The following is a 144,179-nucleotide window of genomic DNA, read 5'->3' as shown; positions in this document are numbered from 1 at the left end:
ATAAATATATTTTTCAGTTCTCAACTTTGTGTGGTATTGTACTAAGATGACTGCTGCTGCTACTAAGTCACTTCAATCGTGTCCGACTCTGTGCGACCCCATAGACAGCAGCCCACCAGTCTCCTCCATCCCTGGGATTCTCCAGGCAAGAACACTGAAGTGGGTTGCCATTTCCTTCTCCAATGTATGAAAGTGAAAAGTGAAATTGAAGTCACTCAGTCGTGTCCAACTCTTAACAACCCCATAGACTAGTGTAAAATAATATATTTCAGGGAAATAAGAGTTGAAATTCCTGCTTTATCTTTCCCATTTCCCATCACAGTCTCATGGAAAACTCATGTAAACATTTTCCAGTGAGATTAGAGTAATTATATGCCCTTGCTTAGATGCGATTAATTATTTAAAAAGAAGTTGTGGCCATGTTTTTCAAAGTTGGCTGTGCACTAGAATCAATTGGAAGGTTGATTAAAAGAGAGATTTCTGGGCTCCACCAAGATACCAAGCTTCCCAGGTATCTTGATTCAGAAGGTCTGGGGCAGGGCCTGAGAATTTTCATTTCTCTCAAGCTCCAAGATGATGCCTATGTTCCTGGTTCATGGACCATTCTTGGAGTACACCTGGACAAGTTGGTTCTGAGGGTTCCGTTTTCTCCTCCCATCCCTAGCCTATTTCAGGACCATTTCATGACATGATTGAGTTATGGATATGCACATAGTTGCACATGAAAAGATTTTATTGCCATTGTTGTGTGGGTGACAATACCTCTACAGATATTTTCTTACACTCAGTTTATCTGTAAGTGGACCCTCTCTTGGTGTTGACTAATAGAGGCTGGTCTGCTTTGACAATTTGTTTGAATACTGAACGGAAGCCTCCTTGATCCAGTTCAGTTGAGATCCTTGTCTACATAACCAACCCTGCTCTCATGTCATCCCAAGAAAATGTCAGTTTATTTGCATTAGTCCATTTAGTAACTAATAAATAGAACTGAAATAGACTTTTTTCTTAGGTGGGTAATAAGACTTTTCATGTTGTCCTAGATAAAACTCTCTGGATGTTTCATGTGTACAGAATATTTCCCTTAGATTTTTTTAATATTATGAATTATTTCAAAATTAAGAAAAGTAAAAAAGCAAGAAAGTTCCACAAAAACATCTATTTCTGCTTCATTGACTATGCCAAAGCCTTTGACTGTGTGGATCACAATAAACTGTGGAAAATTCTTAAAGAGATCAGAATATCAGACCACCTGACCTGCCTCTTGAGAAACCTATATGAAGGTCAGGAAGCAACAGTTAGAACAGGACATGGAACAACATACTGGTTCCAAATAGGAAAAGGAGTATGTCAAGGCTGTATATTGTCACCCTGTTTATTTAACTTATATGCAGAGTACATCATGAGGAATGCTGGGCTGGAAGAAGCACAAGCTGGAATCAAGATTGCCGGGAAAAATCAATAACCACAGATATGCAGATGACACCACCCTTATGGCAGAAAGTGAAGAGTAACTAAAAAGCCTCTTGATGAAAGGGAAAGAGGAGAGTGAAAAAGTTGGCTTGAAGCTCAACATTCAGAAAACTAAGATCATGGCATCCAGTCCCATCACTTCATGGGAAATAGATGGGGAAACAATGGAAACAGTCTCAGACTTTATTTTTGGGGGCTCCAAAATCAATGCAGATGGTGATTGCACCCATGAAATTAAAAGATGTTTACTCCTTGGAAGGAAAGTTATGACCAACCTAGACAGCATATTAAAAAGTAGAGACATTACTTTGCCAACAAGGGTCTGTCTAGTCAAGGCTATGGTTTTTGCAGTGGTCCTATATGGATGCAAGAGTTGGACTGTGAAGAAAGCTGAGCACAGGAGAGTTGATGCTTTTGAACTGTGGTGTTGGAGAAGACTCTTGAGAGTCCCTTGGACTGCAAGAAGAGCCAACCAGTCCATCCTAAAGGAGATCAATCCTGGGTGTTCATTGGAAGGACTGATGTTGAAGCTGAAACTCCAATACTTTTGGCCACCTCATGCTAAGAGTTGACTCACTGGAAAAGACCCTGATGCTGGGAGGGATTGGGGGCAGGAGGAAAAGGGGACGACAGAGGATGAGATGCCTGGATGGCATCACCAACTTGATGCACGTGAGTTTGGGTGAACTCCAGGAGTCGGTGATGGACAGGGAGGCCTGGTATGCGGTGATTCATGGGGTCGCAAAGAGTCAGACACAACTGAGTGACTGAGCTGAACTGAAACCAGACCTACAGTTCTACTACCAATTTTTTAAACACATAATACAGGAAGAAAGGAATCCAGCCCTTTCCCCCCTCCTTTCTGCTTCTCTTCCTCTCTTCCACCTTCCCAGAGAGAACCACATAAGTTGGTATATTACTGCGTGGGTTTCCATAAACAAAGAGTCACTTTCATGCTGTATTTCTGTTATTGTAATTTTCCTAAATAATATTATTCTCCCCATATCCCTCCTTTATTTGCCTTCTTTTACTTAATATTTGGTTTTGAAGATTCATGTCTTATACAAGCTATAGATCTAATGTACTCATTTTCACTCCATCATGGTATCTGTTGTATGACTATCAAATTTTTAACTCTTGGTGAATATGTAGGTCCTCTCTAATCTCTTTTATAATTACAAGTGACATCACAATCAGTACATTTGCATATGTCACCTTGAATACATAGATCAGAGATTTTATGAATGGAATTTTTGGGTCCTAGGATATGTGAGTCTTCCATGCAACATAATGAGTCAGACAGATTGGAAAAATAACCCTATTTAATGGCATCCCCCATCCACACACTTTTTCCTAGAATAGTGTAACCCTGAGCTTGGCCATGTAATTTGCTTTGGACAATTGGATAACAGTGAATGTGATACAAACATAGGCTTGAAAAGTGATGGTGCATTTCTACTTGTATCCTTGCATGATTAAACTTGCTCATTCTGTCTTCTCTGAGACATGTAGGAGAATGTGTCTAGCCTGCTAGAGAGTTAGAACAGATGTATATAAACCTGTGGAGGAGAGAGCCCTGGCATATCAACAGCTATCCTAGACCAGGCTTCAGCCAGCCCAAAACCAACCATGTGACTTGGTGAGACTTATTAGACTTTTCTAGCTGACCTACTACTGACCACAGATGTCTGTGAGAGCCCATCAAAACAGTAAATGGTTCTTGTTTCAAAATACTCAAGTCTTGGGGTATTTATTAACATTATTATTCGTTACACACAGTCATTTGTTACACAGCATTATTGTAGTGAGAATTAACTGATACACTTGATATTGCTAAATATTTCCCCTTGATAGCACTAAATATTTCTCCAAATTAGTTGAACCAATTTATACTCACACAAACAAAGGTTTCCCACATTCTCCCAAACACTTGATATTATCAGACTTACTGTCTTCACCAATAAGATAGCTGTGAAACTATACCTTACTATACAATACCATGTATGTGTTTTAGTCACTCAGTCTTATGTGACTCTTTGCAACCCCATGGACTGCAGCCCTCCTGGCTCCTCTGTCATACCATATAATAATTATAGGTTTCATTTTATCCCCATAATTACTAGTGAACATCAGCATATTTTCACATCTTTGTGGTCATACATCCCCTTATATTTTGTACTTTTCTTTACCTAAGCATAAATTGACAAGTTAAAATTGCTCTAAGATCTTTAAAAATTAGATTTCCTGGTAAAAGAATGGGACTGTGATCAATGGGAATCACTTTCCCATAGATCTAATGGATCATATTTGTTACTCTGACTAGTAGTAATAGGAATTGTGTGTGTGTTGTACGTGTATGTGTAAGACAGATGCCATTATGATATCTAAGAACTGAGTAACATTGCTAGATTTGCCATAAACATGCCAGCAATAATATTCCCAGTTTTTACTGAAGGCAGACAATTGAAGGCTGATTCTGTTTATTCCAACATTCTTATTTGTAATTGCAAGAATTAAGGTAGTATGCCCAGCTAGTGTACAAAAGAGTCAAATCTTCTGCCTCAAGGACAAGAGGCCTTTTCACTGTAAAGAGACACCTTCATCTGCTCTTTAATTGGCTAATCATAATAATGCTGTATAAAGAATCATCCAGATACACACTGATCACTTAGTTAAACATCATCATTTTCTGTTTTGCACTTGCTGTATTAAAGGAAATCTTTTTAAATTATATGTACATCATTGTATAAATATTTTTAATCATATTTTCCAGATATCCCAGGGACCCTTTTCTTCATGAACATTACTCTGAAATTTCTTCAGAGCCTCTGAAAGTATTTAGACATTTTGTTTCCTCACTGGAACCGTAAAGCATTGTCCCTTCATTTCCTTTCTATGACACATATCTTGTACAGTGCCTGACATTTATTGGATGGTTGAAAAAAAAAAAGGCAATAAAAGTCCTAGTAGCATTAGAAGTAATAGTACCAGAAGGTGGATGAAGGAAAACATAATATCACTTGTAATCTATTTTACAGCGTTTCTTTCTCCTAGACCAATAGCTGTCATTTCGGTTTTCTGTCACCTATACCTTCTAAGGAAAAGCCTTGGTGTGTCTTTATTTTTCTGTTAGAACAACACACATGTATTTTAGGATATCCCTTTGTTCTGAAAGCTCCACATTTCCTACCCTATTGCTGGCTAAGAACTCAGGAAGTTTGTTGTGCCGTGAAATGGACAGGTTGTGCATTTCAATGAGGCAAACATTGTTCAGAGGGAGCCAAAAATAGCAAGGAAATGCCAGGAGGAAGAGCATGACACAGATCATGGCAAATAGCTCAAGACAAATAGCAAACTCTTCAGTTTGTGGTAGGCAGTTTTCTAAGAGCTGTGCATGAAATAGCTCATTTAATCTTCACCAAAATAAGAACTACTACTATCTCCATTTTACAGACAGGAAAATGAAAACAGTATTAAGAAACTGGCCAAGTTCACAAAGGGTAGGACCCATGTAGACCTAGTCACAGTTTCTCCCTTCATAGCACTTTCTAATCCTTTAGTCCATGGAGTTGACCAGATGTCCCTAAGACCTCAAGGACTCTTATCCTTGGAGTTGTCCTGGGGGTTCCAGGAGGGTGGTGTGATGGATAAATCATTTTGCTGGTGGTCAGAACAGCAGAATCTCTTTTGTGGGACTGCATGAATTTGGGCCACTAAAACAGTGCTGAATTGCTAAATGTGGGTGAATCTCACTCACATCAGATGTCATACAAGATCAGGGCTCCTGGTTGCCAGTGATCAATGGCCACCCTTAGGCCTTGTCAGTGCTCATCTCTTTGCAGGGGGCTCTGGGAACTGAAGCACCTGAAGGGAATGGGGGTGGCAGAGCCATCCTCTACCGAGTGAACGCTCTGCAGCTGGTCCCCAGGATGGACACTTACTCCTCCCTCAGACTCATGCTCTGTTGAGTAAAAGGTTGGCTACACCTATCTCCCCCACACGGTTTGCTGACCATTGGTCTCCACTGTAATGGACCTTCACTCCATGTGGTGGAGTGACGCTTTCTGAATAAGCCTTCAGTCGTGCCTCCCAAGGGATGGACCACACTATGCACTCCACCTCTGGGCCCCTCACCCAGCATTCCTGCTGGTATTGTTGAATGGAAAGTAGGAGATCACATGCTAGAAATTCAGTGACACTTACTCCTCCCTCAGACTCATGCTCTGTTGAGTAAAAGGTTGGCTACACCTATCTCCCCCACACGGTTTGCTGACCATTGGTCTCCACTGTAATGGACCTTCACTCCATGTGGTGGAGTGACGCTTTCTGAATAAGCCTTCAGTCGTGCCTCCCAAGAGATGGACCACACTATGCACTCCACCTCTGGGCCCCTCACCCAGCATTCCTGCTGGTATTGTTGAATGGAAAGTAGGAGATCACATGCTAGAAATTCAGTGACACTTACTCCTCCCTCAGACTCATGCTCTGTTGAGTAAAAGGTTGGCTACACCTATCTCCCTCACACGGTTTGCTGACCATTGGTCTCCACTGTAATGGACCTTCACTCCATGTGGTGGAGTGACGCTTTCTGAATAAGCCTTCAGTCGTGCCTCCCAAGGGATGGACCACACTATGCACTCCACCTCTGGGCCCCTCACCCAGCATTCCTGCTGGTATTGTTGAATGGAAAGTAGGAGATCACATGCTAGAAATACAGTGACTATAGCCTCAAGAGTTTAAGAGAAGAAATGGTCGGAAGATATGCTATTCTATTTTTAATCTATAATATCAGTTCAGTTCAGTTGCTCAGTCGTGTCCGACTCTTTGTGACTCCATGAACTGCAGCACACCAGGCCTTCCTGTCCATCACCAACTCCCGGAGTCCACCCAAACCCATGTCCATTGAGTCGGTGATGCCATCCATCCATCTCATCCTCTGTCTCCCCCTTCTCCTCCTGCCCTCAATCTTTCCCAGCATTGGGGTCTTTTCAGGTGAGTCAGCTCTTCGCATCAGGTGGCCAAAGTAATATGCCCAGTCATAAATTCAACAATATCAGAAAACAATTATCATGCATATATCCTTGTGAATTCTAAGCAGGACTTACAGTTGCGGTTGTCCTTGATGAAGCATGGCAATGACCTTTGAAACACTCCAGTACTTATGGTGGCATGAAGGATGATGGACCATGATGATGGACAGATGATAAATCACCGTCAGGGAATACACGGTACTAGGGATCTGCAGAGTTAAAATGTGTCTATATTGTTTCCAAATGCTATTATCCAAACAGATTATGAAAAATCTGGTTTTTCATGGTGCTCTGAGTAATAACAGAGTTTTTACTATTTTTCTTTTGTATGGACGGAGGAGCCTGGTGGGCTGCAGTCCATGGGGTCGTGAAGAGTCGGACACGACTGAGCAACTTCACTTTCACTTTTCACTTTGATGCATTGGAGAAGGCAATGGCAACCCACTCCAGTACTCTTGCCTGGAGAATCCCAGGGATGGCAGAGCCTGGTGGGCTGCCGTCTATGAGGTCGCACAGAGTCGGACACGACTGAAGTGACTTAGCAGCAGCAGCAGTGATAAATACAAAATTATCCCAGAATAGTGCATCTAGCAATAAGAACATAAAGAGATAATTCCTGGACCTGAACAGAAGGAGATGATACCTAAACTATGCAGAGTCTTCCCAAGCATTGATTGGACAACAACCAAACTCATAAGCACCTCTTCTCCACCTAGTACTCGAAATCTTCATCAATATATCAATCACTATACATGTCAGATATTGGAGAAGGAAATGGCAACCCACTCTAGTGTTCCTGCCTGGAGAATCCCAGGGACGGGGTAGCCTGGTGGGCTTCTGTCTATGGGGTTGCACAGAGTTGAACACGATTGAAGCAACTTAGCATCAGCAGCAGCATACGTGTCAGATGGGCCTATTCATTTCCTAAAATCTTTTAAAATCAAACTGTCTATATAGATAGGGATCCTGTAAAAATTATCAGGAATCCCACATACCCTCAACACATCTCTTAACCATTATTTTAGTGGCCAAAGAAAAGCAAACTGTTTAGCCATGGGAAGCCCATAATGGAGAGAGCACTGCAGTCAAAGGCAGAAGGAATGGACACACGCAGGGATGGAGAACAGGCACACTACTGCCGTCTCATACATCTGACACAACCCCAGTCTATTTGCTTTCTTCCTGATTACCCAGCCTCTTCAGACCTTTACTTCTCCAAGTTGCTTCCCTTGTCTTTTTGTACTTCCTCACTGCGTAGTGGGTGTAGGGCTGTTCTCACAGTACCAAACCTCTGGGGTACTTGTTTCAGAAGTCCTCCCCTCCTTCACTCTCCTCCCCTTCTCCTCTACCCAGACTCTCCTCTCCTATCTATTTCTAATTTCAATAAATATTTATTAGGTGCCTACATGTGCCAACACTGCGGTGATGAGACCAGACACAGCTGCAGCTCCTGCCTACCACAGAAGAAAGGCATTTAAAAGGTAATTACAATTCTCCCTGGGATTACATTAGTCCTCTATTATTAGCCCCTACCAGAAGTCATAGCTCTAGTTTGACGCTTTACATGGGGTGCCTTCAAGCTTAAGTGAAACCATAACCCGTATGTTTACACGGCTAGCTTCACGGTTCAGATTGATTCCTGTCCTTACTCTGCACCAAGAGCCACATTTCCTTATTCTCATTCTCTCCATAGTAAAGGACCCACGCATGTTAAAAAAAAAGAATAAATTTAATTATGAATCTGAACATAGTGTCACATTCATTTCAATCTTATGGAAAAGCTGGTTAAACCTCCCGAAGGATCCCTGTCTGTGTCACAACATCATCTTCCTTGTGACAGATTTCACATTTCTTTTATATCACAGGGTAATGACTAAATTGCTGCTCAGGGAAATGGTATTTGGCTAAAGGGAAAAATATTGGTGCAGGGGGAGAGATTTGTGCTGTCTGAATGCCTAGGCCAATTTCTGATCTGAAGAAAAGAATACAAATTATGTAATGAATCAATATATCCCCCACACCACAGTAGGAAAAATGGGTGTGTGGGCTATTCCCAAATGAGATGCACTGTAGAGTAGAATATGGTACCAACTCATGGCCATTTTCTATTATATGCATGCCATGCAATTTTTTTTAAAGAAAGAGGAAAAGGGAAAAGTGCCTTTTATGCCAAACATATATCAGATAATGACATATAATGAAATGCACATATCTTCTGGGAGAAAAAGAGAAGCTATTATATTCCTTTGAGTGGCATAATGTATCAAAGAACTGAAAGGCTCCCTTCAACACCATAATTTTCTTCAAAAACTTTCTGGAAGCATTTCACCACTGTAACATATCCCCATTAAGACTAATATTATCTATAATAATTTGGAAGACTATAGATTGAACTTTAATACAATCCTTCATATCTAGTCCCTTGCATACTGATCAGAGAACAACAACGAATTCTGCAAGCCAGAACACCCACTGCCAGAACCTCATAATAGCTCCACATTTCTCTACAGACACTTCACAACTGGTGCTTCTTTTCATCCATCCACTCCTATTCAGCAAATATATAAGAAACACCTACTCTGTGCCAAGCCCTCTTCTAGGATTGAAGAGAAAATGGTAACAAGAAAGATGAAATCTCAGGCTTTCTGGAGCTTCTACTGGGCAGAGAGATAAAACTTGGAAACAAATAAATTTATGGAGCAAGAAGTACACCAAAGAAAATAAAGCAGGGGTGAGGGATGGGGAGTGATGGCTGGAGATGGGACCTACATTAGACAGGGTGGTCATGGAAGCCCTCTTGGAAAGGGAGCTGAGACCCAGAGGATACAGGAGGCAGCCAAGTGGCGATGTGGAGAAGGAGTGTCTGATGGAAGACATGGAAGACCAGGTTGCTAGGAAAGTTTGAGACCCTGTCCCACTCCCATGCCTTTATTTTGGAAAGTCATGAGAGAACCTGTCCCACTTCCATGCCTTTTATTTTTATCTGTAGCACACACCAGCCGCTGGTACCCTTCCCTTCTAACACCCTGGACCTCCAGCTTCTCTCAGAGGTCTTCTCTTGGGCTCCTGGAGCCACTTTAGGCACAAAAAATCAGAAATCTATGTCTCCTGAGACGAACTGAAGACAGTGAGTGATTAAGGGGCGTGAAAGCCCAGCTCTGTGAGCCTGAGCACGGAGGTCTCCGCAGTGTAATTTCTGCACTTCTGAGGTTCCTGCAGGACCAAGGGAGGCAAAACTTAACCTGGAGTTACACCTTACGTGGCTCCTTCCTCTTCCCTGGACTTGCCTCTTCTCTACACTCCCTGGTTTCTCTGGGAGCACGTGTTCAATGACTCGCCTTCATTTAAAACCTTACTGTCTGGTCTGTTTTCTGGGGAAGCAGCCCTGTCATCCCCCAAGCTATCGTGAACTCCTGAACCTATGTCATACGTCATAGCACGTGTGTTTCTGAGTGCTAGTTGTGGAAAAAACACTGAGGAGGAGGATGGTGGTAACGATGATGATGAGGAAGAGGAGGAGGATGGCTTCTGGTCCCAGCTTTCCCACCGTGTAATTGTGTGACCCTAAGCAAAGTCACAACCCTGGGCTTCAGCTCCTTATCTATAAAATGGAGAGACCGAATGCATGGTGACCTCTGGGGAACTTTTCCTAGTACAAAATAATATGTCACATACATGTGTTGGTAGGAATGATGTACTGATACCCAATCGCATACACTGCACACTGGAGAGATAATGGCAAATGGGACGTGGAGGGATTAGTGAGTGACTGGGCCCGCAAGCAGGTCTGCCCACTCCTGTGAGCAGTGATGAAGAACAGCTGGCTAAGCCCAAGGGGGTGATCAAGGCAGGTTTGTTGGGAGTCAGGAGGGTTTTGGGGCAATCATGGTGGCTCTACCTTGCACTTGAGTAATACTGGAAGACAGGCAACCCAGTCAAGGAAGGGAAAGATGAAGGATCCAAAGGAGAACACACTTAAATGTCCTCTGGATGGGAGAAGCAGAGGCAAGAGGAACCATAAATAAAACAGCCAAATGATAATCCCTACTGAGTCACTGGACGGGGACATGCCCCATAATTCCTGCTACACCTGGCTAGAAAGTATCTTTCAAAGCTAACAAAAAGGGAAAGACTGAGAACAAGCAGAAAACATCTCAACCTGACACTATGCAAAGGAAATAGCTCTTTGTAAAATAAGTTATTCAGAACTTCTTATTGATCATTACCATGACAACCATTTTGCTGTTGTTGTTCAGTCATCCAATTGTGTCCCACTCTTTGAGACTTCATGGACTGCAGCATGCCAGGCCTCCCTGTCCCTCACCATCTCCCTGAAGTTCACCAACTTCATGTCCATTGCATTGGTGATGCTGTAAAGCCATCTCATCCCCTGATGCCCTCTTCTCCTTCTGCCTCAATCTTTCCTAGCATCAGGGACTTTTCCAGTCAGTCGTCTGTTCATATCAGATGACCAAAATACTGGAGTTTCAGCTTCAGTCCTTCCAGTTAATATTCAGTGTTGATCTCCCTTAAGATTGACTGGTTTGATCTTCTTGCTGTCCACGGGACTTTCAGGAGTCTTCCCCAGCACCACAGTTTGAAGGCATAAATTCTTTGGCATTCCATCTCCTCTACTGTCCAGCTCTCATGGGACCATATGTGACCACTGAGAAGACCATACCCTTGACTATATGGACCTTTGTCATCTGCTTTTCAGCACACTGTCTAGATTTGTCATAGCTTTCCTGCCAAGAAGCAATCATCTTCTGATTTCATGGCTGCAGTCACAGTCTGTAGTGATTTTGGAGCCCAAGAAAAAGGTTGTCAGTACTTTCCCCTTTTCCCCTTCTATTTGCCATGAAGTGATGGGGCCAGATGTCATGATCTTAGTCTTTTTTAATAACTAGTCTTAAGCCGGCTCTTTCACTCTCCTCCTTCATCCTCATAAGAGGCTCTTTAGTTCCTTGTCGCTTTCTGCCATTAGAGTGGTATCATCTGCACAACTGAGGTTGTTGATGTTTTCCTGCCTATCTTGATTCCAGTTTATAACTCATCCAGCCCAGCATTTCTCATGATGTACTCAGTGTATAGGTTAAACAAATGGGGTGACAGCAGACAGCCCTGTCATACTCTTTTCTTGATTTTGAACCAATCATTTGTTTCATACAGGGTTCTAACCATTGCTTCTTGACCCACATACAGATTTCTCAGGATACAGGTAAAATGATCTGGTATTCCCATCTCTCTAAGAGCTTTCCACAGTTGGTCATGATCCACACAGTCAAAGGTTTTAGCATAGTCAGTGAAACAGAGCTAGATGTTTTCCTGAAATTCCCTTGCTTTCTCAACAATCCAGTGAATATTGGCAATTTGATCTCTAGTTCCTTTTTCTTTTCTAAACTCAGCTTGGACATCTGTAAGTTCTTGTTTCACATCATGCTGAGGCCTAGCATGCAAGATTTTAAGCATGGCCTTACTAGCATGGGAGAGGAGTGCACCTGTCTAATGGTTAGCACATTCTTTAGTACCACCCTTCTTGGGAACTGGGGAGAAGACTGACATTTTCCAGTCCTGTGGCCACTGCTGGGTCTTCCAGATTTGCTGACATAATGAATGCAAAACCTTGATGGCATCATCCTTTACGGATCTGAATAGTTCTGCTGAAATTTCATCATATCCACGAGCTTTATTAACAGCAGTGCTCCTTAATGCCCACTTGACTTTGCACTCCAGAATGTCTGGCTCTGGGTGACTAACAACACCATTGTAGTAATCTGGTTCATTAAGATCTTTTTTATACAGTTCTTCTGTGTATTCTTTCCATCTCTTCTTGATCTCTTCAGCGTCTACCCTGTCTCTATCATTTTTATCCTTTATTATGCCCATCTTTGGGCAGAATGCTCCCTTGATGTTTCCAACTTTCCTGATGAGATCTCTAGTCTTTCCCCTTTTGTTGTTTTCTTCTATTATGAAGCACTGACCATTGAAGAAGGCCTTCTTGTCTCTTCTAACTATTCTTTGGAACTCATGCACAGCATGGCTCATAGCTTCATTGAGTTATGCAAGCCCCTTCTCCATGACAAGAGAGTGATCCTTGAGTGGGTAATGACTATTACAGTTAGAAAAAATATATCTAAAATTAGCTGTGTGGTATCAGTGACATTACTGAGTCTTAGCCTTCCAGCTCTGTAAAATGGGGAAACTATCTGCATTTCAAAGGGACAGAGTTGGGCTTCAGAGCTGAATAGTTGGCAGGGGTTGGGAAGGGTGGGAGGAAAGGGGAAGCAAAGCATGTAATGAGTGGTTCAGAATTAGCCCTATTTAAGCCCTAGCTCCCTACGCTTTGCTAGCTATGTGACCTCAGGCTAGTCACCCAACCTTGAGTCCGGTTTCCTCTACTTGAATATGAGACAACAATTGTGCATGCTTCACAAAATGATCGGAGAAAGCAATGGCACCCCACTCCAGTACTCTTGCCTGGAAAATCCTATGGACAGAGGAGCCTGGTGGGCTGCAGTCCATGGGATCACAAAGAGTCGGACATGACTGAGCAACTTCACTTTCACTTTTTACTTTCATGCATTGGAAAAGGAAATGGCAGATTACATGTGAGGCATTTCTGCCCAACTTGTAATGTATGTGCTCAGTACAGACCAATCCCTCTGGCCACGTCTGCCAACCAAACTTTTTCTGGAATACATGAAAGATGTCAACAAGCACCTCTTCTGGCACAGACAGCTCCTTCCCAAGGCGATGGCTTATCCCTTCCCACCTCAGGACTGCTTCTGTCCTCACTACGAACATGGTGACCATTGCCTTTGTGATAAACTACCAACGGTGGACTTGGTTTTCCGGTTTATTTTTTGCCTTGTTCCTCGGAGCACAGAGTCCAGCACTTACTCCCTGTTCAACACACAGTGGCTGTGGATGTGGGACACCCCCCACCACCACACATACTGTGCTGGGCTGCAGCCTTAGGACCCCAGAGCCAGACACACCACTCTGAAAAGGGGACAGCAAGTCCCATCCTTGCCCTGACTTCAGTTAAAGCGAAAAGCATGACATACTTAACTCTCCTATGCCTCCTGCATGCTTTTTCATATAATTTGATCTTGTAAGGGGAAAAAAAAATCACATCTTTACATCCCCAGGCATTTTATGTCCTTATCTAAAATTAGCACAATTTCTGCTCTGCTATTTTAGGAAATGCAGGACAACCATCACTCTTCAGACCTATTGGCTTAAAGAGCCTTATGCAATAGGGACGGTGGAGTGTGTGTGTGTGTGTGTGTGTGTGTGTTCAGTCCCTGAGTCACGTCCAACTCTTTGCAACCCCACAGACTGCACCATGCCAGGCTCCTCTGTCCTCACTGTTTCCTGGAGTTTGCTCAAATTCATGTCCATCGAATCGGTGATGCTGTCTAGCCATCTCATCCTCTGCCATCCCCTTCTCCTTTTGCCTTCAGTCTTCCCCAGCATCAGGGTCTTTTCCAATGAGGTTCAGCTAAAACCTGGAGCTGCCAGGCTGCTCATTCTCCTCCATCTATCCACATAGTTGGCAAGCATGTGATTACTTGGTGCAGACGGGAGTAGAAAGGACTCATGAGATAAGGAAATGAAGCTGTGACTAAGAGAGGGAAGATGATGCCTGCAGCCAGAGTCCCCAGAAGCCTAGTGTGAGATGGGGATTCTTGGTAAGAGAGAAAGAGTTCTCAGGGGGACCTGGTCAGGAAGGAAGAGATGCAGGACAGACCACAGGAAGAAGGCAAGGAAGGAAGTGTTTTACATGAAGCCTACTCTCAGCTTAACCTCATTGGGAATTCTGACATGTGTGTGGCACCCAGATCAGTCTGTCACTGGCTGAAACCTGCCTCAAGAGACAACTCTGTCCATGAAACAGAGTCACAAACGTGGAGAACAGACCAGTGCTTGCCAACAGAGAGGGGCTTAAGTGAGGGACGTAGTAGGAAGAAGGTTAGCAGATGTAAGCTTTTATATACAGGAGGGACAGGCAACAAGCCTCCACTGTATAGCCTGGAGAACTAGATTTAATAGCCTATGATAAGCCATAATGGAAAAATACAAAACAGAATATAAATAACATAAATGTAAACCATAATGAAAAAGAAGAGATAAATAACTGAATCATTTTCCTGTACAGCAAAAATTAACACATTATAAATCAACTAGACCACAATAAAAGTATTAAAATTGAAAATAAAAAAAGAGAAGAGCACAACCTTCAGACATTTATAACTGGTGCAGCTCCTGGAAACCAAAGGCAACTCTCTCAGAAGAAGGGGGTGTCTGGGAGCCAGTTACAGCCAACACCCCCCTGCAACCAGGAGAAGCAGCCTCATACAGGTCATGGATGGCAAAAGTAACAGAAACATCGGTGCCGTTTTTAAAAAGCCAAAGAATCTTTAAGTGCAAGGGTGAGATCTTCTACGTGTATTAAAATCTCCATCACCAATACTGGTCCTTATGTGAGGCACTCAGTTCTAGGTACTCAGTGATTAAACTAAATAGCAATGTATTGGGGATGGAGTGAGCTGGGAGAAGACCTATTTCTTAACCTCAGAGTGGGGACATCACAGTTAATGGGACATTTGGTGTTGTTCAGTCAGTCATGTCTGACTCTTTGTGGTCCCATGGACATAGAGCTTTTTATTTCAGGAAAAATGAAAAATTACACCTAATCAAATATGAGGATTCTGTCTTATCTTACTTTTTCTGATCTCCAGCAGTAGAAAACTTGTGTGGAAAGGAAGAAAATTATTGCAGTTGATATTAAAAACAGGGGATTTCTAATTTCAACTTGGTCACCTACTGATTTGTGTCTCCTGTAGATGAGTCTCAGATGAACAGAATCTCAGTAAATTTCCAAAAAAGAAATTGTATTAACTGATGCCTAACCCTTGGTGTTCTTGTGAGGTTCAAAGGAGTAATAATGCACCAGAAAACAAAGCTGTGTCTTTTGAATGCAACTGATAAAGCCCAAGTGCATGGGCCTGGGGGAAGGAGCTGACTGTGTGCCAACGCTATCAGGAAGCTCTGTCGGACCGGGGCGGTCTGGCCACGCCGGCTGGCACCACTCACTTCAGACCATGGGACTCCCCGTCTCTGTCTCTCGTCTCCCTTCCCCTCCCGATGTCAACTCTGTCCTCATGAGCCGGACTCTTTCCCAGTGACAGCAAACGGCCATGAGGTTTACCACCGGACAGAGCGGGTCTCCCTCCCTTGGTTCTTTGTTGTTGCCACTCAGTTGTCTGTGACTCTGCAACCCCATGATCTGTACCACGCCAGACTTCCCTGTCCTTCACTATCTCCCAGAGTTTGCTCAACTCATGTCCATTGAGTCAGTAATGCCATCCAACCATCTCATCTTCTGGCACCCTCTTCTCCTCCTACCTTCAATCTTTCCCAGCATCAGAGTCTTTTCCAATGAGTTGGCTCTTCACATCAGGTGGCCAAAGTATTGGAGCTTCAGCTTCAGCATCAGTCCTTCCAATAAATATTCAGACTTGATTTCCTTTAGGATTGACTCTTTGATCTCCTTGCAGTCCAAGGGACTCTCAAGAGTCTTCTCCAACACCACAGTTCAAAGGCATCAATCCTTTGGCGCTCAGCCTCCTTTATGGTCCAACTCTCACATCCATATATGACTAGTGGAAAAACCATAGCTTTGATTATATGGACCTTTGTCAGAAAAGTGATGTTTCTGCTTTTTAATATGCTGTCCCTTGGTTCTTGCTGACTAGGACTGTTTTGATTGCACACACTCTAAACCCTGTGCAAGAGATAACAGTGGGGGCCAGTGTTTGGCAGCCATTCTACAATGTTCACTTGAAATTGAGAAAGAAATAGTTTCTCAAAGGGAGGGCTGGTCCCAAAAGAAAACAAAACTTCAGGGAGACCACACAGGAATATCCACTGAGATGCCAGGTGTGGCGTCAGAACATAGGCGCTCAAGTGTCTTTTTTAATGGATTGTGTCCTTGGGCACATCGATAAATCTATCAGAACATCTTCCTCAAGGACCAAATGGCAACACTGTGATATATTTCACCAGGATGGTCGAGGATTAAAATAGACAATTTATAAGTAAAGATGCTTTGTAAGAGGTAACGTGCCTTCAAAAATTACAATAAAGTATTATGAATTATTGTGCATTAAATACAGAGCACTTCCAAGGCACACTTATATGTATGCCTTTTAGATCAGCTTTTAGAATGATTTTTTAAAATAAAATGTTTAATGCCTGTCATCTCAAAGTTTGCAGCTGATTCCAACACTCCATGAGAACCTAAAGACACACACTGCTAGGAATCAGCCTTGACTAAAGGTGGCGCTGCCTTTAATCCCTCGTCTCTATAGGGATCGGCACTGGGAACCGTTCAGAGAAGTGTCAGATCTACAGTTTTCTCCTTTCATTCTGAGAAATCGAAAGTGAGCCCAGCATAAAGCATTTGCAGCTGTGTTGGGAAAATGAGCTAGTCACGCCTCGGCAATTTATGACCAATTTTCCATTAATAAGAGAGAATAGAGTGTGGTTCAATCACTTTACAATCCAAACACTTGTTCTTAAGAATGGGGAAGACAGAGTACAATAGTTTTGTTCTGTCACTGAAAGAGCATTAATTCAATATTTTGTATCTTTGAAGAAAAACATTTAGATCGCATTAAGTGGTGGGAAGGTAAGTTTTGCAGGAAAATACTTATCAGTACATGCATTAGAAAGACTGCCTAGAGTCCACAGGTGAGAGGTGGGCAGGAGGCCAGGACCGGAGTAGAGGGAAGCGGGAAAATGGGGAGGAAAAGAGAGTTGGAAGCAAGCCTGGGAGTTTCAGGACAGAAGTCCAAGACCAGGTCATGGCTAAGTGGTGAACTCCTGTAGTCAGGAGCCCAGAAGAACCACAGGTAAACTGAGATCTAGAGGAGGCACACCTAAGAATCAGGAGGGGAACCTGAAACCAGGACACACATGATGCTGAAAGCCCAGGACGGCCAGTTTGTAAAGTTCAAGGCAAATGAAGAAGTAAAGAGATAAGATCGGGGTCAGGGGACTGAGATAAATCCCATCCAACTGTTGTTCCAGCCAGAAACTTGTAACAGATCCCCCAAGACAAGTCCTCATCAGGCTCGCAAGGAAGTCAAAGCTGGTTGGAAGAAGCATCATGTGTGCAGAAAACAAGCACAGAAATTACTTCACAGTCTGAGGAGCGAGAGACCAAGTCAGATTTCCCAGCTGCATGGATGCTTTTCGCGTGGCTTCCATTCAATCCACTCACCTGACAGTGCCTCTGCATCCTCCGCGAAGCATCCTGAGCGGTGCTTGTCATAGGTTTGATTCCCTCCAAAGAGGACCTAGAGTCCAGAATATGGGTCCCAGTTGTTTATTTGGGAGGTAAAGCAAAGGAGACCCATGAGGGATGAGGAAGGAAAGCAGGAAGGAGAAGGAGTTAATTAAGAGGCTCTTAGTGAGCAGGTGAGCTCCGTGGGTCCCTAGTGACTGAGGAAAATCTCACCGAAACATGAAAAGGTGGCATGCTTCTCCACCAACTCCCAGCCTCATGAATTTCTTCCATTATGAGCAGCACCTTGGCACTTCCACTTCCAGAATCTTCTTAGCTAAAGAGACACCTCACCAGAGGGAGGAAGATGCCAAAGCTGTAGATGACATCCAAGTGGACCAAGGAATCCAGGGCAGGGCAGAACCCAGCACCCACCACACAGCCCTAAGCATCTGTGAGCCCTCACTCAAAGGTTTCTCTCTAGTGAATTCCAACTTGATAGCTTTAGCACTGCTTACCAAGAATCATTTGGATTTATCCCCAAAGATGTTAGAGTTATCATTGTTACCGTTATTATGTAAGCAAATGAAGCTTATGTAAATTAAATGTATGCAACCCATGAAATATGAGTATATAAGGAGAGAGATGAGTCAGTGAAAAATAAATCAAATTCTTCAGAACTGCTTGATGAACACGAGCCTGTAAAAGTTCATGCAAACCATTAGGTTAGCGTGGCCGAGAGAACTGTGAAGGTCTTGGGGGAAAATTATAACAATTGAGAGAGATTATTCAATCAGACTTCTTTGCAAGTCACTTTATTTCTTGCTCCAGTGTAAAGAAACTGGGGTTGCAAACCTTAGGGGATGCATTAAGGGTGTAATTTATTAAGAGAGACCTCATATAGAGCCAATTAAGAGAAAAGACCTCAGCTTTACATCAAAGATTGGCAAATGAATGTCAATTTATATGCTTTACATTAAAATTAAAATGTCTAAGGCACGTGTGAATCATTTTTTATGACCTCTCGCTTTCTGTGATTTTTAGTGAATCAAGCAACTACTAGCCTAGCCTAGCACGTGTGAAGGACCACACCTCAAATCCAACCCCAAGAAAATGCTCTGAGGCTAAGGCTCCATTGCTTCCCCCAAAGGCAGCTTCTGGGCATGTTTAAAGTGTCCCCCACTCCACCAAAGTTCAATGTACCAGGAACAAGCGCTTCCTGGTGCAGAAATTGGGATTAAGTGTCCAAAAGGCTGAGATTTCACTCTGGGACCTGCTTCATGTGTGCTTAGTCCCTCAGCTATGTCCGATCTTTGTGACTCAATGGACTGCAGCCCGCCAAGCTCCTGTGTCCATGGAATTTTCCAGGGAAGAACACTGGAGAGGGTTGCCATTTCCTACTCCAGGGGATCTTCCCAACCCAGGGATTGAACCTGCGTTTTTTGCATCTCCTGCATTAGCAGAAGGGTTCTTTACCACTGTGCCACCTGGGATCTGCTTAGTCTGATCACAAAGAGTAAAGAAGAGAAAGACTAGTGAAGTCAAGTGAAAGCTGAAGAAGAAGAATCTTTGAGGTCAGCTACTGTGCAGGAGGAGACGGGGACGACAGAGGATGAGATGGCTGGATGGCATCACCGACTCTGTGGACATGAGTCTGAGTGCACTCCGGGAGTTGGTGATGGACAGGGAGGCCTGGTGTGCTGCGGTCCATGGGGTCGCGGAGAGTCGGACACGACCGAGCGACCGAACTGACTGACTGACTGACTGAGCCTCAGTCAGCCCTGTAGTTACAAGGGGCACAGTAGCATCATTTCAAGGATTAAAAGGGGAACACCAAACAAACAAACCTTTAATTCTCAGAATAAGAAAGGCATCGCATTCTTAAAAAACATAAGATGCAGATGTGTAAACTCCAGACACAGCGTGGAATTCTGTCTTCTGATTACTTAACACTAAAAGCAGTTCGGTTTCTATCACTTCGAGCCAAGAAGGTCTTGACTGATGTTGACCTGAAACAAATAGACAGCCAGATACTTCCCTGGTGGAGACAGGTCTATTGGGGTTCAGCAGAGAATTGCAATTTAGGGTCTGCAGTGACGGCCAGTCACAGTACAAGTCCCTCTTTCATAGAGGGAAAAAGGAGGGTGAGGATACAGAACACAAGGTCCACGGCTTCTAACTGGCTGAGTTTTTGCCAGGAGAAAAGGAGTCTTTCTTCTTCTGGATGGGCTCTGCTATTGTCACGGGACGTGAGAGCTCCTCCTTCTGGTCTCCTGACTCTATCTAATTGAAAAGAAAGTGAAAGTGAAGTCACTCAGTCATTTCTGACTCTTTGCAACCCCATGGACTGTAGCCCACCAGGCTCCTCCCTCCATGGGATTCTCCAAGCAAGAGTACTGGAATGGGTTGCCATTTTCTTCTCCACTATCTAATGAGGTCTCTGTTAATTGTTTTACACTCAGTTCACTTTAGTTCAGTCGCTCAGTCATGTTCGACTCTTTGCAACCCCATGGACTGCAGCACGCCAGGCCTCCCTGTCCATCACCAACTCCCAGAGTTCACTCAAACTCATGTCCATTGAGTTGGTGATGCCATCCAGCCATCTCTTCCTCTGTCATCCCCTTCTCCTCCTTCCTTCAGTCTTTCTCAACACCAGGGTCTTTTCCAAAGAGTCAGTTATTCACATCAGGTGGCCAAAGTATTGGAGTTTCAGCTTCAACATCAGTCCTACCAATGACTATTCAGGACTGATTTTCTTTAGGAGGGACTGGTTTGATCTCCTTGCAGTCCAAGGAACTCTCAAGAGTCTTCTCCAACACCACAGTTCAAAAGCATCAATTCTTCGGCGATCAGCTTTCTTCACAGTCCAACTCTCACATCCATATGTGACTACTGGGAAAACCATAGCTTTGACTAGACAGACCTTTTTTGGCAAAGTAATGTCTCTGCTTTTTAATATGCCATGGAGGTTGGTCATAGCTTTTCTTCCATGGAGCAAGCCTCTTTGAATTTCATGGCTGCAGTCACCATCTGCAGTGATTTTGGAGCCCAAAAAAATAAAGTGTGACACTGTTTCCACTGTTTCCCCATCTATTTCCCATGAAGTGATGGGACTAGAAGCCATGGTCTTAGTTTTCTGAATGTCAAGTTTTAGGCCAACTTTTTCACTCTCCTCTTTTCACTTTTATCAAGAGGCTCTTTAGTTCTTCTTCACTTTCTGCCCGAAGGGTGGTGTCATTAGCGTATCTGAGGTTATTGATATTTCTCCCGGCAATCTTGATTCCAGCTGTAGTTCATCCAGCCTGGCATTTCTCAAGGTGTACTCTGCTTAGAAGTTAAATAAGCAGGGTGACAATATACAGCCTTGATACTAAGAAGCTCCTAACAACAGCATCCCCTGTGTAATTTATTCCTTCTCTGCATTCACTCCGTCATTCCCTGGGATATTGTTTGGTGTCTATGTGGAAGATACCATTCTCAGAACCATAAAAGAACGCAATTTTTAAAGGTTTTTTCTTTTTCTCCAATTCCAGCACCTATTGATAATATCATCCAGGAGAAAGTCTCTCTCACTGGCCATGATGGAGAATCCCAGCACTTGCTTGTCCCTCCCTTCACCTAACTTGACAGCCTGATCTAGTCTACTCCTAGGAGTCTGAGAAGGAATTACATATGCATGCCCCAAAGATGGCTTATCAATGTTTGTTTATGATGATGGAGAGATCATTGCCAGGGTTATATATATTACCTGAGAACATTCTTTGGGAACACAAGGGATTTTCAGGGGAAAGATATTTTGCCAAAATAGTTCCTATTAGTGAGATTGAGTATCATCTTACTAGAAATGGTTTCCCAATAAGATACCAAAAGTCCTGCTGAAAACAACATCCCCTTCCTAATGGGAAAATTTGGGCACGAGGTAGAAAAAGGGTTTGTTACTTTGCACCAGGGAATTTGTTGGTAACAGAACCAAGAGAACAAGAGTCAAAACAACTTTCCATTAACATCAGAATGCACTGGGAAGTGCCAGCACCCTCTCTTAGGAATTAAAATGTCCATTTGGTCCTAATCCACCCCTGCATTTTTAGCAGACACAAGGAAAAGGGCCCTTCTTTTTTCCTCCCATCCTGTTTCCAAGAACAGCCTGTAGAGTCTTTATCTGGGGCTATTTTTTTGGTTCTATAAAAAATACAGGTGAAAGATCCCCTTTCTATAGAACTCCCTTTCAAGTCTATTCAGAGTTTAGGTTAGTTGGAAACATCTTTTAAAAATGTGTTGCATAGTAACAAAATTATGAACTATTTCCTTGCTATTAAAAATGAATATTGTCTGAGTCCTTTACTTGCCATCTGAATGGAAACATGTTGGAATAAATCATGATTCAATGTCCACCCCAGTGACATTAGTCTCTGGAAATGAAAACAAAATGAAAATAACTGAAGGGGCTCAGTCTGGCCTAGTAATAATGCAGTAGAGAACGCTTCACTTTACTCAGTCTGTGCAATGGTGGACAACAACACAGTTTAAATTAGACACGCAAAATCCAGGGTTGCCGTTAGTCAGATCCATTCAACTATAACCTGCTTGTCTAACAAGTATAAAATTGTAACCTGCCTTTGTTCTTGCAAAACTGCTGTCCCAAGTCATGTAGCCTAGACAATAAATCACCAGACCCCGTCACTGCCCCTATAAATAGCACCTCTGATATATGAACACTATGATGTTTGCCCAATTTGTTTTTAAGAAACTTGGAGTCAGCTAGTCATCTAGTTCAAATTGGTCACTGACCTTTCAGCTGAGCATGTCTGACTGTCTGATGGGTGACCTTCTGACATCAGTGGGCTCAAAACTCCACCCTTGGATCATGCTAATACAGTCTCATTTTGAACAGACATCCCAACAAAGAAGCAGGAAGCTCAGCTGCCCCTGTGCAGAACACCCATCACCGCGCCTTTCCGTGCCTCCAAACACCTTCCCTGCATCTCTGACCATCCTCTACTCTTCACCCATAAGCATTCCAACCCCTCATCCCAACCCTTCGGGGAGGGGGATTTGAGACCCGTCCTCCCATCTCTTCACTTGAATGCCTTGAATAAACCTTTTCTCTGCTGCCAACCTCAGCGTCTCAGCATTTGACTTGCTGTGTGCCGGGCAAAACACACTTGGTTGAGTAGCTTCCCAGGTGGCTCAGCGGTAAAGAATTTGCCGGTTAATGCAGGAGACGTAGGAGACATGGGTTTGATCCCTGGGTTGGAAAGGTCCCCTACAGGAGGAAATAGCAACCCATTCCAGTCTTCTTGCCTGGGAAAATCCCATGGACAGGGGAGCCTGGCGGGCTATACAGTTCACAGAGTTGCAAAGAGTCAGACATGACTGATGAACACACACACAAATAGAGGGTATTGAGAATTGCATATGTGTGTGTGTGTGTGTGCACGCTTGTGTGTCTTGGCATGTCTTACATACTCAACAAACCAGGAGTTTTATGATGAGGACAGGAGGAAAGAACTGATTTACAGCACAAACAAAAAGAATTGATCATACTAGGCATATTTACCAATGAAAGGATGTGAAGGAAGGTAAGGTCAAGGGTTTTACTCCAGTGAAGTAGGAAGGTTAGGCTGAGATGAGAATTCGGGGCCATTAAAGTCAGTAGACCTCCTGAGGGAGCTGGAAAATGAAAAGCAAGCCCACAGCACAGACCCTGATGTGTGACACTGACTTCTCCCTGCAAGGTGCTGAAGAGAGCAACGTTTAAGCCCAGAGGCAGGCGGGCGGTTTCCCTCACACAGGCCATTGGCTGTTCCTTGTTGTTCTTGAGGCTGTTGATTACCTAATGAACCCTTCCCTATGCATCACGGCTCTCCAACTAGGAGAGGGGTACTCACTTGCTCTAGTAGCTATTTGAAACTGACAAGTCCTCTATAGCCTCAAATTTAAAAACCTTTCAGAGTCAGAGATATAACCAAAGTACAAATACTGTAGTGCTGACCATATGTGACGCATCCTAGGAGGCAATAGAAAGGGATAAAATATAGGCAGTATATGCCTAATCCCAAGGAATTTATGGCCTATCATAGTCAAGCTAAGGAGAAAATGAAAACTTCTGTGGCTAGGTGATAGTTGAAACTATCAATGTATGGCTCTCACTTTATCGTCCTTCCTTTCTTCCGTTCAAGCATTCATCTGAAGATATCGAGTTGACTATAACACCTAGAGATATTCATTTATGGTTTTCTCCACTTCAGATTCCCCCATTCCCTTCTCTCATTCAGGCTCTTCCAGAGTAAGATAGAAGAGAGGCCAGTTCCAAGGGCATGTTACCAAGTTCACGGGCTCCATCCTGCCAGGGACATTTTCCTGGTGGAGAGGCATGAGAGGAGCATTCACCTACAAGCTTTATTGGCTCTGTGTGTGAATGTGTGTGTGTGTGTATTGATGCGGGGCTGTCTTACATGACGAATCCACACATGTTGTCTGAATGACATCCTGGCTTTTGTCCCCACAGACCTAAATCCAATGACAGGAATGGGATCAAAAAAAAAAAAAAAAAGTGCAGAGAGAGGCGAGCATGTACCAGGGGCTTGGGGGGCTGAAACCTTCACAGATTTGGGGAAGGGACTATGAGACCATCAGGGAAGTAGAGGGTATTCTAGCCAGATGCTTCTCCAGCAGCATCAAAGCAAAAGCTTCAGAAAAGTTGGGTTTTGGAAGAAACTGGGAGAAGAATTGGGGGATAGCCTAAAACTGACTCCACATTCTGGGCCTGAGGGGCAGACAGCCTCAGCTGGAAGGGCACCCATCCTTGTGTGGCTTTCTCGTCTTCCCCCTTCCCTGCGCCCCAGTGCCCCCTTCTGCTGGGGCGTCGCATCGCACAGTGACCTGCACTCACTCTTTCCTTGAGCTCTGTTTAGGGAGCGGAGGGGGTGGACGCTGACGGGGACAACGGCACATATGAGTAGAACTTGAGAAGCCTCAGGTCCGTTTTGAAGACTTTTATTCCCATGTAGACTCTTTCACCACAAGTCATCCTCTTCTGCTCCAGTTAGTGTCCAGAGACTCTGCTCAGTCTAGAAAGTCCCCTCCCGAATGCTGAACTCAACTGTCTCCTCTCATTTACCTTCTTCAAGTGCTTTCAATACTGGAAATGATGACCTGTTCACTCCTTGAAGCGTGGGTCTCCTTGGCTTTTGAGGGGTTGAGTATACCATGTTCTTTCCTGCCTTTCTGAAACTGCCTCCTCTGACTCGTTTCCTGCTCCCATTAGCCTCAAGAATATTCTGGAACCCAACATTTATCTGACCATCTCCATTCACTTAAGTGTCTTGAAACCCACCACTGCGTCTTTCTGAGTGGTTTTCAAATTTCAATTTCCCTGAGAACCCTGAGATTTCCTCTGAATTCCAACCCCCTATTCACACCCATCTGATGAAAATTGCATCCTGAATGTTATATATAAGGTTGGTAGATCCGTAAATAGACTAAAAATTCATTCCAAACTGGAAATGCAATGATTAATAACAATAGAAGACAATGGGTATCAGGAAAAAAGAAAGAAATGACACATCCAAAAGTTTAATCTTAAGGAAATACAACATAAAAGACAGAGAGATAGAAAGAATCATAAGCAGAATGTTCAAGCCTGGTAAACCAGAGAATGGTGACATTTTTGGAGAGGGTTAGGGAAACTGAGGGGGAAAAAAAATCAGTTTGAGGATTAAAGGAAAAGTGAAGAATTAATTTTCTGTGCTGAGTACTTTTTCTGCTCAGTTTTAAATGTATCCACAGACCCAGGGTCCTTTCCTATTTTTCTCACTAATCTTGGCCACAAGATTAGTGGCCTTTGATCAGGACTTTTTTCAGTCTCATGGAGACTTCTTGAGGAAAATGTCAACAACTTCCAACAAAGTATTTCTTTTAATTCTCTCTTGAAGTCAAACTTGTTACTTTTATGAACAAAATAGGGGAAAAATATGTATTTATTATAATGTATAAACATGTAAAACTAAACACTCAAATCCCATCTGGAATCTTAAGGCAATCAAATTGGACAAATGCACTCCTCACTTTTTGAAAATGACTTAAAAGTTTTTACTCCTTGAGATGCACTGGAAAATATCATTCTTTAAAGCTTTCAACCAGACATTGCAAGTCCTGAGACTGGAGCAGGTGTAAAAATTCATAGAAGACACCAATGGCATAGAATGTGGTTATATTTAAATCCTTCAACCTCCTACTCTGCTTCAAGGCCCGACAGCAGCAACCTTCCTAAAACCCTGTTGTACCTGTCACCCACATTTGCGCCGTTCAGTTCAGTCACTCAGTCCGGTACAACTCTTTGTGACCCCATGAATCACAGCATGCCAGGCCTCCCTGTCCATCACCAACTCCCAGAGTTCACTCAAACTCATGTCCATCGACTCGGTGATGCCATTCAGCCATCTCATTCTCTGTCATCCCCTTCTCCTCCTGCCCTCAACCCCTCCCAGCATCAGAGTCTTTTCCAGTGAGTCAACTCTTCGCATGAGGTGGCCGAAGTATTGGAGTTTCAGCTTTAGCATCAGTCCTTCCAGTGAACACCCAGGACTGATCTCCTTTAGGATGGATTGGTTGGATCTCCCTGCAGTCCAAGGGACTCTCAAGAGTCTTCTCCAATACCACAGTTCAAAAGCATCAATTCTTCAGTGCTCAGCTTTCTTCACAGTCCAACTCTCACATCCATACATGACCACTGGAAAAACCATAGCCTTGACTAGATGGACCTGTGTTGCCAAAGTAATGTCTCTGCTCTTTAATATGCTATCTAGGTTGGTCATAACTTTCCTTCCAAGGAGTAAGCATCTTTTAATTTCATGGCTGCAGTCAGCATCCACAGTGATTTTGGAGCCCCAAAAAATAAAGTCTGACACTGTTTCCACTGTTTCTCCATCTATTTCCCATGAAGTGATGGGACCTGATGCCATGATCTTAGTTTTCTGAATGTTGAGCTTTAAGCCAACTTTTTCACTCTCCTCTTTCACTTTCATCAAGAGGCGTTTGAGTTCCTCTTCACTTTCTGCCATAAAGGTGGTGTCATCTGCATATCTGAGGTTATTGATATTTCTCCCAGCAATCTTGATTCCAGCTTGTGCTTCTTCCAGCTCAGCATTCCTCACGATGTACTCTGCATATAAGTTAAATAAGCAGGGTGACAATATACAGCCTTGACGTACTCTGTTTCCTATTTGGAACCAGTCTGTTGTTCCATGTCCAGTTCTAACTGTTGCTTCCTGACCTGAATACAGGTTTCTCAAGAGGCAGGTCAGGTGGTCTGGTATTCTGATCTCTTTAAGAATTTTCCACAGTTTATTGTGATCCACACAGTCAAAGGCTTTGGCATAGTCAATAAAGCAGAAATAGATGTTTTTCTGGAACTCTCTTGCTTTTTCCATGATCCAGTGCATGTTGGCAATTTGATCTCTGGTTCCTCTGCCTTTTCTAAAACCTGCTTGAACATCTGGAAGTTCATGGAAGTTCATGTACTATTGAAGCCTGGCTTGGAGAACTTTGAGCATGACTTTACTAGTGTGTGAGAAGAGTGCAATTGTGCGGTAGTTTGAGCATTCTTTGGCATTGCCTTTCTTTGGGATTGGAATGAAGACTGACCTTTTCCAGTTCTGTGGGCACTGCTGAGTTTTCCAAATTTGCTGGCATATTGAGTGCAGCACTTTCACAGCATCATCTTTCAGGATTTAAAATAGCTCAACTGGAATTCCATCACCTCCACTAGCTTTGTTCGTAGTGATGATTTGTAAGGCCCACTTGACTTCACATTCCAAGATGTCTGGCTCTACATGAGTGATCACGCCATCGTGATTATCTTGGTTGTGAAGATCTTTTTTGTACAGTTCTTCTGTGTATTCTTGCCACCTCTTCTTAATATCTTATGCTTCTGTTAGGTCCATACCATTTCTGTCCTTTATCGAGCCCATCTCTACATGAAATGAAATGTTCCCTTGGTATCTCTAATTTTGCACTGTTAGAAATCTGCTAATTGCTGTCTTGGTAACAAAGGAAAACACCACCACTGTGCTACTAAAAAAAAAAAAAAAAAACAAATCCTGTGTGAACTGCTTCCCCTCCAACACGCAATGATTTTAATTGACTTCATCTTTCTTCCAAGAGGAAAGAGAGATACACCATCATGGTGAGATCTGGTCTCATTAATGGAATGTGTACTAAGTCTCTTCAGCCGTGTCCAACTCTGTGACCCTATAGACTGTAGCCCACCATGCTCCTCTGTCCATGGAATTCTCTAGCCAAGAATACTTGGTTGCCATTCCTTCCTCTAGGGGATCTTCCTGACCCAGGGATCAAACCCATGTCTCTTATAGCTCCTCCATTGGCAGGCAGGTTCTTTACCACTAGGGCCACCTGGGAAGCCCCATTAATGGAGACACATCACTAACTTAAGATGCAAGTTGAAGGCTGGTAAATATCCATCTTGCAGCTCACCAACCTGCAGCATACACAGAAACTGGCGTGTAAGCTTCTCTATTCCTCTTCCCGCTCAGCTTTCCCCTCCTAGGACCCAATAAAGGACTTGGGAGCAGGTAAAAAGTTGCACATTATTTCTGTACCTTTATCCTAGCTTCACTTTGGAAAACAGATTTGCAGGATCTGAACCAACAAGCAGTAAGTCACTCAGTCCATTTTCTGAGGATTACACTGCAACGTTACAGTTCACTTCCCAATAACTCTATAACCACGGATGGTAGCAAAACATACAGAGAATTTTCTTCTCTGTGCTTCAGAAAGCTGCCTCCTCATGAATATCTCTTCCTCAGCCACTTTCTAATCCAAATTTTCCCATCAGAGCTAAGAATTTCTGTGACAGGGAATTTGGTACATTTCCATACGGCCAGGATCAGCTGTATCCACAAAGATTCTAGGCAACGTTGACTAATTGCTTCTTAGGATACATCTGTGATAATTAGAAGGATTCTTAGGTCCCAAAGTGGTCATATTAATAGAGCCCTAGATTATAAAAGAAAGCCGAGGCCCCAAACATTGACTGGGGAGTGTTAGGCATCTCTGTTCTGCGCTGTTGGGAGAGTCAGGTGATCCAAGTTTCGTCCACTCAGCCAGTGCTTATGTTTCGCCAACTTTGTATGGAGCCCCTGCTATGCTCCGTGGGGATATGGCTGTGAACAGGATCCCTAATGTTACTGCTTCCCTGGAAATCATACACTAGGCAGGAAGTGAGATTAAAATTACGCAATTGAGCAAGTGCGTTCACAGAGAAAGCCCAGGTAATGGTGCGATGAGGAAGATCAAAGTTCATGATAGACAGTGATTTGAGGAGTGGACGAGGCTACTTAAGAGGACACGGCCTGCAAGACTTCTCTGAGGAAATGACATTCAAGCTGATGTGGTAGTCTTAAAATGCAGCCTCCAAATTCTTGCATATTCTTCCCATCAAGAGGGGGAGTCTATGTCCCTGCCCATTGTCCCTTGAATCCAGGCTCTCTGCTGACAAACAGCACAAAGCAAAAGTGACCCCATGCCATTTCTAGGGCTGAGATCTTAAGGAAACTGCCAGCTTCTCCTTCCTGTCTCGGTGGGGAATGCTTGCTCTCAGAACAAGGCCGTGCAGCACACTGTGAGCCTTCTGCCGTAGAGAGACAGATCTACATTGTGATCTCCTCCTATAGCTCACTTCCAAAAGTAGAGAGCACATCTGTCATTGATCTAAAGCCCCTTCCCAACTGAAAATCCCACTTAGCAGGACACTGTAGAAATGTGGTTACTGAGATATCATTCCGACCTCCAGGCCAGTTGTTACATATGTAGTGTCTATAGGTCAGGATATTTATGGTCCATATAAACGCGTTATTCTTCGCATAGAAAAGGACACCAGAAACCTGCCGCCAATAGGGTGCAAACACTGAGCGGCAGGCAAGTGACAGATCAGCATAAGAAATACCCTGGGGTCAGACAGCATGCGAGCAGCCTTCAGATGGCACCTGATGGCATCTATGCCTTTTCCTACAATTCATCTATGCTCCTGCCTGGGATAAGGCAAGAAGAATTCAAACCCAGCTGACTCTCCTTGGAATGTCAGAAGTTCAGTGCTCCATCAGGATTTTAAATGGTGACTCCAGATTCCTTTTCAGCTATTCTAAGATGAGCTGATAAAGTCATGTCATTTCATGAGCAATGAAGGGTTTAGGGTTGATTTTTCTCCTGGCTACAGCTAATTTTGGTGAAATGACATCATGAAAATATTGATGGAGAATAGAAATATTAATTCATCAGACATTATTTATTAGTGATGAGCTATGTAACAAATACAAGTCATAAATTTAAGGAAAGACAGTGTCATTAATCCCTCACTATTTACAATGGGGGCCCACAGAACTTCATCTGAACAATCTCTTCTCACAGTCTGCTTATTACAAGCTCAGCTGTGGCTGCCTTTTCAATCCTGTGACAAATCCTCTTTCCTTCTTTCCTTCCTAATTGCTAATCCTCCTTTACAATTCTAAGGAAAGTAACTCTTCTCTCTATTGGTTGCTATGACTTCCCAGCCTGAAGCAAATTCTCTCTTCTTTTTTGGTGAGAGTAACCTGATTGTTTTTTCCAGGCAGCAAAGTGCCCAGCCACCAGAGGACAAATCATAATTGGCCTAAGCCAATCAAAGAAACCATTCTGTTTTGCCTGCCATTTGTCTAGAAATAGGTATAGTTGGCCCTCCATATCTGTTGGTTCCACATCCATGGATTCAAGCAACCTCAAATGAAAATTATCAGGAAAAAGAATATTCCAGAAAGTTCCCAAAACCAAACCTTGAATGTGCCGCCTGCCAGCAACTATTTAAACAGTATTTACATTTTATTAGGTATTATAAGGAATCTAGAGATGTTATAAGTAATCTAGAGATGACTGAAAATATATGGGAGGATAAGCCTACACAATATGCAAATACTACCCCAGTTTTTACATAAGGGACTTGAGCATCTGGAGACTTTGGTATCTGAGGGAGGTCTTGGAAACAACATCCTACATATACTGAGGAATGACTAGATAAGTTGTCCCATTATCTGAAAGTAGAATTTCCAATGAAACCTTTCACAAGTCAAAATAGCATGAAGTAAAGAAGCAGTTACCTTAGAACATATCTTGCTGATGGATGCAAAAAATAAACTGAGATAAAGCACAGGTGTTCCCAGACTCAGTTCAAAGCTATGGCAGCTTGATGCTGAGATTCTGAGTGTAGTTCCTGGGGAAGGAGTTTTGTGGTGCCTGCCAGGTAGCTCAGCTGGTAAAGAATCTGCCTTTAATACAAGAGACCCTGGTTCAATTCCTAGGTTGGGAATTCTGTTGGAGAAGGGACAGGCTACACACTCCAGTATTCATGGGTTCCCTTGGTGGCTCAGATGGTAAAGAATCTGCCTGTAGTGCCAGAGACCTGGGTTTGATCCCTGGGTTGGGAAGACCCCCTGGAGGAAGGCATAGCAACCCATTCCAGTATTCTTGTCTGGAGAATCCCCATAGACAGAGCCCATAGGGTCACAAAGAGTCAGACATGACTGAGTGACTAAGCACACTCTCGCTGCCTGAGACGCCTCTATACCAGCCCACTACAAAGTAAACTGCCTGAAAGCAAATAAGAGGCGTTTGGAAAGACATTTTAGGGCCCTGGGTACCTGAAGAATAATCTAGAAAAAAGCCTTGGTTTCAGGAACACTGAAGAAATGAGGCCCTCCTAAGCTCATGGCTTAGAGCTGGAGCCCCTCCTGGCTGGATCTGAGGTTGTACTTAGGAGTGGCCAGTTAAGGGATGGTGTTTACCCAAATATGACAGGGAGGTGGTCTGGAATCCTAAGGTCAAAAATAATTCTTTCATTTTCCCCTTTATTTTATTTGTAAGATCAGAGCTTCAGTGATTTTCAGCAAATGAAAAGTAGTTGCTCTTAGATGGAAATACACAGAGATGAATTTATCACGAAGCCAGTGGAACTGAAGCTCCAAGCCCCTCACTTGCACAGGTTCAGAGAAAGAAGCTTTGGCAAAATATTCACAGGATGACAATGCTCCATCTCATGAGTAAGAGGGCAGATATCACTGCATACTAAAGCTAACAGAATAAACTATTTTTTTTATAATATGTGTAGAGGTAAGATATTATAAAAATTTTTGACTTTAAAAGGGCCCACAGAAACTAAAATGGTGTAACTATTGCAGAAAACATTTTGGCACTTCCTTAAGTTAAACAGAATTACCATGTAATGCAGCAATTCTCAAGAGAATGGAAAATTGGGACTCTAACAGATACTTATAGACCAGTGTCCATAGCAGGCTATCCACAATAGTCAAAAGGTAGAAACAACCCAGTGTCCATCAATAAATGGATGGATAAACAAAACGAGGTCTATACATACAATGGAATGGTATACAGCCTTTATAATGAGTGACATTCAGATACAAGCTTCCACATGGATGAACCTTGAAAACATTATGCTAAGTCAAATAATACAGACAAAAAAGGGAAAATATTGCATGACTATACTCTCACGGGTTACCTAAGATAAGCAAATTCAGAGATAGAAAGTAGACTAAAGGTGGCCAAGGGCTGGGGAAGGGAGGCTGAGGAATTACAGCTTCATGGTTACAGAGCTTCTACTTGAGGTGATGAAAAAGCTCTGGAAATAGATAGTGTATTAGTCTGAGTTTTCCAGAGAAACAGAACAGATATAGAGAGATATAAAAGAGGAGACTTATTACAGGAATTGGCTCACACCATTCTGAAGGCCAAGTCCTACAATCTGCCGACTGCAAGCTGCTGGTACAATTCAGCCCAAGTCTCAAGGCCTGAGATGCAGGAGTCCCTGGACCTCAGCCTTTTAGTTGTGGGTGCTGCCATGGTCCGTACTTGGAGAAGGGTGGTCCAGCAGTGGGGGCATCACTCGGGGGCTTGTGAGCAGTGTAGGAGCCTGGCCCCAGTCAGACTCACAGACGCAGAATCTCTGCAGGATTGAAGCCTGCCCTCTGGGTTTGAACAGCCCTCCCAGTCCCCAAGCACATGAAAATACCAGTCTAGAACTTGAGCTTCACATGTATATATTAGAAAAAGCTTCATTTCCCCCTTGTCTGACATGAAAGACTGAGGGAAGGGAAAACATTTTTTGATCAATCAGATCAGCATCACTGAATACAAAGGCCAGGAACACTTCAGGGACCCTGGGGATTCTCTGCATTCATATCAGATGAGTGAGCTTATGCATGCAGTGGGGTAGGGGGTAGAAGGACAGGGTCTTCCAAACCCTTGTAGTGAAGGAGGAAACAGACAGAACAGACTCCATATTGAAAGCAGGACTCCATCTTGGACCAGACTTTGGACTTTGAGCTATATGCCCAGTATCTATGGAAACGACATACCAACTGGAAAACCAGAACCTCCCGGAAGGAAGAGCCCCAGGGCTCGTACCTAGACTCTCTGTGGCCTAAAAGAATACCCTAATTATCTGTGTAACTGAATAGAATCATGCATTCTATTATGCTTACTGGGGTGTGACCACAGACCTATTGATAATTGTCCACTGTTAACTACCTAGGCTTAAGGCATTTGAATCACGGGTTATCTTTGACTGTATCTTTCTTTTCCTTTGTTCAGACTAGTTTCAGGGAATTTGGGGGGTGGGTTTGGGCATGTACACTTAGGGTATATAAAGTTTTCACAAAAACTGGTCGGTGTCCTTGGCTAAGAGGAGACTCTGCCTTGGGCCTGATGGTGTAATAAACTGCACTCCACTATCTGCATTGTCCTTCTGAGTGAGTTTGTTTCCTGGAATGCGTGGCTACAATAGTAGCCTAGAAACTGCGCTCCTTGGTCGCACAAAATGAGATGAAGAAAGGGACTAGTGGCCTGGGAATCAGGAGCCCTCACTCAGCACAGCAGGAAAAGAATTGTCCTGGGGATACAAAGACACATAGGAAGGGTCCTCTATTTTCTTTGTTAGTGACTTTTCTATGATTGCAAAAGCAATACTTTATTGTCATAGAATATTTAGGAAACATAGAAAGACATGAGGAAAATAATCAAAATTCCCATTCTCCAAATCAAGTCACTTGATCCACTTGATATTTTGGTATATCTTCTATATCCTATCTAGCTATATACACATTCTCACTACTATATATGTGAGAAACACTTTTAAAATGTAAATATACATTTATATACATATTCATACATGTTATATATAAAAATGTAAATATGCCTATGCATTTATGGCATATATTATATATGAACATATATAGACACTATATATGATACTCATACATATAATAAATTCATATATTAAAAATCATTATACAAATTATAATTATAATTATACAGTGGAGATGATGAATAGATTCAAGGGATTAGATCTGGTAGATAGAGTGCCTGAACTTGGGACAAAAGTTCATGACATTGTTCAGGAGGCAGTGACCAAGATCACCTCCAAGAAAAACAAATGCAAGAAGTCAAAGTGGTTGTCTAAAAGGCCTTACAAATAGCTGAGAAAAGAAGAGAAGGTAAAGGTGAGAGAAAGGGAAAGATATACCCATCTGAATGCAGAGTTTCAGAGAATACCAAGGAGAGATAAGAAGGCCTTCTTCAATGAACAATGCAAAAAGATAGAGGAAACCAACAGAATGGGAAAGACTATAGATCTCTTCAAGAAAATTGGAGATATCAAGGAAATATTTCATGCAAGTATAGGCACAATGAAGGACAGAAATGGTAAAGACCTAACAGAAGCAGAAGAGATTAAGAAGAGGTGGCAAGAATACACAGAAGAACTATACAAAAAGTCTTAATAACCCAGATAACCACGATGGTGTGGTCACTCACCTAGAGCTAGACATCCTGGAGTGTGAAGTCAAGCGGGCCTTAGGAAGCATCACTACGAACAAAGCTAGTACAGGTGATGGAATTCCAGCTGAGCTATTTCAAGTCCTAAAGATGATGCTGTAAATTATGCCAGCAAAGTTAAAAAACTCAGCAGTGGCCACAGGACTGGAAAAGGTCAGTTTTTATTCCAATCACAAAAACAGACAATGCCAAAGAATGTTCAAACTACTCTACAATTGCACTCATTCTGCATGTTAGTAAGGTTATATTCAAAATCCTTCAAGCTAGGAGTCAGCACTACATGAATCAAGAACTTCTAGTTGTACAAGGTGGGTTTCAAAGAGGCAGAGGAACCAGAGATGAAATTACCAATGTTCATTGCATCATAGAAAAAGCAAGTGAATTCCAGAAAAACATCTACTTTTGCTTCATTGACTATGCATTGACTGTGGAAAATTCTTAAAGAGATGGGAATACCAGACCACCTTACCTGTTTAATAAGAAACCTGTATATGAGTCAAGAAGCAACAGAACCAGACAAGGAACAGTGAACTGGTTCCAAATTGGGAAAGGAGTACATCAAGGCTGCATATTTAACTTACATGCAGAGTACATCATGCAAAATGCCAGGCTGAGTGAATCCCAAGCTGGAATCAAGATTGCCAGGAGAAATATCAATAACCTCAGATATGCAGATAATACTACTCTAATGGTCAAAAGTAAAGAGGAACTAAGGAGCCTTTTGATGGGGGTGAAATAGGAGAGTGAAAAAGCTTAAAACTCAACATTCAGAAAACTAAGATCATGGCATCTGGTCCCATCACTCTATTGCAAATCAAAGAGGAAAAAGTGGAAGCAGTGACAAATTTTCTTTTCTTGGACTCCAAAATCACTGCAGACGGTGGCTACAGCAATGAAATTAAAAGACACTTGCTCCGTGGAAGAAAAGCTATGACAAACATAGACAGCATATTAAAAAGCAGAGGCATCATTTTGCCAACAAAGGTTTGTATTGTCAAAGCTATGGTTTTTCCAGTAGTCATGTATGGATGTGAGAGTTGGGTTATAAAGAAAGCTGAGCGCTGAAGAATTGACACTTTTGAATTGTGGTGCTACAGAACACTCTGCAAGGAGATCAAACCAGTCAATCCTAAAGGAAATCAACCCTGAATAATCATTGCAAAGACTGATGCTGAAGCTTAAGCTCCAATACTTTGGCCATGTGATACAAAAGTTGACTCATTGGAAAAGACCCTGATGCTGGGAAAGATTGAAGGCAAAAGGAGAAGAGGATGCCAGAGGATGAGATGGTTGGATGGCATCACCAACTCAAAGACATGAATTTGTGCAAACTCCAGGAGATAGAGAAGGATAGGGAAGGCTGACATGCTGTAGTCCATGGGGTCGCAAAGAGTTGAATATGACTTAGTGACTGAACAATAACAAAAATATTTTAAAACTTTTAAAATATTAATATATATGTAATTGGCATGTGTATAATACATATATAAATATATAGAATATATAAGTACATAATATAAATGGATAATGTAAGGTTTTTCTAAATAAAAATATACACACACAATTTTGTACCCTACATTTTTATACTGAGTGTTGTATTGTGTTTTGCTCATTTATACAAGACAGTTACACAGCGCAAATTTTAAATTCCCCAGGTGTCCCTTACTGACTTTGCCTCCATCTCCCTACGCCTGCCAATAGCCACCATCCAACTAGAGGCTCTAAAACTGTGCAGATTACATGAAAACTATGTGGCAATGGAGGAGGTAAACATCACCTCTCCCTTCCCATGAGAACCAGTGAACCAGGCAATTACTCGGGGAACCAGCCCCCTTCCCAAGGTGCTGGGCCACCACCCTCCATGCGGATGCCCACCCCACCCCCCACACACACTCAGCACTGAATCAGGGGACACAACCGTCCCAGCACTACGCATGCTCCCCTGTAAGTTCAGCCACCCCAACTCTGCAGGACCACAGAGAGCCTACAAATTCAAAGTGAACGGAAATTATGTTTTGAGTTCTGTGAGTTAGCAGGTGGGAGTTCAGATCATCTTTGTGCTATAGAGGGTTGATCCACTGCAGAGTCTTAAACAGTGCCCCAAATCATGTCATAAAGCCACCCATGAGCAGACCCACAGGATGGTCAGACTACCTGCAAACCTAAGCCCTCCCTTACCCTTTATCTTTATCAAGAAGTCTATCCAGGCAGATTCTAAAAAATTTTAAACAAAATGATGCAGGCTCTCATTTAAATAGTTTCAAAAGATATGATTTCAAAGAGCTCATTTCCATGTTTATTCTATTGATTCAATTTAACAAACTGCAACATGGAGCTCATAATAAGCCCAAACAGTTGAGAGATCATTTTCATTTTTGGAATAATAAGTCTTCCTATTTTCCCCTCTACTGCTGCAATTAGGAGAGAAAAGAAAATTGGATTTTAATTAATCAGCAAGCACTCCTCTTTTCCAATCACTGGGAATTTTGAGGCAGTAGAAACTACAGTGTAGGGAAGGTTACATGGCTCCAAAAATAGCTGGAAAAAAAACATATGACTCCTTGGCCTGGTGAGTTGTTTTTTGGTTTTTTTTTTCCAGAATTCAAAAGAAGTTTAATGTAACATTGGAAAACTCATGCAAGGGCCAGCCAGGGTTTCTCTGAGCAGGAATGTTTTGCCATGGATGGAAGCTAGCTGCAGCACCCGTGTCCCGTCCTGAGAGCTCGGAGGGCAATGAGCTGCTCTCCCCACCAGAAGAGCGCAAACCAGCAGACTGACTACCCAGACACCTGCTGCTGCCACCAGGGGCCAGCTTGACATGTGGTGCCCCTCTCTTCTCTCCTTTCCCAGCTGCCTGACCACCTCTTCTGTCTCAGGTACTGGCATTATAAGCCTTATTCATTATAGATCAGTCTCTAATTTGGAGGTATGAGCCAAGACTGTAGGGGGTCTCATTAACATAAGATTCAAAGCTGACTCAGAGCCAAATTGTATAGTAACCAAAAAAAAAAAAAAAAAAAATCAAGCTGGATTTAGGTTTGAACAAAGCCGTTTCTCAGCAATGAACACATTTGTAAACGTATTTTAAGATACACATGTCATTCTGGCAGTCTTTCTGTTACTCTGGTTTAATTTTTTCCTCGCTGATGGTTACATGTTCATAAGTGTGCTTATAGGGAAACGTGTGTCAAGACCAAGCAGGCAGGTGCAGTTTATGGACTGTTCAAAGGAATGTCTACAGGAAAGTGTTAACTAAACTTGGAGGACTGCTGTGAGCCAGAAAGACAGAGTCAAGTTCAAACACACTTATGAAATACTAAATGAGCTTCACTTATTAGTGAGTACTGATATAAGCCAAACAGAAACTATACAATAAATATCTTTTTTCCCTGATCTACAGCTTATGAAGGGGATGCTGTCCTGTCAAGTCTCTACTAACAGCTACTAAATGTTGGTCCGAAGATGTCTGCAAACCCAGAGAACTAGATTTAATTACTTCTCTAAGTTCCTTATTTTCAAATATAATTATATTCTGAGGTTCTGAGATTAGAATTTCAACATATGAATTAGCAAAGTCAATTTATCCCGTAACAGTAGATATGGGGCAAAGTTTGAAGTTCTGCGTTTCTATCAAGCTCCCAGGGATGGTCACACTATTCATTCACAGGCCATCCTTCAGATGATCCTGGTCTAGGAGACTGCAGCTGCCACCCCGTAACTGCTTTTTCAAATCATTGTTACTAAGGGAAGAGGGTTTATTGCTCAAGTGTGTTGAAGCAGAATAAATTTCTACTGTTCCAGAGAAGATATCCTCCAACTTTAACGTGCATCAGAGTCACCTGGGCTAATTTACCAAAAAATATAAGTTCCTAATCCCACCACCAAAGATTCCAATTAAGTAAGTCTGTCTTGGACTTTCCTGGAGGTACAGAGGATAAGAATCCACCTGCCAATACAGAGGACACAGGTTCAATCTCCGGGCCAGGAGATTTCACATACTGTGAAGCAACTAAGCCCATGTGCCACAGCTACTGAACGCATGCTTTACAGCCGATGAGCCACAATTACCGAGCCTACACGCTGCAACTGCTGAAGCCCATGGGCCTAGAGCCTGTGTTCCTCAACAAGAGAAGACACTTCTCTCTGGAACAAGAGAAAGTCCGAGCAAAGCAACAAAGACCCAGCACAGGCAAAAAATTAAATTAACTAATTCATGTTTTAAAAGTAAGTCTGTATTTTACCAAGTGTTGACGGTCACTCAAATACATACTGTCCTCCAGAACACACTTTGAGAAGCGTTGGAATGTCAACATGTTAGGAATCAGCAAACTAAAATGGACTAGAATGGGTGAATTTAACACAGATGACCATTATATCTACTACTGTGGGCAAGAATCCCTTAGAAGAAATGGAGTAGCCATTATAGTCAGCACAACAGTCCCAAATGCAGTACTTGGATGCAACCTCAAAAACAACAGAATGATCTCAGTTCATTACGAAGGCAAATCATTTGATATCACGGTAATCCAAGTCTATGTCTCAACAGGTAACGCTGAAGGAGCTGAAGTTAAACGGTTCTGTGAAGACCTACAAGACCTTTTAGAATCAATACCGAAAAAAGATGTCCTTTCCATTATAGGGGACTGGAATGCAAAAGTAGGAAGTCAGGAAACACCTGGAGTAACAGGCAATTTTGGCCTTGGAGTACAGAATGAAGCAGGGCAAAGGCTAATAGAGGTTTGCCAAGAGAACACACTGGTAAGCAAACACCCTCTTCCAACAACACAAGAGAAGACTCTACACATGGACATCACCAGATGGTCAACACCATATAAGACTGATTATATTTTTTGCAGCCAAAGATGGAGAAGCTCTGTACAGTTAGCAAAAACAAGACCAGGAGCTAACTGTGGCTCAGATCATGAACTCCTTATTGCCAAATTCAGACTTAAATTGAAGAAAGTAGGGAAAACCACTAGACCAAATCGCAAAGGATTATGCAATGGAAGAAATAGATTTAAGGGACTAGATTTGATACAGTGCCTGACAAACTATGGATGGCGGTTCATGACATTGTACAGGAGACAGGGATCAAGACAATCCCTAAGAAAAAGAAATGAAAAAAAGCAAAATGGTTGTCTGAGGAGGGCTTACAAATAGCGGTGAAGAGAAGCAAAAAGCAAAGGAGAAAAGGAAAGACATACCCATTTGAATGCAGAGTCAAAAGAATAGGAAGGAGGGACAAGAAAGCCTTCCTCAATGATCAGAAATAGAGGAAAACAATAGAATGGGAAAGACTAGAAACCTCTTCAAGAAAATTAGAGATACCAAGGGAAATTTTCATGCAAAGATGGACTCGATAAAGGACAGAAATGGTATGGACCTAACAGAAGCTGAAGGTATTGAGAAGAGGTGGCAAGAATACACAGAAAAACTATACCAAAAATATCTTCATGACCCAGATAATCACGATGGTGTGATCACTCACCTAGAGCCAGACATTCTGGAATGTGAAGTCAAGTGGGCCTTAGGAAGCATCACTATGAACAAAGCTAGCAGAGGTGATGGAATTCCAGTGGAGCTATTTCAAATCCTAAAAGATGATGCTGTGAAAGTGCTGCAGTCAATAAGCCAGCCAATTTGGAAAACTCAGCAGTGGCCATAGGACTGGAAAAGGTCAGTTGTCATTCCAATTCCTAAGAAAGGCAATGCCAAAGAATGTTCAAACTACGGCACAATTGTTCTCATCTCACACGCTAGTAAAGGAATGGTCAATTTTCTCCAGGCGAGGTTTCAATAATACATGAGCCATGAAGTTCCAGATGTTCAAGCTGGTTTTAGAAAAGGCAGAGGAACCAGAGATCAAATTGCTAACATCTGCTGGATCATTGAAAAAGCAAGAGAGTTCCAGAAAAACATCTATTTCTGCTTTGCTGACAATGCCAAAGCCTTTGATGGTGTGGATCATAATAAATTCTGGAAAATTCTTCAAGTAAGGGGAATACCAGGCCACCTGACCTGCCTCTTGAGAAATCTTTATGCAGGTTAGGAAACAACAGTTAGAACTGGACATAGAAAACCAGACTGGTTCCAAATAGGAAAAAGGAGTACGTCAAGGCTGTATATTGTCACCCTGCTTATTTAACTTATATGCAGAGTACATCATGAGGAACACTGGACTGGAAGAAGCACAAGCTGGAATCAAGATTGCTGGGAGAAATATCAATAACCTCAGATATGCAGATGACACCACCCTTATGGCAGAAAGCGAAGAAGAACTAAAGAGCCTCTTGATGAAAGTGAAAGAGGAGAGTGAAAAAGTTGGCTTAAAGCTCAGCATTCAGAAAACAAAGATCATGGCATCCGGTCCCATCACTTCATGGGAAATAGATGGAGAAACAGTGGAAATAGTGGCTGACTTTATTTTTGTGGGCTCCAAAATCATTGCATATGGTGACTGTTCATTTCAGTTCAGTTGCTCATACGTGTCCAACCCTTTGCAATCCTGTGAACTGCAGCATGCCAGGCCTCCCTGTCCATCACCAACTGCTGGAATCTACCCAAACCCATGTCCATTGAGTTGGTGATGCCATCCAACCATCTCATCCTCTGTCGTCCCCTTCTCCTCCTGCCCTCAATCTTTCTCAGCATCAGGATCTTTTCCAATGAGTCAGCTCTTCACATCAGGTGGCCAAAGTATTGGAGTTTCAGCTTCAAATCAGTCCTTTCAATGAACACCCAGGGCTGATATGCTTTAGGGTGGACTGGTTGGATCTTCTTGCAGTCCACGGGACTCTAAGAGTCTTCTCCAACACCACAGTTCAAAAGCATCAATTCTTCTGCACTCAGCTTTCTTTATAGTCCAACTCTCACATCCATACATGACTACTGGAAAAACCATAGCCTTGACTAGATGGACCTTTTTGGACAAAGAATTGTCTCTGCTTTTCAATATGCTGTCTAGATTGGTCATAACTTTCCTTCCAAGGAGTAAGCATCTTTTAATTTCATGGCTGCAATCAGCATCCACAGTGATTTTGGAGCCCAAAAAAAATAAAGTCTGACACTGTTTCCCCATCTATTTCCCATGAAGTGATGGGACCGGATGCCATGATCTTAGTTTTCTGAACATTGAGCTTTAAGCCAACTTTCTCACTCTCCTCTTTTACTTTAATCAAGAGGCTGTTTAGCTCTTCCTCACTTTCTGCCATAAGGGTAGTGTCATCTGCATATCTGAGGTTATTGATATTTCTCCTGGCAATCTTGATTCCAGCTTGTGCTTCATCCAGCCCAGTGTTTCTCATGATGTTCTGTGTAGATACGTTAAATAAGCAGGGTGACAATATACAGCCTTGACATATTCCTTTTTCCCATTTGGAACCAGTCTGTTGCTCCATGTCCATTTCTAACTGTTGCTTTCCGACCTGCACACAGGTTTCTCAAGAGGCAGGTCAAGTGGTCTGGTATTCCCATTTCCTTCAGAATTTTCCAGAGTTTATTGTGATCCACAGAGTCAAAGGCATTGGCATATTCAATAAAGCAGATATAGATGTTTTTCTGAAACTCTCTCACTTTTTCAATGATCCAGCAGATGTTGACAATTTGATCTCTCGTTCCTTTGCCTTTTCTAAAACCAGCTTGAACATCTGGAAGTTCACAGTTCACGTATTGCTGAAGCCTGGCTTGGAGAATTTTAAGCATTACTTTAGTAGTTTGTGAGATGAGTTCAATTGTGCGATAGTTTGAGCATTCTTTGGCATTGCCTTTCTTGGGATTGGAGTGAAAACTGATATTTTGCTGTCCTGAGGCCACTGCTGAGTTTTCCAAATTTGCTGGCATATTGAGTGCAGCACTTTCACAGCATCATCTTTTAGGATCTGAAATAGCTCAATTGGAATTCCATCACCTCCGCCAGCTTTGTTCATATTGATGACTATAGCCATGAAATTAAAAGACGCTTGCTCCTTGGAAGAAAAGTTATGACCAACCTAGAAATCATATTAAAAAGCAGAGACATTAGTTTGCCAACAAATGTTCATCTAGTTAAGGGTATGGTTTTTCCAGTAGTCATGTATGGACATGAGAGTTGGACTATAAGGAAAGCTGAGTGCCGTAGAATTGATGCATTTGAAGTGTGGTGTTGGAGAAGACTCTTGAGAGTCCCTTGGACTGCAAGGAGATCCAACCAGTGCATCCTAAAGGAAATCAGTCCTGAATATTCATTGGAATGACCGATGTTGAAGCCTAAACTCCAATACTTTGGCCACCTGATGCGAAGAGCTGACTCATTGAAAAAGACCCTGATGCTGGGAAAGATTGAGGGCAGGAGGAGAAGAGGACGACAGAGGCTGAGATGGCTGGATGGCATCACCGACTCAATGGACATTAGTTTGAGTGAACTCCGGGAGTTGGTGATGGACAGGGAGGACTGGCATGCTGCAATCTATGGGGCCACAAAGAGTCAGACATGACTGAGCGACTGAACTGAACTGATCTAATTCAACCAGCTTCCTTGGTGAGTTCTTCAAGCTAAGGGCTGTGTCTACATCAGGTCTCAAAATTAATATGCATGTGCTTAACCTAGAGGACCTGCAAAAAAGTAAATTCAGATTCTGTAGGTGTGGGATGGAGTCAGAGATGCTGTGCTGCTGACCAGCTCCCAGGTAATGCCAGTGCTGCTAGTCTGTGAAGCACACTCTGAGTGACAGTGACAAGCTCCACATCTTACATGACACTGGGGCAAGGACTGACCCCTCTTCTCGCTGAAGGAACTCTGTATCATTCATGCACTGACCATTCATCTTTCATACATCTTCTCACCTTAATGCAGCACATAAGACAATAAACCTTCCACTGTCTTATCTTCTCCATATTGATTCCTCCTGGAATTCATATAATTCTTAATGCAATTGTCCTGGGGACTCTCCTTGAGTAATAGGAATTAGAATGTTGGGTTGCAGGATAAGAATTCTAAGTAACTTTGACAAATTGGAGAAATGTTACATTATAAATGAACAGGATAACGTTCAACAGGGAGAGGTGCTAGACAGTGCCCTTAGGCATGAAAAATAAAGGATTCACCATGAGGAGGTCTGTAAAATACATGTGAAGTGAAAATCCAAAATCTCATCATTCAAGTTGAAAAATTACACTAAAAATTAGCATCCAGGCAAGGAACTGCAGAGAAGCAAGACTGCAAATGCCTCTTAAAATGCAGAGCCCCGAGTGAAGAAGAAATATATTACTAGGCATTAAAGTTACTCAGCATGTGTCTAAGTTTTAAATATTAGACTTGTGATAATTATGTTGGTGTGGCTCCTAAACTAATTTTGACATTGTTTTCTATCCTGGTTATACCTACTGTATACTGAATTCCTTTAATAGTTATGAAAATCAATAAATCAGTCCTGGCACATTAGAACCACCTGGGTCACATTTAAAACTATCGATATCCAAGTATCGGGGTCCAGCCCCGATATGACCCAGGGTATCCTCGGGATGAACGGCGTCGGCGTTAGAGAGAGAGAGAGAGAGAGACAGGGGCTGATGATTCCTTGGTTTACGCTGGAAACCAATAAAACCCCAGCACGGGGCTTGCTCTGTTTACGTAGGCCGCAGGCGCCCTCTCGAATCACTTGAGGTACCCCACCAGGGCACCCCCTCGAGTGGGTCTTAGAAGCCCAGGCAGATAAGTAAACTCAGAGGGCCCAGCGCTCCAAGGATCTCAACCAGAAAAAGGAGAATAGAGAAAAGGACGGAAAAAGAAAGAACGACACGGGGAGACCAAGCTTCAGTGAGCAAGGCCCAAAACTTTATTTTCCAGTGCTGCTTTTATACCCTAAGTTATGCGCATAAGAAACAAAGAAAGGGAGGTATAGATTCACACCAAAATCATGTGGGGTCAGCAGTCTTGACCCTTATCAGGATCAGGGCTCATTTTTGTATATCTCATGATAAAAGTTTTTAGGTGGTTTACATCATCTTCTGGCCAGGGGGCCTGCTAACAATTTATGGCCCTCTCTCCTAACAATAGGTTAGTTAGCAAGTAAAAGACTTTTCTTTTAAGGTGACTTTCCTAAAGTTAGGTGCTAGACACATAACAAAGTTACATTCCTATAAGGCACCGGTGTAGTGAGTTGCAAGAAAGGAACTTATTAACTTAAGATCTGATGTGGTTGAGTCAAAGGATTAATATATTTCCAAGGATACAATAGAGGAGACTGCAGCAAGCATTGATTCAACAATGAAATCTTTTCTAGTACTATTCTAGTGATTTTAACTTCTTCAACAGATTCCTGTATTTTAGGAGCCCGAACAAACTTGTCATGCAAGTTAGAAAACTATCAGAGGGGCTTGGATTGGAATACTCCTATTAAGCCAAGGAGAACTTTTAAACTACAGCTCTGAATTAATGTTTTCAGAGAAAGGTGGTTGGGGGGAAACCCCCGTAAGTATTAGAGGACTTGGTAAGAGGCGTAAGATAGTAAATCAGTCAGATTCCGGTTTTCTTTGGGGTAGATGCTCAGGTAAGTCCAGGGGGCTCCTCGAGTCCTGATTAGCCTTTGCCCGTCAGGCCTCTTCCCCAGTTGACCTTTGCCACGGGTAGGATTTCCCTCTCTGGCTCCCGGCATCCAAGACCATTTGTATTAATTTCCTTAGGCTGCTGTTACAAAGTACCAGAAACTGGTTCGCTGAGAATAACAGGCATTTATTGTCTTATGGCCCCAGAGACTAGGAGTCTGAAAGTTAGGTGCTGTCTTTGAAACCTGTAGGAGAAGGATCCCTTCTTGCCTCTTGCAGCTTCTGGCAGTCCCAGATGTTTCTTGTGGCCACATAACTCCAATCTAATCAAGTCAGATACGATTTAGCAACTCAACAACAGCAAATTTTACCATAGTCATCTCTTTACATCTCTTCACACAATCCCTCCTACATGTCTTCCTTGTATTCAAATTTCCCCTCTTCATAAAGACACTAGTCATTTTAGATTAGGGTCCACCCTGAAGATCTTAACTTAACTTGATTACCTCTTTAAGGATGTCATTTCCAAATTAGGTCACATTAAGAGGTACTGAGGATTAGCACTTCAACATACCTTTTTGGGGAGACACAGCTGAAGCCCTGAGCCATCCCAGGCCAATTACATCAAAGTCTCTGGAGTGAGGCCCAGCACCAGTGTGTTGTAAGTGCCCCCAGGTGAGTCTACAGCTGGGATTGGGAATGACTGCCCTGAGGAAAGGTTTGCAAGGGCCTCCATTGTCATGAGACCTGCTAATGCTGATGTGGATGACTTTGTTTGTTGCCTAAAACACCAAAGCTGAAGGAATAGGAGATAAAGCTGTGGTGGTTCTCAATCTTGAACATACATGATATAACCTAGGAGCTTTAAAAACACTGACTCCTGGGTACTTTCAGACATTCCAATGTAAACTCTCTGAATGAGACTTGGGCCTAGAGGATTTTAAAAGCCCCCCCAGGTCATTATCCTACTGTGTAATCAAGATGAAGACCACTGTCTACAAAGAAAGATCTGTTATGAAGTGGCCAAGCTGGCCCTCAAGACTGGAAGTACTGGGACAAGAGCCCCAGGCTCCTGGTCACACACTTTGCTGTTTCCTCTCACCTTGTAATCTTTTATTTACTTATTTTGAGAATAGAGGTAATTTTATTTATATTTTTAAAATTTTATTTCTTTTAACACAAAATATTTTGTGTTAACAATGTTGTGAGTCCCTTCACTGTTCAACTGAAACTTCTTACCTTTTAAAACAGATTATTTTCCAACATCAAGCTGAGGGATCTTTCCATTCCTCATATAAATTGAAGCAAGTCTTTCTCAGTGTCGACTTCAAAAATATTCACAGCCTGAAAGTTGAGAGTTATGCTTTATTCGGCAGGAATTTTTAGAACTTCAAGCCTGAGAGGTAGCATCTCACAAAATCCTGAGAAAACTGCTCCAAGGAGACAGGGGGGCAGGGAAAGATTATACAGAAGTTTACAGCAAATGGCAGGTAGTCCAAACCTCAAAAGCTTAAAGGAAAATCAGTTATGTCAAGGTGAGGTATTTAGCATTTTTCTCTACGTGGGAAGGTGCAAGAGTCTGGGCTGATGGAAATCATTCCTTTGATATACATCTCAGCTACAGTCACACACACTCATCTCACCTGAACTTTACTATATGATCTTCGAGATCTTTACCCCTTCCCTCCCTCTCCTATGCTCCTCCTTTGCCTTCCATGGAGCCATTCTTTCCGATTTCCTGTGAGGGCTCCTCCTGTTCACCTGCCAGTTAATTACATTTTTGTGTCCATTTTAGCCCTAGTTATGGGCTTCCCTGGTGGCTCAGAGGTTAAAGCTTCTGCCTCCAATGCGGGAGACCCGGGTTCAATCCCTGGGTCGGGAAGATCCCCTGGAGAAGGAAACGGTAACCCACTCCAGTATTCTTGCCTGGAGAATCCATGGACAGAGAAGCCTGGTAGGCTACAGTCCAAGGGGTCGCAAAGAGTCCGACACGACTGAGCGACGGAACGGAACGGAACGGATGGCCACCTCATGTGACGAGTTGACTCACTGGAAAAGACTCTGATGCTGGGAGGGATTGGGGGCGGGAGGAGACGGGGACGACAGAGAATGAGATGGCTGGATGGCATCACCGACTCGATGGACATGAGTTTGAGTGAACTCCGGGAGTTGGTGATGGACAGGGAGGCCTGGCATGCTGCGACTCATGGGGTCGCCAAGAGTCGGACACGACTGAGCGACTGAACTGAACTGATCTGATGTCTCATTTTGGGTTAGGTTGAAGTACACAAAAAGATGTTCTTCGCAACCACAGTGGATAAATATACGTCAGTCACACAGTTTAAGCTAACGCCCTATCCCAGTGACACGCTAACCATACAACCCCTGGCTTTAGCTCTTTCCTGTGTGTATGGTTTCTACTCAGACCAGTTGCCAAAGTATTGCAATATTTCCTGCCAGTTGGTCCATTGCCCACTGCCTTCCCCCAACAAGTGCCCTCCCACTACCCTGACTGCCCTGCCTCCTTTCCTGGGACTCCTGATACCTCCCAATGATCCAATAACTAAAAGGAAGATGCTTGGCCTAACAGTGGACCCTGAGATTCTGCTTCAAGGCTATGGCACAATCTGTCCTGATAGGCTGGTGTCCATGTTGTACTGACTGTGGAATATTTTCATGTACCCCTATGTATTCATGATTCCCAAGTGTATCCATCCATTGATAAGAAATTATCTTGTCTTAGCCTCAGACCCATATTGCCACCTGACTCTCCCAACTTTAACATCAAATGGACACATCAGAGCCAACACGTTCACGATGGAATATCAAACCTCCTCTTCAAGACAGACTTTAACTTTGGTGACCTCAGTAAACTAAATATCCAGGCACCCATGCCCTAGTGTAGACCCCTCTCACACTGACCCTGGGTTTGGCCATGGACTTGCCTTGGTCAGTGGGATGCCATCAAACATGGCAGAAGCAGAGGCTTAAGAAGTGCTTGTCCTCTTAGAACACTCCAGGGGGCACCTGCCGAGCTCAAAATCTCAGACTAGACTTCTGTGTAATGAGGGCAGGTAGCAGGAGAGGCCATGGGGGCACTGAGGCCCCTGATGTTACTGAGAATTCCCACTGTATCCTGTCCAAATGTGTCACCTACAGACTCCTGAGATGTAAAATGGCTGTTGTTTTAAGCTTCTACATTCTTAGACAGGGTTCCCAAGACAAACAGAACCAACAACAGAATGTGTGTATATGTACAAAGTAATTTTTTCCTTACTTATTTATTAGTTTACTGTAAAAAATTAGCTCATGCAATTATGGAAACTGAAAAGTCCCAAGATTTACAAGGTGAGTCAGCCAGCTGCAGACCTGGGAAAGATGATGGGTAGTTCCAGTCTGAGTCCAGTGGCCAGAAAACCAGGAGTTCTGACAGTGTAGTTCTAGTCCAAGGGCCAGGAAACTCAAGACTCAGAAAGATCGATGTTTCCATGTCAGTCTGAAGGTAAGAAAATGCCCAAGTCCCAGTTTCAAGGTGGTTACACAGTAGGAATTCCCTCTAACTCAGGGAAAGGCAGACTTTTTTTTCTACCCAGGCTTTCAGCTGATCAGATGTAGTCCACACACATGAGGGAGGCAGTTTACTTTACTCAGGCTGCCATTAAAATGTTAGTTTATCCAAAAACACCCTCACAGAAATACTCAGAAAGCATTTGACTGAATACCGAGACATCCCCTGACTCAGTTCAGTTCAATTCAGTTATTCAGTCGTGTTCAGCTTGTTGCAAACCCATGGACTGCAGCATGCCAGGCCTCCCCATCCATCGCCACTCCCAGAACTCATGTCCATTAAGTCGGTGATGCCATCCAACCATCTCATACTCTGTCATCCCCTTCCCCTACCTTCAATCTTTCCCAGAATCTGGATCTTTTCAAATGAGTCAGCTCTACACATTAGGTGGCCAAAGGATTGGAGTTTCAGCTTCAACATCGGTCATTCCAATGAATATTCAGGACTGATTTCCTTTAGGATGCACTGGTTGAATTATCTTGCAGTCCAAGGGACTCTCAAGAGTCTTCTCCAACACCACACTTCAAAAGCATCAATTCTTCGGCACTCAGCTTTCCTTACAGTCCAACTCTCACATCCATACATGACTGCTGGAAAAATAATAGTTTTGACTAGACGCAGCCTTGTTGGCAAAGTAATGTCTCTGTTTTTAATATGCTGTCTAGGTTGGTCATAACTTTTCCTCCAAGGAGCAAGAGTCTTTTAATTTCATGGCTGCAGTGATTTTGGAGCCTCCCCAAAATAAAGTCTGTCACTATTTCCACTGTTTCCCCTCTATTTGCCCTGAAGTGATATGACCAGATGCCATGATCTCAGTTTTCTGAATGTCGAGTTTTAAGCCAACTTTTCACTCTCCTCTTTCACTTTCATCAGGAGCTTCTTTAGTTCTTCTTCACTTTCTGCCATAAGGGTGGTGTCATCTGCATATCTGAGGTTATTGATGTTTCTCCAGGAAATCTTGATTCCAGCTTGTGTTTCATCCAGCCCAGCATTTCTCATGATGTTCTCTGCATATACATTAAATAAGGAGGGTGACATATACAAACTTGATGTACTCCATTCCCAATTTGGAACTAGTCATTGTTCCATATACAGTTCTGTTTTTTACTGACTTGCCTATATATTTCTCAAGAGGCAGGTCAGGTGGTCTGGTATTTTCTTCTCTTTAAGAATTGTCCACAGTTTGTTGTTTGTTGTGGTCCACATACTCAAAGGCTTTGGCATAGTAAATAAAGCAGAACTAGACATTTATCTGGAAGTCTCTTGATTTTTCAATGATCCAACAGATGTTGACAACTTGATCTCTGGTTCTTCTGCCTTCTAAATCCACTTTGAACATCTGGAAGTTCACAGTTCAGGTACTGTTGAAGCCTGGCTTGGAGAATTTTGAGCATTACATTACTAGCTTGTGAGATAAGTGCAATTGTGTGGTAGTTTGAGCAGTCTTTGACATTGCCTTTCTTTGGGATGGGAATGAAAACTGACCTTTTCCAGTACTGTGACCACTGCTGAGTTTTCCAAATTTGCTGGCATATTGAGTGAGCATTTTCACAACATCATCTTTTAGGATTTGAAATAGCTCAACTGGAATTCCATCACCTCCACTAGCTTTGTAGTAGTGATGCTTCCTAAGGCCCACTTGACTTAGTATTCCAGGGTGTCTGGCTTTAGGTGAGTGATCACATCATCATAATTATCTGTGTCATGAAGATCTTTTGTATTCAGGCCACCTCTTCTTAATACCTTCAACTTTTGTTAGATCCACACAGCTTCTGTCCTTTATTGTACCCATCTTCGCATGAAATGTTCCTTTGGTTTCTCTAATTTTCTTGAAGAGATCTCTAGACTTTCCCATTCTATTATTTTCCTCTATTTCTTAGCATTGATCACTGAGGAAGTCTTTCTTATCCCTCCTTGCTATTCTTTGGAACTTTGCATTCAAATGGCTATATCTTTCCTTTTCTCCTTTGCCTTTCAGTTCAGTTCAGTTCAGTTCAGTCACTCAGTCATGTCCGACTCTCCACGACCCCATGAATCACAGCATGCCAGGCCTCCCTGTCCACCACCAACTCCCGGAGTTCACTCAAACTCATGTCCATCGAGTCAGTGATACTTCTCTTCTATTCACACTATTTGTAAGGCCTAGTCAGACAACCATTTTGCCTTTTTGCATTTCTTTTCCTTGGGGATCATCTTGATCCTTGCCTCTTGTACAATGTCACAAACCTCCATTCATAGTTCTTCAGGCACTCTGTCTGTCAGATCTAATCCCTTGAATCTATTTGTCATGTCCACTGTATAATTATAGGGGATTTGATTTAGGTCATACATGAATGGTCTAACGGTTTTTCCTACTTTCTTCAATTCAAGTCTGAATTGGCAATAAGGAATTCATGGTCGGTACCACTGTCAGATCTCAGTCTTGTTTTTGTTGCCTGTATAGAACTTTTCCATCGTTGGCTGCAGAGAATATAATCAATCTGATTTCGGTTTTGACCACTTGGTGATGTTCATGTGTAGAGTCTTCTCTTGTGTTGTTGGAAGAGGATCTTTTCTATGACCAGTGTGTTCTCTTGGCAAACTTCTATTAGCCTTTGCCCTGCTTCATTCTGTACTCCAGGGCCAAATTTGCCTGTTACTCCAGGTGTTTCTTGACTCCCCACTTTTGCATTCCAGTCTCCTATAATGAAAAGGACATCTTTTTTAGGTGTTAGTTCTAGAAGGTCTTGTAGGTCTTCATAGAACCATTCAACTTCGGCTTCTTCAGCATTACTGGTCAGGGCATAGACTTGGATTACTGTGATATTGAATGGTTTGCCTTGGAAACGAATAGACTCACTCAAGTTGGTGCATAAAATTAACTATCACAACTTCTAATCTTTGAGTGGTTTGTTGTGCCTCAGTAGATGACAGAAAAGCTAGAAAAGCTGGTACTCCTATGATACGATACAGGACTGATCTATATAATATAGACTCAAATCTACTCCTTATACAGTATGACCCACTTTAAGAAATGACATTACAATTAAGGGAATGAATCCAAAAGCTAGGCTTATTTTAGAACAATATTTTCCCTCATTTACACTTGATTATTAATATGTGATCCTTCTACCTCCTTATCAATTTCACAAGGCTCTTTAACCTCACTGCCATGGCCCTTGGTAGCACAAAAGTGGCACACACATGTGACTATGCTGTCTCTGCTCCATTCAAGGGCAAATCCATCAAGCCTCTGTGTTCAGCTCACCCAGGAAAGTGGCCACATAATTCTCCTCAACATTCCACTGCAGGCATGTAAATCGGTCACATGGTGTGTAGCTTGTTTGCTATCCCTGTTCTAGACCCTCCTGATTTATCACCTGTATTAAAGCAAAAGCCATTTTGCAGGTGACACTAACCTCTCCTCCCACTACCCAAAACAATTTATCTTCTGCCTTTTAGAAAGATTACCAAATTCATCTTCCTAACATGCATTTGAAGTTGTCTGGGTTGCCAACCGTGCTCACCCAGGGCTCCCAGGTTTTCGGGTGTGTTAGATTGTTTGCAAAGATGGCTTCAGTTTCTGCACTTTCCAAATCTATGTCCCTTGTGATGTGATGTTTCAGCTCCTTCCATCAAGAAATAAAGTCTGTTTCTCCTTCTGTGAATCTTAGGGGCCTGGTCACTTACTCAGAACAGGAGAGGTGATATGGTGGAGATTCTCAACCTTGGCCTCATGAGACCGTGTGCATGTGCCCTCCCTTGGAACCCTGCCACTGGCCTGGGAATGAACCTGGGCTAGCCTGCTGTGGAGGAAATAACATGGAATGGAGCCCCATCCTCCAGCTAAGCAACCCCAGACACATCAAAGAGCACAGCCAAGTCAGCCAAGTCACCTGACTACTCACAGCTGAGCAGAAGTAGATCATTATAGCAGTAGTACCCAATCATTTTGGGACCAGAGACCAGGTATAATGGAAGAAAAGTTTTCCGCGGACCAGGGGTAGGGGATGGTTTCAGGGTGATTCAAACACATTACATTTATTGTGCACTTTATTTCTATTTATTACATCAGCTCTACTTTAGATCATCAGCCACTGAATCCTGGAGTTTGGGGACCCCTGTTATAGAACAAGCCACAGCCTCTCATGTGACCCAAAGACTGGTGAGATTTTGTGGATGGTTCTTATACAGCATCTCATGGTCATTGATTCAAGATTTATATGAAGGACCTGTGAAACAAGTCCATCACAGCCCTATTTGCATGATAAAAGAAAAACTACAGTAAGAGAACTCATCCAACTTCATCAAGGAGCCAAATATAAGAGCCAGCAAACCTGTTGGTGGCTATTGAAGGGAAAGATTTATTAATAAGTCTACAAGAACATGAGGGGGCACCTGCCAAGCCAATGATGCTGGTGCTAGCGCTTACATCACAAGTTGGAGACAAAGCCTGCATCAGCATCGCAGTGTCCTCAGAATCTTCAAAGGCCATGTGGCAGCATCAGAGGCCTCGGCAGCTGACATCCCTGCAGGGAACTGAAGCAGGTGAAATGGCAGACACCCCGTGGTAGCTCAGAGGACTGTGACTGTGAGAACATTGCAGACGAGGCTGGGAGACTGTCAGCAATGAAAGAAGGCATCTTGAAAGGTCCTGCCAAAGAAAGAATGCCTTGAGATGACGTTTTTGACTCTATCTTACTCCACCACCTGGTGTGGACTTGAAAATAATGATTTATAAAAGTCTGAATTTGTTCGATAATTCTCCTTTGCTCTCTTTCAAAAAAAAAAAAAAACAGCTGGTTAACACTGAAGGACAAGTTCATTCATCTCTCACCTCATATGGATGCAAGACAATGCACTCACACACAAACTGTCCACCTGCATCCTCTCCACCTCCCCTTACTCTCCCACACCTCTTAGATCACGTGGTTTTTCATTCCCTGCCATGGCAACTGGAGAAGTGAATTCCTTCCTGAAAGATCATCTCATAAGCCTCATAGTTCCCCTCCCTCTGGGACATAGGATTTTATGCAGAGAGCAGAAGCTAACGTTCTTTGCTTCAAGCTACACTATAAGCAGGGGTATAGTGTTCCCTTCCCTTTAGCAGTAGCAAAAATTAAACTTGTTGCTGCAAAAAGAAAAAATGGCCATAAATTCACTGGACTTCCCAGGTGGTGCTAGTGGTAAAGAACCCACCTGCCAATGCAGGAGATGTAGGAGACTGAGTTTCGATCCTTGGGTCAGGAAGATCCCCTGGAAGAGGTCATGACAACCCACTCCAGTATTCCTGCCTGGAGAATCCCATGGACAGAGGAGCCTGGAAGCCTGTAGTTCATAAGGTCTCAAAGAGTCGCACATGACTGAAATGACTTAACACACACACACACACACACACACACACACACATGCACAAATTCATTGCAGATCCTAACATTAAAAGAGAAGTCTATTTCTCCCCTCCTTGAAGCTGGCTTGGTCATGTGACTTGCTTTGGCCAATAGGACATAAGCAAATGCCACGCAAAGAAATAGCAGGTTGAAGAAGTCCAAGCCAGCCTACCAGAGAAGCCATGTTGGGGAAAACCAAAGCACCCGACCTTTAGTCCACCACCCTCCAGACACATAAGTGAGGGCATCCTTACCCACCCAGCTGTCAGGGTCAGTTGCCACATGAGTGAAGCTTAGGCAAGAGAGGCTGAAGGATGGCCCAGTCTAGCCCAGTTCAAATTGCCAACCCACAAAATTGTGAGCAAATAAATGACTGTTGGCATAAGCCACTAAGTTTTAGAATAGCTTATTTATGCAGCAAATGCTAATGGACACATTACTAAAAACAAGGTATCAGGTGTCAGAGGTGAATGGTGCAGTGGGGAGCCATTACATCTCCACATATAAGATGAGCTTCCCAAACCACAGCAAATCATCAAGGGGATAGGATGGGAGGATTTATTTCTGTCTCTGTCTTCAGAATCTTACTTTAAAAGCCCACGGGGAAAGGAAGATAAAACAAACAACAACAACAAAAAATACAAAGTGAAATCAAAATAATAGCTCCACTCAAATCTTAGAAAATGAAAACAGGTGTATTTTTCTGCAGAGTAGTTCTGCTTATGTAAACGATGTGGCTGCCCATGTTTTTTTTTCCTCCTCTTTGGTTTAAAAATAATTCAGAATCAATTTTAAGTCCTACTTCTATAAATGACTAGGACTTCCCAGAATTCAATGTACTGGTCATTTACTTATTTGGTTGTGGGGCTTATTTTCCACATATCGTACAAACTTTTACTTCTATTCCACTGCATTGTCACCTTTTCCCAGAATATATTCTCCTTTAAAACATTCCAAATGCCTTTTGAGTGAAGACTTGACATATGTAACATTTACTTATTGGATTATTTCTATTTTGAATCAGAGGCACACCTTAAATGGAGGTGACCACAACATCCATTCTTTGTTTTCTCTTTCTACTTTTTCCCACGTGCTGATGGAATGAGTCATGGGAAAGGAGGAAGAAGTGGGAAATAGAGGTGGTAAAACATTTTGCAATTTTCCAAGTGCTAGATGTAATCTAAGAGATGTGCATTTTCCATTGAAATAGTTTTCTCCATAACAGCGCAAACTCTTATTAGAACCGTATTTTTGCTGACAGAGCCCAGAGTTGCTTCACTCAGCATCCTGCACATAGAAGAATACACACACACACACACACCACATTCATCACTATGCTTTGATTTGCCCAGTCTCTTATTTGTTTATTTTTCTGAGATCCATAGCCTTCCTTGTGGTTATCAACATTTCCAAATGATTCTGGAACTGACTGAACTTGCACAAAGTTATCTGAATTTTGATCTGTATCTTCAATCAGGCACATTGCTTTGAATACATTCATTTGAGTAGTGGAGTCAAACAGCTATGGTTTGTGTTTTTTTTTTTTTTTCCTATAATGTGAATAAAAAAATTAATAGGATTTAAGGATTAGTTTGAATGTCTTCTTTTATGTGACCTAGATAATATAGTGTCTTATTATGACTGCATTCCTGACAATAAAGTATACAGTGTTTTCCAATGAGTTAAAAAAATAGCTATATAAATACAAAACATATTACTCATGTCTGTCGTGTATCTAGTCATCTATTATTAATATTAATCATCTTTGCTTTCTTCCAGGGAGCTTAAAGTCCCATGTATTTTACAATCAAAACTGTCAAGAATTATAACACTACTCTATGTGATCTCTATAAAACGAGATATAAATGCCAATCAAAGGGGCCATTGGTTGCTTCATTTATATTCAAAGTGCTTCTGCCTATAAATTACCTTAATAGTTTGTATTCTCCTTAGCTTGTCTCAGCAGGAGCTCAAGGCATGTTTGACCCTTTCATTCTTATAACCTTTGCTTGGGGAGAAAGCCACCCTGGCAGACCCTGGGCTCCCCTTTGCCTCATACACACCCAACAAAGAAAACAGGACCCTCTCTGCCTCTTTCCTGTATGTTCCCAGATGCAAGATCCTGATTCAAGAAGGAGCAGTGTAGACTCAGGGGACACATCTAGGTCACCACCACAACTCTCTCCACCAAATCAGAGCTCTTTGGGGTCATATTTATTGCTTCCCTTTTCTTTGGCAGAGAAGAAAAATCAATAAACATAACATCCATTGAAATGTCATCATCAGGTCATCTCAGAGTGGACTCCTTTTGAACTCCTGGAATAATATACTAGATGATGGAGTCCAGGGTATTCCAGCCTAATACCAACTTGTATTCTTTAGTGAATACTATTTGAGCAAAATTCAAGAATATATTCAACTTAGAGCATCCTTTCAGTTCAGTTCATTTCATTTCCGTTCATTCACTCAGTCGTGTCCGACTCTTTGCGACCCCATGAACCACGGCATGCCAGGCCTCCCTGTCCATCACCAATTCCCGGAGTCCACCCAACCCATTTCCATTGAGTTGGTGATACCATCCAACCATCTCATCCTCTGCTGCCCCCTTCTCCTCCTGCCCCCAATCCCTCCCAGCATCAGAGTCTTTTCCAATGAGTCAGCTCTTCGTATGAGGTGGCCAAAGTATTGGAGTTTCAGCTTCAATGTCAGTCCTTCCAATGAACACCCGGGACTGATCTCCTTTAGGATGGACTGGTTGGATTTCCTTGCAGTCCAAGGGACTCTCAAGAGTCTTCTCCAACACCACACTTCAAAAGCATCAATTCTTCGGTGCTCACCTTTCTTTATAGTCCAACTCTCACATCCATACATGACTACTGTAAAAACCATAGCCTTGACTAGATGGACCTTTGTTGGCAAAGTAAAGTCTGCACTGGAGACTGAAGAAAATGAGAAGGAATAATCACCACTGCCTTGTTTTATGAGGGTAGTTGTTCACTAATTTACTCAAATATTTTCTGAGACCACACTATGTGCCAAGCACTCTTCCAGTTTGGGAAAAAGAGCAATGAACAAAACAGACAGAAACCCGTCCCTTAATGGAAGTTTAAAATGTAAGGAGAAGAACAGTACAAAAATCAAATAAATAAGTAAAACATATAGTACATAAATGGTGTTGTGTTCTATTGAAAAAAAGAAATCAGGGGATGGATTAGGACATGGGTTTTCATCGGCACAGGACACTCATGCAGTGGAGAATATATTTGGGTCAAGCACCCACGTTGTTAATGAAGTGAGGCATATGCTTATTCAGGGGAAAAGCATTATATTAATAAACAGAAAGCAAATGCCAAGTGCTGAGACGGAACACGTCTGGCGTGGTGCAGGAACAGCCCAGGTTTAGTGGGCCTCAGTAGGGAGGGGCCGACACCAGGGCTCTCACAAGTGCAGGGCCGGCCATTTGTCCGGAGGGGCCATAATTAGGGATGTATATGACCCCACGGTCATCCGGGATGAACCACTCTGCCACCATGTTTTCACATTGTTTCGCGTTAAACTCAGTAAACCCCCACTTCTTTGAGATGTTGATCTTCTGGTGGCCAGGAAACTTGAACTTGACCCTGCAGAGGGACTCAATCACGTGCTCCTTGTTCTGCAGCTTGGTGCGGATGGATATTACTAATCAACCACTGTGGCCCCTGGGGCTTTCCAAAGGCATTGCACAAACCTGTCTCCAGTCTAGAATGGAGACAGCATGCCAGTCGCAGGCCAGTCATGAATGTCCACGCGAAAGAACCGTCTCCAAGGTTCTTAGCGCAACCTGCACGGGCAACAAGCTACATATACCACCGAGGAGGAGTCTGTGTCTCCTCCCCTTGAACCCGACTGAGCATTTGTGATTGCCCTGACTTGTAGCTTATGGCTTGTGTGATAGAAGTGATGCTAGGTGACTTCCAGGCTTGGGCATAAAAGGCAGAACGACTTCTGCTGAGCTCTCTTTCTAGTTCCAGCCACCATGCTGTGAGGAAGCCCGGCCACTGCAAGCTGAGCATCGAGCAAACAGCACAGCTGGGTGAGGAGCGGAAGCAGCTGCTCCAGACCAGGGCCGAGCCCCTCACCTGACCCTGTGAACAGCAGCGCTGGACCTTCTCCAAGGACCCCAGAGCAAACTGCAGGGCTGTGAGCAAAATGAATGATTGCTGTCATTTTCAACCATTCTGTTCTGGGTAGTCAAGGGGCTGGGTGACCAAAACAAGTGAAGTAGGCAGTGGATTAGGATACAGTTAAGGTACGGAATGGGCCAGTCTTGGGGGGTTTATACACACCACGGCAAATGCTTTGCCTTTCACTCTAACGGGAAAGCCACCAAGCTGACACACAGATGCTGGTCACTGTCTCTGTCCCCGATGACATCAAGAAGACAATGTCCAGTGGGCACATGGCTCCTTCCTTTGGACAGAGAGTCTTTCCAAGAGAAGGAGCCTTCCTTTTGCAGGCAATATTTTGCACTCACAGTGACAAACTCACTCAGAGATGGATCTGACCTTCCCATTTCCTGTCACAAAATTGCAATAGTTGCCTCTATGGTAAGCACCAACCCTCCGTGTCACTGGGAGACTTCAACCTCAAACCCCATTTAGGTTTTAGCCAAGTTAGACCCATAAGATGGCCAAATGGGCTGAGACAAAGGGTGCTTCCCACTGTGGCTTCTGGACGTTATTCTCCCTCTGGCTCAATAAGCCTCTCCATCAGCTGACTTTGGGGGACTGCAGCGTGGCCCACCTGGCATAGAGACATTTGCTTCATCATGTGGGAGGGCAGGTAAGTGCAGTCCCAGCAACAGAATATTTTTCAATGCTGAAAGGCTCAGAAAGATGAGCACTGAAGGAAACCATCCCTCTTTTAGAAAACTGAAGTATAATTGATTTACAATATTGTGTTAGTTTCATAAAAGAATTGCTGACATCTTCGATAGGTTAATGCACCCATGTGAGGTGCAGTATGTGCTCTCTTTGGGGCTGATTTTATAAGCTTGCTCAGTTTGGTAAGTTTGTAAAATTGACCAGCCTCCCCAAAATGGGGCAGGTGAAACCGCGGGATGACGGCAGCCACAATGAGTCTGGAGGCAGAGTGCCTACTGCTTCTGAGTCACACGGGACTAGGATCCTGGCTGGCCCAGCCTGGGACAATGCTGAGAATTCTTTACTGAGGTCCAGAATGAGCCAAAAGAAACTCTCTTCTACTGAGTTGTTGAGTTTGAGGCAACTGCTAAGAGTGATCAATTTCCACAAATTACATTCTGTTCCTGGGCAGATTCAAAGGGAACATTCAGGTACATGGATGAGCAACAAGATTCAACAAAAACACCCTTAAGATTAGGCTAGTCAGGAAGCAATAACTTCTGTTCTTGTCATTTTATTTTGTGTTAACCAGTTCATCCAATGGTAGTTTGTGAGATGCCGAAAAGTATTTTGGATAAATGTCTTAGAGAGTTTCCTTGAGAACCTTAATATTCTCAACCACACTGGCATGAAGGAAGGTTGTACTGCCACTGAAAGGCACGCCAGACAATTAGAAGAATGATGACACACATTTCAGCTTGGGATTTGTTCCCATAAATTTGAGGTCATATCATTTCATCAGAGGGATGTTCAGCCTTTCTTAAGACAACTAGTCAAAGAAAATGAGACCCTCTAGTCCCTTCCAGGTGGCCTCCTCATTTCACAGGTGAGAATCCTGAGTCCCAGAACAGATAAATGCCTTAGTTAAGGTCCTTAACTGTTTGCAGGTCAACAGTCATATAGTTTAAGTCCTAGGGTTTGGGCCCTTTAACATTACTGCAGTCGCTGATAGCAGAAGCCAGTTACTCCAACATCATGCAGCATCAGCACCCGGTATACAAAAGGCAACACATAATGGTGCCCTCCCCACATAAGGCTGTGAGATCTTTGATGGCAGAGTTAGGTCTTGTTTATGATCAACTCCCCAGTGCCTTCCCACAATAGGGGATCATTCATAATAGATAAGTGGACAGACACTGGATTCCTGACACACTCAAAATGTTAATTTTTTGTTGTTTCTTATTGTTGGAATACCAATTTATTAAGTATTTATTGACTGCCCATTCTTTCTCATTCATTCAGTAGATGTTGAACAGCCTCTATGTGCTTAGGGAGGTGGATACAGGAATGAGCAGAGCAGATGGAACCCCTGGTCTTGTGGAGCTCACACTCCTATGACTGTGTCCAGCGATAGCTGAGCAGCCGAAATGGTCAACCTGCCTTGACACACCAGATTCACAGCCAATCAGATGGGCCAGCTTAGATGCTTTAAAAAGCTAGACAGCTGTTCAAGACAGAATGGTGTCAGTGGGTTCAGATAATCAGTTTTATGGCTGTTCAAAGGATGGAAGGATTGGTGTAGCCAAAACAGTTCTAGGAGACCACCCCAAGGACAGTTTAGAGTAGTTTCTTGAGAAATGGTAGGATTCAAAAGATCAGGGAGAAGAGGAAGCGGATGGCATGCCAGGGAGGTTAAGGAAGAGACAAGAACAACGTGAGTGTGATTAATGGGCCGAGGATGATTCTAGTCCAGCCAGAGTCTAGGTCAGAGAAAGTGAAACAATCGTGAAAGATGAAAAATGTCGGCCCAGATGGTGAAGGCACCAGTCATAGAAAACCCAAAGAGAAAACAATTTCTTTAATATGCACTTTGAAAACTGGCTGGGGAGTGAATGACAGGTCTTCTGCAGCTGTGTAATCTACTTCACTGTGTTCTATCCTGGTTGAAGTTATACAGGAAATTACTCCTCCATTATCTTTCCATCCTCTTCAGAGCAACACCGCTTCATGTAAGGAAACCACAAAACTACAGTAATTAGAATAGATTGTCAAAACATAAGAGATCAAATGTCCACTCTCTTAGAACATACCCCAGATGTTCATGCTTCATAATTAATACTCCGCAGCTAATACTTTAGAAAATAGATTTCAAGTATGTGCTTTCACTTGTCCATCGATTTGTGGATCTACTGTCTGCAATTCGAGTCCAGAGCACAAATACAATAAAAGTGAATTAGACATTTAAAAGTAGAGATAGGTACATATTTTATGTAAATATATGTATGCCATGGCTATAGGCCAAACTTCAAACACTATAATGAAGAGATGTAGAATGAGGTGGTGGGGGGCAGGGGGGGCAATGGACAGATCTGTGATGAAATATCGAAGTCTTAAATTAGCCACTTTGACAAATCAGTTGTACTCCCATAAAGTTATGGGTTCAATATAATTAACAGATCCAATGCACTCTTGGCCTCAATTATTGGCTTCCTTACAAGGAGCATACATGGCACTCGAACCTTCAGGTCTCTTCCTGCTCTGACTCCAGGCCAGCTCTGTGACTTGTGTTGGCCAACAGAACGTGTTAGCGTGAAGCCCTATTAGTTCTGAGCCTAGAACTCAAAAGATTTTTGTGTTTCTGCTCTGTTTCTTGGATCTCTGCCAAGCCATGATCTGAACACACCAGAGTGGGAGAGACCCCATGGAGCAGAGCTCAACTGTCCAGCCTTGGCTCCCTTAGATCAGTCAGCAGCCAGCAGACTCTCAGCCATGTGAGAACCTGGCCAAGATTATCAGAACCACCTCAAGACACAGCTGGCCCCCAGATGCATGAGTAAGTCCAGCCTATATCAGAAATACCATTCAGCTGATCCTCAGACTCAGAAGGTCTAGTAACAAAAGTCTTGTTTCAGTCCATTGAGCTTTAAGTGGACTGTTGAGTAGTAATAACTCTCTGATAAAGACTAGTTCCTGGCTGTACATTAGAGCCTCCCGAGAGTTTTACAATATACCAAGCACTTCTCTTTATGCTGAGATTCTGTTTAATCCATCTAGATATTCTTTTATTTTGTTCTATTTAAGTTTCTCGGGTTTCTAACATGCAGCCAGAATCAAAACGGCCTGACTAGAAATTTGCTTCCTCTGACTTCTCCAAATATTAAAAATCTGGGTGAGTGGGTCTTTCTTGTCTTGGGTCTGGCTGATACTAAAGTGTGTTTGCTCTTGCACATGGTATCACTGAGAACAAGGCAAACCTGTCTTCCGACATGCAGAATGGTCCTCTACATGTCCATCAGTCCGTACAGGCAAGAAGACAGTGATTTCTGTACAGTATCCAGGACTGTCACTTATGGGATGGTTGAGAGAATTTATCCCCCAGAGGCAGCCCCCTACCTTCCCTCTGGAAGCTGGTTTAAACAGATATAAACATTTTTGCTATTGTACCTAATATTTAGATCAGGCTGTGAATCTGGCAAAACAAGGTGCAAAGGGAAGGTAACAGCTGTAGATCACTGGGGAGTATGGGAGGGACTGTTAGACGGTTTTTATGTTCTAATTAAGGAGGCATCAGAGAGTTGCTTTGTGACATTATGCGACCAACTGGGAGGAGGGAGCTTGATGGAGAGCATTTAATTTGAGTGAGATGGCATCATCGACTCAGTGGACATGAGTTTCTCAGAGCAAACTCTGGGAGATAGTGAAGAACAGGGGACCCAGGGTTGCAGAGTCGGACAACACTGAGTGACTGAACAACAGCAACAAGATCCACGCGGCAGATCCCTTGGTGCTTCCCTTCCACGGGCGGGTGAGCCCCTCCCCAGCTGTGGCACTGTTGGCTGCCGGTGACTCACACCTGCCCCCTTTGGCAGAGAATGGCCTGCACCAGCCAGAAGCCGCCTGCCCGGAAATACCTGAGAGGTTGCGCCTGCTCCCTTCTGACCCTGGGGCAACCCACGGTCAGACTGGCTAACGACACAGGGTCCAGAAGCCTCTTCAGGCAGAACAGCCCTCATAGGCCCTTCACTTCCTGGAACTCCCCTGGGTCAGCTGAGACTCGGTCTTCATGGAAAGCCTGTATCGATAACTTCTCTTGCCCTATCGTTCCTTTCTCCTGTTGTTCTTTCTCCCTCAGCAAGTCACCTGTCCTATAATCCTTGTCTCAGCTCAGCTTCTAGGGATCCCAGCCAAAGAACATCTTGTTGTTGAGTGGCTCAGTCATGTCAGACTCTTTGTGACCCCATGGACTGCAGTATGCCAGGCTTCCTGGTCCTTCACTGTCTCCCTGAGTTTGCTCAAACTCATGTTCATTGAGTCAGTGATGTCATCCAACCAACTCACCCTCTGTCGTCCCCTTATCCTCCTGCCTTGAATCTCTCCCAGCATCACAGTCTTTTCCAGTGAGTCAGTTCTTCACATCAGGTGGTCAAAATATTGGAGCTTCAGCTTCAGCATCAGTCCCTCTAATTAGTATTCAGTTTGATTTCCTTTAGGATTGACTGGTTTGATCTCCTTGCAGTCCAAGGGACTCTCAAGAGATGTCTCCAACGCCATAGTTCAAAAGTACATCTGCTTCCCTGAAAAGTCTCTAGCTGCCCATCAGAAGGGCTATCAATATCCATCTAGCCCTCTTCCCTCCCACTGGTTCCAAGTATCTACACTCTAAATATCAGCTTCTCAAGTCACGTATCTCACTCTGAACACTAGCTTCTCAAGTCGCAGAGATGGTGCTGCATGGCCATTTTCTTCAGCACCCTAAAAGGTCTCTTTTTCTATTAACCCTTCTCTGACTTCATGCATCCCAGGGAACCTCCATCTCGGGCAGGACTCTGGTGAAACATCTCTGCTTTATTGTTCCACATTTTTTAAGAAAACACTCAATGTTAAAATGGAGCTCTGTTTCCTCCAGGAAAACTTCTCCCCAACTCCAACCCACATGGATCTCTTTTTCATCTTTTTATTCACTTAAAGTCTGTGCAGGCCACTTCATTCCTGAAAGAACTCTCTATGTGCTGGCTTTAAGCACAAAATGAGCCTTCCTCATTTGTTTTATTCATTTTGTCTTTCCAGCAACATGGAAGGTCCTCACTTATAAGGAATGTATCTTTCTTGTAATTTCATATGCCATAGTACCTTGTTTTGCAGATATATATTAACTTATTAGCTAAAAATGAAAACTCTACAATTATACTTATGTTCCATATTGCAAGGAGTGCATCTGACCTTACAACCAGAGCATTGAAAAGGTTAACTACATAGTTGGGAGCTGCCATTTCAGAATATCACATCTTTAAGAATTATATTCTCTACAATAAGAGCCCAATAGTCAGAAATGCCAAAATGCCAATTTCCTAGTTAATTGTGAGGATAGATACATTTTTTTTCTCCCTTGCAAAAGTTGCTGCTGTTTCACATAATGACTTTAACTGTAATGGAAATGAGGCTGGACAAATCAATTTTTAGCCCTTAGCAAGTTAAGTTTGTCAATACAGAATGTAAACAGCAATAGAGATTGGTAGTTAACGCTATCATTTTAACCTAATATTATAATAACTCTCCTTTCTCTTTCCCAATTAAATTCAAAATCTTTTTTAATTAAGACGATTTATACCACTAGAGTAAAGGCCATTTTTATACCATGTACTGTAAGCCTTCATTATGCAACATGATTTAAAATTTCAATTTAAATTTTGCAAGTAACAAAATATACAAATGGAGCCCACATATCAAATGGGAGCTTTAAATTCTTCCCCAAATTTTCATGCTATAGATTTTAAATCATGGCAATACATTTCAATGAGCATCTTAACCTTAAACATAAGTGCATTTATTAGAAATGAAGATATGTTACATGAATGAAAGAGTAAAAATGTGACTGAGCTGTGCTCATCTGAAGGTCAGTCTTCCACCTGAAATGTCAGCTATTTGGAAACCAGAGGATACAGTGAGCAGCCCAAAGTCGGTTTACAAAAAGATAGGGATTGAGAGAGAGGAAAGGAGGAAAGCAGGGGAAGGAGGGATGGAGGCAGGGAGGAGGGGAGGGAGGAAAGATAAAATGAAGTAAAGAAAGAGAGGCGGGAAAGAGGGGAAATAAGTAAACATGGAGCCACTGTGGGCTGTTGAAACAACTGTGATGAAGCACAAAGGCTGAAAGGCGTGGTTTAACAGCTGGGTCCTCAGTTCACCCTGAGCCTATTGACATATATTGCACAGGGTTGTTCCATCCTTGGTTCTAATTTACCAGCCTCTGCAGATTGCCTGGAGAATCCCAGGGACGGGGGAGCCTGGTGGGCTGCCGTCTATGGGGTCACACGGAGTCGGACACGACTGAAGCAATTCAGCAGCAGCAGCAGCAGAAGATTAAAACCAGCACTCTGTTAAGGGAAGAGAACCGCAGGAGGCGAGCTGCCTATGACGTCATCAGCAGAACCTAAGAAAAGAGAAAAGCACAGCAGGGGACAGAAAGTGCTGTTTGTTATGGCAGTCGTGAATCATCAAGAAAAGACAAGTTTAGTTCTGAATTTTTGTGTTGAAAGGCACAGAAATGAGTAATATGTTTTTTGCAAGACTTTCAACAAATGTTTCAAAACTCTGTCATGCCCTATAAGGAAAAGCTGTGAAAATCTGAAATATTCATGAATGTTTAGAGCTACCTTGAATCTATGGGTCAGTTCCCAGTTCAGGTACTCTGACCTAGGTTTCTCATAAACTGAAAAAGTGTCCCCCAGGTAGACTTCCTGTTAGAACTAAGGAAGTTTACTTGGGGACTGCTGTGGCAGTCCAGTGGTGAAGACTTCGCCTTTCAGTGGAGGCGGTGAGAGTTTCATCCCTGGTTGGGGAGCTAGGATCCCATCCCACATGCCTCAGGGCCAAAAAACCAAAACATAAAACAGAAGCAATATTGTAACAAATTCAATAAAGACTAAAAATAGTCCATGTCAGAAAATCTTTTTTTTTTTTTTTAGTTTTTTTTTGCTTGGAAGATAGGATGACTAAAATTATGAGTAACACATTACTTATGGTGGAAAGGGCAGCAAAAGATACAATATGAGGAAAACTAAGGTCACCAAGAGGAGGAAATAGCACCCCACAGCAGTACTTTTGCCTGGAAAATTTCATGGATGGAGGAGCCTAGTAGGCTACAGTCCACGGGATCACAAGAGTCGGACACAACTGAGCGACTTCACTTTCACTTTTCACTTTTTCAAGGTCACCAAGAAAGATATGGTTGCATCTTCGGTCAGTCAATGTGGGTGATGTGAGGACTTCAGAAGCAGTTGGGTTAAACTGAGAAAAATAGAAAAAGAAATAGATTCTTACCCCAACTTACCCCAAGAACTATCTATCTAAATTAAATTAGTTTGCCTTAGGTCTCCCTAATCTAAATGATCATAGTCTCTAAAATAATAGAACCCTGCTCTCCATCCATCCATGACCCGTCAACTGTAGCCACGCCACAGGTGGAAAAGAAGGAAACGGTGGCTACAACCTGAACAAAAAGCATCTTTAAAGACACAAAGGCATTGGAGAGCTTGGTAAGGTTGTAGCTAGATGCGGGAGTACAAGCAGGGCAGGTGAGAGTTACAGGTGTGTGTGCTGTGGTGTGGCTGTGAGGGTCACTAAGCAGATAGGTTCTGCTGGATTTGGTACCCGATGGAACAGAAGCCAAAGGATGAGAGACGAGAGCAAGTGGCTATGGAGCCTCCAGCTTGGCTGCCTGGGATAAAAGCACTGTCAGCAGACATAGGAAGGGAAGAAGGCGGGGTGCAGTGCTGACAGCAGTCTACACAGGGGACTCTGGTGGTGTATTCAGGAGAACCCTCCAGAAGGGAGTCTGAAAAATCAGACTCAAGCTCTTGGAAAAGGCCTCGAACAGGGTATTACTGCTTAGATGTGATCAGCTGAGTTCCAGTGCAGGGTGACTTCAAGAATGGTCAACAGACCAGCAGCAGCCTCTGGAAGAATATTAAAACATGTACTTTTTCTCTTTTTTATTGAAAAATAGTTGATTTACAGTGTTGTGTTAGTTTTAGGTATATAGCAAAGTGATTCAGTTATATATCCATGTGTAAATATACATACACACACATATATACATGTCTCCTTTTTCAGATTACTTTCCATTATAGGTCACAAGATATTGAGCGTAGTTCCCTGTGCTGCAGAGTAGGTCCTTGTTGTTTACTTATTTTATCTTTCATATACTAGTGTATACATGTTAACCCCAAACTCATAATTTATCTCTCCCCCATCCCCAGAAATGCACTTTCTTAAGCTGTACCTCAGATTCACTGAGTGAGAATCTCTGAGATGTATTTTAGCAAACTCTGCAGATGATTTTATGTGCACTAAAGTTTGACAAGCACTGGATGAGAAGAGCGGATGAGATCATGGAAGGAGAAAGTATATGCCCGAAAGGAAAGAAAGCTTGCACATTGGACAGTTCCTTAAAGGGGCTGAAAAGCAGGAAAAAAACAAAAGACCACTCCTCCCCCAATAAAAACGCCATAGAAAGACTTTGAAAGGAACATGAGAAAAATTATGGTGCATTTCAATGTGAAAATCAAGAAAAGATAAAATGATGTGTGCACTTATTTTTGGCCCTCTGACTGTTAAACTCTGAGTGATGGGACCAGTTAGGGGTATGGTAATATCTAGTCAATAGCTCTTAGAATAATCTATTTATTGTTGACAAATCAAGCCTGTCCTATACTAAATAGGGCTATGGTCACTTTTGCATAAAAGACACTCACTGATGGTCTTTATAGCACTACAAATGGTGATGCTCTAGCAGGGTAGGAGATCTTTCAACTGCATTTGGCTTTTCTGCCAAGAACACGTGTCTTTAATCCCACACTCAAATAGAAAAATCATTCATCTAAGAAGCTGCAGCACAGTAAACACAGGAAATTTGCAGTGGGTCCCCGAAGGAAGAAACAAAAGAGCTCACTGATCTTGCTCACCTGTAATTTATCAATTTTATGATTTCCCACACAAATATTGGATTAGAGCATTTTAATAACTTTCCTTGAGCAAATGAATTTCTCTCCAATGTTGACTCATAACAGGCACAGAACAAGTTCTCTGTGGTCCCTGATGCCGAAAGAAAATTACTTCCAGCAATTATAGCTCAGTTAATGATAGCATTTAGCAGACACGCCATCATCCAAGCAATGACAAAGCCATCCAGAAAGTACTTGTTTCACAGAGCTTTGGGCTAGACTCAGCTCCTAATTCTGGATTGAAGATGTCTGGCTTTTGTACAAGTCTGTGGCTGGCATCCTTGAGGCCAACAATTGGCTTCCCTAAACTGATGTGGTTACGGGACATGTCAGTAGCGTGGGCAGCCAAGCCCAGTTTATTTTTACTTCACTAGAGACATTTTTCATTTCCATTCAATGGCTGAAGAGGTCTTTGTTCACTGAATGAATCCTTTCTAGCAGCCCCTGTGCTCACTGGCTTCATGTCATACTTAGACATACTGTGGTTGGTAAAAGCCTCGTTTAAGTAAATAGCATGCTGATGCTAATAATGTACACACAAAAAAGAGAGATGTACTGATAGACAAATTCAAATTCAACACTCACTGTGTGACCTTGGGTAAGTCACTTATCTACAGAAGCCTCAGTTTCTTGATCTGAAAAATGGGAATAAAAATTCCATTTCCAAATAAAAGTGTTTTATGGATTAAATGAGATGCTGTATATATAATGTTTAGTATTCAATAAAGGATAGACTCATATGATCTAGTACACAGTCCATGTGTTACTATGCAAATGACATAATTGGAAATATGGCTCTGGGTCCAAATTCTGTCTCTTCCACTTACGGGTCAGGATTTCTTGGTTAAGTTTTCTTGACCCTCTGGTTTACCCTCCTATTCACTGGCAAAATGAAGGGGATGAGTTGTAATATTTTAAAATTCCTTTTATCTCACAAATGTCATACACCCAGGCCCTGGTGGCTCAGATTGTAAAGAATCTGCCTGCAAAGCAAGAGACCGGGGTTCCACCCCTGGGTCAGGAAGATCCCCTGGAGAAGGAAATGGCAGCCCACTCCAGTTTTCTTACCTGGAAAATCTCATGGATGGAGGAGCCTGGCGGGTGACAGTCCATGGGGCTGCAAAGAGTTGGATACAACTGAGCGACTAACACTTTCACTTTCAGGCACCTTTACCAATTGCCCTGAGACATTCCTACATTCAAAATTAAAATGGGCTCTAATGTACAAATCACATAGAAGAGATTTTATAGATATGCCTCCATTTCTCCGAATTTCCAAAGTAAGCTACTTGAGTGAAGTAATACATTCAAACAGAAAAACAACAAATTAAAAATTTCACAAAATGTAACCCGTGTTATCACCAGCCAAATCAAGGACTAGAACTTGACCTGCACCCCAGAGCCCCAGACCACTATATTCTGTGAAAGAATATCTATGAACTACATACAAGGAATAGTATGTAGCCTAACAGAGGTTAGGCTTCTAATGAAAACAATAACAATGCCAACCACCATCAAAATTAAGTTTAAAAAGAGCCAGGTGGATATATAAAGCATTTGGGATGAGAATGATTAAAAGATGAATCAAGATATGTAATCTCAACATTAAAATCTAACACTAACTTCTAGCATCTTAATTATGCCCATACGAACTTGGTCAGTAGAAAAAATAAAAATGTAATATACTATTCAGAAGAAGCCAAATTTCTTTAGATGATCATTCCCAGCCCTGGTTTCTGAGGTCTCTCCCCTGAGCCTTCTGGGGCTCTAGCCAAATGCTTGAATTTTTATAGTTTGCTTCTCAGATTTGCAGTGCTTTTCCCTGGCTGTTGGTGGAGAGAGTTTCAATACAGGCAGACCTGTGTACATTTGGAAATGGCAGTCAGCATGCTGAAATGTAGCTTCCCTCTGGCCGCATCAGTAAACACACCTATCTGCTGAGTTCCAGAGAATAATTCTCTATGCATGCACACTTCTCCTTCTACCATATACTAGCTTTAAACATCAGTAGACTCCATTAAAGTCACAATAATATTCTCCCAAGCTTGACATCTAAAGCCATGTGTAAGAGAAATTATTTCGTAGGAAGTGCAAACTCCTTTGCTTTTTACTTTTGCTTTAGCTTAAAATTTTTTTAAAAAAAGAGAGAGAAACTTTTAGATGCTATTGACAATTTGAAAAAGATTATGGGTTCTCTGAGAATTGTCATTTCTTTGAATTTTGGACAGAAAAGATGAAATACTTTTGATTTTATTTATTGTGCTCAATCACATTGGTCCCGCTGCCAGAGCTATAATAACTCAGGGAACTCAGAACAGAGGAAGAGAGGAAGGAAGAGGAGAAAGGGGAGTGACAGGAGGAAGAATTCAAATAGGGATGTTTGCAGGGGCCAGTGCAGGGCTTCATGGGCCCAGGGAGTGCGCTGGCACCATCATTTGAATTATTATCCAATATAGTTTCATTCCCAGTGACTCTCACACCCCCTCCTGCCAACTTCCCTTCCACTGATGCTGAGGCTTTCATTGCTTGGGGTGGAGCAGACTCCAGGGAAGAATAAAGAACTCAGTCCTCAGGTTCAGATGCCAAAGTTGGCTCAGAAAGCCCATTTCAGAGAGAAAAAAAGATTAGTTATTAAAACCAAAGCTTTCATTTGCAAACCCAGAGAAGTTATTTATATATGTGTGTGTATATATATATGTATATAGATATATATACACATATGAAAGCTTGGCAGGCTCAAGGAGAAAAAGGAGTATTTTTACTTTTGTTTGTTTTGCTAAGCAAAAGCTAGAAAATTGGGAGGATTCAGAATTGGGTGTGAGTGACTTGGGGCATTTCCTGGACTGAAAGGAGCCTTCCTGGGCTGGGGGCGGGTGGAGGACCCAGAGGCAGCCTGTCGGCAGAGGAGAGGTGCCTGGGTTCCCATCTGCCTGGGATGAGGTTTTCCTAGGGAGTCCCACAATTTGTAGGATGACAGGCAAGCCCTGTTTAGGCAGAAAGATCAACAGTTCCCACCTCAACCTACGTCCACTCCCCCAATACATGGCACAAGGAGGTCCAGAAAGTTCTGAGAGTGGACTAAGACCCCAACCACCAACTGAGAAAGGAGTGGCCTCAAGAGTCGGAATCACCTTCATATTTGCCTCACCGACGATACAAGCGAACCCTGAGGGCCAGAGTCATCTTAGACGCAGGTGAGGGCACACCGGGGAGTGAGCTGACTTCAATTACAGATAAAAGGTTGTGCTTCCGCATTTCTGCCCCCAGTGTGTCCACCTCACAGAGACTTCAGGAGCCTCTTCCGTTCCAGGGGAGACGGTTGCTTCTTCGTGTCTCTGCCTTCCTGGCATAGGCTCCCCTGTGAGGTAAGAAGGTTCCACGTTGGTAACTAAGCAATGGATAGGCTAATCCTCCCTTCAGCAAGGGGGTGGGGGGCAATCCCGACATCAACAGGAGAGCATCCTTACAGCCTGGAAACCAGCAGGCTTATCGCCCACCCCGCTCCTTCTAACAGCTGAAGATGTTCAGGAAGGCAGGCTCGTGAGGCACCTGCGCCCCAGTGTCCTGTAGTGTCTCCCTGAATTCTACTCTCCATTGCACCTCTGGAGGCTGAATGGGGAAGAAATGAGGTCTCTCTCTCCCTGGCTGGTCCACCCTTGCATCTTTTCTCGGCAAAGCTTGAGCCCAGGGAAATGATGTAGGAGAAGTTTTGCTTTGAAGCCCCCTCTACACTCTGTGGAGAAGCTCCCAGTCAAGTGTTCTTTGGCTAGCTTTTCAAAGACTCCTTCCCAAAGCATAGCCAAGACCATCAGCATCACTTAGAAGCTGGTTAGGAGGCAAATTTTTGAGGCCCCACCAACTGACAAGAAAACTGGGGTAAGAATCTGTTTGAACAACTGCCCACTCCCACCCTTAGCCTACGCAAGTTAACTCTGAAACGCACTGTCTTCAGAGACTTAAGTGGTCCCTCTATATTGAACTACACTAAAGAGTGAAGGTACTTCCTGATATAAACCTGAAGGTCCTCTGGAGCGCCAGCCTCCAACAGTATCTCAAGAAGCCATCATCAGTCCTCTAGCAGGAATGTCAGTTCATTAACAGAAATTGAACTTCTGAAAGTGAAAGAGGAGAGTGAAAAAGTTGGCTTGAAGCTCAACATTCAGAAAACTAAGATCATGGCATCTGGTCCCATCACTTCATGGCAAATAGACAGGGAAACAATGGAAACAGTGACAGACTTTATTTTGGGGGGCTCCAAAATCACTGCAGATGGTGACTGCAACCATGAAATTAAAAGACATTTGCTCCTTGGAAGAAACATTATGACCAACCTACACAGCATATTAAAAAGCAGAGACATTATTTTGCCAACAAAGGTCCATCTAGTAAAAGTTTTGGTTTTACCAGTAGTCATGTATGGATGTAAGAGTTGGACTATAAAGAAAGCTGAATGCCGAAGAATTGATGCTTTTGAACTGTGGTGTTGGAGAAGACTCCTTGGACAGCAAGAAGATCCAACCAGTCCATCCTAAAGAAAATTAGTCCTGAATATTCATTGGAAGGACTGATGTTGAAGCTGAAACTCCAATTCTTTGACCACCTGATGCGAAGAATTGACTCATTTGATAAGACCCTGATGCTGGGAAAGATTGAAGGCAGGAGGAGAAGGGGATGACAGAGGATGAGATGGTTGGATGGCATCACTGACTCAATGGACATGAGTTTGAGTAAGCTCCAGGAGTTGGTAATGGACAGGGAAGCCTGGAGTGCTGCAGTCCATGGGGTCGCAAAGAGTCGGACACAACTGAGTGAACTGAACCGAACCATGCTTGTAACTCTAAATTCTCTGCGTGTGGCCCCAAACCTCACTGCTATGGCTTTATAATATGAAGACATAGAGGAGGCAAAATTTGTGAGCCATTTCAATGCATCCCACTGGCTAAACTTTTAATCTAGATAAGAGGTAATCTACCAGGGCTCAGGAACATTGTCCAGCTTCCCCTGCTTTATGGCAAAAAAGTATTTCTGTCCACAACGCAGTCTTATCTTGAAGTTCCTCTTGTTTCTTGGGCCAGCTGTGGCCCAGCCTAAATATTAGAATAAACTGAGAATCTATTGCAAAAGAACTAGTATACCGCAGAGATCTTTATTTAACTCATCTGGAGTGAGTCCTGAGCTCAGTATTTTTCTAAATTTACCCAGTGATTCTAATATGTAGCTTGAGCTGCACCTAGGGTCTTGGTTAAACCAACAGACCCAGAAATGTCAAGTCTCCCTGGTTGAAACTTTGTGGATTGTTTAAAGGTATAAAGGAGGAGGAAAGGCAGATGGATGTGTCAGGCACAAATATTAGCTCATTGGATTTTATAAATAACACTGAGAAGGTGTTGTCAGTAGACTCTTAACCAATGATGGAAACTAAGCAAGTGTGGAGCCAGGATTTATAGGTCTTAGTTGAAAAACTGTATCTTATTTGCTAAATGCAGAAACTAAGTGATAAAAATGAATAAGGTAAGGTAAGGTGAAGTCGCTCAGTCGTGTCCGACTCTTTGTGACCCCACAGACTGTAGCCTACCAGGCTCTTCCATCCATGGGATTTTCCAGGCAAGAGTACTGGAGTGGGGTGCCATTTCCTTCTCCAAAGGAATTTCCCGATCCAGGGATCGAACCCAGGTCTCCCACATTGTAGGCAGAAGCTTTACCGTCTGAGCCACCAGGATCACAGCTGAATATACAAATGAATATATATATACATATAGTGGAATATTGTGAGCTAAACCACGATGTTTAGCTTGAGACATCACAGTACACAGATTCTATATTGGTTCATACTGTAATCAACAGACAAAATACCAGCCTGAAGGGGATTCTTTGGGCTCTTCTTACCAGCTTTGCAAGATGTACATTTTCTCTCCAAGCTGTCTTCTCAGGTGTTGCTCTGGGGGGGGTGCCTAACCAGTGCTGTGTGTGTAGGCTTGCAGTGCCACGTGTAGGCTTGCAGTACCACTGTATAGCAATCTGGCTGTGAAACAAAAACTGAGTGGTAGGGTAAAGCATTTCTCTATGCAGCTGGGTGATATGACACCCATGTCAACTTCTTCAACCCCAGATGTCTCCCCGGGACAATGAGAAGGCAGTATTGTTCTCAAAAAGAACATACGCTCTCCCTCAAACCTGCCTGGTGTCCCACACCAACTCTTCTACTTATTATGGGACTTTGGACAGACACTTAACCTCCCCATGCCTAAGACAAAGTGAAAGTGAAAGTGTTAGTTGTTCAGTTGTGTCCGACTCTTTGCGGCCCCAAGGACTGTAGTCCACCAGGTTCCTCTGTCCATAGAATTCCCCAGGCAAGGATGCTGGGGTAAGTGGTCATTTCCTTCTCCTGGGGTCTTCCCAACTCAGGGATTGAACCTGGGTCTCCTTCATTGCAGCCAGATTCTTTACCATCTGAGCCACCAGGGAAGTCCCACAGCTCAGATAACTGATCTGTAAAATGGAGGAAAGCACCTTGAGATGCCGCCTCCTTGCCGGGCTGTTGTCAAGACTGTAATGATATACACGAAGCATGGAACGCAATGCTGATGGTATAACTTATTATTGTTTCTTGACTTAAAACAGTCTTCTGCCCTCTTCCTCCTTTACTAACATTGAAACCTACCTCCATCAACATGGACACTTCCTGATAACCCCTCTTCCATGCAAAGCTCCAGGAGCCATGCTCACCACTAGTATACCATGGAACATGTTACTGAAACAGCCCAATAAACTGAAGTGAGCAAAGTTGTCACAGAGCTGCCTTAGTCACTTTCAATAGGAGCTCCCTGAGGACAGGGACTATCTTGGCACCAATTAAATTCTCAGCATCCAGCCGAGTGTCTGCTCAAAAAAGATTCTCAATGAATATTTCTACAATCAATGAACAAAGCATAAATATTCAGGCATGGTCAATCTAGAAATGGTTGGTGCTTTCCTCAAACCCCCAAAATCTCACTATTGGGTCTCTGGTTGGAATAGAGGTATCACTGCTCTTCACTTTCTCTGCAGCTCCTTATCCATCCTGGACTCATCAATTTGGACCCCTGTATGGATGTTTCCTGTTCATAACTAAGATAAGGCAAACTCTCAGCTCCTATAACCCACCATGTTCAGTTCAGTCTCTCAGTCATGTCTGACTCTTTACCATCCCATGAACTGCAGCATGTCAGGCTTCCCTGTCCATCACCAACTCCCAGAGCTTGCTCAAACTCAAGGCCATTGAGTCAGTGATGCCATCCAACCATCTCATCCTCTGTCGTCCCCTTCTCCTCCTGCCTTCTATCTTTCCCAACATCAGGGTCTTTTCCAATGAGTCAGGTCTTCACATCAGGTAGTCAAAGTATTGGAGCTTCAACTTCAATATCAGTCCTTCCAATAAATATTCAGGACTGATTTTCTTTAGGACTGACTGGTTGGATCTCCTTGCAGTCCAAGGGACTCTCAAGAGTCTTCTGCAACACCACAGTTCAAAAGCATCGATTCTTCAGCTCTCAGCTCTTTATGGTCCAACTCTCACATTCATACATGACTACTAGAAAAACCATAGTTTTGACTAGATGGATATGTGTCAGTAAAGTAATGTATCTGTTTTTTTAATATGCTATCTAGATTTGTCACAGATTTTATTCCAAGGAACAAGTGTCTTAATTTCATGACAGCAGTCACCATCTGCAGTGATTTTGGAGCCCAAGAAAATAAAGTCTCTCACTGTTTTTATTTTTTCCCCATCAATTTGCCATGAAGTCATGGGACCAGATGCCATGATCTTTGTTTTTTGAATGTTGAGTTTCAAGCCAACTCTTTCACTCTCCTCTTTCACTTTCATCAAGAGGCTCTTTAGTTCCTTCTCACTTTCTGCCATTAAAGTGGTGTTATCTGCATACCTGAAGTTATTGATATTTCTCCCAGCAATCTTGATTCCAGCTTGTGCTTCATACAGTCTGGCATTTCACAGGATGTACTCTGCATGTAAGTTAAATAAGCAGGGTGCCAATATACAGCTTTGATGTATTCCTTTCCCAATTTGGAACCAGTCTGTTGTTCCATGTTCAGTTCTAACTGCTGCTTCTTGACCTGCATACAGATTTTTCAGGAGGCAGGTAACATGGTCTAGTATTCCTATCTCTTTAAGAATTTTTCACAGTTTGTTGTGATCCACACAGTCAAAGGCTTTAGTGTAGTCAATGAAGCAGTATTAGATGTTTTTCTGGAATTCTCTTGCTTTCTCTATGATCCAACAGATGTTGGCAATTTGATCTCTGGTTCCTTTGCCTTTTCTAAATCCAGCTTGAAGATCTGCAAGTTCACAGTTCATGTATTGTTGAAGCCTGGCTTGGAGAATTTTGAGCATTACTTTGCTACCATGTGAGATGAGTGCAATTGTGCAGTAGTTTGAACATTCTTTGGCATAGCTTTTCTTTGGGATTGGAATGAAAACTGACCTTTTCCAGTCCTGTGGCCACTGCTGAGTTTTCCAAATTTGCTGGCATATTGAATGCAGCACTTTCAGAGCATCGTCTTTCAGGATTTGAAATAGTTCAGTTGAAATTCTATCACCTCCACTACCTTTGTTTGTAGTCATGCTTCCTAAGGCCCACTTGACTTTGCATTCCAGGATATCTGGCTCTAGGTGAGTGATCACACCATCGTGGTTATCTGGGTTATGAAGATCTTTTTTGTACAGTTCTTCTGTGTATTCTTGGCACATCTTCTTAATATCTTCTGCTTCTTTTAGGTCCATACCATTTCTGTCCTTTATCGAGCCCATCTTTGCATGAAATGTTGCCTTGGTATCTCTAATTTTTTTTGAAGAGACCTCTAGTCTTTCCCATTCTATTGTGTCCCTCAATTTCTTTGCATTGATCACTGAGGAAGGCTTTCTTATCTCTCCTTGCTATTATTTGAAACTCTGCATTCAGGTGGATTTATCTTCCTTTTCTCCTTTGCCTTTCACTTCTCTTCTTTTCTCAGCTATTTGTAAGGCCTCTTAGACCACCATTTTGCCTTTTTGCATTTCTTTTTCGTGGGGATGGTTTTGATCACAGCCTCCTGTAAGATGTTACAAACCTCTGTCCTTAGTTCCTTAGGCACTCTATCTATCAGGTCTAATCCCTTGAATCTATTTGTTACTTCCACTGTATAATTGTAAGGGATTTGATTTAGGTCATGCCTGAATGGTCTAGTGGTTTTTCCCTACTTTCTTCAATTTAAGTCTGAATTTGGCAATAAAGAGTTCATGATCTGAGCCACTGTCAGCTCCTGGTCTTCTTTTTGCTGACTGTATTGAGCTTTTCCATCTTCAGCTACGAAGAATATAACCCCCCAAACTCCCTTGCAAAGATCTTGGGCAAGGTAAGTCTCACATAATGCAGTGGAAGAACATCTGGGAGAGGGATTAGGAATAGTGAAGACTTTTTCACCTTTTTTTTTTTTTTCTTTTTTGGCTCTGCCATCTTTATTTATTTATTTATTTTTTAATCAAATAATCCAATTTTATTTATTTATTTTTTTTCAAGTTGAACAGACTAAATTTCTTTAAACAAACTTACTTATACTCCAGAGTCCTTTAAAAACTTAATAGCATTTATACATTGAAGGTATTTGATTTTCTTGTAACTAGCACTTCAAATGCAACAAGCATTTGAAGCAACACGCATTTGACCCAATAAGTAAAACTTTCTACAGTTCATAACTTTTATAAATAAAATAAATTAAATGTACAGTGAATAAGTTCTCTGAAATATTTCAATATTTCTGCAGGTTTAGTAACATCGTAAAATACATTTCAACTAAAGTTCACTACTTTTTCACCTTAATAAAAAGAGCTGCAAGGAAGAAACACTACTTTTCTTCAGTTGGATATGGTCATGGCTGCATGTGATGCTGGAACAGTAGCAGCCATCCTGCAACCATGAGGAGAAAGAGCTAGTGAACCAATCTCATATGGTGAAGAAAAGTGGGAAGCAGAAAGAGAGGTCCTTGATGAAACCACTGAGCCACTGTTCCAACCCTTGAACCCCCTTTTGTTATGTTTGTTGCTATGTGAAGTAATAAACATTGTTCAAGTTACTTTTAGGTGGCTGTTATGTTACTTGTTTTGTAGCTGAACTGTCCTATCTGACACACCAGGAAATAAGACCGGAGAAGCTAATTACCAAAAAGATCACAATGCAATTAGCAAAAGAAAGGAAATAATAGTAGAAGAAAGTAACATATTAACCCATCATGAGCAACACACTCTATTAATAGCATTATATGAAATGTACCACTTAATCCTCACCAAAACCTTATGAGAATATTATGAATAGCCTATTTCATAAAAGAAAACTCAAAAGAGGTTAAGTAATTTAACGTCAAGTGGAAAGTGACAGTTTTGGAATTTCAACCCAAACTGTCATGACTAGTGACAGGAAAGGTCTGCCATGCCATATGCATGAAGAATTAGTTACAATTAGCTCATCCTTTTGTATGACTGTGTTCCTCAGATCTTTTCCTGTGAAATTATTTTGATAGGGAAAATGTGAGGCATCAGGCTAGGCAATGTTGCTGTCAGCAAGATATGGAGGGTGTGGAGTAAAGGGATGAGAGTAGACTACAGAAAGCTACCTGGGACGACTTCAAATTGCACACAGAGCAGTCCCAGATAAACCCTGCTCTCTGGCTGAAAAAAAAAAAAATACACATATGTACAGACACATTTCAGTAGTTTGCAGGGGCTTCCCAGGTGGCAGGCAGTCTTTATAAATATAAATTACTTAATATATTTATGGCATAATTAAGGAAAATTTTCACAAATGAATTGGATCTGTTTTCAGCTGGATAACAGTGTATCTATTTACTTTTGTTAGACTTTGGAGATTTCAATACACTGTCACTGTGTTTCTAATGATAGCGGATTCATCTCAGCTCATCACGTATACACCTCATTATTCACCACGCACTTATATTCTGGTAAATGAACTTGTTCATTATACATTGTAATCTTTTTGCTGCATGATGTTTCCATTCTTGAAAGCTATGTAATCACTTCATTGTACTGTTGGCAACTGCCATTATATAATATATATAATTTCAAAAGGATGCAATTTAAGGATTTTGATCTTGCAGCATAAATATATGCATGACGCGTAGTACAAATAAACTTACTCCAGATGGTTGCTAAAGCAGATAAATCAAGTTTCCCAGTAGTCACAAACTAAATTTTTGACCAAACATAGTTTTTCTGCTGATTAAAATGGTTAAACATTCAAGTCACTCCAAACATAGTAAATATGACAAAGTTAGGTAGGTTGTGATACATCAAAATTAGATTTTCTGGCTATTTTAAGAGTTCTTTGGGGACTACTCAAAATGAGGATCGCTCACCTGAAAAAGTCCAGGTTTTAAGTTCAGTTCTGCCATATTTCAAAAGATGTACAAAGTCAGCATGCTTGGGTTTCAGGGGAAAAGAAGTGAATGTAGCACATTTAATCCACCAGCATGAATTTGGCAATACCTTGTCCTTCCATAGCACCTTCAAACTGTATTTACAAGCCTTTCAAACTAAGGCAAAAACAGAACACTACAGAAAATGTTAACCAGAAAAAACATATTGGCTCAGTAAAACAAATAACCCTCAAAGGCAGAGAACAGCAATAGGATGGTCTCCCCCACAGAGCAGGTAGCCTGGCCTTGCATTGTTACAATACGGCCCCTGGGCATTAACAAATGGCTTAGCTCTCTCTGCTGTTGCTAGCGACCTTCCTGCTTTCAGCAGCTAGTAAAATTAAACCTCTTCCAAGTAATTCTCATGTGCCCAGACTGTAAAGTACATGTAAATTAAAGTAATACATTCACCTTCTTTAGACAGCTGCCTGCTAGCCCCACCTTTCCAAGTATTCTTCCCTTGCTCTGTAGCAAACCCCTAGTTGGGGTTCACAGAAACCCCCCGTTTTATCCCATCACCCATCACACAACTGACGTATCTGGCCACACAGTTTGTGCACAGTCCTGAGTTCCCTCAATGCCCATGTTCATTGACATGGTTCAAGGCTCAGTAAGCTTGATATATAAAATCTTTCTGATCAATGAGAAAGGATGACAAAAATACCAACAGATTAAAAAACCCTAATGTTCATTAATAGAGAGAAAGAAGTGGGTACCCCATAAACACTAGGAAAAAAGAACATTTCAGCAGTGATTAAATAAATGCAAATAAAAATAAATAGTTGTGATTTTTAAGAGGTGTGATATGGACCGAGGATTTTTTTGTTTTAATACTGTTCCACTTTGGAAATGATGAAGAAAAATGCATGAACGCCTTCAACTATGGCTGCTTATGGTAGCGTGGATTGGTATCACAGTTGAAAATGAGGCACTCACCAACTGAGCCAAGAACTCCCCTTCCACAGCTAATCCTCTACAACTAACTCATGATGGCGTTACACACGGCCATGAACACCCACCCTAAGTCACACGGCCCCATTAGTGCAAAAGCCTTGGCTAAATTTTGATCATTAATCAATTAGTCCAAACCAGAAACACTGGGGACATTAAAAATTCTCAGTTTACCAGTAACTTTAGTCAATGCCAAATTACACCATCTGGTACTTAATATATTCATTAATCCTCATATAGGATTCTAGTACAAGGAGCATATTCAATCAATTTCTCACATCATACCTAACAGGTATTGTAATAGCATGGATATTCTGCATAGGAGGGGTTTATTCCACCACTGATGCCTGACAAATGCTTGCCCATGACTTTCATCCATGCCTAACAAGGTCACTTTTCATCTCCAACACACGAGGAAAGTAGACTCCTCTTTCTGTGCAGATAGCTAAAGCAAATTCACAGTGTACCCATCACTAAGGTAGGATATAAATACTCATTAGATAATCGCCACTAACAAGCCCAGAAGTAAATATGATCAGTGTATCACATCCAAAACACCCGCAGAGGTCCACCAACCTCAGCCTGGGTCCGCTAAGGAAACACCATCATTTGCAATATATTATTCCCTTTCACAGGCGTCTCTGTCTAAGTGAGTCCTTTAAATTGAATAGAAGCAGGATGTGTGAGTTGCTTGGTTACAGGAAATCAGACTGCACAGAGCCCCACCTGACGTCTGGCTGGGACTCATCACCACCTTTTAGGAAACTTGTCATTTTTCAAGAAAAGGGAGCTGCGATTGCTGGGCAGCCATGACTGTTATCTGCACTGCAGGTCGCTGGCTGAACTGAGTTTCTGCTAATTAAATTCACTGTGGGAGATGCCTAACATGTGTCTCCATGGGAAATGGATCTGAAAATCTGGATGATGCCCCTAATTGCTTCGGGTAACAAGGTTATGAGACGTGGGTGTCATAGCGAGAGAAAGCAGAGCACAGAGAAGTGGGGGTCCTCTCACGGACCATATGGGCTTCTTCAACCTACAGCTGGAAAAGCTAAAATCCAGCTCAGCTGCGATCGGTCCCTTCCTGAACAGGGCCTGTCACTTTGCACTTTTCAATTATTTATCTGGAAATGCAGCAAGCAGACAACTGTGAAGCAGCTCTCTGAGCAAGGAGCAGATGCTGTTTGCCAGCCGTGTGCTGGGATCAGCTCTGGCCAGGTCAACGGCAGGGCTACTGAAAGTGGCGTCCTGATCAGTAGCATCAACGTCACCTGGGAGCTCGTTAGAAAGCAAACTCTAAGCCCTACTGAATCAGAACACTTGAGGCTGAAGTGCTGGAATCTAAGCCTTAGCAAGTTCCCCAAACTACCATTCGTGAAGCCCTGGTCTCAGACCCACGAGCCTGTGAGTCAGTCGAGGAACGTGTCTATCCTCCAGCCTCTGCCCCACGCTGTGCTCACCCTTGGGGAGCTCACTCAGCCTCTGTGATCCCAGTTTCCTGCTGTTCTGATTGTCAATGTCACTGTGAATCACCACTCCAAAACCTAGAGACTCAAAGCAACAATGATTCTGTGAGTTGGCTGGAAAGTGAAAGTGTGGGTCACTCATTTGTGACCCCATTGATGGTAGTCCGCCAGCCTCCTCTGTCCATGAAATTCTCCAGGCAAGGATACTGGAGTGGATAGTCCTTCCCTTCCCCAGGGGATCTTCCCAACCCAGGGATCGAACCCACATCTCCTGCATTGCAGGTGGATTCTTTACCATCTGAGCCACCAGGGAAGCCCATGAGTTGGCCAGACTCACTGCCAAATTTTCACCTGGCGTCTGTTGTGTGGTTGGTGTTCAGCGGCAAGTGGGTGGAAGTCATCTGTGTGGCTGGCGCTGCTTGGCTCACGAGCCTGGCATGTAAACTGGGCTGGCTAAGGCCTGGCTGGGCACCTCTCTCTCCATACAGCCTCCACACCTGGCTAGCCTGGGCTTTTTCACAGCATGGGCACCTCAGGGGCTTTGCCCATGTACACGGCGGAGGCTTCCCCCAGAGTGTGTGCTCTAAGAAAACCAAAGCGGAAGCTGCCAGGTTTAGCCCTGCCGCTGGCTCAGTGTGACATCTGCCACTTTCTCTGGGCCAAAACCAGGTCAGTGGGCCAGCCCAGACTCAAGGAGAGAGAGGATGTTACGTAAGAGTGGGGTTAGGAGTCTATAAGATCTGAAAGCGGGGCATCTTCAAAGAAGACTTGCCGCTCTCACCTATTAAATGAAGGAGGTGGCCCCCATCCTTAAAGATCTTTGTGGTTTTTACAGCCCACAATGCTCCATACCCGTATTTCTTACCTTCCATTGCATCTATCTCAAGGAGGCCCATTTCTCCAAAATATCGCTGCCACTCATTTAGCGCTAAGCACATGCAGTCTTGCAGTATGATTTACCTTATAGATGTGATGTAGTTACTCTGACTTTTCAACTCGATTCTAAGATCCTCAAGGCCCTTATTCCTCCTCAAAACTCCATTACCCAGCGTAGTGACCTATCCATCACATTCGCTTTCAGTGGAGATGTGATGATGATGACAATGGTGGTGGTGACGCTGATAGAAGCACTGCAGCTAAATGATTCTGTCGACTTAAGTGAGTACAAAGCAACTGTTTCCACAGTTGAAAAATAATGCCACGTGCCTTTTGTAATTTTTTACAGATCTTTTTAAGGTAGACGTAGAGCCGTGAATATTATTTCCATTAAGCTATAGCTTATTTTAAATGCATATTCTCTCCTTTTCCAATTTTCCAGGACAGAAAGAACAATGTTCCGTGGCTATGAAAACACATCATTTCCCTCTTAGCCATAAAGGAAGGTCGCATTTCTTAGCCCCCTAGAACTTCCGAAGGGCCATGAAACTGAGTTATGGTTTGTAATCCTAATCAGCCACACCCCAGAAAAGGAGACAGAAAGAAAGGTTCCTGTGGGGACTATCCTGCCCTCTGGCCTCTGCCTGCTGCTAGCAATCTTGAAGGTATGAGGTGGTACAGTCACAAGATAGAAACAATTGGATCCCTAATTCACTGCCTAGAGCAAAGCCACTCGACCAAGAATATCCTCATTCCATTAAGCATGAATAACACTTAAACTTTTATTGGGTCAAGACATTGGATTTGAGAGGTATTTGTTACAGCTATGCTGACAGATACATCTAGTTCATTCCCAGAATCAACCCTGGGAGATTTTTTCCCACATCAATACTTGTAATTGAGGTTGACATTTCTAACAACAAATGCATTTCTACAACACCATTTTTAATGGGAACCTGTTCACGCACTTGTTTAGATAGTTGACATTTTGTCCTATCAAATTCACAATGTTGTACATTTAGAGAAATTTTACTACAAAAATAAAGCTGACTTCTTCGATCTCTGTATGCAGTGTACTCTCCACCATCTCCCCAACAAGATCTCACAAGTAAGCTGTGTGTATTTGACTCTGCGTTTGTTACTCTTGCTCATGCCATCCTTCACGTCATGTGATCATTTATTCGAAAACTCTCTATGGGCACCTGCTGTGTGCCAGACATTACATATCTCCCAAGGATGCCAAGATAAACAGAACATGGCGGGGGAGACAATCACAGGGACACAGTGAGCTCTAGAAGAGGGCGTGGACGACGTTTGCCAAGAACGTAAAAGCTGGTTCTCTAATTACAGACAGAGGACAGAGGCGTCTTTACAAAGGTGGGGACTGGACGTGAGTGCAGAGAAAAAGAGGGCAAGCCGGGCAGTCAGGCAAGAAGAGGAGGTTTGCTAGAGGGAAAAGAGAGGGCGACTGGCCCTTGAGGAGAACCAGCGTCCTCCCTTTCTGACGAGTCCTTCTTATTCCCCCCAGTGAAAAACTCTTTGAAGGGATGGTCGTGTAGCTGGAGGTCTGGAATCTGGTGGTCCTGCAGCTTTGAGAAGGTAAGCTACAGTGAGATAACAGGATGCCATTTGGGCAATTTGCTCAGTCTCACAGATCACTATGATTTTATTCTTTATTTGCAAGGCGGACATCTTATCAATGAGACCCCATGTGGGCCCTATCAGTGACATCCCTACTGAGTTTTAACAGGTGAGTAGCAGTTTACACCAGTACTCTTGCCTAGAAAGTCCCATGGATGGAGGAGCCTGGTAGGCTGCAGTCCATGGGGTCGCTACAAATCGGACTTGACTGAGCAACTTCACTTTCACTTTTCACTTGCACGCATTGGAGAAGGAAATGGCAACCCACTCCAGTGTTCTTGCCTGGAGAATCCCAGGGACGGGGGAGCCTGGTAGGCTGCCATCTATGGGGTCGCACACGACTGAAGCAACTTAGCAGCAGCAGTTTACAGGTAAAGAAGGAGAAAAAGAGCGGATCAGACATAGGGAACATTCAAAGGCCCAAAGATGGGGACCATTGTGTTTTTCAGTGTGATCTCTATAGCTGATCTAAAGACTGATTGGCACCAACCCATAGGTGACTGGACAGTCAACCCAAGTTCAGGAACAATTTTGAGCCAGGCAGCATTAACCTATTCACCGGAGTGATTTGTGTTCACACCTGTTTTAAAGATACAATGTAACCTGCACCTGGCCCAGGTGAGATGATTCCTGACATATTTCCAACTAAGAGGAAGAACTTGCTCAGTCTTCTGTAAGTAAGGGTGGGCCTGACAGGAGTCGTGAGTCCTCCTGAAGGTCTACCTTGAGATCCCCCTTATCCATACATGACAGTCTTCTGCTGAGCTGCCCCTTGGTGAGGACCGTGTAGCCCACAAGATGAATCTCCATCCATCTTGGAGAAGATGGCTAATCTCTCTGTCTTGAGCGCTGAGTGTGCTTGACTTTGCTTTATAGCCTCAATTTACCAAAAAGAGTACAGGTGCATGATCTTTCCGCCCAACTAAGCCAACAAAATCATTTGCCAATTCAGCAATTGTGCAGAGAACACAGCATGTTTAGGAAACTGATAGCTTACAGTGAATGGTGCTGGATTCTTTATCTCTGAAGAAGATTTAGCTTCAGGACCAGGGACCAGCCTTGATCACTCAAGAGTTTTTGTGTAGCAGAGTTTTATTAAAGTGAAAACGGACAGAGAAATCTTCTGACACAGACATCAGAAGGGGATGGAGAGCGTCCTCCTTGCTAGTGTTAGCAAGGGAGTTAGATACTTTTTAAATTAGCTGTTACAATAAGTCAAAAGAATTTCTCAAGGTTGTAAAGATCTTACTAGACCCACTCCTGTAATTTACATTTTAAGATAACAGGATTAGCCAGAAGGTTTTCAAGAAGGAGAAACTGTCTTCAAGCAGGATACACTGTTGTTATATAATCCTTAGGACATAGTTTAAACTGAGTTGTTTGTTGTGTGATCATCAGTTCACAGCTTAAAGAAAAAAAAAAATGTTTTATGTGACTAGGACTACGGAAGGTAGAGAAAAGAAAGATGTTTCTCCTTTCCTCCTCCTTGGGAATTCTAGACCCCTATCTCTGCTTCGAAAGCCCTAGACCCCTTTCTCCTCCTCGGGGACCCCAGACTTCTTATCAACCTGCCTAGGAATTGACTCTCTCAAAACTACAATTAGCTTGATATAGCTGGGAGTACTACCGCACAATTGCACTCATCTCACACGCTAGTAAAGTCATGCTCAAAATTCTCCAAGCCAGGCTTCAGCAATATGTGAACCGTGAACTCCCAGATGTTCAAGCAGGTTTTAGAAAAGGCAGAGGAACCAGAGATCAAATTGCCAACATCCGCTGGATCATGGAAGAAGCAAGAGAGTTTCAGAAGAGCATCTATTTCTGCTTCATTGACTATGCCAAAGCCTTTGACTGTGTGGATCACAATAAACTGTGGAACATTCTGAAAGAGATGGGAATCCCAGACCACCTGACCTGCCTCTTGAGAAACCTGTATGCAGGTCAGGAAGCAACAGTCAGAACTGGACATGGAACAACAGACTGGTTCCAAATAGGAAAAGGAGTGTGTCAAGGCTGTATATTGTCACCTTGCTTATTTAACTTATATGCAGAGTACATCATGAGGAATGCTGGGCTGGAAGAAGCACAAGCTGGAATCAAGATTGCTGGGAGAAATATCAATAGCCTCAGATATGCAGATGACACCACCTTTATGGCAGAAAGTGAAGAGGAACTCAAAAGCCTCTTGATGAAAGTGAAAGAGGAGAGTGAAAATGTTGGCTTGAAGCTCAACATTCAGAAAACAAAGATCATGGCATCTGGTCCCATCACTTCATGGGAAATAGATGGAAAAACAGTGGAAACAGTGTCAGACTTTATTTTTTTGGGCTCCAAAATCACTGCAGATGCTGATTGCAGCCATGAAATTAAAAGACGCTTACTCCTTGGAAGGAAAGTTATGACCAACCTTGATAATATATTAAAAAGCAGAGACATTACTTTGCCAACAAAGGTCCGTCTAGTCAAGGCTATGGTTTTTCCCATGGTCATGTATGGATGTGAGAGTTGGACTGTGAAGAAAGCTGATCGCCGAAGAATTGATGCTTTTGAACTGTGGTGTTGGAGAAGACTCTTGAGAGTCCCTTGTACCGCAAGGAGATCCAACCAGTCCATTCTAAGGGAGATAGATCCTGGGTGTTCATTGGAGGGACTGATGCTGAAGCTGAAACTGCAATACTTTGGCCACCTCATGCGATGAGTTGACTCACTGGAAAAGACTCTGATGCTGGGAAGGGTTGGGGGCAGGAGAAGAAGGGGACGACCAAGAATGAGATGGCTGGATGGCATCACCGACTCTGTGGACATGAGTTTGAGTGAACTCCGGGAGTTGGTGATGGACAGGGAGGCCTGGCGTGCTGTGATTCATGGGGTCGCGGAGAGTCGGACACGACTGAGCGACTGAACTGAACTGAACTGAAGCTGGGAGTACATTGGTGATTTGTGAAAAACAATGCAAGAAAAGGAATTCAGTGGCCAGACCACGAATAGTGTTATATACGGTGCTAGGTGAATGGAGAAGGTGATGGCACCCCACTCCAGTGCTCTTGCCTGGAAAATCCCATGGACAGAGGAGCCTGGTAGGCTCCAGTCCATTGGGTTGCTACGAGTCGGACACAACTGAGCGACTTCACTTTCACTTTTCACTTTCATGCATTAGAGAGGGAAATGGCAACCTACTCCAGTGTTCTTGCCTGGAGAATCCCAGGGACGGGGCAGCCTACTGGGCTGCTGTTCATGGGGGTGCACGACTGAAGCGACCTAGCAGCAGCAGCAGGGAATTTGAATATAATTTTTTCAGGCAAAAGGGAATTCAAGATACAGGTGTAACAAGATTTTAAAAAAGTGGTGGTGGTGGTGGGGGTATTTCCCCAATGGCTCAGCAGTAAAGAATCCACGAGCATTTCAGGAGACACAGAATTGATTCCTGGGTCAGGAAGATCCCCTGGAGAGGCAATGGTAACCCACTCCAGTATACTTGCCTGAAAAATCCCCATGGGCAGAGGAGCCTAGCAGGCTACAGTATCTGGGATCGCAAAGCGTCGGACATGACTGCTGCGACTGCTGCTGCTGCTAAGTCACTTCATTCGTGTCCGACTCTGTGTGACCCCACAGACGGCAGCCCACCAGGCTCCCCCGTCCCTGGGATTCTCCAGGCAAGAACACTGGAGTGGGTTGCCATTTCCTTCTCCAATGTGTGAAAGTGAAAAGTGAAAGTGAAGTTGCTCAGTTGTGTCCGACCTTTAGCGACGCCACTGAGTACATGATAAAAAGTGATTTGGAAAAACAAATCTTTCTGACATTAAAGGCAAATGTTATAAGATAACCCACCTAGAACTGTTGCAAAAATATGCAGAGATACTTGACTAAGGGCAGGTGTATAACATTCTAAGATATTGAGTGAGTAGAAGAAATTTTTTATTAGTTTAAGTTTAGAGAGGGGGGAGTCTGGGTTGAGCTCAGGGTTTATTGTCATGATGTGTCACATTAGCCAAAATTAAGGTTAAAACCTGGAAAAAAAAGGGAAAAGGTGGGAGTGAGGAAGGTGATGAGTTTAAGTTCAATATATTAAGTATGAGCATCCTCTAGGACTTTAAAAGTGAAAATTGTTGCCAGTTGTAAATGTGGGCTTGAATTCAAAACTCACATCTTGGTAGGAGAAATGCATTCGGGAATCATCTGCGTACAGAGATGATAATCAAAAATTCTGAGCGTTGATAGAACCAAGAGCTACCAAGCATGAAGAGAAGTCATCCAAGCACAGAATCCTCAGGAAAAGGAGCATTAACGGATCAGTGGGGACTTCCCTGTGGCCCAGTGATCCAGCCAATGCAGGGGACATGGGCTTGGTCCCAGTCCAGGACGTCCTACACACTGTGGAGCAAGTAAGCCAGAGTGCCTCAGCCACTGGAGCCCGTGCTCCAGGACAAGAGAAGCCACAGCAACGAGACGCAGGCACAATGCGACAGAGGGGCTGCTGCTCTCCACAGCTCGAGAAGAGCCCACGTGCGGCAACAAAGACCAGCACAACCAAGAATAAATGAAGGAAACACATCTGCTTACAGCATCTATGCAGACAGAAGACATTCAGAGACGAGGGATGTGGAACTGCAGAAGCAAGATATGCTCACACAGGGCCATTTCTGGCACTCCAGATCCTCACCACCCTGCAAGGTCTGGCTGGCTGAAGGGCTGCCTCCTCCTCACTCACAGGGAGGTCTCCCTCCCCGCGTGTCAAGCCTAGCCTGGCACTGTCGTCTCCCCACACCGGCTCTTGCAGGGCAGGGACAGGCCTCATGTCTCATGAAGTGAAGTGAAGTGAAGTCGCTCCATCGTGTCTGACTCTTTGCGACCCTATGGACTGTAGCCCATCAGGCTCCTTCATCCATGGAACTTCCCAGGCAAGAATACTGGAGTGGGTTGCCATTTCCTACCCCAGGGGATCTTCCCAACCCAGGGATTGAACCCGGGCCTCCGCATTGCAGGCAGACGCTTGCTTTACCGTCTGAGCCACCAGGGAAGTTGTCTCATTCAGTAGTAAACAACAATAAATCAACTCAAAACAGTTCAAAGAAAGTGAAGAGATGGCTAAGGGTGGATTCTGCCTTTAGGTGCAGCAATCCAAGCGTTCAAAGTGCGCCTCTCTCTCCATCTCCTGACTCCGATTTTCCCTGAGGGAGCTTCATTCTCAGTCCACAGATGGACACGCGCAGCTTCAGGCTTGCCATTTCTTTCTTCAGCAGTCCCGGTGGGAAAAGAGGTTCTTATTCATGGTCATTCTCAGCTCCAGTTGGTTTTCATCAGACCACGTGCCAATCTTTCGCCAATCACAGGGGCAGGGGGAGATTAGGTTCCAATTGGCCAGGCTGGCTCACTTGAGGAGGAAGGGACAGCAGAATCACTTTCACCTGGGGAGGACACTGACATGAACCAAATTACACGAAACACGACCAAAAAAGGATTACTGGAAAAAATGGAAAAGGATGCTTGGTAAGCAAATGAGAATTGTGTGCATAGAGGATGCTGCATGCAATGCCATTCAACAAATAAATCTTGACTGATTGGTCACAAGGCAAAATTGTCCACCTGGTCTCATCATTGAAAGACAGGAAATTGTGTGATTATCAAGAGAAGTGATTTTTTTCTTTTAATATGTTCTCTTGTGTTAAGGAGGAATCAGGAAGTAAACGAAGCAGTTGTAACTACTGGCATCCTGACCGATGGAGTTAAAAATCAGAATAGGCAAGAAAGAGGCAGAAGCTGAACTGCTAAAAGGGAGGAAGACACATATCTCTTTAGGAGGCTGTGGGCATCTGAGGCCAGTGCTGAAACTTGGTTTGAAACCTGCCCAAGTTCTGAGGCTGTTAGGTAGTGAGATTAACAAGCTTGACTGTATAAATCAAACCTACATTATTAGAAAAGTTTGACATTTGCTAAATTATCTATGAAAACTTACCCTGGTTGTTAAGAAGAACCCAAAAAAAGTGTATTCATTTCCAAACTAAATGTCAAGCTCCCTTAAAGATCTAACACCTACAGATGAGGGAAGGGGCAGGGGAGGAAATGCCATCAAATTAAGGGCAATAAACTTTCCAGACATCTTCATCTCCACAACTGCTCAGAGATGTCTCCTGGCATTTCTTACTGGGTAATTCTGTCTCTGTATTATGTCTGTCTATGGGCAACTTGTTTTTTAAAGGTATGCTCACAGAGCAGCATTTAAAAGCTAAATTCAAACCCTGGAAGACAGACGTTACAAAAGTGACTCAGAGTTATTTTATTTACAGACGTAGCCCAGAGGTATATTAGCAGGGAAGGCCACCAAAGCAATGATTCCAAAATACTAAACCAGCAGTTCTAGATCTGTGAGACTTGGGTAAATAGCCCAAACAACTTTTTACAAAACTAGAATGAAGAAGCCCCCACCCCATATGCTTCAATGAATCAAGTATTCACTACCAAACTGTACCATTTATTAGGACGAATGTGGGGAAAGCAAACATACTTGAAACACATCACTGAATTACATCAGGTGATATTTCCAAGTCTTACGAAAATCTGTAAGGAAATTTTGCCTGCTAAAGTACGTCAAATAAAAGTATATCCGCTTTACATAAGAATGATTTTTCATGGACATTTATAAATGACAGCTATACTGTTTATCTACAGCCACAAAATCCATACCTGTGTAATGATGAACATGTACATATACATACAGGAGTCTGTTTTCTGCAAATGTATGAAAAGGTGCCTCAAAATACAACCAATTTTGGCAACAACCTTAGCCTTGCATGAGAGCCTCCATGTATTCCCTAATGTATGAGCTAATGTAATGAGAATCTTGGGTTGGCTAGGGAGGGAGTGGAGATTCTGATTACTCAGAAAAGCTGCAGGAAAGGGAAGAGGAGACTGGGTGCCTCTAAGAAGTGACGCAGTGCCTCCAGCTACACTTTCTCAACTACATTATGTGTTAGATCCTTAATGGTTCTTGGGCATTGTTTAAAATTTTCTCTTTGAAATATTCATAACTTAGATTCTGGATAGGATAGAACCAATTGTACACACATCTATACCCACAAACATACCTACATCTCCTTTAAAATTATACTCCTCTTTCTCGGAAACCATATTGTCCAAGAAGAGAATATGGCTGCCTTTTATGGGGAGAAGGTATGGCACAGAGCTACTTGTAGAGAGACCCCGGGAAAAGGGTAGCATAAGAACCCCAGAGGGAAGGCCTCACCCATCTTGGGGGCATCCAGAGTGATCGTGGGAGGAATTCACATGATACCATTGCCTCTACTTGGATTCACCTGACCATCCAGGTTGTCTTTATTAAGGTGGCAGTTCTTAACAGCAGAGTGGGAGTGCCTTCCAATCCTCCCAACCAAAGGACTTTGGTTAAAGGAGAGAAAGAGAATGACACTGGGGTTCAGGGCAAGGTCTTCTGTCCACATGGTGATGTGGTTCCAGAGGCTTCCAGTGGGAACACAGGGACTTCCCACGCCAATGATCCATCTGCCCACACTCTCGGTCATATCCTTGCTACCTTCCTGGCATCTGAAGGGTCTAGGAGTCTGAATGCCATTAGGTAAATGATCATCCCAGTCCCAAAAAGCAATGGTCTCTGATAAAGAACCAAGACTCTAATGAGAATCTTGACTGAGCTAGCACAGTTAACAAAAGGCCAAAGAGGCTTGGAGAAGAGTTCACCTTCTTCCCTTTCCTAATCATCATCTCTCTGGCTTTTACCTCCTAAGCTATCTCCACTGGTGGGATTACAAAAATAGCTGGATGGTCATTGAATGTGATGACCTTTTCTCTGGGGGTATTGTGTAGAGGGCTAGAAAGGGCTGGGGAAAGAAATCCCCTTTACTTGTCTACTTTTATGATTGATGAAACACTGACCCACTCCCTTCAGTTAGAGCGCCGTGAGTCAGAGAAATACAGTCACAATAAAGTGGCTGTGTCATTTCGAAAGTAGACCACGCTCCAGTTCACGAATGATGGCCAATTAAAATAAGTTATTCCTGTCTGGTGGGGCTGTGTGAGATGAACCCGTAAAGAATTAGAGCCCGGGTTTGGAAGACTTCCTATTGACTAACCTGCAGTATAATTTATAATTATTTCTGTTTACACACGAAGTGGGGCAGAGATGCCAAGAGGAAAACTGGCCTGGAGCTCACCTGAATGTGGGTAAGAGCAAAGAAAAGAGCACTGCTCATTAATGTTTTGATCCATAAATGTTTTTAGTCACCATACTGCCAGGCATCTACGTGGATACAGACATAGGAGGGAATTTCAGGGGAGAGCTCACAACCAAAACTCCCCACACGATGGCTTGCAGGTAAGTCCTGTCACCTGCATCCGGCAGGTGGGGAACTGGGATCCATCATGATGCATTTTCTGTGTTTTTGAACTTAAATAATTTCATTATTTCATAATGACAGGACTTTCTTTTCTAAAGAATACCTCTTCTCTATTTTGAAGATGATGGACTTCTTTTTTAATCTTAACTTTTCTAAACCTTCTAAGCTCTAACAGAAAACACCCTAAGGAGTTTTCACTATTTCACTATTGATAAGAACCACCTTATCCTCAACTATGACAACTATTGTAAATAATGGGGGAAAAGAAATTCCAGCAGGCCTACCGGTGACTCTCTCTATCACCTTTGTTTCTCTTGTTCACTTTCTGTGTACATATCTCTCGGCATCTCTGTGTACATATCTCTTGCTGTCACTGTGTCCATATCTCTTTGTATCTCTGTGTCCAATTCTCTCAGTATCTCTGTGTCATACTGTCCTTTGGTATCTCTGGTCCATATCTCTCTGTGTCTCTGTGTCCATATCTCTCGGTATCTCTGTGTCCATATCTCTTGTTGTCTCTGTGTCCATATCTCTTAGTATTTCTGTGTCCATATATCTCGGTATCTCTGTGTCACGCTGTCTCTCGGTAACTCTGTGTCCATATCTCTCGGCATCTCCGTGTCCATATCTCTCGGCGTCTCCGTGTCCATATCTCTCGGTGTCTCCGTGTCCATATCTCTCGGTAACTCCGTGTCCATATCTCTCGGTGTCTCCGTGTCCATATCTCTCGGTATCTCCGTGTCCATATCTCTCGGTGTCTCCGTATCCATATCTCTCGGTATCTCCGTGTCCATATCTGTCTGTGTCTCCGTGTCCATATCTCTCGGTGTCTCCGTGTCCATATCTCTCGGTATCTCTGTGTCTATATCTCTCGGTATCTCTGTGTCACGCTGTCTCTCGGTATCTCTGTGTCACGCTGTCTCTCGGTGTCTCTGTGTCCATATCTCTCGGTATCTCTGTGTCACGCTCTCTCGGTATCTCTGTGTCCATATCTCTCGGTATCTCTGTGTCACACTGTCTCTCGGTGTCTCTGTGTCCATATCTCTCGGTATGTCTGTGTCCATATCTCTTGGTATCTCTGTGTCACGCTGTCTCTCGGTATCTGTGTCCATATCTCTCAGTGTCTCTGTGTCTATATCTCTCGGTATCTCTGTGTCACGCTGTCTCTCGGTATCTCTGTGTCCATATCTCTCGGTATCTCTGTGTCCATATCTCTCGGTGTCTCTGTGTCATGCTGTCTCTGGGTATCTCTGTGTATCTCCAGGTGTAGGTGTTTCTCTGATGCCTCCTTTTGTGTACTCAACCTCAAATTCTCTTTTAAAGGCATGCGTGCACACACACACATACACACACGCACACATACCACCTAAGATTTGGACGTACAAACTTCCATACCAGTGCTCCTTTTCTGTCTGCACCCTTAACCATGGCCCTGAAATGGGAGTTTTCCAGAGTCAGTTGAATCAAGGAAAGTGCCTTTCATACCTTTCAGATCTACTTAGCTAAGACCTTTCATGACAACTTCCAAACCAGTCCCAGATCACTGCCCTGTGTCTGCCCAGCAGGAAAGTAAAGCCCATGGGCCTGAAGATGGACCATTCAATATCAAACCAATCTTGCAGCAAATTCTTCATTATTATTGTTGTAAGAACACTGAACAAGAGATCTATCCTCTTAACGATGTGCACAATACAGTATTGTGAACTATGACACATAGAACTTATTTATCTTTTATCATTGAAACTTTATATCCTTTGAACAGCAACTTCTCATTCCCCATGCCAGTCCATAGCAACCACTGTGTTATTCTGTTTCTATGCATTTGATTATTTTAGATTCCTACTATAAGTGAGATCATACAGTATTTGTTTTTATGTGTTTGGCTTATCACATTTAGCATAACGTTCTCCAGGTTCATCCATGTTTTTGCATATAGCAGGATTTCCCTTTTCAAGGCTGAATAATATTCCGTTGTAGGTATATACCACACTTTCTTGACCCACTCATCTGTTGATGGACATTTAGGTTGTTTCCACATCCTGGCTGTTAGAAATTAAGTTTCAGTGAACATGGAGGTGCAGATATCTCTTTGAGATCCTGATTTCAATTCTTCTGGATAAATATCCAGAATCTCAACCCATTAGATTAGAACTCATGCCTGCTTCCAAAAACTTCCTTGCTTATGCCTGGAAACAGAAGTGACAGATTGTCCTTGCTCTACTAGTAGTATCACTGTCTTATTCCCTGACCCCCCCACATCCTAATTTGTTGTTCAGTTCCTGCAGAACCTCATCCATTTATTCATTCATCCTCTCAGTAAATGTATACTGAGCATCAACTACGGGCTGGACTGTGGGCTAAGCTTGGAGGTGTTGTCAGGGTGTAAAACAGTAAAAGCATGCATTCTCCTTGAAGTTATCATCTAACTCAGGAACTCAAGTTCTACCTCCAGCCCAGACCACAGTCCCTGGGGATCCCCACCCCTCCTCCCAGCCTCTCCCGTCCTACCTGGCTTTGACTCAGTTCACTGCTTCTTCTAACAGGAACCTTGATGACCCCTGTGACCATCCTATCCTCCAAGTCTGTCCAGTTCTCAGACCCTTGCCCACCTCACCTGGACAAGCTTTCCTTTGAAAGGACACTGACTCATAACAGAGGCGGAGGGTTACATTTTCCCAGCATAAAGGTCACTACTTTCTCTTAGAAAACACAATTTTGCTTCCTGAATCTGATTATAAATGAGGAAATTCCATCACCATGGATGCACCGTGGCTCCCTGTGCAGAGTGGAGAGCCCTGTAGCAGATTTTCTTCACATGTCATAACAGGGACAAAAGGGCTCCAAGCTCAGCAGTGAAAAGAGATGCTGCCCTTAATCCCCAAAGTCTCATAAGTAATCTGATTCCATGAAAAACTGGGTGAGAGTCTCAGAGTCCCAGATCCCTGCTAGGCCTCCTGAGTAACATTTCTTCTCATTCTGCCAAGATGGCAGCACTTATCTTATTGAGGTCCAGATGGTGTGCCTGTGTGTGTTTAACCATTTGAAAACTGAAATCTTTACTTGTCCGATGTCACTTTATGTCCCTAATACAGGTCATTAGGAGCCTTGGGATTCACACCATTTCTTGCACCCTCTAATGTGACATCTTTCCCGTAAGCCCTTCTATAGCCGCCTTATAGAGCAATAGCAAAGGATTTCCAACTCCCCTGGGAAGCTTATGATGAAATCATATTCATAAATCTGTTCACTCTTTCCACCACTTTGCGTTTACCAGAATTTTTGTAAGTGTGCTCTCTTCATCTTACAGTTAATAAATTAAATGATGAAGAAACAAAGGAAAAATGTTGGATCTCAGAGCACATCTCAGAGGCTTATGGGTGCGATACTTGTAGAAGGGAACTTGAGCCAGCCACCACCAGAGCCTGGGGTCTGGCTGCAGCATCTCTGGGAGTGTTCGAGGTATCAGAAAGGGCTCTACCCACGCCAGAGGTCTTTAATCCCTGGGCAATGGCTTCCAGCAAAACAAGGGAACATTAAGTGTCAGTTACTAAGTCTGTGGCTAATGTTTCATACAGTCCAACTCAAGGCAAATAAATATTTCAGCAAAAAGAACAGCCCTGTGATATATGTGAATGTCACTGATTTAAGCAAGCCACTAAATTCACTGCAGTTACAGAGAAGTGGGAGGAGAGGACACAAGAGGAGAAGTTGATTCATTCCCTCCTTGGCTGTTCCGAAAGCTCTGCTCACCTCTCCATTCTTGCCTCTTGCACTTCTCCACACCTCCCCTCTGATGTTTTCCTTGATTTCATTATCATTACTCTTATTTTACTTACACAGTCTCCTGAAACAGAAATAAGAGTCATGTGACTATGAATCTGTGCATCCCTCTTTCCAGGGGACAACCTGAGCACTGAACAATAAACATTCATTTCTCCCCACCTCTTTCAGATGCCCTTTCACCACCACCCCCACTCCCACCACTGGAAGGTTTCAGATGCTTCTGGGAGAGCAGAAAGTCTTAGCTTATTTAAGCAGAGACAGTCAGGGCGCTGTAACTAGAAATTGGTCGTCAATTCCGCAAGGAGGGAGCAGAGCTGCTGAAAGCTCTTATTCAAAGGGACCCAAGACGATACTGTGAACAAATTAAATTGCCTGCTGCTTCTACTCTCACCAGGTGACTGGGGACATATGGTGACAAAGGATTGAGCAAATATATTCAGTCCAGTTCCTGGTTAAAGAAACAAAAAAAAATAGTTAACTAAACTTAGAATCCAATATCAAATTTTTTAAAACTGCAATTCCCATCAGTGGAGGAGGGGGAGTCTTTCTCTTTTTTTCTTTTTAGCCTTGCCACATGGCATGCAGGCTCTTAGTTCTTGGACCAGGGTTTGAACCCATGCTCCCTGCAGCGAAAGAGCAGAGCCTTAACCACGGGACCACCAGGTAAGTCTCAGGGCGTCTTGACATCTAATACTTTCTCAGAACATGGAGGTCTGTTCTTGGGTAACCTGCCATGATCCAGCACTCCTGAAAGCAGAAAGTCATGGCCCTCTAGACTCCAAGTAACTAAAACATGGATTAATCTCTCAAAATCTCCCCCAAGAGGCTACCTTCTCAACTGGCAGTGTTTCATAAATGATCAAAAGTTTGAGTAAGAGGGCCAAGAGAAACACTTTCTTTCAAGGACCCGAAGACAATGGGACACCAGAGGTGCTCTACCTGAAGATGCTCCAGACACTTTAATCATGTTGGATTGCCAATAAGGACTCAGGCCAAGAAACAAAATTCCCACATCATCAAATTAGGTGATCTTTATGCAGGAAATTCACAAGCTAAAAGGGAGCCTAGATTGAAATTCAATCATATAATTAAGGAATCACATCACCTTTGCCTGGATAGCAGCAGAAGACTCCAGTATTGCCCTCACCCAGAACAACTGTCCAAGGAAATCTGCCAAAACACAATGTCATATGGATTTGTCAAGGTCACACAATGACTTGGTCAGAATACAGCTGCACAGACTAATTGGATCAGCACAAGGCTATAAGTTGGTCAATTCATAGTAATGGATGAAAATTTAACAGTATTCGAGCCTCCAGGCACTGAAGGACACCTCCCTCCATCAGCCTACAGACCACAGATTCCTCAGGTCACAGAGGCTGGTTCCCCTTCTGTTACAATCTACTGCCCCATAGGATGTCTTTCCAGCGCCCAGCATGAAAGACAGTTTCTCCAGAAGACTCACACTCTCACCCTATCAAGAAGCTTCTGTGCTTAACTCTGATGAATTGCTGCAGAGAAAACAGGGGGCGCACCACAGCAGATTAAATAATGAAGAATGTCTAGTTTTAAAATCCTATCATTCTTGTCTCTAAAGCAATCCTGACTCCATCCTTAGTTGCAACTCCAAAAGATTCTCTAACTTCACATTCCCCTTTGCTATTTACAAGGTCTTTGACCAGCACCCGTTCACACACATCTTTTGTGGGCCATCATAGTCATCACTTTTTCTGGCTCACGCAGGACCCAGTCCCAAGAGTGCCTCTTCCAAGGAAAAGGCTGAATATGCAATTGAGACATCAAAATAAGGATTCATTGATTTCCTGGGCTCCTGTCTTGCCCAAGGGTGTAATCCTATTGGGGTGAAGTCACAGACTGCACATACTCCTTAAAATGGCCTCTGGTGACATCCTCATGTGCCAAAAAAGCAAAATATACCTCAGGTTACTGAACAACATGTTGGTTAGAGACAGAAATGGCTGGGATACTATATATAGGTAAAATTCACTCTAAATTTTAGGAGTGCTTTTTGGAAATTATTACATTTCATCATGGAACCTTAAGGAAAAAGTCCTAAATCATAAAAATGATGTGAATTTACACATAGACCTTTTCTATGATCCAGCAATTTCACTCTGAGGTTTTATTCAATAGGAATGAAAACATATGTCAACAAAAGTCTTCTACAGTTATATTTATCGCAGCCTTACTCATACTAGCCAAAAATTGGAAATAATCCAAATAGCCATCAACAAGAGATTTGAGAAAGACCTTATTGTATATTCATACAATAGAACTCTATTCAGCAATAAAAAGAAACAAACTTGATTTATACAACTATGAAGATGAATTTCAAAAACCAAAGATGAAAGAAACTAGATACCAAAAAGTGCATCCTATATGATTCTAGTTACATGAAATTCAAGAACAAACAAAACTGTTCTACACTGATAGGAAGCTTCAAGTGTGATTGAAGGTGGGGGAGCTGACCACAAACAGTTACAAGGAAGTTTCTGGGGTGATGAAAATGTTCAGTACCTTGATTGGGGTATATGTTACATGAGTATATGCACTCACTGATCCATGTACTTAATAGCCATGCATTTCACTCTATGGAAATTATGCCTCAATTATCAAAAAGATTTAATTAAAAATATAATATTGGCATATCTGGAAAACATAACACAAATGGAATATATACTCAATGTAAATGTCTACCTTGTTAAACACTAAATTCATCACTAACTCAGTGGCCTTGATTGCCCCTGTCACCTCTAGTTAAACTCACATCCCAACACCTTGGCAGTAGATACTATAATCAGGAGCCAGGCCAACTTTGGTGGTACCTCAGGCCCCTCCCATCTATGCACACAGGCAGAAAACACAACCAATCACATCAACTGCTGAGAAGAGGAAGGGTGGGGCTTTGTTTCTGGACCTACCAAATATCTCCATAGCAGGGAGTGCATTTGATACACTCCCCAAATCCACCATCTAAAATCTGAAAGCAAGAAAGAGCTGGAGTTGGCAGCATTTAAAAATCATTAAATACTATCAGCATAGTTTTCTGCTTGAGATGAGCATGAAACCTTGATTGAAATTTCTCCAATAAATCAAATGGAGCAAGGTGATTTTGTCATTACCCATAAATAACATTTCCGCCCTTACATCTTAGACAGAAACCTAGGATTTAAGACCTGCTGGCAATGAGACAAGCCTCAGATGGCTTTGTGACAAGCATGGGCTAGCCTTAATAATATAAGAACAAGTCTAGATTTGAAGAAAATCATCAAATTTTTAAAAAAAGAGAGAGAAAAGTATGTCATTGTAAGGGAATATTCTGACACAAAGTAAAACTAGATTGATTTTAATGCTTCCGTGCTTGGGTCTAGCTCCTAGAAAGGTAAGAAGCACAGAGGAAGGAAGAGAGAAAAATCTAGAGAAGCACATACCCAAGGGAGTTTGTCTGACCCCCTGGCCAGATTTTGTGAGCAGGATAACTATGGTGGTTTTCAGTCCCAATGCAAATGCACTGAACATTTTAATGTATATGTCTCTGTCAGCTCTAATTGCTCATCAGCTTAAAAAATGAATGTTTGTGGGAGCCTCATTGCCTGTTAATGAGATTGTAGGGGCTTAAATGCCACAATTGGAGTGAACTGCATGGATCTTTAGCTTCTAGGTCAGGACCCAGCCACTTCCAATACAGGTAACAGCAAAAAAAAAAGATTTAGAATCTTAATTTTAAAATATAATTTTCCTTTATATTAGAGCAGAAAACTCAAATGCCCATTAGTGAATGAATTTACTGTTTGCACTTTTCCTAAGAATATAGACTAAATTATCTTTATAAGGCCAAGTTAGAAGCCCTAACCTATTTATGAAATAAAGTTGTTGAAAATTAAGATGTGAACTCTCTCTAGGTCATTGTAGCAGATGGGTTAGTGCTCAAGTAAAGGTGGCCGGCTGCATGCAGCTGCCAGCTCCTTGTCTGAAGGGTCGCTCTCTGCTCCCCCCTCAGGGCTGGTCACATGAGCTGGGGAGTCAATTTCCCTGAAGCTGGCCTTAGCCGATGAGCGGATGAAGGGTGGGAACTACTGGGTCCCTTGCTTCTGGCCTTGTAGTCAGGACAACTCTCGGAGTGGGTTCTACTCTGCCCCTAGAGGCCCCCAGTGGTATTGAGCTACTATTGCCCTGGGCGTAATCTCTCATTAACACACATCATGTTTCTTTCCATTCCCTGTCTCAACTTCACTACCCTGTGAGTACCTCCTGCACAACCCACATGACTTGCACCCCAACCCTAGCCTCAGGTGTCCACAGAAAGGGAGACGTCTCTACTGGCAATCTGGTTACAGTAGGGGATGGTCCGGTTGTCTGATACTAAGTTCAGAAAGATTACGGAGACTATTTTCCCTCTACTATGTGTACAAAGAAAAATGTCCAGGTACTGGTAATCCTACTTAGGAACAGGTGTATGGCATGCCAGTATGAAGTCAGTTATTTGTCCCATCTCTCCTGGGATATGTTCTCCCATCCTGTCCCTGTTAGCCTGCCTATCAGGTCTCTGTGCCCAGTTACTCATCCATCACTGTAGTCAGTGGATTCCTCCTTAAGGCCTTTCATTAGTATTTGGGAGTATTTGGAACTCTTTGTGATGCCCATGGAATTGAGACTGAAAAGAATCGCAGTAGGGTGTTGGAGGTGGATAATGCAGTTCTAGTCTCCTTCAGAGAGGAAAAGAGTAACCATTCAAGGTCCCTAGAGGAAGGGGCAATAGACCACTTGGGCAGGCCCATCCTCACAGTCTTTGGGCAGGGCCGGTGTGGGCAGAGGACATTGGGCTATGGGTTTGGAGATGGTGTTATCCCGCCTGATCTATGTAACACTGGAATGTCAATTGGATCATTCCTTGGCATTGGTTCCTTCTTCTCTGAGATGAGAGCAAGTAGACTAAAGAATTCCTTAACTCTTTAACTCCATTCTCTAATTTTCAGTCGCATCCAGCTGTTTGCAACTCCATGACTGTAGCCTGCCAGGCTACCCTGTCTATGGAAGTTTCCAGGCAAGAATACTGTAGTGGGTTGCCATTCCCTTCTCCAGGGGATTTTCAGGACCCAGGGATTGAAATGGGATCTCCTGCATTGCAGGTAGATTCTTTACTATCTGAGCCACCAGGGAAGCCCCTATTCTCTAAGAGTAATGGTAATTTGTTATTCAAGTGCGTGTGTGATTAATCACTCAGTCATGTCCAACTCTTTGCAACCCCATGGACTGTAGCCTGCCAGGCTTCTCTGTTCATGGGATTCTCCAGGCAAAAATACTGGAGCGGGTAGCCATTCTTTTCTCCAGGGCCTTTTCCTGACCCAGGGATCAAATCCAGGTGTTCTGTGGATTCTTTAATATCTGAGCCAAAAGTGATGGTAATTGTTAAAAAAAAAAACAACTCGGAGGTTGTGGTTTAGTCACTATGTCGTGTCCAGCTCTTACAATCCCGTGGACCATAGCCTGCCAGGCTACACAGCCATGGGATTTCCCAGCAAACATACCGGAGTGGATTTTCATTTCCTTCTCCAGGGGGTCTTCCTGACCCAGGGATCAAACCAAGGTCTCCGGTATTGCAGGCAGATTCTTTACCCACTGAACCACCAGGGAAGTGGGAAGTGATAATCTCCTAGATTTGAATGTGTCCTAACTTATGATGGATATTGGTTTGCGAAAATGTGATTTTTGTAATTCAAAGGTGTCTCAACCTAACTAAACACTTTAGAAATTCCCACAATAGTCTTACTGATGTAACTCAAAAAATACCTCTTTCAACAAGATAAATCCAGAAACTAGGAACATAAATGTAAGTGAGTGAAGAGTGAGTGAATTCGCTCAGTCGTGTCCGACTCTTTGCGACCCCATGGACTGTAGCATACAAGGCTCCTCCGTCCATGGGATTTTCCAGGCAAGGGTACTGGAGTGGGTTGCCATTTCCTTCTCCAACATAAATATAAAGCAAAAAAAAAAAAAAAAGTTCAAGACTTTAGAAAAGATTGGAGGTTAAATGATAAATTTAGAAATACTTATTTTGAAAGAAAGTGTTTTCTCTTCATCATGTCAGTTGAAAATAGATGTAACTAATAATTTTTGTTTGGGGTAGATCCTTATTCTCTGCTCCCCGCCCCTAACTCCCTTCCCCCATTCTCTAATATGGACACACACATTCTCAGATCCCTTAATTGTAAGTAAATTGACTTTCCAGTCAGCTATAATAATGCACCGTAGCCTTTACCACCACTCCATTCACATATTTGATATACTTGGGACTTATTTTTATATGGTAATGAAACAGAAATCTAGTTTTATTTTTATCTGTAGATACCCAATCATCAAATAAAGCATCTTTTCCTAGTGACTTGAAATATCCTCCCGTTTGCCCTATGGATCACTCCCCTTTGTATATGGTTCTGCTTCTTGACCATTCTGTCCACTGGTCTGTTTGCTTCTTCTCACAGCCATAGGTTTGATTTGAATGGATGTGGTAGCTTGGAAAACAACTTTCCGAAAGATAGCCACGACTTAATCCCTGAAACTTGTAAATGTTGTCTGTTTTGGGGAAAGAGGTCTTTGCTAGTGTGATTCAGCTAAGAATTCTGAGAGGAGGCAGTCACCTTGGATCGCCAGGATGAACCCTGCGTGCCGTCACCGATGTCCTTAGAAGGAGGCCCCGTGGCTCGGAGACAGAGGCAGGGGACGGCTGTCAGGAGTGGGCTTGCCGCCGCCTCCAGGCGCGGGGGGCGACCAGGGACGGCTTCCCCCAGCCGCCGCGGGGCAGGGTCCCGGGACCGGGACTTCAGACCCGGAGCTGCGACAGGGGACGCGTCTGCCGTCTGAAGCTACCAAGTGTGGAGCAGTGTGTTATGGCGCCAGTGAGGCTCTAACAGAGTAACTGTTTGTATGTTTAAACGGTGAGTTGGCTCCCTAATTATTACTCTTTTTCAAAAATTTCTTGGCTTTTTAAAAATCATTTAGTTTTCCAATGGAATTTTAATTATTCTGACCAGATTCAATTCAGATTGAAATTTCATTAAATTTATACATTAAATGTATTTTTATGTATTTTTATGAAGTGCATCCTCCTACCCAGGAGTATGATCGTTTTCTAATTTATTTTTGAAAGATTTCATAGTTTCCATAGTTTTCTTCATTTCTAACGTGTATTTTCTCATTTATTCTTGAATATATTTTTTCATTATTACAAATAATAATTTGTAAGTTGATATTTCAATATGGAGAAAGGCTATTTATTGATTTTGTACATTTATCCAATCTCTCTCCCACCCAACTTTCATGCTCTCTTACTGAATTTAATAGTTGCTTCAGTGGAATCTCTTGAATTTTGTAAGGACACAATAATTATTTTATTTACCAGTTATATTGCATCAATTAGCACTTGCTAAACAGTATTCAGTTGTAATAGTAATAGAAGTTATCCATAACTTTTCTATATTTTAATGGGATTCATTTCAGGGTTTTACTATCTTTTTTCACTTTTTTTGGCTAGACTGCGCAGCTTGAGGGTTATTAATTCCTGGACCAGGAATTGAACCTGTATCCCCTGCAGCGAAAGTGCTGAGTCCTAACCACCAGACTGCCAGGAAATTTTTAACTACTTAATGTTTTTTATTAAGTATATCTTTATCCTGCTTCCTTCTATTTAAATTTTACCTAGAATTTTTAAGGCGAATGAATGCTGGATTTATAAGTACATCAGTTTCTTATAGTATAATCATATGGCTTTCCTCTCTTTATTAGAGGTAAGGAAGTAGGTTGATATATTTCAAACTTTGAAATTTCCTTGAATTCTTTGAATAAGATTTCTTTGAATGCCACATTTGAGTGTGGCATTGTTATTCTATTTGACTGAAATTTTTGGCTGACACTTTAGAAAATTGACTCAGGGCTTTATTTTTTATATAAGCCTTATCAGATTTTTTATTGAGTTTATATAATTTTAATAAAACAAATGTATATCTTTCTGTCATTTACATGCCATCTCCAATCATTTCAATTGCCTAGAAATTCCACTATTTTTAAAAGTTAGATTAAACTTGACTATGAAACTAGCTGGGCTTAGTGATCGGAGAAGGCAATGGCAAGCCACTCCAGTACTATTGCCTAGAAAATCCCATGGATGGAGGAGCCTGGTAGGCTGCAGTCCATGGGGTCACTCAGTCGGACACGACTGAGCGACCTCACTTTCACTTTTCACTTTCACGCATTGGAGAAGGAAAAGGCAACCCACTCCAGTGTTCTTGCCTGGAGAATCCCAGGGACAGGGAAGCCTGGTGGGCTGCCGTCTATGGGGTCGCACAGAGTTGGACACGACTGAAACGACTTAGCAGCAGCAGCAGCAGCAGTGATTTTTTAAAATGGTAGATATGTAATTATTTTAATATCAACTTACTGGTTATTGCCTAACTAGATATTTTAATTCTTGTTGAGCCCATTTTACTTGATTATACTTATCAAGGTAATAAAATTTTTATACTATATCTATATATACAATTTTCAAATAAAAATTTAAGTCTCTCATGGGTCTGCAGTTTTTCTTCTTCATACAACACACTGAACATTTCTGCCTTTGTTCACTAGTCATGCTTGTCACTCAATCTCATTCATCTCTTCAGTGAAATTGCTTTTGTTTGATGTTTCCTTCCGATTCTATTGCTTTTCTATTCTATTCTTTATTTTTTTGAGAGTTTACAATTGCATCTTTCCTCTTTTTTTCTTTTTGGTTTATCATATCTGTCCTAATATCTTCATTTGAAAAATGAAGTTCATTTTTTATAGTCTTTAATAAATAATAAAACAATAAAGACATATTTTTGCATAATGTATTCTTAGCTACATCCCATAATTTTCTGTACAAAGTGTTCTTTTTGTTTCAGTTTCTCCCTAGTATTTTAAATACTGTGTGAATTTAGTTGAATTTTCTCATGGATTTAATAATTATTTAGAAGAATACTTTGAGCTTTCATGTAGTTAATGTCCTTTCTGGCCTTTTTATTGCTGATTTCTAGCTTAACTGAGTCTAATCAGAGAATGTGGCCTATAAAAATCTCTCCTTGGATTATTTTAATAATATTTACAATATGGCTAAGTACATGATCAATACTATTAGTTGCTCCATCAAAACAGGGAAGAATGTATACCTACTGTTTCTAGTTTACAAAGAGAAAGGCCTTATTCATTTGGTAACATGTTTCTAGTAAGTTGAATTTAATGATTCTATTCTTCAGTAAATTGTTTATTTGCTATTTGTTTGATATTTGGAATTCAGCAAGCTACTTATCAATTATCAACAGCTGTATTAGTACTTTTCCAAAGTTTCCTTAAGCTTATAATGTGCTTTTGTTTTCATTTTATTTTTTGATTTGTATATGGCAGATGAGATATTTAATGCAGACAATTTTGCAACTATTATATCTTTTTTGTTGAATAAAACTTTCACCATTATTTATTCTTCTTTTACCTGTTTGATGTTTTGCTCTTTTATGTCATTTTGTCTGGCGTTAATAGTCTCAACTTTGCTTCATTTTGATTTGATTACCTGGTATATATTTGATAAACTCTTTGTGATGCATATTTTATCATCACTTCAATCTGATCATCTGCTCTGAAAGAACAATTCAGCTGATTTATGTTTATTTTAATAACTGATGTATGGTTTGTGTCCAGACAATTTTATGTTTGCTCTCTGTTACACTGTTTTCCTTTTTCCTTGTGATTATAAATATGGAAAAGCAGGAGGCATTACTGGTCTTACCGTTCTGTACTTTGCACATTCCCTATCCTGAGATCCATGTTGTGAATCAATTCTTTCTAATTTGTTAAACTGTATCCTTGAATACTTTCCTCAAGGTTCAGAAAGTTTTATTCTCTAGATATACTCTCTGAGACTTTGGAACTCTGAAAATGGATGCTATTTCCAGTAGTGGTGTATGATATTACAGCTGGATATAGGGTTAGAGAACCCTCCAAATTGCTTATTAACGAGAAGTGCAGTGTTCTTGCCTGGAGAATCCCAGGGATGGGGGAGCCTGGTGGGCTTCCGTCTATGGGGTCACACAGAGTCGGACACGACTGAAGTGACTTAGCAGCAGCAGCAGTGGTGACCTATCCAAGTGCACTTGCTAATCCTTTCACACATGAGGTCCAGTAGCAGCCCAGCCCACTGGTGCTTCTTTTCTAGGCTTACGAGGGTCACAAGTTCAGAAAATCCCTCTAAGATTCACAAGTCCCAGATAAGTAGGTGCATCCTTCTCCAAGGCCCTCATGGATGAGCCTCCCTGGGTAGCAGCAAAACCTATAGACTTCAGTCTAGGCCTCCGGAAGAAGCCAGCCAGTTCTGTGTGGGTTCCTTAGCTTCTGCTGCCATGGGCTCCCCTGTAAAGCTCAGAAACTGTGCCCTCAAGGATTTTCCTCTGACTCTCAGCCTATTTTGTTTTTTCAAAAAGGAAGCAGAAGGGGTGGAAGTACAGATAGGCATTCTGGCACGTGGCCCCAGGATACCATATTGCCTATATACTGGGTTAGCCAAAAAGTATGTTTGGATTTTGCTGTAAGATGATGTTACAGAAAAACCCAAACACACTTTTTGGCCAACCCAATACTTCATATTTCTATGACTTGTACACATTTTCTCATTTTATCTTTCCAACAACCTGCAATTTAGAGAGGGGGTGGACTGTGACCCCAATTTACAGAGGAGAGCACAGAGGCTCAGGAAGCAGTCTGCTTCTCCAAGGTCGCATGGCTAGTGAGTTACCAGGACAAAACAGAACAAGGGTCCAAGTGTTCTGACATCTACTCCAGTAATTTTCTTACTAAGAGTTTTTCAAAAGTGCAGTTTGCTTTTGCTTGGTTGCAAAATACATTAAACAGGATATCCCACCTGACATGGGGGTGGGGGAAATCTCTCTCCTTTACCTTAGCAGCAAAAAGCTAAAAGAATGCTTCGGTATTCAAGAGCTGTTCTCTTTTTAGTCCACTGTATGTTTTTTCTTCATAGTCTGAGTTCCTACTCAGACAGGTGTTCGGTTATGGGTGCAAACCAGTGAAGGGTTTGAGTCCACACGATTCTCTTTGAATCATAGCTGATTTCTGGATTCAAGAGGATTATGAACAAGTACCTGCTGGCGCCAGTGGTAAAGAACCTGCCTATCAATGCAGGAGACGCAAGAGATGCAGGTTCCATCCCTGGGCCAGGAAGACCCTCCGGAGAAGGAATGGCTACCCAGTCCAATATTCTTGCCTGGAAAATTCCATGGACAGAGGAACCTCGCAGGCTACAGTCCATGGGGTTGCAGAGAGTTGGACACCACTGAGCATGCACTTTTTTTGTCACTCACGTTATCATTCACAAGATTTGTCTCAAAACTTAACTCTTTTTTAAGAATCACCAGGAAGGGGAACACCGCAGCACAGTGAGACAGAGCTGGCCGTACTTCACAATCTAAGCTTTCAGCACGAACCCTGTACGGGTGCTGAAGAATGCGTGCACACTTATTAAATTCTCCTTACGCCAGAGGACTTCTAATATTTCATAAAATCCAAATTCCCCATGCTTATGTAGAAAAGTTGAAGAAAAGTGGGTCTGAATCAGTGCAAGTGTGCTAAGTTGCTTGAATTGTGTCCAACTCTTTGCAACCCTATAGACTGTAGCCCACCAGCCTCCCCTGTCCATGGGATTCTCCAGGAAAGAATACTGGAGTGGGTTGCTATGCCTTCCTCCAGGGAATCTTCCCCATTCGAGGACAGAACCTGCCTCTCCTGCAGCTCCTGCCCTGCAGGCAGATTCCTTACCACTGAGCCACCAGGGAAGATGTCCAGTCAGTGGTTTAGAGCTTCTCAAACTTGCCTGTGTATCAGGATTCCCTGGGGGGCTTGCTGACACACAGATTTCATTCCCAGAGATTAAATACCTCTGGAGCTGCTTGAGGTTCTGCACTTCAGCTGAAAATCCCAAGTAGTGTTGATGCTGCCACTAGACTGACCTTCCTGTGAGGACCACTGGACATCCTGGAGTGGAGTATGAATGACTGAAGTTCATCTGCCAAGGCCATTCTTTCATAACCCTGTTCTATCCCATCTCCAAGCCCTGAAATATTTGTAGTGTTTCCAAGCCCTTAACAATTCCTGGCTGAAGTCAGAATTGCTAAAGGTAACTCCATTTTTTTCAGAGCGATTTCTTTTAATAGGGTATAGGAATTCCAACGGAGAAGGCAATGGCAAGCCACTCCAGTACTCTTGCCTAGAGAATCCCATGGACGGAGGAGCCTGGTAGGCTGCAGTCCATGGGGTTGCTACGAGTCAGACATGACTGAGCGACTTCACTTTCACTTTTCACTTTCACACATTGGAGAAGGAAATGGCAACCCACTCCAGTGTTCTTGCCTGGAGAATCCCAGGGACGGGGGAGCCTGGTGGGCTGCCGTCTATGGGGTCACACAGAGTCGGACACGACTGAAGTGACTTAGCAGAAGCAGCAGCAGGAATTCCAAAAACCTCATAAACTAACACAAGAGACTCTAGAGAAACATTGGCATACATGGTCATTTGCAATTGTTGGTCGCTCATGCTCAGGATGACCCAAATTGCTTGGTGAAGGTAACTCAGTTCAGTTCAGTTCAGTCACTCAGTCGTGTCCGACTCTCCGCGACCCCATGAACCACAGCACTCCAGGCCTCCCTGTCCATCACCAACTCCCGGAGTTCACTCAAACTCATGTCCATCAGTCGGTGATGCCATCCGGCCATCTCATACTCTGTCGTCCCCTTCTCCTCCCACCCCCAATCCTTCCCAGCATCAGAGTCTTTTCCAGTGAGTCAACTCGTCAGTGAAGGTAACTACACAGCTCAAATTGAGTCCTGTTTGTTTCAGGAGGTCTCAGCATACTTGGGGACAGCAAGCAGAGTGTGTGTATATGTGTGTGCGCACACGCGCTGTATGTGTGGGGGTCAGTCATGTCTGACCCTTTGTGACCCCATGGACAGTGGCCTGCCTGACTCTTCTGTCCATGGAATTGTCCAGGCAAGAATACTGAAGTGGGTTGCCATTTCCTTCTCCAAGGGATCTTCCCAACCCAAGGATTGCATCCATGTCTCTTGTGCCTCCTGCATTGGCAGGTGGATTCTTTACCACTGAGACACCTGGGAAGCCCAGAAAGGCAGATGGAGAGGGGATAATTTTTTTTCTTAAATCTGGATCTTCTTGGAAGCACCCTTTTAGGTGTTGTCAGCTATAGAATTGATCATGCATGTTTGATAAAAGTAGAAAAGAAACTATTTGGGGGTGGAGATGGGGGTAAGGGTTGGAGAGGAAAATAGGAAAGTGCAAATATAAGAAAGAACACTCAATGCATTGCCCACAACATGCAACAAAAAAATCCAAACAGACTCTACGAAGCATCTGTGAAAACCTCAGCAGGAGATATCTTTTTTCCCATAGAGTGAAGGGGCTGAAAGAGTTGAGATACGTGGCATCATTGAGAGGCATGGGAATAACAAAAATAACCAAAATCACAACAACCCAGAGGGAGTCAAACATTGGCTTGATCCTTTAGCAGGAAGAGATAGCAAGTCTTAAAATGCAAAGCTCTGTAAAAGCCAGCTGCATCATTTAAATTCAACGACCCAGAGAAAAGCTACAGAGCTGCCAACAACCCCTGGGATACACCTGGATTTGATTTTGACAGTCAAGAACTCCCAAGAGAGGTCAAGGGTCAGAGGTCATTCAGGAGATATGTGGCCCCATTTGTTCATAATCAGAACTCATCTGTGAGCCTCTTTCTGTTTTGTAAGTTTCAGTTCAGTTCAGTTCAGTCGCTCAGTCGTGTCCAACTCTTTGCGACCCCATGAATCACAGCACGCCAGGCCTCCCTGTCCATCACCAACTCCTGGAGTTCACTCAAACTCATGTCCATTGAGTCGGTGATGCCATCCAGCCATCTCATTCTTTGTCATCCCCTTCTCCTCCCACCCCCAATCCCTCCCAGCATCAGGGTCTTTTCCAGTGAGTCAACCTCTTTTGTAAGTTTACTTGTATCATTTCTTTTTAGATTACAGCCATTATGTAAAATCTAATTCTAGAAACTAAATAATACATAATAATAGAAACAAAAGTAATAAACACTCAAAACTCATCCCTCTGATTCTTTAAGGGCATTTTCCAGTCTCTGCCCTCTTGAGGTTATTGGCAGCAATGGGGTCTGTGTGGTGGCTCTTAGCTCTCGGCTCGTGACCTCAGGTGGTAGCTTGAAACCAGTCATGTGGGAGTATTTATACCAGGATATTCAGCAAATGCTACAAATCAAGGCCTTTTCCCCCAGAGAGCCAGTTGTTAAACACTGGCCAGCACAGCACTGGGATAAGGTTTTTCTCCCAGATAATTGCAAGCTACGTAATTTTAACCACAGGCCCAAAGCAAACACAGGCCTGGACACAGCTGGGAAAAGCCTTGCAGAGCAGATAGATGCAGCCAAGACAACTTGAGGATGACGACAAGGCCAGCGGGGTTGGATGTCATTCGGAGCAAACTCCTCAACCATGCTGGCCAGATGGCCCGCAGGCCCTGTGCTTGATCCCTTTGAAGGGAAGGGATTCAGTTCTCAGAGCTTTCTCAGCCTTCCAAAGACATACAACCCAGAACAGCCTGCAGTTGCCCCTTAGCACTGGCCATTGGGAGAGAAAGAAGTCCAGACGATCATTAAGGGAAGTAAACCAGCATTAAATTTCTGTCAGATTTCTGAAAAACGCAGTTTCCTCACAACCTCACCACCGCGGTCAGCATCCGGAGAAACTGGCCTCCTGAGGTGGGGTGGGAGGCAACTGAGAGGGCTCGTCTCTCCTAGCTTCTGTCAGGAGCTCCTCAGCCCTTGGATGCATGTGGTCTTACCTGTGAGTCCACCCTGACCAGCACAGGCGGAAAATCACACCCTTCAACTGGTCTAATCACATGCTCCCTCCGGGCTTACTCAGCTGCATCTCCACCCGCCGTGTCTACTCTGACTTGACATCAAGTGCTCCTGATCCCCTTGGTTTTCACTCTGTCTCTGCATCTCTGTTGCGTCTGGAGCATCGAGCAGGTGCCTGCCACGTATGGCTCCGATGATGCATCCTTCTCAGCTTCCAGCTGGTCCTCCATCCAACCGCACAGACAGAACACCTGGAGATTTGTAGCAGCACGGCCCGCTCAGCAGATGCAAACCCCTTGGGTTCCGAGGCCACCCAACCTGTTTGGTATCCCCATTTGGACAAGATAAATTGGAAGAAGGGAGGCAGCTCCTTGCAGGGCCCTTCTAGACCAGGGTGATAGAGCTGGATCCAGAGGATCCAGTGCATATTTATCCAGTGCATATTTATCTTGGAAGGAACCTCCATGTTAAACTTAATTTCTGAGACTAAGTGAAGTTTTTTCTAAGCATAAAAACTGTACTCCCAGAACAAAGAAGACTATATTCATTTTAATTCAGTTATGAGAGTTGGCAATTTTGGTTGGTTTGGAACTTATTTTTTTGAAGACCTGGTCTCTTTGTGTCTTTGTTTATTTCTCTGCAGTCACATTTATTAAGGTGTAAATTACATACAATAAAATTTACCTTTCTGGCACACAGTTCTATGAGTATTAACAAATACATGCAACCCTGTAACTACCACCGCAATCAACATATAGAGCAGCTTCTTCACAGCAAACATGCCCCCACGCCCCTTTGTAAGCAAGCCCTATACTGCTCACAAGAAACCATCGATCCACTTTCTATTCCTGTGGTTCTGCCTTTTCCAGAATGTCATATAAATGGAATCATATAGTATCTTTCCTTCTTAGTCTGATGTCTTTCACTTGGAATAATGCATGTAAGAGTGAAATTTTCACTCTTACTTTTCACTTTTTCATAGTCTAGCTAACAGTTCCAGGGCACTGTGTCAAGGCTGTTCTAAGGTATGTTCAGGAAGCAGTGGAGACAAGCACAAACAACAGGTCACAGAAATCTTCTCAGAGGAGGAAAACTGTGACTCAGGTCAACAAAGTCAAACACAGCCTCCTAAGGTAGAGAGTGAACATACAGACAAAGGAATCAGTTAACAAGGATGAGGAGACATTAAAGCAAAGAGCTTCCAGACTTCCCTGGTGGTCCAGTGGTTAAGACTTTGCTTTCCAGTACAGGGAGTACAGGTTCGATCCCTGGTCAGGAAGCTAAGATCCCACATGCCTTGTGGCCAAAACACCAAAAAACATAAAACAGAAGCAATATCGTAACAAATTCAAAGACTTTTAAAATGATCCACATGAAAAAAAAAAGATATTTGATAAGACAAGCAAAAACACAAAGAGCTTCCTCCCTAAAAAGAGAAACATTGAACAGCAATACATTTTTAGTCTAGAGACCAGGGGAAACATAAGCCTGCAACTTAAAGACACAAGTGAAAAGGATGCATGCCTCTAACCAGCCAGGACTCCAACTTTGTTCCCACAAACATCCCTCCATTTGCTAGGACAGTGACAAAGGAGCAGAAACTTTTAGAATTGGAAATCCGTCAGCTGAACAAACAAATTCTACAGCAAACCTCACCCTGAATTGAGCGTTTGAAGAAGTAAGATGGGACCAGAGAAGAGCTCTGAGTTCCAGCTCTGAAATTTTCCCGGACACGTAAACGTGAGAAAATCATGTATCTTGTAAGGGGATTTTATATCCATTAGCTTTCCCATGGCAATGTTAACAGGACAAAATTGAAAAAAATAATCTGCAGAGTTTTGGCCAAGTGAACACAGGGTAGCAGATCAGCTCCGTGGCCAACCAATGGCTTTATCCTGGGCAAGTCTCTTGACTTTTCTGGCCCTTTCCTCATTTCTGTTACAAAAAAAAAAAGAGAGGAAAGGAATGAAGTTGGATCAAACCATTTCATAAATTCCTCCTAGCTCTTCTCTTTTCTAATTGTGTAAATGACGTCAAAAACATTGGGCTTAAGGAAACTTGCCGCACTCTCAGAAACTGGGCTGGAATAAAGGCGCCATTCATGGCCCCAGAGGTCAGGGAACACAATGAGGCATTTTGTGGAGTGGTGGGTGGAAGGGTGGCTAGAGAGTCTGGGAGTTCTGGAGTCTGGTGTTCTCTCTGTCCGCTGATCAAGGAGTCACTAAAACCATGATAGCAATAGTGAAAGTGGAAAAGAAAAGCGAAAAGAGAGCACCCACAAAGTCCAGCAATCTTCTTGTAACTCTACGAGGTACAACAGAAACAGCTCCAGAGGCCACTGTCCTGACCGGACTGTCTCTAGTGGAGGGCCGACTCCAGTATGCATTCTCAGCAGCTCGGGTGTCGTTGCGGTTGGCTGTCGTGGTCTTGGACTACTGGAAGCATTATCAGAAACGAAGCTGGATCTGCGGGTCTTGGGCTCCAGAAGAAACAGGACTGCTTCCAAAGGGAAGATCATTTCCCACTTCCCTCCTTTTATCACTGCCTCTCTGCAAGCCTTCCCCCTTCAGCCCCCTGCCCTGTGTCTGTCCCCACCCTATAGTTACAACACAATCCCAGGAGGACCCCTCCCTCCCTGAGGGTGGTCCAGGGCCTCTTCCCAGCTCTCTTTGCAGAGAGGTGGTACCCTGATGCATCAGAAAGTCCAGCAGGATGATGGTTGTGGTCCTAGCATGAGGCCTGGATTCCCAGAATGCGAAGGCCACAGGGACCCAGAAAACACTATGCTCACTGGTATTCAACCTGTTTTTAAAACAGAGCAAAGCCTCTTCTCATGTAAACCTTGCAAGGAAAACCAAAGTGAAAAATTGATAAAAGCAGCAGAAATGGGGCCTTGTGAGGGTGGGGCGATTCCTAATATGCTCAGCCCCTTACCTTCAACACACATACATTTGTGCTTTACTGCACACACACACACACACACACACAGAGACTCAAGCGCTGCTAGGGGAATAATTTTTTTTTAAAGTCTTCTCCCAATCTGGAAATCCTTCCCACAAAGTCAGTTATTACCAGGTAAGCATTAAACCAGAGCGTGAAGCACATCACAGGCCACCTGCTGAGTAAGAGACACGGAGGCAGGAAGCAGTCATGCTGGCCGTTCACTCAGCCCAGTGACACAACCGACGAAACACATTTTCAAGATAAACAATAACAAACCCTCAAGGTGGGGGACTTGACAGGACTGCTGCTCACACATAGTCCATCCTAACTTGGGGATTGGGGTGACCGCCTGTGCGTTGCTATGAATGTGTGTACTCAGTCACGTCCAACTCCTTGCAACCCCTTGGACCGTAGCCCGCCAGGCTCCTCCGTCCATGGGATTCTCCAGACAAGAACACTGGAGTGGGTTGCCATTCCCTTCTCGAGGAGACCTTCCCGACGCAGGGGTTGAACCTGAGTCTCTTGCATCTCCTGCGTTGGCAGGTGGACTTTACCACTGAGCCACCATGGAAGCGCCTGTATGTTGCTAATTACCCAGAAAATAGGACTCTGTTTTGCACCTTGAAGGGACTTAGGCTCCTGCCCTTCCCTAGAGACCTGTCTCCCTTGAGTTTTACTGTCAAATATTTTGCTCTCGGGCCCTCAAAGAAGCCTTTCCTGGTCCTAAAGCTAGCAAAGACTTACTTCATTTCTAAAGTAAACGTTCTGTCATTTTCTAAGGTAAAAGTTCCGACAAGGGGAGAAAAGTCCCCCCGGCCGCCTTATTTTCACCAGGGGGAGTTAGGCCTCTTAGGTTTAATTCGTGTTTGTCCTTACTGATGCATGCACAGACACACATACTCACACACAGCACTTATTTGAATCGTCAGTGATCCTGAACTCAACTGCCTGATTCCTGCTGTGCGCAGACAAGCCAGGTTCACGCTGGGTGAGGACTTTCTCAGCAGTGTTGGGGCCAAGTTACAAGGCTAGCTGGTTTGTTTGCTGCCTCCCCACCTCTGCTCTCAAGCAGTGACCCCCATCCTGGCTACACTCGAACAATGCAATGATGGGGTCCCATCCTGGATCAATCAAATCCCGATCCCAGAAGATGAGGCTGCACTGTTTCTTCTGTCCGTACCTTGCCGCTCTTTCTTATTCTTACTCAACTAAAGAAGAAGCTTCCCTAGGCAAAAGGAAGCCTCTGCCTTCATCTCCCTAGCCCAGCCCTGCACATCTGGGGCTCATCTCCAAGACAAAGTCAGCGGCACTTGGCAACAGAGATGAGGCTTTCTTTTTATTTTTCTAATTTATTTTATTGGAGGCAAATTACCTTACATTAATATATTGGTTGGTTTTGCCATACATTGACACGAATCCGCCCCGGGTGTACATGTGTTCCCTTTCTTGAACCCCCCTACCCCCTCCTTCTTCCCCATATCCTCCCTCCAGGTCATCCCCGTGCACCAGCCCCAAGCATTCTGTATCATGTGTCGAACCTGGACTGGTGATTCATTTCACATATGATAATATACATGCTACAATGCCGTTCTCCCCAATAATGAGGGTGAAGAGGTAAAACTGTCCATGTTAGTGGCTCTCAATCTGTAGTGTATGCATTTCTCGTAAGTTTCAGGGTGCTGCTGCTGCTGCTGGTTTAAACACGACATTTTCAGAACCACTTGGCCATCTCACTCCTCTCTCTGTACCTTCCCTCCTCATGGGACAAGCAGGAAAAGAAGACGCCAGGGTGCCTGCCCTTTGTTCCTTCTGCACCTCTGTTACCACCCGAGCTTGCCCATAGTTTGGGGTAACTCTTGAAAGATGCTTCACCAGGCTATTTTTCAAGTAGTTTTCAAAAGAAAATAAAATCTACATCAACAGACTTGGTGGCTTTGAGAGAGGGCCCTGCCTGCTCGCCACTCCATCGGAGAAAGCTCTTTGTAGGCTGCACAGGGAGAGAGGGTTGTTGGTGGGAGCTGGCTGCAGACAACATTCTTGTTTTCATTTTGCTGTTGTTTTCCGCTCCACCCCCAGATGTTTTTCACTACCCTGAGCTGACTCTTTTTCTTGCCCCCAGGAAACTGGGGTCTATCACCAAATAGCAAAGAACAAGAGAACTTTAGAAATGTAAAATTATGACCCAATCTGCAGTGTTGCAGAGCCATAGAAGACGGTAAATAAATAAGGGCCAGTCCGAAAATACCAGGAATTTGAATTGACTGAAAGAATCAGAGCTGTGCTTTAGCTAAAACTGGAGGAATCTGGGAAAAACAATATACACCAAGTCAAGAAAAAATTCACTTTACAAAACAAACAAAAGAAAGGCAAAGGCGAACAGGCGTGGGGAAAGTGGAGAGACATAAAAAAACTGAAAAATGGAGAATAAAGATTTGAAGACATCTGGTTCTGATTCAAACCAAATGTAGGTAAGATGTCTCAGATCATTTTAAGTCCATTGTCTTTGCCAAAGTTTCTGCCCAACTCAATACTAACATTCTCATGATGGCCTCTGGCCCTCAGCTCCTACTTCTCTTGAATGAGTTTCAAGTTCGTGATAAGGTTGCTGGCTTGAGCAAATAAAAATACAGGGCACTCAGATAAATTTAAATTTCAGATATTTCAAATATTCCACAGCGTACACTTATACTAAAAAGGTTTTCATTCTTTATCTGAAATTAAAAATCTAATCAGGGACCCTGAGTCTGTACCCTACATCATCACACCAGTCTTAATGCGTAGTTTCTATATAAACTCAGGCATTGGGCTCTGCTCTTATTCTTATTTGCCAAAAACCAAGCCAACCACCTGTAGCCTTTACTACAGTTCCTAGATGATAGAAAGGTTAATATCACAGCAGCACATTTAACTTTACACTCAAAGTGGGGTCTAGCATTTGCCCAAAGTTCCTCTGCCATTACTACAGCTTGGATTTCACTCACCTCCACTTTCTTTGTCTGCCATCACTTCTTTTTCTTACTCTTCTTACATTCGAACTCCAATTCATTTCAAATGCCTTATATTGTTTTATTCTTCCTGGCCTTCATCTGGGTCTATTATTCCTGGCCTTCAGATGGGTCTTCATCTGATACTATTTTGCACCCCCAAACAGTATCTCAAAGTATCATCTAGAAGTTTTAAAAACATACAGATGATGAGGGTCAATCCCACTCTAAAGCCAATTATAGTAGAATATTAGGTATTTAAAACCCCCAATGAATTCCTGGCTTCCCAGGGGGTGCCAGTAGTAAAGAATCCACCTGCCAATGCAGGAGACACAAGAGACTTGGGTTTGATCCCTGGATCGGGAAGCTCCCTTGGAAGAGGAAATGACAACCCAGCCCAGTGTTCTTGCCTGGAAAATTCCATGGACAGAGGAGCCTGGTGGGTTGCAGGCCATGATGTCGCAAATAGTCAGACATGATTGAGCACACACGCATGCAGTAAACCCTAGGGCTTCCTGGGTGGCTCAGTGGTAAAAAATCCACCTGCCAATCCAGGAGACTCAGGTTCAATCTCTGAGTTGGGAAAATACCCTGGAGAAGGAAATAACAACTCACTCCAGTATTCTTGCCTGGAAAATTCCATGGACGGAAGAGCCTGGCTACAGTCCAAGTTGCAAAAGACTTAGCAACAACAATGAATTCTAATGGGCAGCCAAGGCTGAGAAATATTCACTTAGATCAGTGTTTCTCTAACATTAATTTACCCAAGAATTAGAGAAGATCTCACCAAATTGCAGGTTCCAGTTCAGTAGATGGGCATCCAGCTAGAAACGGTGCATTTCCAACAACCCCCTGGGTGATACTGAAGCTGCCTGTCAGAGGACATTATCAGTCACAAAATCTCAGAGAGAATCAAGTGACAGGTGTTCAGATCCTCCTTTGAAGGGAGGGTTCATCACTGACAGATGGAGCAGATTCTAAACATGATGGCTAGAATGCCAGCTCCCAGGGTGGGCAGTTGGATATACGTGGCATCATGAAGGTAGAACAGCATCTCTTGATCCCATTAGCTTCCTCAGCATCTGAGACTTGAACTGAGATGTTTAGTTCCAAGTACTTCCTTAAAAAATTAGACCCAGCGTTTATGTCTCTTTGCTTGTTTCAAAGTACTTACCAGAGCGACAGCTTGGTGGCCTCACCCTCTTTGGAAAACATACAAGAGAGCTACGCGTCCCCATTAGACATGTAACTGAAGGTTGGGTCTGGCTGCTTGCCACTCAAAAGCCAGAAAAGAGTCAGGTTGGTGGAAAGGAAAGTTTGTTTTATTTTGGATGCTAGCAACTGGGGGAGAGCATGGGGACTCCTGTCCAAAGGCTGACTCCTCTCCCTTGACAATCAGTGGGCAAGTTTTTATAGGCTGAGGGAAGGGGCTACATGTAGAAACAGCACAGGCAGCTCTGACAGTCAGCTTGAAATTGGTCATTGGTGGTCTGAACAGTGGCATCTTGATTGTTTTAGGTACAGTTAATCTTTAGTTCCACGGTCATTTTGTTCACATTTCCTTGAGGCCAGTTCTCGGAATTACGGCAGTTTATGTCATGGCTACATTCTGGTCATCATGTAGTCAACCTCTCCACCTGGGTGGGGAAGACAGCTCACAGGACGTGGCTAAATATATTATCTCTAGCACTTGAGGAGGAACTAATTATCCCTGACTCTGCCTACTGACCAAACTATTGTTGTTTTGTCCTATTTGAGTGCTTGCCTTTGTTTTGGCATTTTCTCACTTCTCTGATTAAACTTATGCTTTGGCTAAAGTTTTTCCACAGACAAAAGGCAGGCAGAGGACATGGGGTGCGCTGGGCTGGGGGAAGCACCATAGGGTCTTGCTCCATTTCAGACAGATGTAAAAGAGGAGGCCCAATGATAATAGCTCCAGGATCATTATTGAAGATGTTTCTATTAAAGCCAGATGTAGCCTCTAATTTATATTATGAGTGAGGATGAACCAGTGCTCCTCAAATACTCCTGTGCACACAAACCCCTTAAGTCTTGAGAAAATGCAAATTGATTCAGCACATCTGGGTGGAGCCAAGCGTGGGTGGAGATCAGCTTCCAGGTAATACGATGCTGCCTGTCATATCATGGACCTCACTTTGCGTGTCAAGGAACTCATCGTCAGGCCAGTGGACTCTGCTCTGACATCGAGTGGACTCAGCTTTCTCAGCTGTGGCCTTCTTCTCATTCTCCTGTAAGGTTAAGCATTTAGCCAACCTCGTGGCTGAAAGATGGACTGAGAGTTCTGTTCTCTGGCACTGTTTATCTCCATTAAAAAGTCAGACACGATGCTTTGGAAAAAATGTGTTTTTTTCCTCAATGTACCCTAAGTTATCTCCTAAAAAATAAAGTGATATGTAGTCTCAACATTTCAGCCTTCAGAATGTTATCTCAGTGCTTCCTATGGGACATGATCTGCATCACTTGTGTGCAAAGGAAAAGATTTACAAACTCAGTATTGATCCACATCTCTTACTATACTATCAGCACTTGAACACAGGTCTCTGAAAACCTCACAATTTCTACTTTGCAAGCATAACCAATCCATGTTTCTTTTTAAAATTCACTCTCACCTTTAAAATAAATGCATTCTCTTGGCTTGTGCCAGGAAGAAAGAAATAGCCAAATTTCTAAAAATGAATTCCAAGTTAAGAATTCAGGCAGCTCTTGATGTCAAAATCATGATGTCAAAAAGGAAGGCTGTGTTTATTTGGCGAAAGGTCTCAGTTGACAGTGTCCTTAGAAATAAAATTCTTACAGTTCCCAAAAGAACTGATAGAAAAGTTTGTCAAAGGTCTCCAAAGCTCTCTCTCTTTTTTGGGAGGAAGAGAGAAAAAAAATGAAACATCATCTCTTCCAGACACACCAAGTACTCAAACACCCACACTCACTGTTCTAGGGGAAGGTACCACATTTTTCAGCAATTGACAGAGAATAATGGTGCCTCCATTCCCCTCATACAAACCATTGCCTTCCTGTTTGTGAAAGATTTATGGCACTAATAGCCCCAGTTTTGCACTCCTCCCTGTGACTTTGGTAGCGACCTCACACACTGACTCTGGACTTAGCCATCTGACTTGTCTTGGCCAATGGGAGAGCTGCAAGCTAGACGCAAGCAGACACTTGTAAAAGCACAGTATCTGCCTGCCCTCTTCTCTCAGGACGCGCCTCCGCTGTTCTGTGGGAGTGTTATGAGACACATACAGGAGAGTAGCGTGAAACCGAGGCAGACCTACCCCAGCCCTCCCCCAGCTAAGCATGACAGAGAGCCCAGGGAGATCAGCCGAACCCAACCCGCATCAGCAGAACAGCCTGGCTAACTCCTAGACTCAAAAGTAATGCACGCCTTGTTTCAAACCATTGTGTCTTGTGGGGCTAGTTCCACAGAAACATACACTGAAAACACATTTGACATCATGCTCTGAGAGTGGGAAAGTCACATTCTTTTCTGAGTCTGACAAGAGTTTTGACTCCTTCCATGAAGGGGTCATAAACCCAAATACCTATAGATTATAGATGACAAGCAGGAAATTGTAAGATGTGAAACTATTCAGTCAAAAGACAGCACAGTAGTCATCGCAGATAAATGAAAACATACAATATATCAAAAAGCATTCATACACGGGGCTGCTTATGTCTTTAAAAAACTACATAAGCCGATTAAAAACGTTATCAGTTAGCTGAGTATGGCCCATGGGCCCCCACAGCTGAAGTCTAATTTCTAGAAACTCTAGAAAACAGGCATGTTTTGTCTCTAGAAACAGGGATATAAATGCTTTGGCCAGATTCTTACAAGTGGTTGAAGATCAATCCAGGACTTGAACCAGCCCTCTTTCCACCACCCTACAAGGTGGTGGTATTATTAGCATTTTATTGCTGAAGTTAGTAACTAGTCCAAGATCACATTCCTGGTTAGTGGACAATCTAGGATTCAAATCCAGATCAATCTAGTGAGCATACCTACTATTCTGTCCCTCTGTACATTAACCAAGAATGTTTCACATGTCCCATACCAGAAGTCAGTGAACCATGGCCCAGTCCAGCCACCTGTTTCTGTAAATAAAGTTTTACTGGAATACAGTCAATTATTTGTCTATGGCTGCTTTCCCACTGGGCTTCCCAGGTGGCTCAGTGGTAAAGAATCCACCTGCCAATGCAGGAGACACAAAAGACACCAGTTCAATCCCTGGGTCAGGAAGACCCCCTGGAGGAGGAAATGGCAACCCACTCCAGTATTCTTGCCTGGAAAAGCCCATGGACAAAAGCAAATCCCAGGAGTCTGGCGGGCTACAGTCCATGGGGTCACGACTGAGCAACTGAGCATGCATCCATGCTTTCCCACTACCATGCAGACTTGGTCACTGTGACAGAGACCAACAAAGCTGAAAGTGCTGCCTCTCTGGCCCTTCATGAAGAAGTCTATAAATCCATGGCCCGGAGGCCTCATGTCCTCTCTTCAAAACCACAAGGTCTCCCAGATAGCTGGGGCCTCCTGGATAGTTGGGGTCTCTGGCTTGCCTACTGATGGGAGCTCTAATCCAGGCCCACTATGATTCCAGGGACATGACTGGCTCAAGGACCAAATTGGGCAAAGGTGGAAAGAGAAGACAAGGAAAGAACATTTTGACATAACATTCATCCTAAAGTTCCATAATCTCAAAGTTTGCAGCAGTAAGCAACCCAGTCCCTAAAACCAAATAAACAGCAGCTATAGATAGCATCCAGAGAAGGCAATGGCAGCCCACTCCAGTACTCTTCCCTGGAAAATTCCATGGGCAGAGGAGCCTGGTAAGCTGCAGTCCATGGGGTCATGAAGAGTCAGACACAACAGAGCGATTTCACTTTCACTGTTTACTTTTATGCATTGGAGAAGGCAATGGCAGCCCACTCCAGTGTCCTTGCCTGGAGAATCCCAGGGACAGGGGAGCCTGGTGGGCTGCCGTCTATGGGGTCGCAGAGTCGGACACGACTGAAGCGACTTAGCAGCAGCATAGATAGCATCAGCGTAAACATATCTGCCTACTCCTTGGAACTTGAAACTTTTTGTTTTGTGTTTCATTCAAATGTGGGAAGAAACCATCAGCAGGATGCCTCAAAGTTTCCCATGTCTTTAATCAAATAAATGATGAGGAAAATCTGTCAGTCTTACCAAATAGCTAAGCCCTGTTTTGTTTTTGTTTTACTAAAAAAGGAGACAAAATTGTGATTTGAGCCTATATTGGAGAGAAGGGAGGGAAAGACTTTTAAATAAAATGGTCAAGTGTTTTCACTTTTAAATAAAATGATGAAGAGTTTTCACTCCATTCTATGTAAGGTGAAGAGCCAAGTCCAACTGGATACTCACTCTGGACAGAAGCAGATCCAGCTGATAATTCTCTTTGCATTTTTAAAGTGAAGTATAGCTGATTTACCATGTTTCAGGTGTAAACTACACCCGAAAGGTGATTCAGTTACACATATACAAATATATATATATATATATGAAAGTGAAAGTTGTTCATTCGTGTCCAGCTCTTTGCAACCAACCCCATGGACTGTAGCATACCAGACTCCTCTGACCATGGAATTCTCCAGGCAAGAATACTGAAGTGGGTTGCCATGCCCTTTTCCAGAGATCTTCCCAACCCAGAGAATGAACCCATGTATCCCACACTGCAGGCAGACTCTTTACTGTTTGATCTACTCAGGAATCAACGACAAACATGTTGTTGATGTTCAGTCACTCAGTTGTGTCTGACTCTTTGCGATCCATGGACTGCGGCACGCCAGCCTTCCCTGTCCTTCACTATCTCCTAGAGTTTGCTCAAACTCCTGTCCATTGAGTCAATGATGCCATCCAACCATCTCATCCTCTGTCATCCCCTCCTCCTGCCCTCAATCTTTCCCAGCATCAGGGTCTTTTCCAATGACTCGGCTCTTCAAATCAAGTGGCCAACGTATTGGAGCTTCAGCATGAGTCCTTCCAGTGAATATTCAGGGTTGATTTCCTTTAGAATTGACTAATTTGGTCTCCTATATATATATATTCTTTTCAGATTATTTTGCACTCTAAGTTATTACAAGATATTGACTAGTGCCACATAGTAGGTCCTTGTTGACTATCTATTATATATAGTAGTGTGTATCTGTTCATCCCAAGCTCCTAATTTATCCCTCCCCTCCCTTTTCTTTGGTAACCAGAAGTTTGTTTTCTATGTGTTTGAGTCTGTTTCTGTTTATCGTATTAGAGGAACTGGAAGACTGTGTACCAGGCCCCAAACTCATCTCCACCCAAACTGGCAAAATTCCTACAAGGGTGTAAATTCTATTTGCTCCTTTAAGAGCATGTCCCAACCAGGGCAGAAAATGAATTTGTTCTGGAAGGGAGAAGTGGTCTGTATTCTGTGCGTAAACCTCCTACTTTCACTTCCCACCTCTGTTGCCCTCTAGTCTCCAGATGGCCCAAGGCTTTGTCAACCAGAGTCTAACATTTTGCTGCCTTGAGGATGACCTGGGTGAAAACTTTAAAATACATCTTCCTGAAAGTGAAAGTGTTAGTTGCTCAGTTGTGTCCAATTCTTTGCGACCCCATGGACTGTAGCCCACCAGGATCCCCTGTCCAAGGAATTCTCTGGAGTGGGTAGCCATTCCCTTCTCTATGGGATCTTCCTGACCCAGGGATGGAACCCAGGTCTCCTGCATTGCAGGCAGACTCTTTACTGTTTGAGCCACCAGGGAAGCCCACACCTCCCTGGGCCCTGCCTCAAACTTGCGTAATCAGAACTTGTAAAGAGTGAGTTGTGAGGCCTGGTATTTTTCAAATGTCTTGCAGGTCATCAGAGGCTATAGCCTGGTTTTAGACTCAGTCCTCTCAAAATGGTTCCTCCAGCTCATAAATGACTTTAATGAAAAACCACCTACTCTTTCCTCCTTAAAAATAAACAAGAGGTTGAAGTGAGAGGCAGGTTCTCCCCCTAGTAGATAAATAGAAAAGCTTTGAGGTTCCGCTTAATGCAAATTCTCTATGGTCCTTGTTCATTATTGTTAACTGCTAGACTTTAGAAAAGCATGTAGCACTTTCTGGGGCTTTCTCCCTCAGTTGTTAATTGGCAAGGTTAGCTTAGGTGGCTCGAAATGTTTCTGACTGTATCTCTCTCATACACCCAGTCATGGAATAAATTCTGGACTATTTGTTTTTATTTATATCCCAAGTCTTACCCACAGACCTGCCACTTTCAAAAGACTCTCCTTGAAGATGGCTGAATCATCTCTTCCACTCTCATACCTATAGCTCAGCTGGGACCTAATGCAGGAAGGAAAAAAGTAGAAGAGCAAAGAGAGGGAGATAAGGTCAGAGGTAGAAGAATTTTCACTCTAATTCAAATCAATTCCTCAAGGTCCTCTGTCCTCTGGGGTCAGTAACTCAATAGTACATATTTACACGTGTATGGCATGCAAAAGGTAGTCAGAGAAGACTCGTAGGTAATACATGTTTGACTACAACTAATGAGAAATTACATTCAAATACATCACAGAATAACTAAAACAGCAGAAAAGTCTCTGTTTAGGCCGATGTGCAAAGAAAGCTGCATCAGGATAGAGTTCAGCTGCTCTCCACTGGTGCAGAGTGTGACAGCCGGACAGACCACACTGAGGAGGAAGTCTTCCCCAAATAAGGGAGGAATCAAAAGGCTCCTTGTAATTGGCGGCAGAAGGGGATTGAAAAGTCACTACGGGATGGGTCATTACCCCTGGAGTATGGTATGGAATATGCCATCTGCATCTGTAGTTTACTCTTGGAATGTGGGTCTCAAATGGGTCCAGTAAGATGTGTTGAAGAGTCAAGCAGGCATTGAGTTATGCAGGGGTTAACTCTTGCTGCACATGGTTCAAGCAGAAATTTCCTTTATCTACTACAAAACTGACAGTAAAGAAGACCATACTCTGTTGATGGCTTTATGACTTGCCTTTGCACCTCACAATAACATCTTCTTTTATCAAAATATATTAATACTTAACATGCTTTTAATGATGACAATATATGCCATTATAGGAGTGTGCTATCATTTCCTACCTACCCTATTGTTGATACCTAGGTTGCTTCCATTTCTCTGACATTAAAGACAGAGCTTCACTGCAAAGCATCAGATACTGCACAGTCTCACGTCTATTCTCTTAAAAACATTTCTAGAAATGCAACTGGTAAACCAAGAATGATAAGCATCCTCAAAACTATATTTACTGCCAATATTGCCCGCTGGAAAAGGATGACCATTTGGTACTTTCACCCCTAAAGGCCTGTGCAACATCATTCATTTGTGAGATCACCGGCAAGGACAGGCAGAGAACTGTGGGGCCCTGATTCTTCTCTAATGGGGAATAGCTGACCACTGGGAAGCCTGATTTTGTTTTAGGTACAGTTGGGTGCTCTCATAGTCAAGGATTCCCCAGAAGCAGACCCTGAGACAAGGATTCAACTAAAAGTGCTTATTTGGGAATTGATCCCAGGAAATACTATTTGTAGAGGAGGAAGGAAAATGCAAGATAGGATATGAAAGGCAGTGAATAAAGGATATTTTGTCAAGCAAGTGGGGCTTCCCTGGTAGCTCAACTGGTAAAGAATCCGCCTGCAATGCAGGAGATCCCAGCTCAATTCCTGGGTCAGGAAGATCTGCTGGAGATGGGGTGGGATACCCTCTCCAGTATTCTTGGGTGTCCCTGATGGCTCAGAGGGTAAAGAATCCACCTGCAATGTGGAAGACCTGGGTTTGATCCCTGAGTTGGAAAGATCCCCTGGAGGAGGGCATGGCAACCCACTCCAGTATTCTTGCCTGGAAAATCCTCATGGACAGAGGAGCCTGGCGGGTTAGAGTCCATGGGGTTGCAAAAATTCTGACATGACTGAGTGACTAAACATGGCACAGGACAGCATCAAGCAAGTGACCACTGTGAGCAGCTGAGGCTGATCTTGCTGGATAAGTTGGGAAAGAATGTACAGTGAGTCATCTTCCTGAAGAGAGAAGTAGCTACAGTATCTGTGCACCAGTTCCCACCAGCCATTGCTTGAGGCTGCTCTGGGAGGTGTTGATTCTCCAGCACTTCCTGCCTACTGGACGCATAGCCAGACAAAGCCAGCAAATTTTGCCATCATATGAGCTGTAGGACTGCATGGGATATGCAAACATACAAATGGATAAATAATATACTGCTCTGCAGTTTGTAGACAGTTGGCTCTACTACCTTCCAGCCTGCACATAGCAATGGCAAAGTCTTACAAAGCTACCCTGAATGAATAGCCTATGGTGCAGTCTCATGAATGAGAATGCATGGTGACCTCTATTGAAGTACAAAGTACACGAAGTAAAATGCACCCATTTGGAATTTCAGCTTCTAGCTGCAATGGAGTGACAAGGACTGGAATGCCCCCCCCACCATCAACTTTATTTTTTTTTCTTTTTTCTTTTTATTTTTTTAAGTAATTTAATTTTTATTGGAGGCAAATTATTTTACAATATTATATTGGTTGATTTTGCGATACATTGACATGAATTCGCCCCGGGTTTACATAAGTTCCCTCTCCTGAACCCCCCTCCCACCTCCCTCCTCCCTTTATCCTCCCTCTGGGTCATCCCCGCACGCCATCCTCGAGCATCCTGTAACATGCATCGACCCTGAACTAGTGATTCGTTTCACATATGACAACATACGTGTTTCAATGCCATTCTCCCAAATCATCCCACCCTCACCCTCTCCCACAGAGTCCCAAAGACTGTTCTATACACCTGTGTCTCTTTTGCTGTCTCGTATACAGGGTTATCATTTCCATCTTTCTAAATTCCATATATATGCGTTAGTATACTGCATTGGTGTTTTTCTTTCTGGCTTACTTCACTCTGTATAATAGGCTCCAGTTTCATCCACCTCATTAGAACTGATTCAAATGCATTATTTTTAATGGCTGAATAATACTCCATTGTGTATATGTACCAAAGCTTTCTTATCCATTCGTCTGCAGATGGACATCTAGGTTGCTTCCATGTCCTGGCTATTATAAACAGTGCTGCGATGAACATTGAAGTACATGTGTCTCTTTCAATTCTGGTTTCCTCGGTGTGTATGCCCAGGAGTGCGATTGCTGGATCATATGGCAGTTCTATTTCCAGTTTTTTGAGGAATCTCCACACTTTTCTCCATAGTGGCTGTACTAGTTTGCATTCCCACCAACAGTGTAAGAGGGTTCTCTTCTCTCCACATCCTCTCCAGCATTTATTGCATGTGGACTTTTGGATAGCAGCCATTCTGACTGGTGTGAAATGGTATCTCATTGTGGTTTTGATTTGCATCTCTCTGATTATGAGGGATGTTGAGCATTTTTTCATGTGCTTGTTAGCCATCTGTATGTCTTCTTTGGAGAAATGTCTGTTTAGTTCTTTGGCCTATTTTTTAATTGGGTCATTTATTTTTCTGGAATTGAGCTGCAGGAGCTGCTTATATATTTTTGAGATTAATCCTTTATCAGTTGCTTCATTTGCTATTATTTTCTCCCATTCTGAAGGCTGTCTTTTCACCTTGCTTATGGTTTCCTTTGCTGTGCAGAAGCTTTTGATTTTAATTAGGTCCCATTTGTTTATTTTTGCTTTTATTTCCAATATTCTGGGAGGTGGGTCATGGAGGATCCTGCTGTAATTTATGTCGGAGAGTGTTTTGCCTACGTTCTCCTCTAGGAGTTTTATAGTTTCTGGTCTTACATTTAGCAAATCATAGAAGAAATCAAAAGAGAAATCAAAATATGCATAGAAATGAATGAAAATGAAAACACAACAACCCAAAACCTCTGGGACACTGTAAAAGCAGTGCTAAGGGGGAAGTTCATAGCAATACAGGCACACCTCAAGAAACAAGAAAAAAGTCAACTAAATAACCTAACTCTACATCTAAAGCAACTAGAAAAGGAAGAAATGAAGAACCCCAGGGTCAGTAGAAGGAAAGAAATCGTAAAAATTAGGGCAGAGATAAATGCAAAAGAAACAAAAGAGACCATAGCAAAAATCAACAAAGCCAAAAGCTGGTTCTTTGAGAAAGTAAATAAAATTGACAAACCACTAGCCAGACTTATCAAGAAACAAAGGGAGAAGAACCAAATCAATAAAATTAGAAATGAAAATGGAGAGATCACAACTGACAACACAGAAATACAAAGGATTAGAAAATACTATCAGCAATTATATGGCAATAAAATGAATAACCTGGAAGAAATGGACAAATTCCTAGAAAAGTACACCTTTCCAAAACTGAACCAGGAAGAAATAGAAAATCTGAACAGACCCATAACAAGCACAGAACTAGAGGCTGTAATCAGGAATCTTCCAGCAAACAAAACCCAGGTCCAGACGGCTTCACAGCCGAATTCTACCAAAAATTTAGAGAAGAGCTAACACCTATTCTACTCAAACTCTTCCAGAAAATTGCTGAGGAAGGGAAACTTCCAAACTCATTCTATGAGGCCACCATCACCCTAATCCCAAAATCTGGTAAAGACTCCACAAAAAAAGAAAACTACGGGCCAATATCACTGATGAACATAGATGCAAAAATCCTTAACAAAATTCTAGCAATCAGAATCCAACAACACATTAAGAAGATCATACATCATGACCAAGTGGGCTTTATCCCAGGAATGCAAGGATTCTTCAATATCCGCAAATCAATCAACATAATACACCACATTAACAAACTGAAAAATAAAAATCATATGATTATCTCAATAGATGCAGAGAAAGCCTTTGACAAAATTGAACATCCATTTATGATAAAAACCCTCCAGAAAGTGGGAATAGAAGGGACATACCTCAACATAATAAAAGCTATATATGACAAACCCACAGCAAACATTATCCTCAATGGTGAAAACCTGAAAGCATTTCCCCTAAAGTCAGGAACAAGACAAGGGTGCCCACTCTCCCCACTACTATTCAACATAGTTCTGGAAGTTTTGGCCACAGCAATCAGAGCAGAAAAAGACATAAAAGGAATACAAATTGGAAAAGAAGAAGTAAAACTTTTCACTGTTTGCTGATGACATGATCCTCTACACAGAAAACCCTAGAGACTCTACCAGAAAACTACTAGAGCTAATCAATGATTACAGTAACGTTGCAGGATATAAAATCAACACACAGAAATCCCTTGCATTCCTATACACTAATAATGAGAAAATAGAAAGAGAAATTAAGGAAACTATTCCATTCACTGTTGCAACGAAAAGAATTAAATACTTAGGAATATATCTACCTAAGGAAACAAAAGACCTGTACGTAGAAAACTATAAAACACTACTGAAAGTAATCAAAGAGGACACTAATAGATGGAGAAATATACCATGTTCATGGATTGGAAGAATAAATATTGTGAAAATGAGTATACTACCCAAAGTAATTTATACATTCAATGCAATCCCTATCAAGCTACCAACGATATTTTTCACAGAACTAGAACAAATAATCTCACAATTTGTATGGAAATACAAAAAACCTCGAATAGCCAAAGCAATCTTGAGGAAGAAAAATGGAACTGGGGGAATTAACCTGCTGGTCTTCAGCCTCTACTACAAAGCCACAGCCATCAAGACAGTATGGTACTGGCATAAAGACAGAAATATAGATCAATGGAACAAAATAGAAAGCCCAGAGATAAATCCACGGACCTATGGACACAGGTCAGGAAGCAACAGTTAGAACTGGACATGGAACAACGGACTGGTTCCAAATAGGAAAAGGTGTACATCAAGGTTGTATATTGTCACCTTGCTTATTTAACTTATATGCAGAGTACATCAAGAGGAACGCTGGGCTGGAAGAAGCACAAGCTGGAATCAAGATTGCTGGGAGAAATATCAATAACCTCAGATATGCAGATGACACTACCCTTATGGCAGAAAGTGAAGAGTAACACAAAAGCCTCTTGATGAAAGTGAAAGAGAGAGTGAAAAAGTTGGCTTGAAGCTCAACATTCAGAAAATGAAGATCATGGCATCTTGTCCCATCACTTCATGGGAAATAGATGGAAAAACAGTGGAAACAGTGTCAGACTTTGTTTTTTTGGGCTCCAAAATCACTGCGGATGCTGATTGCAGCCATGAAATTAAAAGACACTTACTCCTTGGAAGGAAAGTTATGACCAACCTTGATAGTATATTAAAAAGCAGAGACGTTACTTTGCCAACCAAGGTCCGTCTAGTCAAGGCAATGGTTTTTCCCGTGGTCATGTATGGATGTGAGAGTTGGACTGTGAAGAAGGCTGATCGCCGAAGAATCGATGCTTTTGAACTGTGGTGTTGGAGAAGACTCTTGAGAGTCCCTTATACTGCAAGGAGATCCAACCAGTCCATTCTAAAGGAGATCAGTCCTGGATGTTCATTGGAGGGACTGATGCTAAAGCTGAAACTCCAATACTTTGGCCACCTCATGCGATGAGTTGACTCACTGGAAAAGACTCTGATGCTGGGAAAGGTTGGGGGCGGGAGGAGAAGGGGACGACGGAGAATGAGATGGCTGGATGGCATCACCGACTCTGTGGACATGAGTTTGAGTGTACTCCGGGAGTTGGTGATGGACAGGGAGGCCTGGTGTGCTGTGATTCATGGGGTCGCGGAGAGTCGGACACAACTGAGCGACTGAACGGAACTGAACTGAACAACACACAAATTTCAGCTTTTATTATTTTAATCCATAAAGCCTTTACAAAGTCTTTGTGAAGTCCTTTGTAGCTGAGGTCTTAAAAATTGGAGAGGTCAGATTTTTACCCCCTCCTATGCCTCTTGATGAAAGTGAAAGAGGAGAGTGAAAAGTTTGGCTTAAAGCTCAACATTCAAAAAACGAAGATCGTGGCATCTGGTCCCATCACTTCATAGGAAATAGATGGGGAAACAGTGGAAACAGTGTCAAACTTTATTTTTGGGGGCTCCAAAATCACTGCAGATGCTGATTGCAGCCATGAAATGAAAAGACGCTTGCTCCTTGGAAGGAAAGTTATGACCAACCTTGATAGTATATTAAAAAGCAGAGACATTACTTTGCCAACCAAGGTCCGTCTAGTCAAGGCAATGGTTTTTCCCGTGGTCATGTATGGATGTGAGAGTTGGACTGTGAAGAAAGCTGAGCGCCGAAGAATCAATGCTTTTGAACTGTGGTGTTGGAGAAGACTCTTGAGAGTCCCTTATACTGCAAGGAGATCCAACCAGTCCATTCTGGAGGAGATCAATCCTGGATGTTCATTGGAGGGACTGATGCTAAAGCTGAAACTGCAATATTTTGGCCACCTCATGCGACGAGTTGACTCACTGGAAAAGACTCTGATGCTGGGAAAGGTTGGGGGCGGGAGGAGAAGGGGACGACGGAGAATGAGATGGCTGGATGGCATCACCGACTCTGTGGACATGAGTTTGAGTGTACTCCGGGAGTTGGTGATGGACAGGGAGGCCTGGCATGCTGTAATTCATGGGGTCGCGGAGAGTCAGACACAACTGAGCGACTGAACTGAACTAAACTGAACTGATGGACACTCATCTTTGACAAAGGAGCCAAGAATATAAAATGGAGAAAAGACAGTCTCTTTAACAAGCGGTGCTGGGAAAACTGGTCAGCCACTTGTAAAAGAATGAAACTAGAACACTTCCTAACACCATACACAAAAATAAACTCAAAATGGATTAAAGAGCTAAATGTAAGCCCATCCACTTTAAATAACTAAAAATCTAGACAAAATATATGAAACTATAGTTTTCAGAGATTCAGCAACAAACAGAGCCGGGCAGTGGTCCCAAAGAGAAGGAAAACAAACAAGGCGAACCTATGACTTCCCCAGCTTACCATCTAGAGAGAGTTTTCAGGCTTCCCTTTTCGTCACTGTGCAGTATTCGGCTGCATGAAGATGCCATTATTAGTTTATCTATTCAACAGTTGGTGAACGTTCAGGTTGTTTCCAGTTTTGAGTAAATACGAGTAAAGCTGTTCTGAACATTCATATATAGCATTTTGTTAAAGGGCTTCACTCTTTTTGAGTAAATACCTATGAATGGAACAGTTGGGTCATATGATAAATGTACATTTAACAATATAAGAAACTGTCAAACTGTTTTCTAAAGTCATTGCTTCATTTTACCTTCCCACCAGCAGGCATGAGAGTTCCTGTTGCTCCACACCATTGCCAACACTTAATACTGTCCAGTCTTTTCTTCTTTCTGATTTTAGACATTCTAATTAGTATGCTGTTGTTGTTCCATCGCTAAGTCACATCACTCTATGCAACCCCATGGAACGCAGCACACCAGACCTCATTGTCCTTCACTGTCTCAAACATGAGTTTGCTCAAACTCATGTCCACTGGGTCCATGATGCCATCCAATCATGTCATCCTCTGTCACGCACTTCTCCTTTTGCCTTCAGTCTTTCCTAGCATTAAGGTCTTTTCCAATGAGCCGGCTCTTAGCATCAGGTGGTCAACGTACTAGAGCTTCAGCTTTAGCATCAGTCCTTCCAGTGAATATTCAGGGCTGATTTCCTTCAGGATTGACTGATTTATAATAGTATTTCGTTATGGGTTTAATTTGTATTTTATTATGATTAATGCTGTTGAACATCTTTTCATGTGCTTAAAGGCCATCCATATATATTCTTTGGTAAAGTGTCTATTCAAGTCTTTTACTCATTTAAAAATTAAATTTTTAAAAAATTATTGAGCTGTAAGAGTTCTTTATATATTCTAGATTCAAGTCCTTTGTTACCTATGGTCAGCAAATTTTTGTCCAGCTTGTGGTTTGCCTTTTAGTTTCCTTTACGGTATCTTTCAAAGAACTAGCGTCTTGTGCTTTTTTTTTTTTTTAATGCTGACAATCTCATTTTACTCTCAGAACAGTTACTTAGATGAGTCTGGTATTGTTTTAACATTTTAGATATAAGGAATCTTATAGGTTCACTGTTGGGTTCAAAGTCACTCAGATTTTCAGAGCAACGCCGGTATGAGACCTTCAATTCTCAGATTCTGAGTCTATACAGAATTTGATGTGTTGACTCAGAAGCAGTTCAAGGTTTACCTTCTTGTTTTCATCTAAAACAGACCTACTTTATGGGATGACCTAGTCCCTGGCAGATGGAGGATTTCAAGGCTCTCGTGTGAATCTGTATTCCAGCTGCAGCTGTGTGTTCCCACCCACGAAGGGAAACAGGAGCTACCAGCAATTTTAAATTCCTTCAAGCTGAAAGCTATTTATTAAACCTGACAGATGACGGCAGAGCAAGATCCTGCTCTCTCTCATCCCCTCTGACCTCCCGTCAACTTCCGTTCCTGTCTTGGACTTTTAAAAAAGTGCTTTTTAATGATATCCATAATTCGTGAAAAGAAACGATAAAATCAAAACATATTACCACTGGCTTATAAACGCCTGTGCTATTAATTATTAACAGCCCAAGAAGAAAGTCAGGATGGATCCCAAAGGTGAGAGAGAGAAAGGTAAAAGTGGGGGGGGGGGGCGGGAAAGTTGATTGGAAAATAAAAATAACATTGGACCATGCATATTAATTCGGGATTTAATCCTTTTCTCAAGGAGCAAGCAGAGGTTTAGTGAACACGGGGCCTTAGCAATCACCTAACGAAAAGCTCTCATGTCACATATGGGAAAAACCTGAAGCCCAAAGCAAGGCCTCCCTTGTGTTTCAAGAGAGTTGTGGATGGAGCTAGTAGTGAGACATGTTTCTTTTAGCTGCCAGTCCTGTTCTTTATTCTTTTCTGCCTCCTTCATTGCCACACTTGACATCAAGGGAGGATAAGTGTTTTCCAAAATAAAGGGACTCATTTTCTGCAAAGCCTAAGAATCAGTCCCCACTTTCACTGTTTCAAACCCATGGCTACTTTTCCACTCTATCCTCCCCTGGAGACAGGGAGCAAGAACCAGCCTGCCTAGGCAGAACCAATCTAATGGTAATTTACCTAAAGAACATCAATATCCTTAATCCCTCCTAGCACCTGGAATTCTCTTATGGGAATATATTCTTTAGGATGAAGTGAAGTGATGTCAGTTTCTCTATAAATGAGAATTGATGATGTCAATTCCCCTATAAAAACTACTCCTCCCCCAAGTACTGAAGACTTCTGCGTGTCCGGCCCACTGTCTGCCACACATGGTAAGGTGTTGCTCCAGGACCCTTCCTGTGAGATCCCATTGTCCAACATACTATGCATATCTCTGCCCCTGTCTCCAGGCTCTTTCTCTGGTCTTGAACCTTGGCAACTACAAGGCTTGCAGGGTACAGCCCAACTAAGGGATGACCATGAGATGCTAGAGTCCTGCTTAGAGATTTTTTTTTTTTATTGGAGACTAATTATTTTACAATATTATATTGGTTGGTTTTGCCATACATTGACATGAATCTGCCCCGGGTGTACATGAGTTCCCCTTCCTGAACCCCCCTGCCACCTTCCCCCTCCCCTTATCTTCCCTCTGGGTCATCCCCGCACACCAGCCCCAAGCATCCTGTAACATGCATCAACCCTGAACTGGCGATTCGTTTCACATATGGTAATATACACGTTTCAATGCCATTCTCCCAAATCATCCCACCCTCACTCTCTCCCACAGAGTCCCAAAGACTGTTCTATACACCTGTGTCTCTTTTGCTGTCTCGTATACAGGGTTATCATTTCCATCTTTCTAAATTCCATATATATGCGTTAGTATACTGTATTGGTGTTTTTCTTTCTGGCTTACTTCACTCTGTATAATAGGCTCTAGTTTCATCCACCTCATTAGAACTGATTCAAATGCATTATTTTTAATGGCTGAGTAATATTCCATTGTGTATATGTACCAAAGCTTTCTTATCCATTCGTCTGCAGATGGACATCTAGGTTGCTTCCATGTCCTGGCTATTATAAACAGTGCTGCAGTGAACATTGGAGTACATGTGTCTCTTTCAATTCTGGTTTCCTTGGTGTGTATGCCCAGGAGTGCGATTGCTGGATCATATGGCAGTTCTATTTCCAGTTTTTTAAGGAATCTCCACACTGTTTTCCATAGTGGCTGTATTAGTTTGCATTCCCACCAACAGTGTAAGAGGGTTCCCTTCTCTCCACACCCTCTCCAGCATTTATTGCATGTAGACTTTTGGATAGCAGCCATTCTGACTGGTGTGAAATGGTATCTCATTGTGGTTTTGATTTGCATTTCTCTGATTATGAGGGATGTTGAGCATTTTTTCATGTGCTTGTTAGCCATCTGTATGTCTTCTTTGGAGAAATGTCTGTTTAGTTCTTTAGCCCATTTTTTGATTGGGTCGTTTATTTTTCTGGAATTGAGCTTCAGGAGTTGCTGGTATATTTTTGAGATTAATCCTTTATCAGTTGCTTCATTTGCTATTATTTTCTCCCATTCTGAAGGCTGTCTTTTCACCTTGCTTATAGTTTCCTTTGCTGTGCAGAAGCTTTTAATTTTAACTAGGTCCCATTTGTTTATTTTTGCTTTTATTTCCAATATTCTTGGAGGTAGGTCATGGAGGATCCTGCTGTGATTTATGTCAGAGAGTGTTTTGCCTATGTTCTCCTCTAGGTGTTTTATAGTTTCTGGTCTTACATTTAGCTCTCTAATCCATTTTGAGTTTATTTTTGTGTATGGTGTTAGGAAGTGTTCTAGTTTCATTCTTTTACAAGTGGCTGACCAGTTTTCCCAGCACCACTTGTTAAAGAGACTGTCTTTTCCCCATTTTATATTCTTGCCTCCTTTGTCAAAGATAAGGTGTCCATAGGTGCGTGGATTTATCTCTGGGCTTTCTATTTTGTTCCATTGATCTATATTTCTGTCTTCATGCCAGTACCATACTGTCTTGATGACTGTGGCTTTGTAGTAGAGCCTGAAGTCTGGCAGGTTGATTCCCCCAGTTCCATTCTTCTTCCTCAAGATTGCTTTGGCTATTCAAGGTTTTTTGTATTTCCATACAAATTGTGAGACTATTTGTTCTAGCTCTGTGAAAAATATCACTGGTAGCTTGATAGGCACTGCACTGAATGTATAAATTACTTTGGGTAGTATAATCATTTTCACAATATTTATTCTTCCAATCCACGAACACGGTATATTTCTCCATCTATTGTGTCCTCTCTGATTTCTTTCACCAGTGTTTTATAGTTCTCTATGTACAGGTCTTTTGTTTCTTTAGGTAGATATATTCCTAAGTATTTTATTCTTTTCGTTACAACAGTGAATGGAATAGTTTCCTTAATTTCTCTTTCTATTTTCTCATTATTAGTGTATAGGAATGCAAGGGATTTCTGTGTGTTGATTTTATATCCTGCAACTTTACTGTATTCATTGATTAGCTCTAGTAGTTTTCTGGTAGAGTCTTTAGGGTTTTCTGTGTAAAGGATCATGTCATCAGCGAACAGTGAAAGTTTTACTTCTTCTTTTCCAATTTGGATTCCTTTTATGTCTTTTTCTGCTCTGATTGCTGTGGCCAAAACTTCCAGAACTATGTTGAATAGTAGTGGTGAAAGTTTCAATTGAATAAGGAATTCAGAACATCGACTACCCAAACTGGATACACCTCTCCCCTTTTTCTTCTTTGCCCAAAGGCAAACTTAACTCCAGGACTTTCCAATAAGACCTCAGCTCTAAGAGACAGAAGACTGCAGTGTCAGCACTTTCTGGCAGCCTTTCAACCACGCCTTCACTTCTAGCCACGCTATGATACCCTCTTCTATTTTTATTTTTAAAGTCAAAATGTATGAGATTTTTTTTCTTCACCGTCTTTATTTTGATTTTGAAAGGAACACAAATATGTAACAGTACCTTTTTCTTATTCCTAACATGCATAGTTTATATTTTAAGAGAAGACAATCAAACTAAACAATAATGATAAAGACACACAGGTATGTCCACTTGGGACTAGACACATTGCCTCCCTGGAAACTCCCACTCACCCCGGTTCCGGCATCAATGAGAAAGGTACTTAACACTCTGTTGTGGGGCGGGGGTGGGGGAGCAAAGGCCAAGTTACATGCTGATGTGCAGGGGCTTGGTTCTTCATGATTTCTCCAGGAAGTCCAAGATGGATTGTGTCTTCTATTTTTGGATTCACACTGGGAAGCCAATTAAATTAAAGGACTATTCGTTTCACTATACTTGTCTCCAGGTTGCTCAAACAGAAATGCAAATGGCTTCTATTGAGTGAGATTTCTGCCTCAACAAGAACAAAATTGTAACACCAAACCCCATGTACTTCAGAGTCCCATGTGCATTAAGGGGGAGAAACACAAATCCCAACCCTGGATGCTACCTGAAATCTCCTGTGAATGCAAATAGATATTATCCTAAATGAAGGCATAGTTAGCGTCTACGGCCACTCATGGGTCCTTAGAACAGTTGTCAGAAATGGGTCTGCTTACTTACATGGACATAACTGGGAGAAAGGAGGAAGAAATTCTTTTTTTCCAACTTCACTCAGGAGAGTGGAGAAATGACAGAAGGTAAATACATTTCTCTGTGTGATAATAAATAATAAACATAAAATAAATACTAAGTACATAAACATTGCTTCTTTGATGTTCCTTCCTTACACAGCAGCAGGTAGCCTTGCATCAAATAGATTGCCAGCAAGCCCATGGTTCCCAGCTCCCAGTTTCAAATCCCACAAAATGGAAACAGTAAACTGTCTCAAAATTTCAAACCAAAGGTCCAGAAATGAGTTGTGCTGGCATGATTGGCCTGATTTACAATGAGCAGCCAATAATGACCAGATCAGAGGCTGAAGAGCAGCTGACTCAATATGTCAGGGCCCACGGTGAAGCCATGAGGGAAGATGGACTGAACTGGGTCATTAAGGGCTCTTGAGAAAGGATGGGTGGGGAGTGGTGACTGAAGAGCTGACCCACCTGTTTACTGCATGTGTATATGGCCAGGAAGGACCTTTTACAAATAGGTTAACTGGTGGCTTGTCCACAAAAAGAACTAGAAGCAACTAGAATTTGCAATTTTTTTCCTTAAAAAACATGTAGCATGTGGGACATGAGATTGCCCTCCAGTAGTCCTTGCTCAAAAGTAATTTCCATATTGAACAGATGACCTTCCTTACGAAAAAAGTAAGACTTTCCAACTAGCCTACAGTCCATAAAATAACAGTCTGCAACCTGCCATTTGTAGATCATTTCAGGGCATGGCCAGCCCAAATTGAAACTTGCCCATCACCAACGTCAGATGAAATGTGAGGCTCCTCTAATAGCAGGGCCTCTGCAATGGAGCGGACGTGGGTTATGATGGTTGCTTTGGCCTTCATTATTTACAGAGACCTATATGGCAGGATGTAATAAGCAGAACAAAATTTGAGACAACAAAAATGTCTCAGTGTTTATGAAAGCCCAAACTATTTCCCAGGAAAAGAAGTCATTTAGAGCAAACTGAAAGCACTTGACTTCATCTTCACTCTTATTAAAAAAAAAAAAAAAAATCCCCAACTGAGGACAATTCAACTCAGTCTTTGAAATTCACATCCATCTAAAAATGATTGGAAGGAAGGAAGGAAGAGGGGAGAAGCAAAGAAAAAAGGGAGGGAGAGAGAGATCAAAGGCTGGTGCAGAGCCCAGAATTTGACCATCTTGGTAACATGCCTCTCAAGTCTTGAAACCCACTCTTTTTTTTCTCATATATTAAAACAAATGTAAGCTTGAGGCCTAATCTTCTATCAGGTAAATTCACCTCTGAAAAGTGTGCTGTTTTTTGGCAAGTGCCCCAAATAGTAAATTGGATCAAAATGAACGGGCAGTGTTTGATTCTTTTATATTCCTACTATCCACAAACAAAAGCAAGGATAACGAAAAATGCAAGCCAACATGTATCAGAATGTTCACAGCAGGTCTATTCATAATAACCAAAAGCTGGAAACAACCCAAATGTTCATCAGGAATAGAATGGATAAATAAATCATGACATACGTATACAACACAACACTAGCAATGAGAATAAACGAACTACAACTACAGGCAACAACAGGAGAAAATCTCACAAGGATGATGTTTAACAAAAGAACCCAGATGGAGTGGAATACTTATCATAATGCTTCAATTACATTAAAGTTCAAAAGCAGACAACCAATTTACGGTGATGAAAGCCACATTAGTGGTTGCCACTGGGCAAAGGGGACATGTGGGCACCCCTGGAATGTTTGTCATGTTCTATTTCTTGATTTGAATGACAGATACACTTTGTGAAAATTCATCAGGCTACACAAGTATCGCTGGTGCTTTTTTCTGCATGTATGTTTTACTTCACTAAATACTTTCCTTGAAAGTGTGTATGACATGTAAATTTTGGCGGATGATGGAAATGTGCTATGTTTCAACTTTGGTGGTGGATTACAAGATCATACTAACCAATCTACACAGTTAAAATTGATGAATTTACTTCCTGTAAACTCTAGATAGTAAAACTTATTTTTTAAAAGATTTTATGAAAAAGAGTTCTGTTCTCTACACACCAAAGCAGTTTAAGAACAATTCAGAACAAAAGCAAGTACTTGCTTTTATTCCTGAGCTTTATTTTGTAGGAGATACAAATCAAAGGCTCAAATGCTTAAATGTTTGTAAATTATCAGAATTTGTTGTTTAGTCACTCAGTCATTTCTGATTCTTTGTGATCCCATGGACTGTCACTTGCCAGGTTCCTTATCCATGGAATTCTCCTGGCAAGAACACTGGAATGCATTGCCATATCCTTCTCCAGGAAATCTTCTTGACCAAGGGATAAAACTGCCATCTCCTGCATTGGCAGGTGGATTCTTTATCTTTGAGCCACCAAGGAATCATAAATTATTAGAAGTCCTCAAAGGCAGAGATCCTGTTTATACATGAATCCTATTTATACATTTAGTATTAGCCAATTGGAAAACTGAGGCTAGGGATTCTCTTTTCAATTCTAATTCATAATCCTCTAAATTTCTCCCAGTGTCACCAATGTGCCTGTTCAGTTCAGTTCAGTCCCTCAGTCATGTCCGACTCTTTGCGACCCCATGGACCACAGCACACCAGGCCTCCCTGTCCATCACCAACTCTCGGAGTTTACTTAAACTCATGCCCATTGAGTCAGTGATACCATCCAACTATCTCATCCTCTGTTGTCCCCTTCTCCTCCTGCTTTCAATCTTTCCCAGCACCTGGGTCTTTTCAAATGAGTCAGTTTTTCACATCAGGTGGCCAAATATTGGAGTTATTTATGCTAAAGTTATGCTTTAGCATCAGTCCTTACAATGAATATTCAGAACTGATTTCCTTTAGGATGGACTGGTTGGATCTCCTTGCAGTCCAAGGGGCTCTCAAGAATCTTTTCCAGCACCACAGATCAAAAGCATCAATTCTTCGGTGCTCAGCTGTCTTTATAGTCCAACTCTTGACATCCATACATGACTACTGGAAAAACCATAGCTATGACTAGATGAACCTTTGTTGGCAAAGTAATGTCTCTGCTTTTCAACATGCTGTCAAGGTTGGTCATAAGTTTTCTTCCAAGGAGCAGGTATCATTTAATTTCATGGCTGCAGTCTCCATCTGCAGTGATTTTGGAGTCCAAAAAATAAAGGCTCGCACTGTTTCTACTATTTTCCCATCTATTTCCATGAAGAGATGGGACCATCCATGATCTATAGTTTTCTAGATGTTGAATTTTAAACCAATTTTTTCACTTTCCTCTTTCACTTTCATCAAGAGACTCTTTAGTTATTTTTTGCTTTATGCCATAAGGGTGGTATTATCTGCATATCTGAGGCTATTCATATTTCACCCAGAAATCTTGATTCCAACTTGTGCTTCATCTGGCCCAGCATTTCTCATGATGTAGTCTGCATATAAGTTAAATAAGCAGGGTGACAATATACAGCCTTGACGTACTTCTTTTTCTATTTGGAACCAGTCTATTGTTCCATGTCCAGTTCTAACTGTTGCTTCCTGACCTGCATACAGGTTTCTCAAGAGGCAGGTCAGGTGGTCTGGTATTCCCATCTCTTTCAGAATTTTCCAGTTTGTTGTGATCCACACAGTCAAAGGAATTGGCATAGTCAATAAAGCAGAAAAAGATGTTTTTCTGGAACTCTCTTGCTTTTTCAATGATCCGACAGATGTTGGCAATTTGATCTCTGGTTCCTCTGCCTTTTCTAAAACCTGCTTGAACATCTGGAAGTTTACAGTTCACATATTGCTGAAGCCTGGCTTGGAGAATTTTGAGCATGGCTTTACTAGCGTGTGAGATGAATGCAATTGTGCGGTAGTTTGAGCATTCTTTGGCATTGCCTTTCTTTGGGATTGGAATGAAAACTGACCTTTTTCCAGTCCTGTGGCCACTGATGAGTTTTTCAAATTTGCTGGCATATTGAACACAGCACTTTGACAGCATCTTTTACGATTTTAAATAGCTCAACTGGAATTCTATCACCTCCACTAGCTTTGTTCATAGTGATGCTTCCTAAGGCCCACTTGGCTTTGCATTCCAGGATGTCTGGCTCTAGGTGAGTGATCATACCATCATGGTTATCTGGGTCTTGAAGATCTTTTTTGTATAGTTCTTCTGTGTATTCTTGCCACCTCTTCTTAATATCTTCTGCTTCTGTTAGGTCCACACCATTTCTGTCCTTTTTTGTGCCCATTTTTGCAAGAAATGTTCCCTTGGTATCTCTAATTTTCTTGAAGAGATCTCTAGTCTTTCCCATTCTATTGTTTTCCTCTATTTCTTTGCATTGATCACTGAGGAAGGCTTTCTTATCTCTCCTTGCTATTCTTTGACATTCTGCATTCAAATGGGTATATCTTTCCTTTTCTTCTTTGCCGTTCACTTCTCTTCTTTTGTAAGGCCTCCTCAGACAACCATTTGGCCTTTTTGCATTTCTTTTTCTTGGGGATGGTCTTATCCCTGCCTTCTGTATAATGTCAAGAAGCTCCATCCATAGTTCTTCAGGCACTCTGTCTGTCAGATATGATCCCTTGAATTGATTTGTCACTTTTACTGTATAATCGTAAGGGATCTGATTTAGGTCGTACCTGAATGGTCTAGTGGTTTTCCCTACTTTCTTCAATTTAAGTCTGAATTTGGCAATAAGGAGTTCATGATCTGAGCCACAGTCTCCTCCCAGTCTTGTTTTTGCTGACTGTATGGAACTTTTCCATCTTTGGCTGCAGAGAATATAATCAATCTGATTTTGGTATTGACCATCTAGTGATGTCCATGTGTAGAGTCTTCTCTTGTGCTGTTGGAAGAGGGTGTTTGCTATGACCAGTGCATTCTCTTGGCAAAACTCTATTAGCCTTTGCCCTGCTTCATTTCGTGCTCCAAGGCCAAATTTGCCTGTTACTCCAGGTGTTTCTTGACTCCCCACTTTTGCATTCCAATCGCCTATAATGAAAAGGACATCTCTTTTGGGTGTTAGTTCCAGAAGGGCTTGTAGGTCTTCATAGAGCCGTTCAGCTTCAGCTTCTTCAGCATTATTGGTTGGGGCATAGACTTGGATTACTGTAATGTTGAATGGTTTGCCTTGGAAATGCACAGAGATCATTCTCTCATTGTTGAGATTTTATACCAGCACACTGTGGTGACTGTGCCCCATGATGCTGTCAAACAACAAAGCACAGAACCTTCTTTATTGCTCACCCTTGTGGCTCAGCTCTGCTGATTGTCCAGGGCTTGCTCCTCTGTCTGGGGTCAGGCTAGCCACTACCTGATACAAGTGGGCCTCAACTTCAATGACCAGGGCAATGTGATATGGTTGTGTTCCTCCCAGGTGGTCCCGGAGATGCTCACCTCCTGAGGTCCAGACCCTTGTGCAGTCACCTCCCATAAAACAAAGAGCTTCCTGTATAGTACAGACCCTTCCAAAGCTAACATGGGCATTTTAAGGCTTAGTCACAAAAGGCAATGTAACTTCTGCCTTGCTCATTTGGATCACACGGTAAGTGAAATCCAGACAGCATGGTATGGAGATAGATGATCAGCCTGGTGGAGAGAATCAGATGGTAAGGAACCAAGGCCTGAACATTCAACACCAACTTGCCGGACACATGCAAGCTCTGTCTAGCCCCAGCACATGGCTATAACTCCTGAGCCAGCACCAATCAGCTAAACCACACCTGAATTTCTTATATCTTCCAGAAACTCCAAAAGATAATAAATGCTTACCATTTTATGCTGCTAATTTTGGGATAATTTGCTGTGCAGTCATAGATCACTAGCATACTGAGTCTATACCACATAATCCTCATTATTCAATAGGCTACCCTGGGTACATTCTCACGAGAGCAGAGGCACAGGACAGTCAGTGAAGGAAGGCCTGCCAGCACTTTTCAGATTTCTACTTGAATCCTGTCTCCAAAGATCCTTTTGGCCAAATTAAGTCAAAAGGCTCAGGTCATCTACTGTAATAAGGCATTATAAAGTTACATAGCAAACAGCATGGTTGGTGGTTTTAAGATGTGTTCACAAAGTCCTTGACACCACCTCATTTATTTATTTTTTATTAATTTTCTTCCCCTGTACCTCATGGCATGCAGGATCTTAGTTCCCTGGAAAGAGATCAAATCAGCACCCCTGCAGTGGGAGCGCGGAGTCTTAACCACTAGGACCACTAGGGAAGGTCCAACAGTGCCCATTTAAAAGCAGGGACTATTTCCCCTCCTCTTGAATGGGGGTTGGTCTTACTAACT

General features: G+C 42.7%; 1 long non-coding RNA gene across 3 annotated transcripts; it reads right to left on the bottom strand.

Moving 5' to 3' along the window:
* Positions 1 to 53,083: 53,083 nt before the first annotated feature.
* On the bottom strand, positions 53,084 to 117,737 carry LOC129556486 (uncharacterized). 3 transcript variants are annotated; one of them, XR_016039247.1, is made up of 4 exons: positions 96,501 to 96,534; positions 71,119 to 71,345; positions 69,056 to 69,104; positions 66,012 to 66,272 (listed from the first exon to the last, which is right to left on the bottom strand). It is a non-coding gene; the product is annotated as an uncharacterized LOC129556486 (long non-coding RNA). The 3 variants fall into 3 exon arrangements; XR_016039248.1 differs by lacking the exon at positions 96,501 to 96,534 and adding an exon at positions 72,003 to 72,101; XR_008686016.2 differs by lacking the exons at positions 66,012 to 66,272; positions 69,056 to 69,104; positions 71,119 to 71,345 and adding exons at positions 53,084 to 53,411; positions 117,423 to 117,737 and having other exon boundaries at positions 96,501 to 96,594.
* Between the last annotated feature and the right edge of the window lie 26,442 nt (positions 117,738 to 144,179).

This window comes from Moschus berezovskii, chromosome 15 (assembly GCF_049115385.1).
Source record: "Moschus berezovskii isolate FMDL1 chromosome 15, NW_MosBer_1.0, whole genome shotgun sequence".
NCBI lineage: Eukaryota > Metazoa > Chordata > Mammalia > Artiodactyla > Moschidae > Moschus > Moschus berezovskii.
The sequence above is the reverse complement of the archived record's forward strand: the minus strand, read 5'-3'. Positions and strand labels throughout refer to the sequence as shown.